A 144,179-nucleotide genomic window follows, 5' to 3' on the forward strand; every position below is an offset into this window, starting at 1 on the left:
GACTTTGGCTCAGGTCATGATCTCGTGGTTCGTGAGCCGAAGCCCTGCCTGGGGCTCTGTGCCACAGAATCAGAGCCTGGAGCTTGCTTTTGGTTCTGCATCTCCCGCTCTCTCTCTGTACCTCCCTGCTCTCTCTCTCTCTCTCTCTCTATGTCTCTCATTTTTCTTTCTCTCTGTCCTCTCTCTCTTAAAAAAAATAAACATTAAAACAAATTTAGATCAGAGACTGGTAGTGATGCCAGGCCCCCGTAGCAAGAAACCCAATGTCAGGGAACACTAATATGTCCAGGAACATAAACATTGTAAAATAAGCCCTGTGTTGACCAGCCTGGACGTTGTTAGTGACCTGAAGAAAATGAATGTCTCCATCCCAAGCACCCGGAAGAGGATCTACTCATGCTCCTTCCCTGAGTACTGAAAGCTCAAATATCCATCTGCAAAGGTCAGAGTGTCCTCTAGTGATGTTGTGTGTTGTCAGAGCAGCTGGGTGACCAGGACCGGGGTCAGCGGTGGCCTGTTCACACTGGCACTGAGAGGACAGGGCTGTGAGGCAGGCCAGCAGGAAAATACCCGAACTGGTATTTTCCAGACAGACCTTACTATCCAACAGAGCACAGTCCCATGACCCAGAAGTTCCTGGTGCTTTAAGCCCTCCTTTCTCAGTGTGCAATGTATTATAATTACTCACACCAGATCCTTCTCTAGTCCTTCTCTGTGTCACACAAGGTTCTACTCATATGTAAATATTCACACAATTATTTTCCACAGTGGTTTATCTAATCCATCTCTGCACTGTTCATGACAATACATCTAGGATATATCTCCTGGGATTTACATCATATATATATATATATATATATATATATATATATATATATGTAAGAAACACAAACTACATATATATAAAACATAAGATACAGTTACATACACACATACACACTTCTAGTCATCGACTCTTGGTTAACATAGAACCTTGTGCTCTAGCGTATAAATATTTAATCCTTCCCATTGAATACCTCACAAGAAACATCTCCTCCTTGTCTGTCATAGTGAGTCACATGAAAACCCAACATGCTCCACGACCTTGACAGTTTTGTTTGTCCTTGCAACACTGAGTGTCTGCACCTTACCGATACCTCGCTGGTGCTCAGGAAAGGCTTTTGATTTTTAAAGAATACATCAATGAAAAAAAGGAAAATGCACATATCCACATTCTTTACCTTATTGCCAAAACTAGTATCTCTTCTATCATTTGAATCATGATAATCCATCCACATTTTTAAGCACAGAGATGGAGGTCATCTTAGACAAACACGTAGACCTCACACACAGCTTCCAGGTAATTCCTAAATCCAGGGATCTCCACAATAAATATAATGCTAAAATGTCCACACTACCCAAACCACTCTATAAATTCAATGCAATCCCCATAAAAAATCCAATGAAGTTTTGCACAGATAAAAAAAAAAACACCTGAATTTTGTATAGAACCAGAAAAGACCCCAAATTGCCAAAGCAATCTTGAGAGGGAACAAACCTCGAGACACCATACTTCGCACTTTGAAATTATATTACAAAGCTGTAGTCATGAAAACCAACGTGGTATTGTTCTCAAGAGACACATAGATTGATGCCATAGAATAAAAAGACCAGAAAGTCATTCAAGTTCCTCTTGATCACCAGGGAAGACATAGGCTGAAAACGGTCCTTGGCAAGGTCTCCAGAACAGAGCTACCATGGATTTGGGAAGGAATTCAGAAAGAGTATACATGAATCCTAGAGCAGATGCCCCAAATGGGATCCTTAGGATCTCACTGATATTTCCCGATGCACTTTGGGAGAGAAAACTGGAATGACTCAGACGTCTGACAATGAGCACATTGACATAGATGCCGGGATAGAGTGTGAATCAACACACTCCATCTGGGTAAGATGCACATGTAAAGAATAATCTCACCAGGGTCAGGTCCCAATTGCCAAAGGCCCCCATGGGAGTTGCCCTCTGCTCTCTGCTGCTTCCTGCATTGGGATGGGCGCCTGGAGCCCTGCCTCCGCTGTCATATTCAGTTAACTCCTTCCCCTTTTGATACACCTTTACTGTTAGAGGAATGTGTGTAGAGACAACTCCTCAGACCTGACCCATTAAGAGTCAAGGGAGCCATGGACAGGCTCACGACCAGGAGTCTGAGTAGAACAGAGAGTCTGCCCTGAGATGATGGGGGGCCACATGTGGGGACACCTGGTCTAGCCCTGAGAAAGGGGAGAGTGGCTAGAGCAGTGGGGAGGCAGAAGTGGTCTCTGATAGGCTCTGCTCATGTCATACAATGGCATGACTGTGTCTGGACACTAAGGGGCACTCAAGGCCTGTTTCTGAGGGGTCACGGTAGATCAGAGGTGTGTCCTGCCACCTGCCACTGCCTGTGCCCTCTGCTCAGGCCTCACATCTGTGACCTCCCCACCCCTGCCCTGAAATTGCCCCTCCTTTGCCCATCCCCCTGACATACTCACACAGAGGCACCTAAAGAAGTCAGTGAGGAGTCAGAAAACAGGGGGGTCGCATTTGCATGGTTGGGCCCTCCCCCTCTCAACCGATCAAGAGGTGAAGGGAGAGGTGAAGGGAGGCTCTGCTCAGCTGTGAGGCAACAGAAGGCAGGATCAGTGCTGACCTCCGCCATGGCCTGGTCTCCTCTTCTCCTCACCCTCCTCGCTCACTGCACAGGTGACTCGATGTGGGGACACGGGAAGGGGTCCTGGAAGCACAAGTGTGTGCCTGATTCCTCCTCTTCTCTCTACACCCCAGGAATATCCTCTCTGTCTGTTTCTCCTTCCAGGGTCGTGGGCTCAGTCGGGGCTGACTCAACCATCCTCGGTGTCTGGGGCCCTGGGCCAGAGGGTCACTATCTCTTGCACTGGAGTTGGTAGTTACGTGGGTTGGTACCAACAAATCCCAGGAATGGCCCCCAAAACCATCATCTATGATAATAGCAACCGACCCTCAGGGGTCCCTGATCGATTCTCCGGCTCCAAGTCTGGCAGCACAGGCACTCTGACCGTCACTGGGCTCCAGGCTGAGGACGAGGCTGATTATTACTGCTCATCGTGGGACAGTAGTCTAAAAGCTCACACAATGCTCTAGGCCTGTAGGGAAGTGAGACAAAAACCTAGTTACTCAACTGTAAAGAAGGGAAACATATCAGCAATTGCCTTCTCAGCTCAGCCTGTGATTCTGCTCATTCTATGGCTGATGGCTTTGGCGCAGGTCCATGCAAGGGCACCTCCCATGAGTGAGGTTCCTCCTGTCCTCTGTCCTCAAAGTCACTCTCAGAAAACACTTCTGACACAAAGAGTTCTCATGAAAGAGAAATCTCTTGTTTTATAAGCTGAGCTATTTAACTTTTAGGCCAGATCATATCAATTTTCCTTCTGACATTAAAACAAATGAAGCATTTTCAGTTTTCCTCTGAACTCCACCCTTGTGGTGCCTGAAGAATAAGTCAGCCTTATTTGCATCTGGTACTATTATCTCATTGGCAGTGACTAGTTTTGTCTTGTTATCTATTATTTGTGGAAAAAATGCCAATTTCAGATTATAAAATTATGAAGATAAGATTCAAAACTTTTGTCCATCGGAACAACCCTGCACTTCAATGTTTATAACAACTTATTCTGAATCACTAAAGCCTGAAAGCAACCTAAACTTGGCACATGGATATATATTCTGGGTTTAAATGTAATCACCCAAACCAGAAACCAACTAAGAGGTCACCCAGGAGGTGCCACTTTTATAAATAATTTGATAGTTATGTCAAACATTGGAAGACGCAAAACTGCAAACATCTACAGGTCGTAGAGGTGCTAAACACTGAAAAGGAATTAATCATGTGAACGGAGTAAAACATTCTGAGCCACAGAATTATTCTATATCATATTAATGGCACTTAAATGACACTCTGTCATCGTCAGAATTCACTGAACACTGTACACGCCCCATGTCAGAAAGTTAACGAGTACGTAGAAAAATGTAGGAATTTGGGGCACATGATGGAAAGTAGAAGGTGACAAAACTCATGTAGCTGTAGTAACACGTGTGAGCCCACGTCAGTGCAGGGGTGGAGCGAGCCGCTGAGCCGAGGTGCTGAAAGTGAGTGGAGCCTCTATGTGTAAAGACATAAGAAACTGCACGAAAGTTCTGTCCTCTAGTAACTAAGGTTGTGTCCCGTGGTGGGTGGGGGGACAGGTTGACGATCGTGACGTGACTGCACTGTGTACTGTCACCGAACAATGAAGTAAATGGATGGAATGAGGTGCTGGAGCCACAGTTGTTGCTTGAAAGGAAAGTCACAGATACAACCAAAGGAGGAGGCTGGGGAGAGGATGTGGTCACGGATTAGAGCCGCAGATGGCAGTCTGACGACGTGCGTAGTTTGATGGAGACAGAGACTTGCATGTAGACACAGTCACCAATATGCCCACGGTCCTGGCTTAGTTTCCTCATGCATTTGTCCTTCATGCGTAGGCTGAGTGACACCGGAAGCAATGACGCCCCATAAGGCCCCATAAGGCCTGAGATGCATTTTACCAGATATTACCTTCTAATACCGTTCTCCCGGGAAGACATGGGGCTTTCTCGGGGGAATCTTATCCCAGACGGCAATGGTGCAGGATGAGTACGGAGGACCTTAGTAGTGTCAGAAAACGAAAAAAGTGCAGGAAAAACCCTGCACTTTAATGTTTAAAACAACTGATTCCTAATCACGAAAGCCTGAAAGCAACCTAAACTTGACACATGGATATTTATTCTAGGTTTAAAATAATCACCCAAACCAGGAACCAACTAAGAGGTCACCAAGGAGGTGCCACTTTTATAAATAATTTGATAATTATATCCAACATTGGAAGAAGCAAAACTCTGCAAACATCTGTAGGTCGTGGGGGTGCTAAACGCTGAAAAAGAATTAATCCTGTGAACAGAGGAAAACACTCTGAGCCACAGATTATTCTATATGATACTAATGGCCCTTAAATGACACTCTGTCATTGTCTGGCATTGTCTCCCAAACAAACGCGACCAAACCAGTGCACAACCACCACACATGCACATGTGCGCACATACAAAAAGACAGGGTGTGTCTAAGAGCTCACGAGCCAACCTAAAGGGCCCCCATGAGGCAAAACTAGAAAGATTTCAACCACAGGAACATAAAAGGATTGGGTTGTAACTCAGTGTCTACACATATGTCTGCCGTCCATATTGTTAACTGATGGTATAAATATATGGAATCACATGAGACACATTTCCGTCCAGAGATTTCATGGAACAGGTGTAAACCCTTGGCTTGAGTGACGTCAGGCATAACACCCACTCAGTAAGTATGCACAAAGGCACCAACAAGAGGGACAGTCTGAAGAAGTGTCACAGTAAGAGAAGCTTAAGGACAATTCACAACTCAATGTCACAAAGAATCTTAACCGGATCTTACTACAGAAAAAGGACATTAGGTAAAAACTAACAAAATCTGAATAAACTGTGGATATTAATTATGATTTGAACTGTGCCGAGCTCTGCCTTGGGCTCTGTGCCACGGAATCAGAGCCTGGAGCCTGCTTCTGATTCTGTGTCTCCCGCTCTCTCACTGTAACTCCCTGCTCTCTCTCTCTCTCTGTCTTTCTGTCTCTCTATGTCTCAAAAAAAATAAACATTAAAACAAATTTAGATTGGAGACTGGTAGTGATGCCAGGGCCCTGCAGCAAGCAAACCCAATGTCAGGGAACACTAATATGTCCAGGAACATAAACACTGTAAACTAAGCCCTATGGTGAGCAGCCTGGACGCTGTTAGGGACCTGAAGAAAATTAATGTCTCCATCCCAAGCACCCAAGAGAAGATGCACTCATGCTCCTTCCCTGGGCACTGAAAGCTCAAATATCCGTCAGCAAAGGTCTGAGTGTCCTCTAGGGATGATGTGTGTTGTCAGAGCAGCTGGGTGACCAGGACCGGGGTCAGCGGTGGCCTGTTCACACTGACGCTGAGAGGACTGGGCTCTGGGCCAGGCCAGCAGGAAAATACCCGAACAGGTATTTTCCAGACAGACCTTACTACCCAACAGAGCTGAGTCCCATGACCCAGAAGTTCCTGGTGCTCTAAGCCCTCCTTTCTCAGTGTGCAATGTTTTATAATTACTCACCCCAGATCCCTCTCCAGTCCTTCTCTGTGTCACACAAGGTTCTACTCCTCCTGTAAATATTCACACAATTATTTTCGCCAGTGGTTTATCTAATCCCTCTCTGCCCTGTTCATGACAATACATCTAGGATATATCTCCTGGGATTTGTACTATATATATATATATATATATATATATATATATATATGGAACACAAACTACGTATAAATAAAATATAAGATATAGTTATACAGACACACACACACACTTCTAGTCATCAACTCTCGGTTAACATAGAACCGTGTGCTCCAGCCCTATAAATATTTAATGCTTCCCGTTGAATACCTCCCATGAAACATCTCCTCCTTGTCTGTCATAGTGAGTCACATGAAAACCCAACATGCTCCACGACCTTGACACTTTTGTTTGTCCTTGCAGCACTGAGTGTCTGCAGCTTACCGGTTAGCTGGTGCTCTGGAAAGGTTTTTGATATTTAAAGAATACATCAGTAAAAAAAAGGAAACATGCACATATCCACATTCTTTACCTTATTGCCAAAACTAGTCTCTTCTTTGTTTGAATCATCATAATCCATCCACATTTTTTTTTAATTTTTTAAATGTTTTTATTTATTTTTGAGACAGAGAGAGACAGAGCATGAACGGGGGAGGGTGAGAGAGAGAGAGGGAGACACCGAATCTGAAACAGGCTCCAGGCTCTGAGCTGTCAGCACAGAGCCCGCCGCGGGGCACGAACTCACGGACAGTGAGATCATGACTGAGCCGAAGTCGGACGCTTAACCGACTGAGCCACCCAGGCACCCAATCCATCCACATTTTTAAGCACAGAGATGGAGGTCCTCTTAGGCAAATCCTTAGACCTCACACACAGCCTCCAGGTAATTCCTAAATCCAGGGATCTCCACATTAAATATAATGCTAAAATGTCCATGCTACTCAAAGCACTCTATAAATTCAATGAAATCCCCATAAAAATTCCAATGATGTTTTGCACAGAAATTAAAAAAAAAACACCTGAATTTTGTATAGAACCAGAAAAGACCCCAAATTGCCAAAGCAATCTTGAGAAGGAAGAAACCTCGAGACACCATACTTCGCACTTTCAAATTATATTACAAAGCTGTAGTCATGAAAACCAACGTGGTATTGTTCTCAAGAGACACATAGATTGATGCCATAGAATAAAAAGACCAGAAAGTCATTCAAGTTCCTCTTGACCACCAGGGAAGACATAGGCTGAAAACGGTCCTTTGCAAGGTCTCCGGAACAGAGCTACCATGGATTTGGGAAGGGTTTCAGAAAGAATATACATGAATCCTAGAGAAGATGCCCTAAATGGGATCCTTAGGATCTCACTGATATTTCCTGATGCACTTTGGGAGAGAAAACTGGAATGACTCAGACGTCTGGCAATGAGCACATTGACATAGATGCCGGGATAGAGTGTGAATCAAGACACTCCATCAGGGTAAGATGCACATGTAAAGAACAATCTCATCAGGGTCAGGTCCCATCTGCCAAAGGCCCCCATGGGAGTTGCCCTCTGCTCTCTGCTGCTTCCTGCATTGGCACGGTCACCTGGAGCCCTGCCTCCACTGTCATACCCAATTAACTCCTTCCCCTTTTGATACACCTTTACTGTTAGAGGAATGTTTGTAGAGACAACTCTTCAGGCCTGACCCATTAAGAGTCAAGGGAGCCATGGACAGGCTCACCCCCAGGAGTCTGAGTAAAAGAGAGAGTCTGCCTTGAGGTGATAGGGGGCCACATGTGGGGACACCTGGTCTAGCCCTGAGGCAGGGGAGAGTGGCTAGAGCAGTGGGGAGGCAGAAGTGGTCTCTGATGGGCTGTGCTCACCTCATACAATGGCATGACTGTGTCTGGACACTAAGGGGCACTCAAGGCCTGTTTCTGAGGGGTCACGGTAGATCAGAGATGAGAAGTGCCACCTGCAACTGTCTGTGCCCTTGGCTCAGGGCTCACATCTGTGACCTCCCTACCCACTGCCCTGAAATTGCCCCTCCCTTGCCCTTCCCCCTGACAATCTCAGGCAGAGGCACCTATAGAAATCAGTGAGGAGTCAGAAAACAGGGGGATCGCATTTGCATGGTTGGGCCCTCCCCTTCTCAACAGTTGAAGAGGTGAAGGGAGAGGTTAAGGGAGGCTCTGCTCAGCTGTGAGGCAACAGAAGGCAGTATCGGTGCTGACCTCCACCATGGCCTGGTCCCCTCTCCTCCTCACCCTCCTCGCTCACTGCACAGGTGACTCGATGTGGGGACACGGGAAGGGCTTCTGGAAGCACAAGTGTGTGCCTGATTCTTCCTCTTGTCTCTAGACCCCAGGAATAACATCTCTGTTGTTTCTCTTTCCAGGGATTTGGGCTCAGTCGGGGCCGAACCAACCATCCAAAGTGTCTGGGGCCCTGGGCCAGAGGGTCACTATCTCCTGCCCTGGAGTTGGTAGTTACGTGTACTGGTACCAACAAATCCCAGGAATGACCCCCAAAACCATCATCTATGGTAATAGCAACCGACCCTCAGGGGTCCCTGATCGATTCTCCGGCTCCAAGTCTGGCAGCACAGGCACTCTGACCATCACTGGGCTCCAGGCTGAGGACGAGGCTGATTATTACTGCTCATCATGGGACTATAGTCTAAATGCTCACACAATGCTCTAGGCCTGTGGGGAAGTGAGACAAAAACCTAGTTACTCATCTGTAAACAGGGAAACACATCAGCAGTTGCCTCCTCAGCTTAGCCTGTGATTCTGCTCATTCTGTGGCTGATGACTTGGGCCCAGGTCCATGCAAGGGCACCTCCCGTGAGTGAGGTTCCTCCTGTCCTTTCTGTCCTCAAAGTCACTCTCAGAAACCCCTTCTGACATAAAGAGTCTCCATTAAAGAGAAATCTCTTCTTTTATCAGCTGAGGTATTTTACTTCTAGGCCTGATCATATCAATTTTTCCTTCTGATATAAAAAGAAATGAAGCATTTTCATTTTTCCTCTGCACTCTACCCATGTGGTGCCTGAAAAATAAGTTAGCCTTATCTGCATCTGGTACTATTATGTCCATGGCAGTGGCTAGTTTCTTCTTGTTATCTCTGATTTGTGAAAAAAAGCCAATTTAAAAGTATAAAATTATGAAGATAAGTTTCAAAACCTTTGTCCATAGGAAAAACCCTGCACTTCAATGTTTATAACAACTTATTCCTAATCACAAAGCCTGAAAGCAACCTAAACTTGGCACATGGATATTTATTCTACGTTTAAATGTAATCACCCAACCAGGAACCAACTAAGAGGTCACCAGGAGGTGCCACTTTTATAAATAATTTGATAATTATATCCAACATTGGAAGAAGCAAAACTCTGCAAACATCTGTAGGTCACGGGGGTGCTAAACGCTGAAAAAGAATCATGTGAACAGAGGAAAACACTCTGAGCCACAGATTATTCTATATGATACTAATGGCCCTTAAATGACACTCTGTCATTGTCTGGCATTGTCTCCCAAACAAACGCAAGCAAATCAGCGCACAACGGCCACACATACCCATGTGAGCAAACACACAAGGACAGGTTGTATCTAGGAGCTCACGAGCCAACCTAAAGGGCCCCCATGAGGCAAAATAGAACGATTTCAACCACAGGAACATAAAAGGATTGGGTTGAAACTCAGTGTCTACACATGTATCTGCCATCTATATTGTTAACTGATGGTATAAATAAATGGAATCAGATGAGACACGTTCCCGTGCAGAAATTTCATGGAACAGGTATAAACCCTTGGCTTGAATGACGTCAGGCATAACCCCCACTCAGTTAGTATGCACAAAGGCACCAACAAGAGGGACAGTCTGAAGAAGTGTCACAGTAAGAGAAGCTTAAGGACAATTCACAACTCAATGTCGCAAAGAATCTTAACTGGATCTTACTACAGAAAAAGGACATTAGGTAAAAACTAAGAAAACCTGAATAAACTGTGGATATTAATTGTTACACGTTGAACTGTGTCTCCAACAATTCATGTGATTAAGAGTTCTAAAAACTCCCATATTTCAGGATGAGACTGTATTTGGAAATGAGACTGTTGCAGATGTAATTACCAGGGTGAGACCAGTAGAGTGTAACTGCATCTGTTCTAAGCTTTCTCTGTCTTTGTTTTTCCTCTGACTCGGTCTGGAATGATGCTGAAAGGAATCTCACTATTTTGGAGAAAAGGCCTATGAACCCATCCTACATTGTCTAGAGAACCCTGGTATCACCAGAAAAAATCTAGACATTTTGTCGTCTTTTCACTCTTAACCAATGGAACATTTACCAAATAAATATAATAGGGTTGAATGTGAGTGGGATTCCCTTCCCTGAATGTCCCTTAATGGATGAGCAGAGAACAAATTTCTAAGAAGATCGATTCCCTTGTACTGTATAGTGGTTTACATCATGGTCATCCTGAAAACACTTACAAAACTGGACTATTAGAGAGGCAAATGAGTCATAAGTATACCAGAGAAGAAAACTAAATTCCAGACTAAGTATAAAGGCCCAGTCAAAACCCAAATTGGGAATTAAGTACAGTGGATACTTCTCTGCGGAGACCTGGTAGTCTTTGACAAACGGAGACTTCAAAGGCCCCAGAGCCTGTACCATGGAGGTGATGGGATATAACAGGAGATTCTCATAATACAGCAGCAACAGCAAAAAGTATTCAAAGTTCAAGGATAACCCGCATGGACTTTTTATCACATACGAACCGGGAGTGATCCTGGGAAATACGAGGCCTTGAAATTGGTTTCGATTGGAGACTGGTAGGGGTGCCTGGTGGCTCAGTCGGTTAAGCTTCAGACTTCAGCTCAGGTCATGATGTCATGGTTCGTGAGCCGAAGCCCTGCCTTGGGCTCTGTGCCACTAACTCAGAGCCTGAAACCTGCTTCTGATTCTGCGTCTCCTGCTCTCTCTCTGTACCTCCCTGCTCTCTCTCCCTCTCTCTCTCTCTCTGCCTCTCTCTCTCTCTCTCTCTTTCTCTCTCTGTCCTCTCTCTCTTTCTCTCTCTGTCCTCTCTCTCTTTCTCTCTCTGTCCTCTCTCTCTCTTAAAAAGAAATAAACATTAAAACAAATTCATATTGGAGACTGGTAGTGATGGCAGGGCCCTGCAGCAAGCAAACCCAATGTCAGGGAACACTAATATGTCCAGGAACATAAATATTGTAAAATAAGCCCTATGGTGAGCAGCCTGGATGCTGTTAGTGACCTGAAGAAAATAAATGTCTCCATCCCAAGCACCCAGGAGAGGATCCACTCATGATCCTTCCCTGGACACTGAAAGCTCAAATATCCATCTGCAAAGGTCAGAGCGTCCTCTAGGGATGCTGTGTGTTGTCAGAGCAGCTGGGTGACCAGGACAGGGGTCATCGGTGGGCTGCTCAGACTGCCCTGAGAGGACTGGGCTCTGGGCCAGGCCAGCAGGAAAATACTCGAATGGCTCTCATCTACTAAGGCAAACAGGGTCCACATTGCAGTGTGACTGTCCCTCACCTGGGCCTCAGGGGCCCCGGGAGTGCTCAGCTCTGACTCACTCCCTTACATCACCTTTCTCCCTCCAACCCCATGGCACCCTTCCCCAGGCCTGAGGCCAGGCACCGACGTCTGGGCCATCGCACAGAACAAAAACGTTTGCAGGCAGAATCTTGAGCGGGACCACAGTCAGGCAGGTGACTACTAGAACACTGGGGAAGAGGGGTCTTGTTTTATTCTACTGGTCTTTTTATTCTGTCGCATCAATCCATGTGTTTCTTTCTAGGCCAATGCCCTACTGGTTTTCATTACTATAGCTTTGTAATATAACTCAAAAGCAGGAAGTCTGGTGCCTCCAGCTTTGTTCTTCTCTCTCAATATTGTTTGGCAATTTGGGGTCTTTCTGGTTGTGTATAAAAGTCGGGAGATTTTTTTCTATTTCTGTGAAAACTGTCTCTGGAATTTTTATGGGAATTGCATGGAGTCTATAGATTGCTTTGGGCAGTGTGTACATTGTAACATGGCTTTTGGTTTAGAAAACGCTGGATGTAGGAATTACGTGGAGGCTGTGTGTGAGGTCGAAGGATGTGTCCAAGATGACACCCGTGTCTGTGGTTCACAATTTGAATGGATGATGATGGCCCAAAAGAAAGAGCCGATGCCCGTTTTAGCCATAAGGTAAAGAATGTGGAGACTGGTATTTTTCCCTTTGTTAATTCACTGATGGATTCTTTTTAATTCAAAACCATTTCCTGAGCACCAAGGACATAGCAGTAAGCTGCAGACACTTAGTGCTACAAAGGACAAAGTAAACTCTCAAGGTCATGGAGCATTTTGGGTCATCACCTGACTCACTATGAAAGACAAGGATCAGATGTTTTACGTGATGTATTCATATATTGTGGCCCTTGAATATATGTACATTCACACACATGCACGAGTCAAACCAGATTTCAGGGTTAAGGAAGGTATATTTCTCTTCCTAGGTTTGCCTTTCGATTCCATTTGGAGATGCTGGATTCAGGTGGTCAGTTGGCCTACCTCTTAGACCTCCAGTGGATGTCCACTAGAGTCATCGACAAGCAGCCACCCCTCTTTCTCGGGCCTTGACACACGCCCTGACCTCCGACCCAGGGCTCCCCCTCTCAGGGACATCCCTTGGCTCACCCTACAGTTCCCCCCTTACGTACCGCAGCTCTGTAAAGACCTCTTTGTCCCAGCTCCCCTGCACGCCGCACATGCACACGGGCCGTGTCCCCATATGTGTGTCCCAGCAACACCCCTTCGCTGTCCTTACATTTACCATGTGCAGCATCTGTGAACAGGAGACACAGAGCAGTTCTGGGGATACTGTTGGCAGAGATGGACATTTCGAACCAAATCACAAGCTTCCACTGAGATACTTTTCCAAACGTGAGAGTGTCATGGTTCCAATAAGGGACCCAGAAAGGCCCTTTCGTACTCCGCTCCCATGGCTCACAACATCAGTACGACTGCTGTCCAAATGAACATTCTGCTTGGTGTGCAGAGGGGATCACAGCAGCCAGAGGACATGGTGCCTAGGGCAGCAGGGGAGCAGAGCGAACAGGGGCCTGCAGAGTGAGGGTCAGCAGCTAAGCTGCCTGGGGGCAGTAGGCACAGCCCTGGAGCCTCAGGGCTATGTGACCTGCCTCCACCTGGGAGCGTCCATTGCCCTGTGAGCCCCTGCATCTGGCTGCGTCACCACATTGCTTCCAACGTGGATCACTTCTTCCTTTTTCCCTCTGGCGTCTGGAAAATTGCAGGCTTATACACAAGGCATAGACAGAGCGCATTTCCCAGGAGGAAGTGGGCTCTCAGGACCTGCCCAGAGGATAAGGCAGCTTGTGGGCAGAATCCCTTCAACGGAACCTCAGGGAACAGAGCTCTGTGTGGTGTCCACCATGTCCTGGAGTGTCTCCTTCAGTCCTTTATACAGGGAGACTTTGCCAGATTTTACAGAAAGCAGTCCCTGAGGTCACACAGGACATGCTCTCTCCTCAGTTCATCAAGGAGCAAGGGCAGCAATACGAGACTCACAACCCGTCTCTTAGTAAACTGGTCACTTGAGGCAAGGTCCCCACTGGAAACCTCTGCAATATGCACTATTCTGGGTGTGGGACAGATGCCCCATCAATGTGAAGCTTGACATTGTATAGGATGCAACCAGAATGGGAGGAAATAATCACTTCAGATCCGGGGTCACTGCCCCACACCTTGCAAAGGGCTCTTCACCCGCTCACGTGGGACAAGACCTCTTCTCTGCTGCGTTTGTTCCACCCATCGTGTCTCTGGTACCCAGTGTCACCAGTAAGTCGCCAACACTGAGACTAATCACTCACTAAGATCTCTGCTGTCACTGCTGCCACAGCACGGCCCTATCTAAGGCCATGACATCCATCTGGGACTTCAAGAGTGACCACTTTCCTTTCCCATCCATGCAAAGTAGTAACCATCGATTTTGGCTTTTTAGTTACATTGTCTAACACGTGAGGAATAATGTTGCAAAATAATGGACGTGAAGATTCCCTTTGCAAGTTCTTGATCCTTGTGGAGTTGGTCCCCGCGCTACTCCATGAACAAGGATGCCGGCCTCAGGACCACATCATAAGTGTGTGAGAGTGTGCGTTTTACCATGTTATAAATGGATCTGTTTTTGTGTTTATGTGGCTCTTATTAGGATTTGGTGTGAAATTTGGCCAAAGGCTCTTTGAGACCAATTGGGGCAATATGATCGTATCTCTTAATGTAATAAGATGGTATGTAAGTAAAGATTTTCTTACTATCATTGGAGTAAATCACACTTAATAATTGTGTATCAATTTATAATATGGTATTGAGGTCTCTTTGTTAATATTTTATACAGAGTATTTCTACCACTATTTAATAATAATGGTCTGTAATTTTCCTTTTAGGGGAATGTTTTTTGAAAGTGTACTTTTGAGTTTTATAACCCTTGTAAACGAACTAAAACATATTATATGCCTTTTGATATTATGAAAAAACAAGGAGCAAATAAAAAATATTCTTCTCAATTCTGAAGTTTTGTTAGTTGTCCTCTGTGAAAACATCTGTATCTTATGCATTTCTATGGAGTGCTTCTAGAAAAACATTTTCCATTTTTCAATTAAAGTTGGTCTATACACTCAGTATATTTTTATAGCCAAATTGTAACTTTTTGAGAAAGTATGCATTCAATGTATTCTTAATAGGAGCTATCGCTCACAAGTTGCTTCCATTCATTTTTCGTGTTTCAACATGAGTTCAATAGGATATGCTTGCAACAGCCCTGTGGACCCTACAGTGCTGGTCAGTGACGACCAATCACCCAAAGGAGCCCAACCTGGAGGCTTTGAGCTATGTCAGCACATGCTTGTTCCAGAGCTCTCCCCGGGGGATGAGTCCTACCTCCACCCTCCTCAGTGTGTGGTGTGGGCTGGGCTCCAGCACCAGGGCTCAGGGAGGGGCTGGACTGTCACTGAATGGGACCCTTGTGCATGGACAGCCCCTCCTGTGTCAGGGGTGGAGGGGAAATGAGAGCCTGGGGCAGCCCAGCCCAGTGTGTGGACCAGAGGCTGTGCCACCATGGCCTGTACTCCTGTCTTCCTTAAGCTCCTCCCGCACTGCACAGGTAGGGACAGGCCTTGCGGACACAGGGTGGGCTCCAAATCACTCTTTCTGTCCTCAGTGACCTGAGAGATGCTTTTTCTTTTTCCTTTCTAGCCCCATCCCCCCTGAGTGTCTGTGTTCGCATGTCCCCTATCCCAGCCTGTGCTGACCCAGCCGCCCTCCATCCCTGCATCTCCAGAAGCAACGGCCGGACTCACCTGCGCCATGAACAGTGGATTTCGTGTTTGCAGCTACTACATAGACAGGTTCCAGAGAAGCCAGGGAGCCCTCCCTGGTATCTTCTTTGGTTCTCTTCACACTCAAATAAGCACCAGGGTCCGGGGTCCCCAGTTGCTTCTCTGAATCCAAAGATGCCTGGGCCAATGCAGGAATTCTGCTCATCTCTGATGAGCAGCCTAAGCACGAAGCTTCTATTGTGCTACAGATCCTGGCAGTGGAAGCAGCTTTCCTTACAGTGTCTCAGACAAGGAGGGAGTGACACAAAAACACTTGGGGCTGAAAGCCTTGTCTCCGAGCATCCTGTACTGAGACACTTGTGTGGACGCTCCTGTAGGAGGGAGTCCTCTGAGGGGTCACGTGTCCTTGAGGAAGAAGGAATAACACACAGATCATGCTGTTGCCTGAGACAGCACAGGTGTCCCAGGAGCGCACACAGGTGAGGGAATAGAGCCCGATGGCACAGGCTTATGGTGTCTGGAGAATAAATACTTTTACAACATAAACCTCAGTCTCTCTCTCTCTTGTTGTCTCTCCTTTACTAGTCTCAGAATAATTCACTTTACACACTCCTTGTCATTGATTATATGTTTGTCTGTTTATGTGTTTTCCCACAACAAGGAACTCTCTGGGACATGTGGAGAGTGTCCTCAAATTTACCTGAATTTCACACCGAGGTTTATCTGCCAGGAAACGGTGACATGTGCACAGGTGAAGGGCTCAGCACCAGGAGGCTGCTCCCCATTTTGATGCCAACAGCAGCTAGTAGCTCACCTGTACCCTCTGTCCAACGTGCGACAAATTGGAGGTTCCCACATCTCCCTCGATGCGTTCCATTTATTCGCCTGAGGGGCTCACAGATCTCAGGGAAACACTGACTCCTTTAGTCAGTTCATTAAAGATATGGTGAAGGGGACAGGGGAACAAGTAATGAAGAGCCACCTAGTGTCAAGTCTGGGAGCGTCCCGAGCACCAGAGCATCAGTCCCTGGGGAGTTGAGGTGCATCTCTTCTGGGAGTGGATGTGTTCGCCAAACCAGAAGCTCTTCAATCACTGTGCTTTGTGATTTTATTGAGGATTCGGGGAGACATGATCAGACATTAACTACGCTGTCAGCCTTTTTCCTGTCTCTCAAGTATGAGGGGTGAAGATTCCCAGCCTCTGACCAAGCCTTGGTCTTTCTGGGGACCAGCCCCATCCAGGAGGCTTCAGGGAGCCCACCCAGAGTCACATCATTAGAACTAAGATGTTTCTAGTGTTCTTTTCATTTAGAAAATGACAAGAATTTCAGCAATTCGGTGTCAGCATCTAGGATGTAGAGACAGGTGTGTAGTTTCTGAGATCATACAGTACTGTTGTCTGGACTGAAAATGGTGACAGAGGTACTCACGTTCATCCACAAATCTCAAGCCGTAAACTGTGTCTCTTGTGTTACTGATGACACAACCATATCTGACATGTTAATAAGCACCTTGGTCAGAGACAATTTCCTCTCTCACCCATCTGACTAAAAGTGAGTCCCAAAGTCTTCAGACTCTCCTCACTGCACCCTCCCCCACACACACTCTGCTCGTCTCCCCTCTTCTCCTGCTTCCCTCAGGCCTTCCGCCTCTCTCTATGGCTCTTCAGGCCCGAACTCCATCTCTATGTTAGGATTTCAGAGAAAACTATAATCTTGCAAGAGTTTCCACTCTCCAGGATCCATCTCTAAAGAGACGATGCAGAAATGGACCAGCAGGAAATCACTTCCTCATGTGATTCCTGCTCTCATCTCTGATTGTAGTTTTCATGCCCCACCAACCTCATCAATCTCTGTAATACGACAACATGATTACCGTATTTCCGTGAAATGAATGTCCACCCAGCCTTTGAGTATTTGCACAGAGAAGCGATTCATGCAATTACTTCTGCCTTCAGAATGACCGAGGCTGCACACAGGGTAACTTTTGCCATGGTGAACGAAGGAAGGATTGGCTGCATATTTCAATACATGACAGCTTTTCTTGGTCTTGAGAATATTGGTTTCTAAGACCATAAGGACACTCACTCAGCCACACACTTTTGCACCAAGCAATGCAGTGTCAAGCATTAAACCTTTTGCAAAATAACAGTAGACACTATCTGACGGTCACCCAATGGAGGTATGAGGGGGTACGAGAGGCACAGTGGGGGAGGGCTGTGATGTGAAGGGCATGAAGAAGGGGCTGTGTGATCAGCCCCTATCTTGTGCTTCCGAAGACCTGAAGACCCCACAGCTATGGGAAATGTGTCTACAGGAAGGAGAATGGATAGAAGGCCCATCCACAAGGCCTGACATTCTGATTCAGTGAAATTCCTATAGAACTAATTCAGACCATATTCCTCCCCTTTGCGTAAGTTTCATACTCGTGCAAGAGAAGTGGACTTCCAGACATTGGTCTTCTTGAGTTCCAAGCTCCAGAACGCTGGACAGTCATACAGAGAGCCAGCCCCAGGGATGGGTTTGCATGGGGACCAACACAACACTCAGCAAATGCAGAGAGGACATAAGGGGACAGGGATACACTTGTCTTCATGTGTGGCCTCTGAAGGAAAGGTTTTCCATTCTCTCTCTCTTTCTCTCCCTCTCTCTCTCTCTCTCTCTCTCACTCTCTCTCTCTCTCACACACACACACACATACACACACAAACACGGATCTCTCCTGTATCTGAGTATATGGTGTTCGGGATTTTGTAGCTTCCTGGCTTCTCTTCCTCCCCAAAACTTATGGTCAACCTGTGCTCATCCAGCCAACCTCAGGGTCACAAGCCCAGGAGGAAGCATTCTCATCATCAGGAAACTCCAGCGACATCCAGTGTGACCAGTGTCCTGTCACTGAGCAGCCAGGACTTGCCCTGATCACCTTCTCTCCTAAGACAGGTTGATGCTCAGGAATCCCAGGGTGAGTCTCTATCGTTGTGGGCAGTTCAGCCTCTGACGCCCTTGGGCTCCAGTCAGCACTTGAGGCTGATCAGTACATTGGTTCTGGAATAGCAGCTTCAGTGTTGCTCCCACACAGCTCAAAGCCCAGGGGGATGTATCACACCCTCCCTGTGCTCTTAATGCTGGACTGTTACTCCCTCAGTCCCCCCAGCGACACCTCCAGCCAGGTTGGAGTTCTGATGAAAATTCTTCTGTCTCAAACTGGGGCCACAATGCCTGTGACCTCAGGGACATAGTCCCCCTCATCTCCACCTCTCCACCGCTCACATGTGGGATCTTTGACCGAAGATTCATGTAGCCTTGGTGAATAGAAATTCACTCCTCTAGTCATGGTGGCTGGATGAACTATTGCTCTCTCCTGCATATGCTGGACACAAAGAACACAGGTAGAGCTGTGCTCACCCCAGAGACAAGTCTGACCCCAAATCGCTCTCTCCTAGAAGCTCTGTGTGTGCTTAGTAATTGAATCACTGAGATGGCTCCGATTCCTAGGAACAGACTCCCACTGGGGTTTCATTGCACATCATGCCAGACTCACCTACTTATAGAACAATGCCACCATAGTAAGCTGGTTGCAAAGAAAACATGACTTTGCAAAAAGTTTATAGCAGGCATCCTTTTTGCATTGTTTTTCCATCCATGTTTTTACCTACAATTTCTATCCATCTTTGCTCTGCAATAAATACAGTTGTATGAAAACTATACTAGTGATTGTATCTGCATTTTCATAATAAAGATGTCATTGACTGAAATAAATATTACTGAGAGAAATTTTGTATAAAGGAGCACACACCCATTCAAAGGGCACACTGGGCTAAGTGCTGACTAACACATAAACTGTGTCACCGGATCCTCGTCAGAGCACCTGCTGCTGTCGCTCCTTCCCTCCCAGAACGGCCTGCAAGTTTGTCTTTGGGCTCTGAGGTCAGTGTCACACTCAAGGCTCCTGTAGACTTGGGTCTCTTTGCTGGGAGAGCAGATCCTGGAAGGAATCACTGCACATAGTATGAGGAGAGCTATTGTTTTCAACAAGCAGACATAGTGACAGATGACAAAGATTTTTTTGCGTAACGTCCCGAGGAATACACACAACTGTTTCTCCCCACAGCCTGAACAGAGCTCTCCCTCTTTCCTCAGTGCTGTGGGAAACTTGGAGGAAGGTGAGCTCTGGAAACCCGGGAGAAATCACGTAACAGGAAAGGACACAGAATCCTACACAGAAGGGTCCACGTGTCCAGTGGTACTCATCACTGCACTGGGCATGATCTTGATCTAAGTGGACTTTTGGTAGAGACACCACCTCCTTCCTGACCCATGATCCATACAGGCGGTCATGGACTGACTCTCCCTGAGGAGTCTGAGTAGAGCATCCAGTCTGCCTTAGGTTATGGGAGGTTCCCTAGAGGAACACCTGGACTGACCCTTGTCAGAGTGCAGTGGGCAGTGCAATGGGGACACAGGAGCTCTCTTTGGTGGACTTGCCTACCAGTTCAAACAATGGCGGCTCTGAGTCTGAACACCAGGGGGCTCACAGGACCCATTGCTGTGGGTTCAGGGCTGATGAGAACTGAAACCTACCACCTGTACTGTCAGTGCCCCTTGCACACGGCTCACAACTGTGTCCTCCTCACCCTTTGGCCTGAAACAGCCCCCCCTCGACCAGCCCCCTGACATCTTCAGGCGGAGGGAACTGACATAGGCCCAGGGAGGGGTCAGAGAGCTGGGGTCTCATTTGCATGGAGGGGGCCCTCCCTCCCTCAGAAGATGAAGAGGGGAAGGGAGAGGTTAGGGGAGGCTCTGCTCAGCCATGAGGCACAGAAGACAGAATCGGTGATGACCACCACCATGGCCTGGTCTCCTTTCCTTCTCACTCTCCTTGCTCACTGCACAGGTGACTGGATGAGGGCACACTAGAGGGGGCTCTGGGAGGACATGTGGGTCCTGCTTCCACTCCCTTGTATCCAGACCCCAGCATCACCCTCTCTGTGTTTCTACTCCTTCCAGGGTCCTGGGCCCAGTCAGTGTTGACTCAGCCGCCCTCAGTGTCGGGGTCCCTGGGCCAGAGGGTCACCATCTCCTGCACTGGAAGCAGCTCCAACATCGGGGGTGGTAATTATGTGAGCTGGTACCAACAAGTCCCAGGAACGGCCCCCAGTCTCCTGATTTATGAGAATAACAAACGACCCTCCGGGGTCCCCGATCGATTCTCTGGCTCCAAGTCTGGCAGCTCGGGCTCCCTGACCATCACTGGGCTGCAGGCTGACGACGAGGCTGATTACTATTGTGCATCATTGGACGATAGTCTCAGTGCTCACACAGAGCTCCAGGCCTGTGGGAAAGTGAGACAAAAACCTGTCGTCCCCACAGTGATGGGCTTTCCTTGTGTAGCTGCCACCTTCTGCTTCCCTCTTTGTTTGAAGCAACACAGCTGCTTCCCTCTTTGTTTGACCTAAAACTGAGGCCTGAAAACAAAACCCAACGAACCTCCTCTAGTCTATGTCCTTTCCCTGTCAATTCTGTCCCCAAAGCCTGTCCTTATAGGCACATATTTTCTGTTTTATACAAGCTGAGCAGAAATTCCTGGATGCTGGGGCCGGTTGTCCTGGGGACCAGTGTCCCTGAGGGTTGTGCCTGTCTGCTACGCCTACCATATGACGATACCACACACTGGATGCCTACACCAACGGTAGTGAATTTCTCTCAGTTTGGAGCCTAAATGTCCACGTTCAAGGGGGTGGCAGGATTGATTTCCCCTGAGGCCACTCTCCTTGACTTGCAAGTGGCGACATTCGTCCTGGGTCCTCACGTGGCATTCCCATGTGTGCTTACCCATGCTGCCTCTACCTCTTCTGTAAAGACGCCAGCACTGTTTATGGGGGCAGCACCCTCCTAACCTCATTATCCACGATTACATCTTTTAATGCCTTTTCTCAAACAGTCACAATGTGGGTTCGGGTTTCCATACAGGGTTTTGAGGGGCACAGATGAGTTCACATCAAGGTGTCAAGACAGACCCGGACACACAGTACAGCTGTGTCTGACTCAGGAAAGTCATTGTCCACATGATATGCATGAATGGCATTTACTGAACCTTCACTACATGACCTCTGTTGGTTTAGGAGCTCAAGTCGCAGTGCAGAAGTGACAGGGAGGGTCCCCAGGCTCAGGGAGCCGACACTGTCTGGGGAAGAAAGGGAACACACAAGCAATACATTGTGCCTCACCCTGACTTCTCACATGACGACCGAATGTCTCTGCAGGCTCCGGTCACACCCACACGACACACCCTCTGCGTGACACAGACTTGTTCTCCATCTCCCACTGATCAGCAGCCTCAGATTTCACGTGACTCGATCATATCACCCCTCCATCTGCCCTGACGCTATTGGGCGACAAGGGAAGGGATTGTGCGATTGGTTTGGTTAACACAGTGCGTGTCTTGTGGGAATTGAACTCAGTCCCTGACTGACCACGTAGCTTGGAAGTTTGGGGTCCAGATCAGAGAGGCAGATGATAGAACTTTGAACAACCAGGTCCCCACCATATGCGTCGTCTTCCCTCCATCGTCTTTGTAATTCAGGTTGGGACATGGTCTGTGGGCTCCGGCATCTGCGGAGGAGACACAGGCCAGGTGGTTCCCATCTCATAAAACTACAGCTCGGGCCCCTGTCCATTCTGACGTCTGCACCTGGTCAGCTCAGGCCAACACACACTCCCAGGCACAAGGTGCTGATGTGAAACGGAGGCAGGCCCAGGAGAGGTGGAGAGCATTAATAAAAGCAAATGCTTTGTTTTCTTAGAGACTTTAAAAAGAATTCAGAGTGTTCACTGTTTTTGATCCTAGGATAAAGATGTATACATTTCAAATGGCTCTGTAAGAAAACAATCACTGAATTCAGGTAATAACATAAATTAAAAGGTAATTTGAATAAATGGTGAAATATTTTCTTTCCTAAAGACCCTGGCTCAAAACTTTAGCAATAAGTAGACAGGCTGTACAAGCACTTTATCACTGCTTCTTTTTAGGTTTCCTTTGAGAAGGCGCGTGGGCAGGTACAAGCACAGGTGCCATGCAGATCCTTCTGAGACCGGAAGGGGGGAGAAGACGCGGCAAACCCCAACGACTCAGTGTGCCACCCGGGACACCTGCTTCTTCCCTGAACAGGCTCTTTGACAGCAGAGACAAGCCTCACGTCCAGGCTTCATGGTCCTGAGGACTCAGAAGGCTGCCTAGTCTGGTTGTGGCAGTCGCTTCTTTCTGCTCTGGAAAGTGTAACAAACTTTCGCGAGAAAAACATGGGCCGGCACTAACAGCTCCCAGGTGGAGGCCCCAGTTGGGTTTCCGGTGACACCCAGTCCTCAGGGTCTCCTCCTAGTTCTCTTGTTCCGGGTCAGGCTACTCATCATCCATGTTACTAAATGTAAAAACTGCACAACAGTCAACATGCGAAATAGTCAATATGTGAAACAGGAGGCAAGAAAAGAGTGAGAAAGGAATTTAACTTCTTTAAATCTAAATCTGGATTTAAGAAGAGAACAAAATAAGATAACAAAGATGATATTAAATTAAATACATTACCTAAAGATATTAAATTATATTACATTTAAATGCACCAATTGTTCCAGTTACAGACATGGATTGACATAACGGATCAAAAGGGCCACTCTTAAAATAAAGATACATATAGGATGAATTTAAAAGGATGGTAAATGGGGTGCCTGAATGGCTCAGTCAGTTAGGTGTCGGCCTTCGGCACAGGTCATGATCTCCTTGTTCATGAGTTCAGGCTCTGCGATGGGCTCTATGCTGACAGCTCGGAGCCTGCACCTGTTTCAGATTCTGTGTCTCCCTCTCTCTCTGCCCCCCCTTGCTCACACTCTGTCTTTCTCTGTCTCTCAAAGGTGAATAAACTTCAAAAAGTTTTAAACTACAATAAAAGAAAAGAATGGTAGAGAAAAGTATATCTTGAAACAATGAAAGGACAGAAAGATGTGGTTGTATAAGTGTCACGTAAAGCGAAGGACTTGGCGGTTACAAGGGCTGAGGGCAGAGAGGGGGCAATGGCCTGACTGCTGGTGCGTCAGGTACCCTGAAGGTGCCCATCCTGCCATCCACCTCCTGACCACGCTGCCTGCCCTTCAGGCCCCTCTCCATCTCCTGCAGCAGCTCCCCGGGGGACTCAGCCTTCTCCCCAGTGCACCCCCATCCTGCACCATAACCAGGGCATCCGGGAGGCCAACCCCTAGGTCCCTACCTGCTCCCTACCCACCACCTGCTCCTGGCATCCCTCCTGTGAATCCCTTGGCACCTGGCATGGTAAGACCAGGAATGCCGATGCAAAGAAGATGTGGAAGAAAATGAAGAAAGTTCTTACAGATATACAAAACCACAAGCATGGCAAGCATTCCTCCTCCTCCTCCTCCTCCTCCTCCTCCTCCTCCTCCTTCTCTTCTACAGCACTGTTTCTGACTGAGTACAGGGCCTGGACCCTTCCCTCAAGCCTTTCTGGTTCTGCTCTCCGACCAAGAATCAGATGCCATCTTTGTCCTGGGGAAAATTAGCCCCATCCCCCTCCTCCTTCACCCCTCTCTGAGCCTTACTCTGCTGTTCAGCCATGACTGGCCGGGGAATTGGATAAGAATGACCATGGGTTAGTAAAGACTGTCTTCTCACTACTTGAATGGACATTTCAGCTGATGAGTTTAGTAGAACTCTTTTTGGCAGATGATGAGTCTTCGGAGCTAACTACTGAAGACGAGTATAAGAGGTGTCAAATGTGATTTTTTAAACTTTTTTGCAATATTCGAGGTGTCGTGGGAAGTGATATGGAGTTTTAATTATGGAAAAGAGAAACTCTACCATTGTAGTGATGGTGGGCAAACGTTGGTCATTTACTGGCAAATACATTTCCCAGCAGGACTTTACTGACCCTACTAACTGGAAGGCTGCTGGGAAATGGAGTCCATTGGGTTGATAAGCTCTGCCTGCCCTTTTGGAACCTAATCTCACTGGTGTCTCAGGCCCTTCGCTTTCTCCAGCTCTCATTTAATCCAAATACAGCTCTTTATCCAAGGAAGAAAGGAAGGGAGGAAGGAAGGAAAGAGGAAAGGGAGAGAGATAGGGAGAGAAAGAGAGAGAAAGAAAAGAAAACAAAAGGAAAGTAAAGAAGAAAGAAAGAAGGAAGGAAAGAAAGAAAGAAAGAAAGAAAGAAAGAAAGAAAGAAAGAAAGAAAGAAAAAGAAACAAAGAAAGAAAGAAAGAAAGAAAGAGAGAGAGAGAGACAGGAAAGGGAGACAGGAAAGGAAGAAAAAACAAATGAGAGGCAACTACTGTCACTGACCCTTTAAATTTCCTCTGTGCTCAGAGTCAGACCCTCAGACCCTCCAGGGTCTCCAAGACCTCCCTGTCTGTTTCTCACCGGCAGTCCTGGGGGTGACAGAGAAAGCTTTCTGTCTCAGGTCCCCATGGGCCTGCAGCAGTAAGTCAGAACTGATGCTTCTGCCCCATGTTGAGCACTAACAATAAGGATCATCCTCAGGCTGCAGGCTGAGAAAGTCCTAGAAGCCTTGTTCCCAGAGTGGGAGCCAGAGAACCGAGCTGAGATCCCCGAGGGCCCATTTCTTCTGAGCACCACAGTTGTGGTAACGCTGAGAGAAATCTCTTGGAAGCAGCCCACATAATTTGCTCCAACACTGTTGCTAATTCCCGTCCAGGTGAGGGTCACCTTGTGCCCCTGAAACCCTGACAGGGAGGCCTCCTGTGTCGGGGCACACTGTGCGCCCAGGACCCTGCAACAGAGCAGTGGAGACATGGACAGGCAGGTCCCAAGGGAATGCCTCCAGCTTGTTCTTCAAAAGAGGGGAAGAAGGAACCCAGCACACCCCAGGCCATAATCACTCTCCTTGCTTTCCACAGCCAGTCACCTAAGCGGAGAACAAGGGGGGTGAGGAGGAGAGGGGTCCAGGTCAAGGTGTAGACAGCCCAGGCTGTGTGCCTGACTGAGCCCACCAGTGAGAGAACTGCACAAAGCCTCTCTCATCCCCTCCCCACTTTGGAGAGCAGAGAGGAATCCTTCATGCAAATCACTCCCCTCCTGGGTCCCTAAACCTACTCACTGAATATGATGACAGCTGAGTTGGGGGGGAGGGGGTGCTGGGGAGCCAAATGTGGGCCCCGGTGAGCATAGAGCAGAGGGTACAAGGCAGGGTTCCAGGACTGTGTGCCCAGCTGAGACACCCCTCAGCCATCCCTGCACCTCCCCCAATGGAGAGGGACAGACCTCCAGTGCCCCCTGCTGTCTCAGAGTTCAGACTCACTTAGGACTGGGAGAAGGAACTGGAGTTGAGCAGAGAGAGGGACCCTCTGGACTTGAGCCTGCCTGGCACCCCACCCATCCCTACACAGGGTCGGGGGCTTCTGATCCCCCAAGTGTGACCTCCTGTGTGGCAGGCACCACCACACCTCAGTCCTTACTTCAGAGCTGTGGCTTCCTCAGCATGCATCACTCGGTGCCCCCCCACCACTTAGATAGTTGTGTTGTTGGGATGTCAGGTGAGTGACCCCTCAGGGAAGTTGTGTCCTGCACTGAGGGATAAGAAGGGCAGAGGGCAGGCTCACCACTCCACAGGCTGTATCAGGAAGGCCTGAGGAGACATCCCATCTCTTTGTCATGTCAGGACACTTCCCACCCAGGCAAGCCAGTCCCCATAATCCTCTGCACCTGCCCCCATCCTCACACTTCATGGGGCAGGGTCCGTTAACAAAAATGCACATGAGATTCTTCAAGGACACACTGTAATTAGAAACAAGGGACATGTGCCTCTCACGTTGCCTTTTCCCAAGAGCACCCATAGGCGATAGTCAGCAACACAGTCATCCCAGGATGCAGCCAGGAAGCCCCAGTGGTGAGGGAGACACTGGAGGTGACTCGGTCCCCGGCACCAGATGGGTTTCCCTTCCAGACGGGACTGCATATTTGGGAAAACACAGAAGCTTGGGAATTGTAAGGACAGAGCTCATCCCATGACTCAGAAGTTCCTGGTGCTCTAAGCCCTCCTTTCTCAGTGTGCAATGTATTATAATTACATCAGATCCTTCTCTAGTCCTTCTGTGTGTCACACAAGGTTCTACTCCTTCTGTAAATATTCACACAATTGTTTTCCCCAGTATTTATCCAATCCATCTCTGCACTGTTGAAGACAATACATCTAGGATATATCTTCTGGGATTCATATCATATATATATGTGTGTATATATACACATATATATATGAAACACAAACTACGTATAAATAAAACATGAGATATTGTTATACACACACACACAACTTCTAGTTATCGACTCTCGATTAACATAGAACCCTGTGCTCTAGTCCTACAAATATTTAATGCTTCTCATTGAATACCTCCCATGAAACATCTCCTCCTTGTCTGTCATAGTGAGTCACATGAAAACCCAACAGGCTCCACGACCTTGACAGTTTTGTTTGTCCTTTCAACACTGAGTGTCTGCAGTCTACCGGCACTTAGCGGGTGCCCAGGAAAGGTTTTTGAACTAAAAAGAATACATCAGTGAATTAAAAAAGAAAAAGTACACATATCCACATTCTTTACCTTATTGCCAAAACTAGTAACTCTTCTTTTATTTGAATCATCATAATCCATCCACATTTTTAAGCACAGAGATGGAGGTCATCTTAGACAAACCCTTAGACCTCACACACAGCCTCCAGGTAATTCCTAAATCCAGGGATCTCCACAATAAATATAATGCTAAAATGTCCACACTACCCAAAGCACTCTATAAATTCAATGCAATCCCCATAAAAAATCCAATGACGTTTTGCACAGATATTAAAAAAAAAACAAATTTTGTATAGAACCAGAAAAGACCCTAAATTGCCAAAGCAATCTTGAGAAGGAACAAACCTCGAGACACCATTCTTCACACTTTGAAATTATATTACAAAGCTGTAGTCATGAAAACCAATGTGGTATTGTTCTCGAGAGACACATAGATTCATGCCATAGATAAAAAGACCAGAAAGTCATTCAAGTTCCTCTTGAGCACCAGGGAAGACATAGGCTTAAAACGGTCCTTTGCAAGGTCTCCGGAACAGAGCTACCATGGATTTGGGAAGGATTTCAGAAAGAATATACATGAATCCTAGAGCAGATGCCCCAAATGGGATCCTTAGGATCTCACTGCTATTTCCTGATGCACTTTGGGAGAGAAAACTGGAATGACTCAGACGTCTGACAATGAGCACTTTGACATAGATGCCAGGATAGAGTGTGAATCAACACACTCCATCTGGGTAAGAAGCACATGTAAAGAATAATCTCATCAGGGTCAGGTCCCATCTGCCAAAGTTCCCCATGGGAGCTGCCCTCTACTCTCTGCTGCTTCCTGCATTGGGATGGGTGCCTGAACCCTTGCCTCCGCTGTCATATCTAGTTAACTCCTTCCCCTATTGGTACACATTTACTGTTAGAGGAATGTGTGTAGAGACAACTCTTCAGTCCTGATCCATGAACAGTCAAGGGAGCCATGGACAGGCTCACCCCCAGGAGTCTGAGTAGAACAGAGAGTCTGCCCTGAGGTGATGGGGGGCCACGTTGGGAGACCTTGTCTAACGCTTAGAGGAGAGTGGCTAGAGCAGTGGGGAGGCAGAAGTGGTGTCTGATGGGCTCTGCTCATGTCATACAATGGCATGTCTGTGTCTGGACACTAAGGGGCACTCAAGGCCTGTTTCTGAGGGGTCACGGTAGATCAGAGATGAGAACTGCCACCTGCCACTGCCTGTGCCCTCTGCTCAGGCCTCACATCTGTGACCTCCCCACCCGCTGCCCTGAAATTGCCCCTACCCTGCCCATCCCCCTGACATCCTCAGACAGAGGCACCTAAAGAAGTCGGTGAGGAGTCAAAAAACAGGGGGGTCGCATTTGCATGGTTGGGCCCTCCCCCTCTCAACAGATCAAGAGGTGAAGGGAGAGGTGAAGGGAGGCTCTGCTCAGCTGTGAGGCAACAGAAGGCAGGATCGGTGCTGACCTCTGCCATGGCCTGGTCCCCTCTCTTCCTCACCCTCCTCGCTCACTGCACAGGTGACTTGATGTGGAGACACGGGAAGGGGTTCTGGAAGCACAAGTGTGGGCCTGATTCCTCCTCTTGTCTCTACACCCCAGGAATATCCTCTCTGTTGTTTTCTTTCCAGGGATTTGGGCTCAGTCGGGGCCGAATCAACCATCCTCAGTGTCTGGGGCCCTGGGCCAGAGGGTCACTATCTCCTGCACTGGAGTTGGTAGTTACGTGGGTTGGTACCAACAAATCCCAGGAATGGTCCCCAAAACCATCATCTATGATAATAGCAACCGACCCTCAGGGGTCCCTGATCGATTCTCCGGCTCCAAGTCTGGCAGCACAGGCACCCTGACCATCACTGATCTCCAGGCCGAGGACGAGGCTGATTATTACTGCTTATCATGGTACAGCAGTGGCAGTGCTTGCACAGTGGTCCAGGCCTGTGGGGAAGTGAGACAAAAACCTAGTTACTCATCTGTAAACAGGGAAACACATCAGCATTTGCCTTCTCAGCTTAGCCTGTGATTCTGCTCGTTCTGTGGCTAATGACTTGGACGTAGGTCCATGCAAGGGCACCGCCGTGAGTGAGGTTCCTCCTGTCCTTTCTGTCCTCAAAGGCACTCTCAGAAAACCCTTCCGACACAGAGTCTTGATGGAAAACAAATCTCTTGTTTTATCAGCTGAGGTATCTTACTTCTAGGCCAGATCATATCAATTTTTCCTTCTGATATAAAAATAAATGACGCATTTTTATTTTTTCTCTGAACTCTACCCATGTGGTGCCTGAAGAATAAGTCAGCCTTATTTGCATCTGGTACTATTATCTCCATGGCAGTGGCTAGTCTCTTCTTCTTATCTATTATTTGTGAAAAAATGCCAATTTAAAATTATAAAATTATGAGGATAAGTTTCATAAATTTTGTCCATAGGAAACACCCTGCACTTCAATGTTTATAACAGCTGATTCCTAATCACTAAAGCCTGAAAGCACCCTAAACTTGGCACATGGATATTTATTCTAGGTTTAAAATAATCACCCAAACCACGAACCAACTAAGAGATCACCCAGGAGGTGCCACTTTTATAAATAATTTGATAATTATATCCAACATTGGAAGCAGCAAAACTCTGCAAACATCTGTAGGTCGCGGGGGTGCTAAACACTGAAAAGAATTAATCATGTGAACAGAGGAAACCACTCTGAGCCACAGAATTATTCTATATGATACTAATGGCACTTAAATGACACTCTGTCATTGTCTGTCACTGTCTCCCAAACAAACGCAAGCACATCAGTGCACAACCACCACACATACCCGTGTGCGTACACACACAAGGACAGGGTGTGTCTAGGAGCTCACGAGCCAACTTAAAGGGCCCCCATGAGGCAAAACTAGAAAGATTTCAACCACAGGAACATAAAAGGACTGGGTTGTAACTCAGTGTCTACACATATGTCTGCCGTCCATATTGTTAACTGATGGTATAAATAAATGGAATCAGATGAGACACATTCCCGTGCAGAGATTTCATGGAACAGGTGTAAACCCTTGGCTTGAATGACGTCAGGCATAACCCCCACTCAGTAAGTATGCACAAAGGCACCAACAAGAGGGACAGTCTGAAGAAGTGTCACAGTAAGAGAAGCTTAAGGACAATTCACAACTCAATGTCACAAAGAATCATAAACTGGATCTTACAACCGTAAAAGGACATTAGGAAAAAACTAAGAAAATCTGAATAAACTGTGGATATTAATTGTTACGCGTTGAACTGTGTCTCCAATAATTCATGTGATTAAAAGTTCTAAAAACTCCCATATTTCAGGATGAGACCTTTTTGGAAATGAGACTGTTGCAGATGTAATTACCAGGGTGAGACCAGTAGAGTGTAACTGCATGTGTTCTAGGCTTTCTCTGTCTTTGTTTTCCCTCTGACTCGGCCTGCTATGATGCTGAAAGGAATCTCACTATTTTAGAGAAAAAAGCCTATGAACCCATCCTACCTTGTCCAGAGAACCCTGGTATTACCGGAAGATATCTAGACATTTTGTTGTCTTTTCACCGTTAACCCGTGGAACATTACCAAATAAAGATAATAGGGTTGAATGTGAGTGGGATTCCCTTCCCTGAATGCCCCTTAATGGATGAGCAGAGAACAAATTTCTAAGATAGACTTTCTTGTACTGTATAATGGTTTATATCAATGTTCATTTGAGAACACTTACAAAACTGGACTAATAGAGAGGCAAATGGGTCATGAGTATACCAGAGAAGATAATTAAATACCAGACTAAGTTTAAAGGTCTGGTCAAAACCCAGATTGGGAAGAGAGTACAGTGGGTACTTGTTTGCGGAGAGCCAGTAGTCTTTTGACAAACAGAGACTTCACAAGCCCCAGAGCCTGTACCATGGAAGTGATAGGATATAACAGGAGATTCTCATAATACAGCAACAATAGCAAAAAGAATTCAAAGTTCAAGGATAACCCCCATGGACTTTTTATCACGTATGAACCTGGAGTGAACCTGGGAAATATGAGGCCTTAAAATTGGTTTCGATTGGAGACTGGTAAGGGTGCCTGGGTAGCTCAGTCGGTTAAGTTTAGGACTTTGGCTCAGTGCATGATCTCGTGGTTTGTGAGCCGAAGCCCTGCCTTGGGCTCTGTGCCACGGAATCAGAGCCTGGAGCTTGCTCTTAATTCTGTGTCTCCCGCTATCTCTCTGTAACTCCCTGCTCTCTCTCTCTCTCTCTCTCTCTCTCTCTCTGTGTCTTTCTGTCTCTCTATGTCTTAAAAAAAATAAACTTTAAAACAAATTTAGATTGGAGACTGGTAGTGATGCCAGGGCCCTGCAGCAAGCAAACCTAATGTCAGGGAACACTAATATGTCCAGGAACATAAACACTGTAAACTAAGCCCCATGGTGAGCAGCCTGGATGCTGTTAGTGACCCGAAGAAAATTAATGTCTCCATCCCAATCACCCAGGAGAGGATGCAATCATGCTCTTTCTTTGGGCACTGAAAGCTCAAATATCCATCCGCAAAGGTCAGAGTGTCCTCTAGGGATGCTGTGTGTTATCAGAGCAGCTGGGTGACCAGGACCGGGGTCAGCGGTGGCCTGTTCACACTGGCATTGAGAGACTGAGCTGTGAGGCAGGCCAGCAGGAAAATACCCAAACAGGTATTATCCAGACAGACCTTACTACCCAACAGAGCTCAGTCCCATGACCCAGAAGTTCCTGGTGCTCTAAGCCCTCCTTTCTCAGTGTGCAATGTATTATAATTACTCACACCAGATCCCTCTCCAGTCCTTCTCTGTGTCACACAAGGTACTACTCCTCCAGTAAATATTCACACATTATTTTCCCCAGTGGTCTAATCCCTCTCTACACTGTTTATGACAATACATCTAGGATATATCTCCTGGGATTTATATCATATATATATATATATATATGTACATATACACACATATATGTGTATATATATATACATATATATACATATACACACACATATATATATATACACACACACACACATATATATATATATATATATGAAACACAAACTTCATAAAGATAATACATAAGATACAGTTACTCACACACACACTTCTAGTCATCAACTCTCGGTTAACATACAACCGTGTGCTCTAGTGCTATAAATATTTAATGCTTCCCATTGAATACCTCACAAGAAACATCTCCTCCTTGTCTGTCATAGTGAATCAGATGAAAACCCAACAGGCTCCGCGACCTTGACAGTTTCGTTTGTCCTCGCGCACTAAATGTCTGCAGCTTACCGGTACTTAGCTGGTGCCCAGGAAAGGTTTTGATTTAAAAAGAGTACATCAGTGAAAAAAATAAAAATAAAAAATGCGCATATCCACATTCTTTACCTTATTGCCAAAACTAGTATCTTTTCTTTCGTTTGAATCATCATAATCCATCCACATTTTTAGCCACAGAGATGGAGGTCATCTTAGACAAACACTTAGACCTCATACACAACCTTCAGGTAGTTCCTAAATCCAGGCATCTCCACAATAAATATAATGCTAAAATGTCCACACTACTCAAAGCACTCTATAAATTCAATGCAATCCCCATAAAAATTCCAATGACATTTTTCACAGAAACTAAAAAAACCCGAATTTTGTATACAACCAGAAAAGACCCCAAATTGCCAAAACAATCTTGAGAAGGAACAAACCTCGAGACACCATACTTCCCACTTTGAAATTATATTAACAAAGCTGTAGTCATGAAAACCAACGTGGTATTGTTCTCGAGAGACACATAGGTTGATGCCATAGAATAAAAAGACCAGAAAGTCATTCAAGTTCCTCTTACACCCAGCGAACGCATAGGCTGAAAACGGTCCTTTGCAAGGTCTCCGGAACAGAGCTACCATGATTTGGGAAGGAGTTCAGAAAGAGTATACATGAATCCTAGAGCAGATTCCCCAGATGGGATCCTTAGGATCTCACTGCTATTTCCTGATGCACTTTGGGAGAGAAAACTGGAATGACTCAGACGTCTGACAATGAGCACATTCACATAGATCCCAAGATAGAGTGTGAATCAACACACTCCATCTGAGTAAGAAGCACATGTAAAGAACGATCTCATCAGGGTCAGGTCCATCTGCCAAATTTCCCCATGGGAGCTGCCCTCTGCTCTCTGCTGCTTCCAGGCACCCATGCCTGGAGCCCTGCCTCCACTGTCATATCCACATAACTCCTTCCCCTATTGGTACACCTTTACTGTTATAGGAATGTGTATAGAGACACCTCCTCTGGCCTGACCCATGAACAGTCAAGGGAGCCATGGACAGGCTCACCCTCAGGAGTTTGAGTAGAACAGAGTCTGCCCTGAGGTGATTGGGGGCCACATGTGGGGACACCTGGCCTAGCCCTGAGGCAGGACAGAGGCTAGAGCAGTGGGGAGGCAGAAGTGGTCTCTGATGGGCTCTGCTAACGTCATACAATGGCATGTCTGTGTCTGGACACTAAGGGGCACTCAAGGCCTGTTTCTTAGGGGTCATGGTAGACCAGAGCTGAGTCCTGCCACCTGCCACTGTCTGTGCCCTCGGCTCAGGGCTCACATCTGTGACCTCCCCACCCCCTGCCCTAAAGTTGCCCCTCCCTTGCTCATCCCCCTGACCTCCTCAGGCAGAGGCACCTAAAGAAGTCAGTGAGGAGTCAGAAAACAGGGGGGTCGCATTTGCATGGTTGGGCCCTCCCCCTCTCAACAGATCAAGAGGTGAAGGGAGAGGTGAAGGGAGGCTCTGCTCAGCTGTGAGGCAACAGAAGGCAGGATCGGTGCTGACCTCCGCCATGGCCTGGTCTCCTCTCCTCCTCACCCTCCTTGCTCACTGCACAGGTGACTCGATGTGGGGACACGGGAAGGGGTCCTGGAAGCACAAGTGTGCGCCTGATTACTCCTCTTGTCTCTAGACCCCAGGAATATCCTCTCTGTTGTTTCTCTTTCCAGGGATTTGGGCTCAGTCGGGGCCGAATCAACCACCCTCAGTGTCTGGGGCCCTGGGCCAGAGGGTCACTATCTCTTGCACTGGAGTTGGTAGTTATGTGCACTGGTACGAACAAATCCCAGGAATGGCCCCCAAAACCATCATCTATGATAATAGCAACCGACCCTCAGGGGTCCCTGATCGATTCTCCGGCTCCAAGTCTGGCAGCACAGGCACTCTGACCATCACTGGGCTCCAGGCTGAAGACGAGGCTGATTATTACTGCTCATCATGGTACAGCAGTGGCAGAGCTTACACACTGGTCCAGGCCTGTGGGGAAGTGAGACAAAAACCTAGTTACTCATCTGTAAACAGGGAAACACATCAGCAGTTGCCTCCTCAGCTTAGCCTGTGATTCTGCTCATTCTGTGGCTGATGACTTGGGCGCAGGTCCATGCAAGGGCACCTCCCGTGAGTGAGGTTCCTCCTGTCCTTTCTGTCCTCAAAGTCACTCTCAGAAAGCCCTTCCAACACAAAGTCTTGATGAAAGAGAAATCTCTTGTTTTATCAGCAGAGGTATTTTATTCTAGGCCAGATCATATCAATTTTTCCTTCTGATATAAAAAGAAATGAAGCATTTTCATTTTTCCTCTGAACTCTACCCATGTGGTGCCTGAAAAATAAGTCAGCCTTATTTGCATCTGGTACTATTATCTCATTGGTGGTGTCTAGTGTTGTCTTGTTATCTCTTATTTGTGAAAAAATGCCAATTTAAAATTATAAAATTATGAAGATAAGTTTCAAAACTTTTGTCCATAGGAAAAACCCTGCACTTCAATGCTTATAACAACTTATTCCTAATCACTAAGGCCTGGAAGCAACTTAAACTTGGCACATGGATACTTATTCTAGGTTTAAATGTAAATACCCAAACCAGGAACCAACTAAGAGGTCACCCAGGAGGTGCCACTTTTATAAATAATTTGATAATTATATCCAACATTGGAAGAAGCAAAACTCTGCAAACATCTGTAGGTCGTGGGGGTGCTAAACACCGAAAAAGAATTAATCATGTGAACAGAGGAAAACACTCTGAGCCACGGATTATTCTATATGATACTAATGGCCCTTCAATGACACTCTGTCATTGTCTGGCATTGTCTCCCAAACAAACGCAAGCAAATCAGTGCACAACCACCACACATACCCATGTGAGCACACACACAAGGACAGGTTGTGTCTAGGAGCTCTCAAGCCAACCTAAAGGGCCCCCCTGAGGCAAAACTAGAAAGATTTCAACCACAGGAACATAAAAGGATTGGGTTGTAACTCAGTGTCTACACATGTATCTGCCGTCCATATTGTTAACTGATGGTATAAATAAATGGAATCAGATGAGACACATTCCCGTGCAGAGATTTCATGGAACAGGTGTAAACCCTTGGCTTGAATGACGTCAGGCATAACCCCCACTCAGTAAGTATGCACAAAGGCACCAACAAGAGGGACAGTCTGAAGAAGTGTCACAGTAAGAGAAGCTTAAGGACAATTCACAACTCAATGTCGCAAAGAATCTTAAACTGGATCTTACTACAGAAAAAGGACATTAGGGAAAAACTAAGAAAATCTGAAAAAACTGTGGATATTAATTGTTACGCGTTGAACTGTGTCTCCAACAATTCATGTGATTAAAAGTTCTAAAAACTCTCATATTTCAGGATGAGACCTTTTTGGAAATGAGACTGTTGCAGATGTAATTACCAGGGTGAAACCAGTAAAGTGTAAGAGCATGTGTCATAGTCTTTCTCTGTTTTTCCTCTGATTCGGTCTGGAATGATGCTGAAAGGAATCTCACTATTTTAGAGAAAAAGGCCTATGAACCCATCCTACATTGTCCAGAGAACCCTGATATTACCGGAAAAAATCCAGACATTTTGTTGTCTTTTCACTGTTAACCCATGGAACATTACCAAATAAAGATAATAGGGATGAATGTGAGTGGGATTCCCTTTCCTGAATGCCCCTTAATAGATGAGCTGAGAACGAATTTCTAAGAAGATAGAGGTCCCTTTTACTGTATAATGTTTTATATCAATGTTCATCCTGAGAACACTTACAAAACTGGACTAATAGAGAGGAGACTGAGTCATAAGTACACCAGAAGAGAAAATTAAATTCCAGACTGAGTACAAAGGCCCGGTCAAAACCCAGATTGGAAAGTAAATACAGTGGATACCTCTCTGCGGAGAGCAGGTAGTCTTTTGACAAACAGAGACTTCTAAGAAAAGAGTAATAAAGGAACTTAAATTGTTTAAATCTAAATCTAGATTTAAGAAGAGAACAAAATAACAAGAATGATATTAAACTTAATATACTACCTAATGATGTTAAATTATATTGCATTTAAATGGACAAATTGTTCCAGTTACAGACATGGATTGACATAACAGAGCATGATGGTTAAAATTTTAAAAAAAGTATACCCTGTAACCATGAAAGTACAAAAAGATGTGGTTATATAAGTGTCACGCCAAAGACTAAGGGAGGAAATTTTCTAGAAAACCAGTGACACATTTAATAGTGATAAAATAATCTATTCAAGAAAAAAAAGAAGCTCAAATATAATAACATACCTTTGCAAAACTATCTGAAGAATAAATTATAGAAGCAAAGAGAGGAATAACTAGTCCACAATTACACTTGCAGATATTAACACAATGGTCTTAGTAACTGAATGAATACAGAAAAAAAAATAGTACACATTAAAAAGAGAACAGAAGAATTAAAAGGAGCACAAATCTGAATGGTAATTGCTTAAGTAATTACATAAAGACGGGAGTAAAAAAAAAAAACTGAGGGATTTCCTGATTTACTTCTAATGGATTTGTACGCTTTATCTTGGTTCTGTGAGCAGGGGTGCTCCCTGCGTTTCCTTCTTATTCCTTTTTTCATCTTCCCCCCTCTCTTATCTTCTCCTTTCCCTACCACTGACCCAGAGCTAGTGCACAGCAGGAAGCGATGCTCCGGCCACTGCACTGGGAGGACGGACTTGGCATATCTCACGTTCTTGTTCCCACGTAGTTCCCACATGCCCACCTTTACACATGTGACACAAACCCCTTTAACTGTCCTCAACCTTATTTTTCCCTCTCATGTGCTTCCCGACAGTGCACACAGCTGGAGCCCTCAGCTCATCCTTTCCCTCACCCTCAGTCCAGGGCCACGGTCACCTCTCCATGCTCTTCCTTGTGGGCCCTACTTGCTCATCTTCCTCCTCCAGATTCCCTGTATACTCAGCCCTCAGGCCCTCCGGACACGGCCTTGCCTGCTCTGTTGTCGTCAGGCACATTGTTGAAACTGACACCACAATGTCTGTCTAAAGTATAAGTTTCTTAGTTAATAATACTGTACTGTAGATTTGAAATTTGCAGACAGGATAGATCTTAAGGGTTCTCATAAAAGAAGGAAAGAAAGAAAGAAAGAAAGAAAGAAAGAAAGAAAGAAAGAAAGGAGAAAGAAAGAAAGAAAGAAAGAAAGAGAAGAAAAGAGAGGAGAAAGAAAGAAAGAAAGAAAGAAAGAAAGAAAGAAAGAAAAAGAAGAAAAGAGAGAGGAGAAAGAAAGAAAGAAAGAAAAAGAAAGAAAGAAGAAAGAAAGAAAGAAAGAAAGAAAGAAAGAAGAAAAGAGAGAGCGAAGAAAGGAATGAAGGAAGGAGGGAGGGAGGGAGGAATAAAAATAGAAAACTGGCATGTATAGGAAGTGATAAATGTATTGATTAGCTTGATTGTTTCACCTCACAATTTTAATGTATATCCAATCTCCATTCTGTGCCTTAAGTGCATACAATGTTTGATTTTTTACTATACTTGGAAAAGCTGAAAAGTTAAACAGAATAAATAAAAACAATATGCTGCATTTCAACAATATTTCTCCCGTTTTCAATCTCTAAGAAATACAAATAAAATAAAAGCCAAGCACCTCACTCTGACATAGAAGTACTTTCACATTTAGGCGTCAAACGTCCTCACCCCTTTCGCACTTACATTCCATTTGCTCAAAGCTGCTGTCAAATGACGTAGTTTCCGTCCCCTCAACACATCGTATCTGATGCCCCGCCCACCTCCAATTCCATCTTTCTTCTGGGAAGGTAGTGTGTTTTATTTGTCCTGCTGTAGGAACCCTGGTCCCAACTCTCCACCCAGAGAACCAGTCTCCTCCCTCACGTGGCCCACCTGAGACAGCAGCTCAGGTGTGTGCTTCCAGAAACCGCTGCATTCTCAACCCACTGCGGCCCCATTCACGGTGCTTGGTGATTCACCACATTTCTTTCTCTGACAAACACAGAAATTCTTGGTGGGAAGGCTGTTTGTTCATATTAGTTACCTTGGGCACTAGGGCATATGGCACGTGGATGCTTGTGGTCTGACAGTGGCCAGGCTGTCAGGTCAGTGTCCCTGACATCCTTTCCAGGGACAGACTGAAGCTTGACCTGTGGGCAGCAGGGGGCACTGTCAGCCTCCCCAGGAAGAGCACACTGGGGGCCCCCTGCTGTGTACCCTACAACCCCCTTAAGGCGCCCACACTTTTGCCTATGTGTGCTAGTGAGGACTCAGCAGCTGTGTCCCCTCTGGCTGGGAGGGGTCTCCTGCTCACAGGTCTGTGGAAATTTCCGGCAGCTGCTTCTTCCCTGGTCCCTCCCAGGAGACAAACTCTGAGTCTCTGTGGAAATCAGCCCCCTCTTTCTAAGGGACTAAGCTGACACTTCAGCTAGTAGGCAGGATGGAAATCTGTGTGAAAGCCGGTCCCCATGAGTCCAGGGAGAAGACAAAAGAAACCGCCACATGCCCGCCCTGATCTGGGGCTGCAGGAGGAGCATCCATCATGGCCTGGACCCTTCTCCTTGTGCTCCTGGTGCTCCTGGCTCACTGCACAAGTAGGGACATCTCCAGATCCATGGCAGCTCTTGAGTGGGTGTCACCCTCACTGTCACAGACCACCAAGCAGCTTCACCTTTTCCGCTGCCCCGTTTCCCATGAGGGTCTGTGTTTACAGGTTCCCTGTGCCACCAGGGGATGACCCAGCTACCCTCCTTCTAAAGACTTCCACTGTGCTCCAGATCTATGGGGAAGTGAAACAAAAACCTGGCCTGCACCCTCCTGACCTGGTGTGCCCTTCACAACAGGGGCTCTACCCAGCCTGGCTTAGGGGGTCAATGGCATTGTCATTTCTTCTGTCAGCACCTGAGTTTCCTCAGTCCACTTGATCTGATAATATCACATACTTTTCTTCAGATCAAAATTTGGATTAATCCATTGATAATATAGTCTCACCCTGTTAATGTTGCCCTGGAAGTAATCCCGTGCTCAGAGATTAATAGCTCTTAATGAAGAAATTGGATAAAAATGAAAAGGCTGATTCCGGCCATGCTCTCTGGAGAGTGTAGAGTGACTCAGATATGCTTCTGGTCCGAGTGTTTCCATTTGGGGTGGGGATGCAATCCCCACACACACGTGGGAATTGTATTATCTATTCTAGCATCAACCTCCAAAGATGAAACTTAGAAATAATATCATCTACAATAGCATCAAAAATATGAAACATATAAGGAAAGATCTGAAAGAATTTGAGAATTTTATGCACTAAAAATTATAAACCATTCAAAGGGAGATTAAAGGTTTAAATACATGTACAGATCTATCTGGCTTATGGGTCTAAATATTCAACTTGGGGGTGCCTGGGTGGCTCAGTCAGTTAAGCGTCCGACTTCAGCTCAGGTCATGATCTCGCGGTCCGTGAGTTCGAGCCCCACGTCGGGCTCTGGGCTGATGGCTCAGAGCCTGGAGCCTGCTTCCGATTCTGTGTCTCCCTCTCTCTCTGACCCTCCCCCGTTCATGCTCTGTCTCTCTCTGTCTCAAAAATAAAATAAAAATAAACTTAAAAAAATTTAATCTTAAATATTCAACTTGGTAAAGATGTCAATCCTCCCAGAATTGACCAATACAATCATTGTAATAGCTTTGGTAAAATGTCCTTGAAATGGTGGGGAATTTTAGAAAAGAAAAAAGAAAAGAAAGTAGAAACACTAAGAAAACATGTGACTGGAATATAGCCCTGGGAGAATCCTGCCCTGTGTCCTCAGGCCAGCTTGTCTCTGAGGAGGATATGGCTCAGGAAGTTGGTCTGAAGTCAGAAGAAACAAGTCAGGGTGAGAGCACACACATGCAGCGTCAACCAAGGACACGGACCGGGTAGAGGACCCTCTGTCCGAAGGCCGAAGCACAGAGTGTGAGTGCAACAGGCCTGTTGCTGGGGACCCCTGGCGATGAGTCTATATAGTGCCCCCCACAGTGTGCATCTGGGGCGATGGTTTCTGTTCATCACTTCAACCTGGCGAAGGACCCTGTGACTTGTAACTTGTTGGAGAATTGGGGCCAGAAGACAGGTACATGAAGAGGGCAGCATGTGATCTCAGAAACTCTGTATTTTCAAGGGTTACAAATGGAACTTGCATCCATAATTCCCGGGAAGACAGTCTGAGGAAACTGATCAAAAAGAGGTCACCTCCAATGGCTGCCTTGGCCTCTCTTGGAAGGCATGTGGGTGTATCCCTACCCCACATGGGATGTTGTCTGCCTGGTCTTGTGGAGGATATGTAGTGGGAAGTCATGCCTACTGGAGAAGTCTTGTGTGCTGAAGTTCTTGACTGCAACTTAAGGATGAATTTGAACCCCACTGATCAGCACAATGAAAGGCCCATGTCCCAGTCCTAGAAGGAAATGAGATTCTAGCTTCTTGAGCACCCACGCCCAATTTCATCTGCCTGCAATGACAGTTTTCATGGATTCTTTCTACTAACTTGTCAATGTAAGGCAAGATCTACATGATCTTGTAAGGAATGATCTGATCTGTGAGGAAATTTAAAATGAGTGTGTATCTTAGCAAATGTGTATCAAGTCTCCTGCACCGATGTAGCAGAGGAACGCCCAGGGTTTCCTTCTCAATTTGTATTCAGACTTATTTTCTCCTTTCTGCCATTCCCTCCCCATTCGCTAACCTTGCTGGCATCCCGAGCTTTGTGCTCTGAATCCCCAGGTGAGTTAGGCTTTGGACCAAGTAATAAGGAACTCCAAATATCCCTGCCCCCTATATTTTCTGTAATTTAGGTTCCTGTTTCCAGGATCTACAGACTCATCCATCCATGAGGTTGGGGTCAGATCTCAAGAACAAAATCATCTGTAGCAGAAAAAGCAGCAACATGAGATGAAATTGTGGCCTGGCACAAAACACATATGTGGAAGCCATAGAAATATGGACTGAGGAGATCTTGTCTCATTATTATCTGAGATGAAACCTCTGGCTTCAGGTCTGCCAAGGCATGATTTCTTAGGTCCTGTCCTAAGACAAGTCTGACCACTGGGTCCAGACATGGGGCCATCTGGACAAACACTGTTCCAGATCAGTGAAGAATCAAGATGCAGCCTCCCTCCTCCTCTTGTGGGCCCTTCACTCTCTGGACACTTATTGCATCTGACTGTACATAATTTACAATCTGTCCTCATCCTCTCAAACTATGTCCCCAAATCCAGTCCTTGGCAACACATATTGTGATACCGTCTCACATTGAGCAGAAATCCCTTGATGCAATGGTCAGCCTTCCCTGGGGGCCAGGTCCATGAAGTGTCAGGTTGGAACCAGAGACACAGGAGTCCAACTGCATTTGACTTAGGACAGTTGACTCACCAAGAGTTCCTTCGTCCCACACTATTTACTAAAACATACTTGGTGCCACACTTGGTCTAGAGGCTCAGGATACAGTGTAGGCAAGACAGAGATTGTCCCTGTCCTCAGGGAGCTGACGCTATCTGGGACAGGGAAAACAAACCAGGAAAAGCATAAACACATGTAAAATGTTACCATGGAGTGAGGGGAGTTGAGTATTGTAGGTGAATACAGGAGCCACTGGAGCATTTGACAAAAAGACACAAGATCTAATTCAAGCTTATGAAGAAAAGTCCAGATGTTTCAGTGAACATGAGTGAGGAGGAGGGAGGAAGGAAGCCAGTGGGAATACCGGTAGCTGTTAGAGGATAATGGGCAGACTCAGCAAGTTTGGGGAGGAAGGAGGCACTGAAGAAAGGGGTGTGGCTTCGAACTAACCCTTAGGAGCTGGATGGTATGTGAGTGAGCTCCTAGGGAGAACATTCTTGATCAGGGGTATGGAGATGAGGCCCCAAGTTCACCCCCATGATGGAAGCGTCAACAACCTCCCTGCCTTGTTCAGTGGTAACATGGGGATATTTCGGGGTGTCTGGGTGGTTGGTCGCTTAAGCGTCTGACTCTTGATTTCAGCTCAGGCCATGATCTCACGGTTTGTGAGTTCAAGCCCCACGTCAGGCAGCTTTGCATTGGCAGTGTGGAGCCTGCTTGGGATTCTCTTTTGCTCTCTCTCTGTCCCTCCCCTACTCATTTTCTCTTTCTCTCTCTCAAAATAAATAAATAAATAAATAAATAAATAAATAAATAAATAAAACTTAAGAAAATAAAACACAGGCATATTTCCTCTCCAGATAACAAGTGGGAAATCCTTCAGGACTCACTCTTCTTTCTCTGATAGTTATCTGAGATGACCCTTCTCCATGACCCCCATGTCCCCAAGCTGATTTCCCACATAGGAACAAAATGCCTCTGCATTCCCATGTATTGCATCCACACAACAAGCCATCCAGAATGAGAGATCCTCATCATCCTGGACCCATTGATCAGGAATCCCAGCCTTCAGGACTGGACCAGATCTCTTACACCATCTTCCCTGCCATCAACATGGTACCAGAAAGAAATTCATCTGATTTCTCCCAGAAACATGAGGTTCATCCCAGCATTTGGAGCCAGATCAATCACGTTCTGACAGCATGACTGGAAGATGTGGGTCTGGATAGGAGAGGAAAAGGTCAGACGGTTTGTGCAAGCATCCCCACCTTGTATATCACTCAGCTCTTTATTACCAGCTCTGCACTCCACCCACATAGCTGGTTCATGTTTGAGTCTTGTGTTGTGTACGTTAAGAGCTGAGCAGGGGACACAGACCATGGGGTTTCTGTCTCATACGGTTGTAATTCTGACTCCCAGAGTTTTCTAATGTCTTATAAAACATAAGACATCCCATGACCACCTGTGGTTTTCTCTTCCATCTGTCCCTTCCTCAGGAGAGGATCAGTCCCAGAGGCCCAGCACAAGATGCTCTGTACACATCCCATGATGGTTCCTCATCTGCTCCAGTCCCCAGTAAGTGCCACCCCAGGCCACCTCAGGATCATTGCTGAGAGACTCCACCTCACAGGGAGGTCACAGAAGGCACTGACACATTTAACCTTTTCTGTGTCCTGGGAGTGGGATCAGAATTAGCCAGACTCAAAAAGCCAAATATCTGATTCTCATACAAATACAAAATGAACAAGTGTAAAATATGTTACTCAACTCATCTATTAGTGAGAAGACCAATAAAATGGTGAATCTTGAATAAAGATCAGATAAAAAACAAAAATACTTACAGTTCACCAGGAAAACGGACTTTGAAAAAATATTTTTTTTGTGTGTTGGAGATACACTGCTAAATTTGTAACAAGCAAGGAATCACATAAGAGGAAAAAACATGTGTCCTGCACAGAAAGAGACACGTTTTCACGGGGGTAGCACAGTGCTCTGGATTTGATCCTGACTGAAAAGAAATCTGAGCAGAGGCGCCACCTCGACCCTGACCCATGAACAGACAAGGTAGCCATGGCCAGACCTTGAAGAGTCTGGGTAGAGTATACAGCTTTCCTTGAGGTAATGGGAGGCAACATAAGGGGATACCTGGCCCTAAAGCAGGGGATAGGGGACAAAGCAGTAGGATGTCAGGAGGTGTGTCTGACTGGCTCCAGTCACATGTCACACAATGCTGTGTCTGGGCCTGGACCACCAAGGGACACATACGGCCCATTTCAAGGGTTAAAAGGTGATCAGAGCTGGGACCTGCCACCTGGAACTGCCTGTGCCCTATGTTCAGGGCTCACAGCGGTGACATCCACACCCCCTGGCCCCACACAGCCCCTCCCATACCCATCCCCTTACTTCCTCAACAGAGAGACCTGACCCAGGGCCAGTGAAGTGTTAGACAGCTATGAGTCTCATTTGCATGGACAGATCCTCCCCCTCTTAGAGAATGAAAAGGGGGAAGAGACCTATTAGGGGAGGTCTGCACACCGTGGGTTACAGAAGGTAGGAACAGTGATGACTTCCACCATGGCCTGGACCCCTCTTCTCCTCACCCTACTTGCTCACTGTACAGGTAACTGGATGTGAGGCCAAGGGAAGGGGCCCTTGGAGGACATGTGGGTCCTGCTTTTTCCTCTTGTCTCTAGACCCCGGCATCACGGTCTCTGTGTCTCTCATTTGCAGGGTCCTGGGCCCAGTCTGTGCTGACTCAGCCACCATCAGTGTCTGGGACCCTAGGCCAGAGGATCACCATCTCCTGCACCGGAAGCAGCGCCAAATCGGGGTGGTAATGCTGTGAGCTGGTACCAACAAGTCCCAGGAATGGGCCCCAAAACCGTCATCTATTGGGATAACAGCAAACCCTCGGGGGTCCCAGATAGATTCTCTGGCTCAAAGTCTGGCAGTTCAGGCACGCTGACCATCACTGGGCTGCAGGCTGAGGACGAGGCTGATTATTACTGCTCAGCATGGGATGATAGTCTGAGAGCTCACACAGTGCTCCAGGCCTGTGGGGAAGTGAGACTAAAACATGCTGTCCCTGCAGTGATGGGACTTCTTTTGCAGCCCCCATCTTCTGCCAAGATAGCCGGTTCCCCTTTTGTTTGACCTAAATCTGAGGTCTGAAACCCAACTCAGGGACCTTTCTCTAGGATATGTGTCCTTGTCCTCTCAATTGTGTCTCTACAGCCTGTCCTTGCAGGTACACATTTTCTGTTTCATGCAAACTGAGCAGAAATTCCTGTACGCTGGGATATTGCCCTGGGGACAGAGTCCCTGAGGCTTGTGCCTGTCTGCTAGGGCTGCCATAACATAAAACCATAGACTGTGTGGCTAATCCAAAAGATACTGATTTTCTCACAGTTCTGGATGCTGAATGTCCAAGTTCAAGGTGTTGCCAGCTTTGATTTCTCCTGAGGTCTCTCTCTTTGGCTTGCAGATGGTGGCGTTCTTCCTGGGTGCTCACATGGCCTTGTTTGTGTTTTCCCCTCTGGTGTCTCTACCTCTTCTTATAAAGACATCATCCCTATGTTTTAGGACACCACCCATATGACCTCGTTAATCCATAATTACATGCTTCAATGCCTTATCTGCAAACATCACAATGTGGGTTAGGATTTCCACATAGGGTTTTGAGGGCACACAGTTCAGTCCTTATCAAGAGGTCAGGACAGAACCAGGACTCAGAGTCCAGCTGTGTCTGGCTTAGGATAGTCCACTCTTCCAGTGGTATGCATTCACACCCTTTACTGAACCCTTGCTACATGGCAGACTTGGGTCTAAGGGGTCATGACACAGCAAAGGAAACACATGGAGGGCACACCTGCTCAGGGAACTGACAGTGTCTGGAAGTAGAGAGAAGAAACAGAAGTAAAACATACTGTGTCTCAGGCTGACTTCCCAGATTGGGACAAATGTCCCTGCAGTCCCAGAATGAGGTCCGTACAACACACCCTCTGGACGAGAGATTTGCCCTCCATGACCCATTGACCAGAAACTTCGGTTTTCAAGTTGTCTAGACCAGATCACTCCACCATCTCCCCTGAAATCATCATGGTGACCAGGGAGGGGATTGTCCGAGTGGCTTGGGTATACAGTGGCTATCTGGTTGGAACTGAGCTTAGTCACTGACTAATCACATGGCTGGGGATTTGGGGTTCAAATAGGAGAAGAAAATGATAAGTTTCACCAAATATGGCCGTGCCTGCCACCTCTTCTTCCCTCTACCCTCTTTGTTATTCAAGTTGGGACATGGACTATGGACACTGGCATCTGGGCAGGGGACATGGGCCAGGTTGTTTCCATCTCATAAAATCATAGCTCAATCCCATGACCATTCTGATGTCCATGCACCTGATCAATTCCAGACCAACACACACTCACTCCCAGGCACGAGGTGTTGATATGTAGGCATTCACATGAGAGTTAGAAAGCAGAAAGTATAGGGGCGCCTGGATGGTTCAGTTGGTTAGGCGACTGACTTCGGCTCAGGTCATGATCTCACAGATCGTGAGTTCAAGCACCGTGTCAGGCTCTGTGCTGACAGCTCAGAGCCTGGAGCCTGCTTCAGATTCTGTGTCTCCCCCTCTCTCTATCCCTCCCCTGCTCACACTCTGTGTCTCTCTCTCTCAATAATAAATAAACATTTAAAAAATTTAAAAAAAAAGAAACAGAAAGTATATTACTCACATGATGACCTTCTCTTCCCAGAGGTAGAAAGAAGGTGAAGAGTTGCAAGAAACTTCAATGGTGGTCACTTCCCCACCACCTGACACCTGTGATCACTTTGTGATCATGATTTCTCAAGGTCTTTGCAGGACCTAGAGCACAGACTTAGCATTGCCTGATCAGCTGTCTTGATCCCTCTGTAGAACTGAACCATGCAAAGGGCTAGAAAAAACCAAAGAATAAGACTGAGATTTGGATAAAGGACTGCACATGAGTTAGGGTTCTCCTGAGAAACAGAATCAATAAGATGCATGTGTGTATGTATGTGTAATATAATGTATGTATATGTGCATGTCTATGTGTGCATATCAATCTATCTGAGATATTTATTTTAAGGAATCTTATCCATTGTTGTAGCGGTTGGCAAGTCCAAAATCCACAGTGTGGGCTGGAAGGCCACAGACCCAGGAGAGGAAGTGTAGATGTTGTAGTTTTGTTCTGAGGGCAATGTGTTCCCAGAATCCCTTCTTTCTGTGCAAGGTCAGTCTTTTCTACATCAAGGCCTTCAACTGATTGGATGAGGCACATTCACATTATGGATGGTAATTGGCTTTAATAAAAGTCTACTGACTTAATTCCATTTTTTAAAATTTATTCCTTTATTTGAGAAGAGAGAGAGCACAGTGGGGTGGGGGGAGGCAGTGAGAGAAGGGAAGAGAGAATCCCAATCAGGCTTCATGCTTTCAGCTCAGACCCCAATGCAGAGTTCAATCTTATGAACCGTGAGATCATGACCTGATCTGAAATCAAGAGTCAATTGCTTAACTGACTGAGCCACCCAGGTGCCCCTACTCATTTACTTCTTAATATCATGTGAAATATATATTCACAGAAACTACTAAAATCGTGTTAGACCAAACATCTGGCTCTCATGGCCTACACAAGCTACACGTAATTTAACCATCACAGACCCAATTCCTCAGGGTGTGGAATGGAGTAAGAAGTGTGAGGCAGGTGTGCCCTCGTTGGCGACTTAAGGATCAAGGTGTCAGATCGTGGCCACCACAGACTGGATGCCCCTAGTCCTCCCTGTTCTTACTTACCACCCAGATGAATGCTTCCTGAGCTCCAGCAGGGATCCTACTCTAGCCCCACTCTCTGAAGTGTTGACCCTGCCCTGTGCTCACAGATCTCCACACCTCTCCCTGCTGATCCAGCCTCCATCAGGGACAGAGACCCCAGGACAGAAATGCACTCTCTACTGCCCCCCGAAGGAGCAACAGCAGTGGACAGAACGACATGATTTTGACACATCACTACCGGGATATCTCCTCAAATCTCTGGACTCAACCAGAGTTGAGCCAAATCATTGACTCAACCATGTACCCTGGGACCAAGGTTCCTTTTTTGTCTCCACATCATGCTACCTCATCAGCACTTGTTTCCAATCCATAATGAAGCCAGACATCACTGACCAACACAACCCAAAGGTCGTAGTGCTCCTCCAGTGACCCAGGCTCAGGAACATGAGATCCAACCTTCTGGGGCCCCACAGTCAATCCACTCCATCCTGCAGTGCTAACTACAGGTTGACTACTTCTTCCACTTTGTCCTCTCCTTCTCCTTCTTCTTCTTCTGTTTTTTTCTTCTTCTTCCTTGAGACTCCCCTGTCTGTCTCCACTGCTCTGTTACAGGGTCCTGGGCACAGTCTCCACTGACATAGGAAGCATACACATCAGGGTCTGTGGGACAGAAGGTCACCCTCACCTGCACTGGAAACAGTAACGATGTTGGAACAAATTATGTGGGCTGGTACCAACAGATTTCTCACGGTGGCCCCAAAACTGTGATGCTCAGGACAAGTAGGCTCTCACAGTTCCAGATCTCTGGCTCCCACTCTGGGAACACAGCCTCTCTGACCATACTGGGCCCGCAGCCTAAGGACGAGGCTGATTATTACTGCTCAGTGTGGGATGAAAGCATCAATGCTGACACAGTGCTACAGGCCCATGGGGACCTAAGACAAAAACCTGCCCCTGCCCCTCGTGGTCACCCCCATTATTGCCTGTGACAAACAAACAGGGAGACCATGGATACCCTAGAAGGTGTGAGGGTCTGCTCTGAGCACAGAACGACCTTAAAAGGTCGGTCACAGTTGCTCTCCCTCGTATTGTTTTTTCTAAAAACAAAGCAAAACAAAGCTATTGAGATAATTTGCATGCCACAAAGTTCATTCATTTACAGTGTACAATTCCATGGTCTTTAGTATAGTTACACAGTTGGACAACCTCTATCATGACTGAATTTACCACATTTCCATCGCCTGCAGAGAAACCTTGGACCTACCAGCAGTGAAGTCACTGTCGCCACTGCACTCCGCCCTTTGTAGCCACAAATTCCATTCTGTCTGCAGTGATTTATTGTGGGCATTTCATGTGCACTGAAACACTGAACATGTGCCATTTTAAGTGCCCCATTCACCCACATTAGGTGCATGCACATTGCTGTGGGAACATCACCATCTGTAAATGTATGGAATGTTTCACTTAATTGCATATCATCCTTGTGTGGAGCCCATGCTAATCTATCTGGAAGGTTCCAATTTTATTGCATAGGCTGTCAAAACAAACGTGTGATTGCCTTCTGTTGCTGAATCTTAGGTGTAATATGTTTTTGAGGTCCATGTAGTTATATCTGGCTCTGTAGTTCACTTTTTTAAATTGGTGACTAGTATTTCACTGCATGGATGCACCATATGTTCATTATCTATTTATCAGCTGATGGACATTTGTGTCATTGACACCTTCTGTCTATTATGCATATTGCTGCCATAAACACTCCTATACAAGCTGTTTGTGTGGACATATATTTTAGTTTCTTTTGGTTTGATACCTAATAGCTGAATTCCTGGGCCCTATCATGACTTTATTATACACTTCTGAATAAAGTGCCAGACTGTTCTCCAATGTGGCTGCAAAGGATTGCATTCCCACTAGCATACATGAGGTTTCAGATGACCATCTCCTCATAAAGCTGAAGTGGTATGTAAGTGGTTTTGATCTGCATTTCCCTAATGAGTAGGGATGTTGAACTCCTTTTCATGGTCTCTACTGTTTCTATCACATTACCAGGAGCCTAGGCTCTGAAACTCTCCAGGAAGCATTGACTTTAAGGAGCTTTAGTCTGAGCTATTGTTGAAATTGTAGGCTCAGCCTGCTCACGTGAACACAGCAGAAAATCCTTGCTCAGGAAGATAATTCTCTCAGAGACACTAGAATGGGGAGACTGAGGGATGTGAGGACCATAGTTAGGAATGTCCTGTGGAATCTGCCTGTGCCAGGCACGGCACGCGCAGGACTTCAGACCTGTTCTGGAATCTCTTCCTGACCATGCCGTTCACTAGTCAGCACAGGAGACAAACTTCAGGCTCAGCAAGTCTCCCCATGGCTCAGAAGAGAAGGTGCCCCTGGGAACCAAGGAATGGTGGCAGCCCCTTCTTCCCTGCCAACACACAGCAGCAACTTTATGAACCCACACATTCCACAGAGACTCCAGCCCATCCCTGACAAAAAATGCATAAACTCTAGGAAAACATGAAAAATCCTTTCAAAAAGATAGAAAAGGACTTGCATAAATAGAAAGATAAACTTGTTGGTAGTTTGGTTTAATGATTTCTTTTTCCCTAATATTTATAAGGACAATTTTAAGGACAGAAATAGTCTAGAGCATTTTGCAAATGAATGGACAAAGAAGTAGGACATAAATTGTTGGGTACTGAGACATTTGTTAAAGCTAAAATAATTTAACCAATGTGATACTGATATAAGAATAAAAAACAAGATACGTATTAGCATCCAAGAAAATAATCTATGCATGCAATGCACTTAAGAGTGATGTTTGAAGCACCATCCAGCAGTTAGACAAAATAACCTCACACATGAATAGTTTACTTTTGAATTCTAGAGAAGTGAGATTTTCCATGAGATATATGAAAAACTAATTTTTATGTAAATTTAAAATGGTTCCGACTATGATGGAAAAACCCAGGAAGGAGTCAACCACCTGAAATTCTGGTCACCAATTCCAGTGTGGTAAGGGATTTCCCCACACCAGCAAGCCATACTGGGACATCAGCTGGGTGCCCTATAAGTCAACTCAATTCACACTACAAGACACTCAGTGCTGGAGATTACACAGATCCCACAGGGCAAGGGCTCAGTCCTGCAAGAATGCCCTCCGTTTGGGGTGCCAATCACAAGTATTGGGTGTTTCCTGAGCTTTGGGCCCACTTGAAGTGGGTTGCAGTTTCCAATCACCTCCTACAGGGATTTGATTAAGTTGCTAGAGTGGTTCACACAATTCAAAGAAATGTCTGTTTTTTTCTGACAAGATTACTGATTCATTATAAAAAGGTATAACTGAGGAGCATCCAAATGGAAGAGATACACAGGGCCAGGTATGGGGGAAGGGCATGGAGCTTCCATGTCCACTGTGAGCCTGATATGGCTCCAAATCTCCACCTGGTCACCAATCTTGAAGCTCTATGAAGCCCCTCCTTTAAAAAAATTTTTTTTAGAAAGAAAGAACATGCAAGTGGGGGAGAGGGAGGCAGAGAGAGAGAGAGAGAGAGAGAGAGAGAGAGAATCTTAAGCAGGTTCCATGCTCAGCACTGAGCCTGATGCAGGGCTCAATCCCACGACCCTGGGATCATGACCTGAGCCAAAATCAAGAGTTGGATGCTCAACCAACTGAGCCACCCAGGTGTCCTTCCTACTGGGTTTTAGTGGAGACTTCATTACATACTCATGATTGGTTAAATCATCAGCCACTGGCAATAGATTCAAACTAATCCCTCCCCACCCAGGTCAGGAGGAGGTATTGATAGTTCCAACCCTCTACTCACAAATGTGACTGCTGGCAACCAGCCCCCTATCTTTAGTTGCTTTGCAAAAGTCACTTTGCTAACTTACCCAAAGACACCTTCACCACTGGCATCGCTTGCAAGGTACATCTTTTTTGTTTGATCTGTAATTAAGGAGTGGTGGGCGTGAGAGTTTCCCCTATTGGTCTCCCAGCAACACTCTAAAGGAGATTTTTCTTTAATTTTGATGCTATATATACATGTTTACACTCCCATAGATCAGGGCTCCTTCTAAGAGTGACAAAAAAGTATAATAATCATGTGCAGCATTACAGGATCATAGCATTTAGAAATCGGACCTGGATGTTAGAATAGACTGGGACCCGGTCAGCTACAGAAACAGCTGGTCTCTCAGGGCTTCGGGCCATGGTGAGGTGTGTGCCCTCCATCCTGAGCCATGAACAGCCAAAGAGCTATGCGCACACTCACCCTGAGGAGTCTGAGTAGAATGTAAAGTCTGTCCTGAAATGATGGGAGGCCACATAAGCGGAAACCTGGCCTGGCTGTAATGCAGGACTCAGATCAACACAATGTCACCCAATGTTGTGTCTGGGCCTGGAGACCAGGGTGCGCATGGGTTCCATTTCTGAGGGGTCAGGGATGATCAGAGCTGGGACTTGCCACCTGGCACTGCCTGTGCCCTGTGCTCAGAGCTCACAGCTGGGGCCTCCCCACTCCTGGCTCCACCCAGCCACTCCCCTACCACCCCCCTGACATCCTCAGATGGAAGGACCTGACCCAGGGCCAGTGAGGGGACAGAGAACTTGGGTCTGATTTGCATGGATGGGCCCTCCCTCTCCTAGATGAAGAGGGGAAGGGAGAGATTAGGGGAGGCTCTGCTCAGCTGGGTGGCCACAGAAAGCAGAAACAGTGACGACCTGCCCCATGCCCTGCATTCCTCTCCTCCTTACCCTTCTTGCTCACTGCATAGGTAACTGGATTCAGGGACAGGGAAGTGGTCCAGGGAGGACTCTTGGGCCCTTTATCCTCCTCTTGTGTCTAGACCCAGCATCATCCTTCCTTTGTCTCTCCCCCTTGCAGAGTCCTGGGCCCAGTCTGTGCTGACTCAGCCGCCCTCGGTGTCTGGGGCCCTGAGTCAGAGGTTCTCCATCTCCTGAACTGGAAACACTGACAACATTGGTTGTGTTTATTGCATGTACTGGTACCAGCGGCTCTCATGAATATGCTCCTCAGACTTCTCATATGTTATGGTAACAATTGACGACTGATGCTCAGCGGTCCCTGATTGACTCTAGAGCTCAAAGTCTTGCAGCCCAAGCTCCTTGACCATCCCTGGCCTCATGCTGAGGCTGGGGCTGATTATTATTCCAGGCCTGTGAGAACCATCTCAGTGCTGACATAGTGTTCCAGGTCTGCGGGGAGGTGAGACAAAAACTTACTGTCCTCATAATGATGGGGATCCCTGTGCAGCCCCGACCCCTCTGTCACAATAGTTGCTTCCTTTGTTTGTTTTGTCAAAAGCTAGGGTCTGGGATCCATCCACCGGGAACTTGCTACAAAGAATGGAAACCATCTTCTCAAATTCTGCCCCCAAGCTTGCGGTTGGCCACAATACATTGTCTGTTTTTACTCTAATTGAACATAAATCTCTGGATTCTGGGACAGGTTGTCCTGGGGAAAGAGTCCACGGAGAGATGTGTCAGTCTGCTTGGGCTGCCATTATGTACTAACACAGGCTGTGTGGCTTAACCAACAGAAGCACATTTTCTCAGTGTGGAGACTGGAGGTCTCCAGTCCAAGGTCTTCGTAGGTTTGCTTTCCTGAGGTCTTTCTTACAGATGGCTGCATTCTTGTGGATCCTCACTGTGGCCTATTTTCTGTGTGTGCTCAACTCTGTTTTTTCTTCTTCTTTTTATGAAGAGACCATTTGATTAGGCCATCACCCTTATTTACGACTTCATTTACCTTAATTACTTCCTTCAGTGACTTATATCCAAATACATACCATTGAGGGTTGGAGCTTCAACATAGGGTTTTGAGGGGGGACACAATTGAGTCCATATCAGGGAGTCAGGGGAGAGCCAGAGACACAGTGTCCAGGTGTGTCGACTCTGAATAATTGACTGTGAAGATCCACACCATTTGGAGAATACCTACTATGTGAGAAACCTGAGTCTAGGGACGCGGACCACATGCGGACACCATAGGAAAGGTCCCCATGCTCAGGGCATTGACAGTGTTTGGGGGAAGAGAGAGGACACAGAAGCTAAACATGTATAGGAAAGCTATGTCCTGGGAGCATGGGGATGGGTGGGTTCAGTGGGGTGGAACAGGAGCATTGGAGCGGTTGACAGGGTACTCCAGAATCTGATGTGTTGTGATGAGGTCCCAGTGCTATGCAGACGATGAAGGAGCAGGAGGGGAACATGAAGGTGGGGACCAGGCGGGGCTGTGGATGGTGCCCACGTCACCCGGTCCTGGACGAGGGTTGGCCAGTGGGGTGGAGAAGGAGGGTCAGGACCCCTGTGACATAGAGGATTTAGGGAATAAGGAGGGGGATGGGGATGAGAAAAAAGAAGTGGGAGGTGTGGCAACATTTCAGGGAGGGGGCTCCACCAGCTGGGACAGCATGAGGACCCGTCTCTGATGAAGGATGACTTCCACCTCCTGATTCCGGGAAAGATCAACCCCTGACCCAGGTGACTTGTTCATAGTTCTAGGAATGCACATATCTGCTTACTCTCATCTCACAATGTTCCTGTTGGAAGAGCAAAGAATTGTTACAAGAACACCATGCGAGGCTGAGCTCAGTTCCCTTATTCTCATTGCTACCCATGTGTTATAAACGTTCCCCTTTAGGGAAGCACAGAAAATCACAATTTCCTTTAGATAAGTTAACATGAACTTCAAGAACTGGGGTTCTGTAGTTGGTTTGGATTTAAATGTTTCCAGAGCATTCTTTTATACAATAAAGATTGTTAATGACTACTTGGCTACCCTTCTCACTTTCTTGCTGAGGAAAAGGGATCAACAGGACATGGCGGTTAAGGAGGCTGAAGCTGAGCTCCATACGGGACCCCAGCCTCGAAGCAGGGGGTCAGCAGTCCCGCAGGCAGGATCAAGGCAGATGGGTCCACACCCTGACCCTGTCATCCCCTGGTTGGGGCTTGCAAAGATGTGCTGGCAAGCAGTGTTAGGACAGGCTCATTATGTCCCAGGGCACACTGTCTAGAAGAAATAAGGAAACTATTAGAAATCCAATGGGAAGGCACCTAAAGAAGACAAAGCCTACACTGCAGTGATCAGAGGAAGAAGGGTTGAGGCCATGCTTTACAGAAGAATCAGAGAAAACTCTGAGATTATTTCTTAAGGAAAGAATTTCATGTTGTCACTAGTTTATAAATCCATTAAAGGAAACATAACTTTCCACAAGTTCACTTGCCCCTTTATTTACGACACACGTGGGCTAATGTGATGGAAACTGCACTGAGCCAGGCACAGGGTCGCCATCAAGCAAGAGAGAAGCTTAAGCTGCAGGGTCTCCCAGGCATCTTACAGTCTTTGATCTGGACAGTCTCCCAGAGGAAGAACGCACAAAGGGATCCCTTGGTCCTGCTTCAGCACCATTGCATCCAGGGTGACTACAGAGCTTGGGTGAAGATGGCAGGCAGCTGAATGATGACGTTTCAGAAGAAATCACTGTCAGCAGGGTCGCTGGGCACCACTGAGTCTCTGTGATGCCCTCGCTCTTCCTGAAGCCCAGCCCCTCCAGCTGCAGCCCAGCTCCAGAATATTCTGATGTTCCTGCCACAGAGCATTTCCGGGCCAGGCCAGGCTCACGCTCACCCACGGGGTTTGATCTGGAATTTAGGTAGTCTCACGTGACTTAGAAATCAGAAAATAAATTCCTCATGATGGAATTTCTCTGACCCCTGGCACCTTGCTCACACCCAGAGCTGGCCACGTGGCTGGTCAGGGGTTCTTTCTCCCCAGACTCAAATCAGTTCAGAGACTGATGCGTGGAATTCCAGAATTTCTCTTTGTTTATGTTTTTATTTTTTTTATTATTTTGTAATGTCTATTCATTTTTGAGAGAGACAGGGACAGAGGGAGAGGATGGGAGGAGCAGAGAGAGAGGGAGACACAGAATCCGAAGCAGGCTCCAGGCTCTGAGCTGTCAGCACAGAGCCCGATGTGGGACTTAAACTCACGAACCACGAGATCATGACCTGAGCTGAAGTCGGACGCCCACCTGACTGAGCCACCCAGGGGCCCCCTAGGATTTTCCTAATTTAAAAGCATCTGTTTACTTTATCTTGGCAAATGGGATCAATGTTTCATCTGTTCATTTTTGGTTGAAGTCTATGTTTCTGGCAAGATCATGATGAAAAGTGGATATATTTTCAGATGCAAGCACACAAATTGTTGTCATTTTTCTTTAGCTCCCACAGCACTCATTCTTTAATATGGACTATATTTTTCTCAAACTTTACATTTGAAATGTTGATCCTAAACATTTGGTCACCACCGAAGTCATGCTCTTCTGGAACACATCCTGCTCAAGGGATTTAGAGTTTTAAGTAAAATGCTACAGAGAATATCATTTGTCACAGCTCCCTGCAGACTTGTGTCCTGTGCTTGCAGACAAGATTCCTAGGAGTGACTCACTGTGTTAAAAATCTCTATGAATGACAGTAGTCCCAAGTGTGTGGAACGTCGACAGACAAGGAAGATTCGCCTGGAATAACCCACTAGCAATGTCTTCCAGGTCCCTTCCCGTGGCCTCCCATCCCTGCAGAAAGGCTGTCTCTCCCCTCGGTGCTATGGGGAGTTGACAGGGAAGGGGAGCCATGGTCACCAGTAGATCACATCAGAGGAAAGAACACAGTGTCCTGCACAGAAGGGGCCATGTGTCGCTGGTGACGGGATCATGCCCATCACATTTTACACCTTATATATAGACTATTTATTTGTTAATTATACCTCAAAGCGTGTTGGTGAGAAAGTGATTGGAAATTGAATTTTAAAGCCCAGATTTTTCTCTCAAAAAATTATCAAATTTGGTAAATTCCTTTCTCATCATCTCTATACGTCATCTACTACTTCGTTGTATGAGGTAAGCCTCTGTACTTAGTGACCTCTCTCTGTGAACTTGTGAGCAATTTCTCTGTCGTTGTGTGTGTGAAGGGCTGCCTGTTACTGAGAAATTCAGAAAGACATACCATGCTATTTCCACAGTGTATCTCTGTTGTGAATATGTAGAGTTAAATAAAGTGAATGTATACACACCCACATAATTATTCTGCTAATAGTGTCTTTCAGATCATCGAAACCATCTAAGATTAAACATGTATTCTGATTAACAAATCAACACCCAATGAAACACATTCAATGAACAGTTCATTTCACCTCGAACAGGAAAGAAGGTGACTACACACAGCACTCATGGAACAAGTAAAAATTTGGGGACAAAAGTGAGACAGCTGCCACATTTACAAAAAAGTCAGCATCATTCATGGTGTGAAATGCTACAGGACACATGCCCATCACAGCTGATTCAGCCCACATGTCTTTGTGAGAGAGAGACAGACAGACAGACAGAGAGAGAGAGAGAGAGACAGAGAGAGAGAGGAGTAGAAATCATTATGCCTTTCTGAATGTTTTCCGTAAGAAGGGTGCTGGGGACAGTCAGAGGCAGCTGAACAGGTCTCCAGCCTTCTCCAACAGCACCTCTTCAGAACAGCTCATCACCAAAGAACCTTCCAATCTACTGGATGGTCCCTGTCACCTTCTGACAGGAGGGTCCCCACAGGCCATAGGACAGTCTGAAATCCTCTTTTTCTGTCACTAGCTTCAGCTCAAGCACTCAAAATTACTTTTGGGGGCTCCTGGGAGCCTCATCCCTCACCCCCCCTTCATTCCTCAGTCTCTCCTCACACCAGTATCCCCACTCCACCCTGGCCCCGCTCTCTTCATGGAGACCCATCCCCCTCAAGTCAGGGCTCCAGCCCCAGGTCCTACTGGGACAGGCGTGCTAAGAGGTGGGTCTCAGGGAGCCGACCTCTGTCTTTCTAAAGGTGCAGAGCACCGTCTTCTCAACCCCTTCCTCCGGGGTCTTCCTCCAGTAGACAGGAGAGGAATCCAGCTGCAGGGCCGGGTTTCTGACCCTGCCTCACTGGAAAGTGAGGTCAGAGGGAGGAGGAGCTCCCCAGCCTTCCCAAACCATGGGCTGTGGCTGGTCCAGGCCTCTGTCTTTCTGATATGCTGACAGCAGGACACATCTCCCCTCAGGTGCCAGGTCTCAGGGCTACCCCGTTCCACTAACGTAACCCATGAGGAAGGGTCAGCATTTGAGGAGGCCGTTCTAGGGAACTAAGGGACGCGTGATTTGAGGAGGTTGCAGCTTCGTGAAAGGCCCCTGGATGAAGGATTTTTCCCATTTCTGAGGCAGGGGCAATGGAAGTGGCGCTGGTCAAGGAGGGCCTGCCCCTCCCTCAGGCAGGATGGTGACCTTGCCTTTCACACCTGGTGCAATGTGCTCCAGGGCCAGCAGGTGGCGCTGTGGGCACGTGCCTCAACCACAAGGTAGCGCCCAGAGCTGGAGACCAAGCACCTGGCTGCTTAGGAGGTGCCCCTGCTCAGGGATGCCTGGGGCCCAGCAGCCCCTTTCTCCCAAGGCCCTAGATGTCCCCACAGAAGAAATTCACCAGTCCCATGCTCTTTAAATACAACTTTGAAGCAGAGGGTATTGATTCCTGGTTGATGGAGAGGTTGGGGCAATCCGGAGGGATGGGGAATAATCTGAATGATGGGCCCTGTTCCCATCAGAGTGAGGGAAGGGATAAGAGAGGCTGGGGGATCTCTATCCCAGCGGGAGTACGGGGAGAAAGTTCTTGGGTCATCTCTACCATGCCCTGGACCCCTCTCCTCTTCACCTTTCTCACGTACTACACAGACAACTGAACTCTGATGTCAGTGGTGGGGGAGGGGGGGGTCCCTTGGGGGATAACTGGGTCTTTTCTTTCTCCTGGGTCCTTATCTTGAGTTGTTGGTGGGACCCTGACTCTCTCTCACTCTGTCCTTCACTTTAGGGTCCTTGGCATGGTCTTTGGTGACTCAGTCACCATCAGTGTTGGGGACTCTGGTCCAGGACGTCACCATCACCTACACTCGGAGTAGCAGCAGCACCAGATCTGATAATGGTGTGGGTTCCACCTCTTAGTGCTGTTGTTCCCCTAAATACTGGCTTTTGGAAGTACCTGGCCATCAGGGGTTCTAGATTGATCTTCTGCCTCCAAGTCAGATAGATACATGGCTTCACAGACCATCTGTGGGCTCCAACCTGAGGATGAGGTTGATTCTTACTGTCTCACAAATGACAGAGACCTCAATGCCCACAAGGTGCTGTGTTCCCAGGAGAGATTGAAACATAATACACCCTCTGGGGTCCCTGATCAGACCTTCCCACCCTTGCAAATTGCTGTCATCATGACACCAGCACCTGAAGGTCTGAAACCCTCTGTATATCTGTTGATTCAGTAATGTCCCCACCTCTGATCCCATCCAGGCTTGAGGCTGAGACATTCTTATGATGACTCCTCTTCCCAGACATGTCCACATAGGCAGGAGCTCAGAGTCTGTCTCAAACACAGAGACATGAAGAAGGCACTAGAGCTGAACCCAGCAGCCTCTGAACTCACGTGGATCCTCAGTTACTGCAGATGAGTATAAACAAGTTAGTGGATTAAGGGTTGGCCAATTGGCCGCATGAGGTGCAAGCGGAAATATTCTCGTTTTCACAGTTGTAATACATGATCTAATCATCAGGAATCCTAAGCATCAGGAATAGGTGATATAATAAAATTCTGCTGATGCAGCTGAGACACAAGCTTTCTATGGCCCCTTTGTAGTGAGAGGGGCCTCCCTTAAGCCCGATGCCCCCTTCTTCAAAATTCCCAGATGCCCTGGGTCTCTCTGTGACATCAGGAGCAGCTCAGAAAAGAGGGTCAGGACAACCTGTGGAACTCTAACTGGGGTGACAGGAGTGCAAGAGAGGACAGGGAGTGTCTGGGGTCTGATGGCTTGTGAGACAGGCTGGGACAATCCTGTGTGGCCCCTGCCAGCAGAGACAGCACTCAGGGCTTCTAGGGTGTTCAGGCATCAGTGTGCTCACTAGGTATTGCTGACCTGCCAGGACCCAGGGGCCGTCACCACACGGGCCACCTCTATCCCTGAGTCAGCTCCTCACCTCCTCCTCTGTTTCCTTCCACCTGTGAGAGGCCCTGACAGGGAGGCCGGACAGATGGACAGCAAGGGCTTAACTGAGCACAGCAAGCCCACCCCTGTGGAACTTTCCAGAGAAGTAAAGAGACTTTGGGTGCTCAGTATCCACGACAGAGCTTTAGCGTCAGAGTCTGGGTCTTAGGACCTGGGTTCCTCTCCTCACCCTCCCCACTCTCTGCACAGATGAGGGCAGACCTCTCTAGGGTGGATGAAAGAACCCCCCAACTCTGCTCCACACCCCCACTCTCCACTGCAGTGGGATGCCATCCTCCTCACATTCCTCTCTGTCCCCTTACAGTGTCTGTGACCGAGGTGGGGCTGAATCAGCCACCGTCGGTGACCAAGCCCACCCTCAGTGACCAAGCCCACCCAAGATGGCCACATTCACCTGCACTGAAAGTAGGAACACTATTGGCAAAAAGTGAGCAGCTTGGCTGCAGCAACACCCGGGCCATGACCCTACACTTCAAATCAACAGGAAGAAAGAACACCTGGCCCTCTTGTTCTCCCATAGAGCTTCTGGATGCAAGTCAAGCAGGCTGGCCTCTCTGACCACCCCTGAGTCCCAGGCTGAGGACGAGGCTGACCACTCCTACTCAGCATGGAAATGCAGCCTTGGAGTTTGCACAGCACTTCAGACCAGTGGGGAAGTGAGACACCAACCCTGAGCTCCCAGGCCTCACTGGCACGCAGGGCCCTCGTAGAGCACCATGTCACCGGCCCACAAAGAGACAAGGGCTGGGTTCGACCTGACAGTTGTGTGGACTACTCAGGATTATAAGAAATAATAACGTCAAGAAAAAAAGGCTGGATCTGCAGAATTAGCAAGTGCATATGGACAGCTTCATTACAACTCTATTTGGCCTTTATGAATACATGTACGCTCACGTGCTTTCACAAAGAGTAAAAACAGACTTCAGGTTTAAGTGAAAGGATATTTACTTTCCTAGGTCTTTCTTTCTATTTCATTTGGAGATGCTGGATTCATGTGCTCAGCTGGTCCATCCCTATGACCTTGAGTACATATCCGCCAGGGTCACCAGCCACCAGCCCCCTTCCCCCACCGTTTCTCCAGCCTTGACACATGCCCTGACCCCTGACCCAGGGCTCCTCCACTTCTTCAGGGACTTCACTCAGCTCACCCGACAGATCTCACCTTATATACCATAGCTGTGCTCAGACTCCTCTGTCCCAGCTGCCCATGTGCACCCCACATGCACACAGGCAGTATCCCCATATGTGTGCCCCTGCCGCACCCCCTTCTGTCCTTCCAGGTACCACATGCAGCAGGAGACACGGTTGGAGCTCCAGGGATACAGTTGACAGAGACGGACCTTTTGAAATAAATCATAGATTTCCACTGAGGTGACATTCCAGTTAGGAGGCTGTCACTGTTCCCAATAAGAACTTAGAAATTTTCTGTTCCTTTAGATACTATGGGAAAAAAATAGAAACCAAATAAATTGGAACCATCTGATCTCTGAGTGGTTTCTATATGTTCCCTGTGAAAATGTCTGTATCTTCTGACAATCTGTGGAGGGGTTTTAAAATCACATTTTTTTTATTGTTTCTAATAAAAGTATTCTACTTACTCAATTTATGTCTGCTGGAGCCAGTTTTGTATCTTCCTAGGAAAGCGTGTATTTTTTCCAGTGGAGCAGAGTTGAAACAAAATGTTAGTTTATACCTATGCTTAATACAGGCTCTCAGATTTTTCGTTTTTCATTTTTCCACATAGGACCACCAGGTGATACTGTGGGACTGTCCTGTGATCCATACACAGCTGCTCAATAAAGACCTTTCTTTCACTCAAAGGAGATTTGCTTCAGGGATGGGCCTTGTGCTCCTGTTGGAGACTCAGAACCTGTGTCCTCCCTGGTCTGATAGAGTCCTCCGAGTAGGAACATGTGTTCCCTCAGCAGGTGTTTCCTCCCAGGGCTCTCCACAGGGGTGAGGCCAACCTCCATGGTCCCCAGTGTATGGTCTGAGCTGAGCTCCAGCACCAGGGCTCAGGGACGGGCTGGGCAGTCACTGGATGGACCACATTTGCATGGACAGCCCCTCCTGTGGCAGAGGGTAGAGGAGAAAAGGAGGCCTGGGGCGGCCCAGCCCACTGTGGGGACCAGGGGCTTTGTCACTATGGCCTGAACTCCTGTCCTCCTCGCGCACCTCTCTCAATGCACACGTAGGGACAGGCACCAGGGACACAGAGAAGCCTTCCAGGTGGTCTCGGCCCACCTGGCTCAGACACTAGGAAAATTTTTACCCTGGTCCCCGCCCCATCGCCCATGAGTGTCTGTGTTTGCAGGTTCCCTGTCCCAGCCTGTGCTGACCCAGCTGCCCTCCCTCTCTGCATCTCTGGGAATGACAGCCAGACTCACCTGCACCCTGAGCAGTGGCTTTGGTGTTAATGCTGTATCATACACTGGTTCCAGCAGAAGCCAGGGAGCCCTCCCCAGTATCTCCTGTACTACTACTCAGACTCAATTAAGGAGTTAGTATCTGGAGTCCCCCGCCGCTTCTCTGGATCCAAAGATGCCTCGGCCAAGGCAGGGCTTCTGCTCCTCTCTGGGTCGCAGCCTGGGGACAAGGCTGACTATTCCTGTGCTACAGCTCATGGCAGTGGGAGCGGCTTTCATTAGTCACAGCATCTCAGATAAGGAGGATGTGAGGCAAAAACTCCTGAACCCACAGACCTAGTCTCTGAGTATTTTTCCTGACAAGCTTCTGTGGAGGCTCCTGTAGGGGAGACACCTCTGTGGTGAGATCTGTCCTTGAGGAGAAAGGAGTGACACACAGATTACACTGTTGCTGGGACAGCACAGGGGTTCCAGGAGCACACGTGGGTGGGGGCATAGATCCCAAGTGCACATGCCCCAGGGTGTGGAGAAAATTCATAAGAACGAATCATATAAAAGCAAAAGACCTCAGTTTTTCCCTCCCACTGTATCTCTTTTGTTATTCATCCAGAATGTTTTATTTCTCACACTTTGGGTCACCAATTCTATGTTTTGTTTGTCAAGTGATTGTCTACAACATCAGTTGCGGGTTCTACAATTTAAATAAATGTAACACTCAACTTATCTTCCTGGAAATGGTGTCAGATGCACAGGTTAGGGGCTCTGTCCCAGGAGACAACTCCTATTCCAACGCTGACAACAAATAGTAGTTAACCCATAAGTTCTGTCCAACGTGATGCAAACAGGGGTTCCCATGAACCCTCCGCAGGTTTGATTAATTTGCTAGAGCTGCTCACAGAACTCAGGGAAACTCTTACTTCCACTTGCCAGTTCACGGAATGATACTGAAAGAGTAGGATGAACGGTCAGACGAAGAAGCACATGGGTAGAGGTCTGACAGGAGCCCCCAAACAAGAGCTCCCGTCCCCGTGCAGTTGGGGTGTGTCACCTTCCCTATATGAATGTGTCCACCTATGTGGGAGTCTTTGAATCCCATATTTTGGCATTTTTATTGAGTCTTCGTGTAGACGTAATCAACCATTGACTCCACATTCAGCTCTTCTCCCCTCCCAGCAAGGGGGAGGCTGGATATTCCAAGCGTCTGGTCATGGCTCAGACTTTCTGGGGACCACCCCCAGCCAGGAGACTTTCTAGGGTTGCCTCACTGAAACAAAAATGCTCCTAGTGGCCTTGTCACCTAGGAAATGCTGAAGGCTTCGGGAGCTCTATGCCAGGAATCGGGACAGAAACCCATGGTTTCTAAGATCTCACAATATCGTCTCAACTGAAAATGATGACAGTCACACTCATCCATTAAATGTAATTCTTTGTACTAATGATACATCCATAGCTGATATGTTAATACCTACCTTGGTCACAGATACAATTTTCTCTTTCTCTGAAGACAAAAAAGTGGTCACAACTGTTTCTTACACTGACAATACCCTCCCCCCCACACACCGCATACCATACCCCACCTTTTCTCCCCTCTGTTCCTGCCTCCCTCAGGCTTCAGTCTATCCCTCTGGCTATTCAGGTGTGAATGCTGTCTCCAGGTTAGGATTTTAGAGAACACTGGAGACGATCTTGCTGTAGTTTCCAGTGTGCAGTGTCCATCTGTAGGGAGAAGTCGCAGAAATTGGATCAGCATGAAATCCCTTCATCATTTGATTCCTGCTGTCATCCCAAGATTGTAGCTCCTATGCAGCATCAGCCTCCGTCAGTCTCTAATATGCCGACACGATTACTGTATTTCTTACAAATGAATGCTTATCCAGACTTGGAGCTATTGGTGTACTTATTTATCTTCTTCAGAATTAGTGAGGACCCACAAAAGGTCACTGTTGAAATAGTCAAAAAAAGGAAGGATTGATTGCATATTTCAATACATGCCAACTTCTCTCGTTCCCCAAAATATTTGTTTCCTAAGACCATCAGGACACTCACTCAGCCACACACACTTTGCTCCAATCAGTGGAGTCTCATGCATCGGCCCTTTGCCAGAATAAGAGTAGATGCTCTCTCATGGTCAACACAAGGGAGGCATCGGGAGATCCTGGAGGCGCAGGGAGGATGGCTGTGATGCAGAAGTTGGGGGAGGGGGAATAATGGGGATGTGTGGTAACCCCCGGTCCTGTGCCTGCTGAGACCTGAAGACCCCAAAGCTGCGGGGCTTTGTGTCTATAGGGATGAAAATGGACAGAAGTCTCTCCATCCAGAAGACTTGAACTTCTGATTCAGTGGAATTACTGTCAGAGCTAATCTGCACCAAATTCCTCCTCCTCGTGTAAATTCCATCCTTGTGCAAGAGAAATAGCACTCAGGACACTGACCTTCTTTAGCTCCAAGCTTCAGGACACTGGTGTGTATTGCAATGAGCCAGCCCCAGGAATCAGTTTGCATGGAGATCAACACTCAGGGAGTTGAGAAATCAGAGACGGACAGGGGAACACTTGTATTCATGCTTGGCCACTGAGTGAAAGTCTTCCTGAGGGCACTGGGGCGTATTTTTGTTCTTTCTTTCTCTCTCTTTCATACACACACACACACACACACACACACACACGGCTCTCTCCTCTCTCTCAGTGTCTATTGTCATGGACTCTGCAGTTTCTGGGATTCTCTGTCTTTCCAGAAGTCAGGTTCAGCCTGTGCTCACCCAGCCATCCTCAGAGTCACAACCTCCGGGAGGCAGAATCTTTTCAGCAGGAAATACCATGGACATCGAGTGTGACTGGGATCCTGTCACCGGGGCAGAACATGCCGCGAACACCTGCTCTCCTGGGACAAGGCTGATGCTCAAGAATCCCAGGGCAAGTCTCTATCTCCATGGGCAGTTCAGTCCTAATAATCTTTGAGCTCCAGTCCATGCCTGAGGCTGATGAGCACGTTGATTCTGGGATAGCAGCCTCAGTGTTGCTCCCACAGAGCTCAAGGCCCTGGGGACGTAACACAGTCTCCCTGCGCTCTCAGGGCTGAACTGTCACTCCTGTGGCACTCCAGTGGCACCTCCAGCCATGACGGACCTCTGTTGAAAAGTCGATCCAACCAAGGGCTACAGGGACTGTGACTTCAGGGACATAGTGCCCCTTATCTCCACCTCACCCAGAGTCAAATGTGGGATCTTTGAAAGAATTTTCTGGGACAAATTGGCTTTGGGTAATAGAAATACATTCCTCTGGTCATGGGTGACTGAATGAGCAATTAATTGCTCTATCTTGAACATACGGGACACACAAAACACAGCAATGATTGTTTTACCCACCCTTGAGATGAGTCTGACTCCTAGTCAGTCCATCCTGGAAGTTCTGTGTTTAATTCCATCACTGAGATGAGTCTGAAGTTCACAGGAACAGGCTACTAATGGTGCTTCCCTGGGTACCATGTTGGGCTTTCCTTCTACTTGAAGGACCAGACTTAATATACAAAGTCATGATTAAAAAATAAATTAATAATAACAACAGTAATAAAAATGATTTATTTTTTTATTTTTTTTCTTAAATTTATAATGTTTATTTAGTTTTGAGAGAGAGAGAGAGAGAGAGAGCAAGCATGAGCGGGGGAGGGGCAGAGAGGGAGATACAGAATCCAAAACAGGCTCCAAACTCCAAGCTGTCAGCATAGAGCCCGATGCGGGGCTCCAACCCATGAACTGTGAGACCATGACCTGAGCTGAAGTTGGATGCTTAACCAACTAAGCCACCCAGGTGCCCAAAAGCATGAAGTGATTTAGAAACAAGTTTACAAGACCCCTATTAAACCAAGAACTAAAGCCACATCTTTTCCATTAGGTTTTCATCCATTTTCTCAACTACTATTTCAATCCATAATTTCTCTGCAATAAGCACGAATCTATGAAAACATACTCATGATTGTACCTGCATCTTCCCATTAACAGTGTCACTGAGTTTAAATAATTCTTGCTGAAGTGAATTTTGTATAAAATCACCCACATTCATTTTGAGGTAGCAGTTGTCCAAGTGGTGACAGACACATGAAGTCTGCGACGAGGTCCCCGACAGAGCACCCGCAGCTGTCACTCCTTCCCTCCTGGAGCTTCCTGCAGGTTTGCCCTTCGTGCTCTGAAGTCAGGGCCACACTCGGGCTCCTGCAGACTTGGGTCTGTGTGCTGGGGGACAGATTCTAGGAGGGAATCACTAACCACAGTGTGTGGAGAACTGTTGTTTCATGGAGGTGTAAGTAGTGACAGACGACGAAGATGGTCAGTGTGTAACCCCCCTAGGAAGGCACACGAGGGCGTCTACCCACAACCTAGAGAAAAGGGCTCCCTGTCTCCTCAGTGCTGAGGGAACTTCTGGGAAAGGATAACTTTGAAACCAGAAAGGAAACAAGCAGAGGAAAGAAATCAGCCTCCTGCACAGAATTGGCCAGGTGCCAATGTGGACCCATCACTGTTCTGGCCCTGATCCTCATCTGTGTGGTTGTACAAGAGTCACCACCTTAGTCCTGCCCCATCAACAGCCGAGGGAGCCGTGGACACACTCACTATGTGGAGCCTGAGTAGAGCACAGTGTGTCCTGAGGTGATGGGAAGTCACACAGGGGGACACCTGGCCTGGCCTGAAGGAATGGGACAGTGGACACAGCATGAGGAGGCAGGAACTCTCTCTGATGGGCTCTAGTCACCATGTCACATAATGTTGTGTCCAGGCCTGGACACCAGGGGGCACATATCACTTGTTTCTGAGGAGTCACAGAGGACCAGAGCTGGGACCTGCCACCTGCTATTGCTTGTGCCCTCTGCTCAGGGCTCACAACTGTGACCTCACCACCCTCTTACCCAACAGAGCCCCTCCCCTTCCCTCCACCCTGACATCCTCAGGCAGAGGGACCTGACCCCGTGCCATTGAAACGTCAAAGAGCTGAGGGTCTCATTTGCATGGATGGGCCCTCCCTCTCTCAGAGGATGAAAAGGAGAAGGAACAGATTAGGGGACGTCTGCTCAGCTGTTCAGCCACAGAAGGCAGGGTCAGTGATGATCTCGACCATGGCCTAGTCCCCTCTCCTCCTCACCCTCCTCATTCACTGCACAGGTGACTAGATGTGGGGACAAGGGAAGCGGTCCTGGGATAACATGTGTGACCTGATTCTTCATCACCTTCTCTTTGTCTCTCCCCTTCCAGGGTCCTGGGCCCAGTCTGTGCTGACTCAGCCGCCCTCAGTGTCTGGGGCCCTGGGCCAGACGGTCACCATCTCCTGCGCTGGAAGTGCCAACAACATCGGTATTGCTGGTGTGAACTGGTACCAGCAGCGTCCAGGAAAGGCCCCTAAACTCCTCATCTATGATAGTAGCGATCGACCCTCAGGGGTCCCTGACAGATTTTCTGGCTCCTCGTCTGGCAACACAGGCTTCTTGACCATCACTGGGCTCCAGGCTGAAGACGAGGCTGATTATTACTGCCAGTCTCTTGACATTACTCAGGGTGCTGACACAGTGCTCCAGGCCTGTGGGGAAGTGAGACAAAAACCTGCTGTCCTCTCAGCAATGGGACTTCCCATCTATCCCTGACTTTTTGGCCATCTGAGCTGCTGCTTTTTTGATATAAACTGGGGTCTGAGACCCACCTCAAGGAATTTTGTCTACAGTCTTTCCACATTCTCTGAAATTTCTCCTTGAAGCCTCTCGTTAGGAGCAAGGTATTGTGTGATTTTCTCAAACTGGGCACAAATTCCTGCATTCCAGGGGCAGGCTGTCCTGAGGACAGGGTCCATGACAGGTCATGGCAGACACAGGGACACAATATTCAGCTCTGTCTGAGTCAGGACACATCAGGCGTGTCCAATATGTGTCCTGATAATAACAGTTCCCATAAATTGTCCCTAAATCCTCATTTATTATGATGGTTAGATCCTCTGGGGACCCTGATTCATTTTTTGACTCCGTGTCTGGAAACTCTCACTCTGAGATCATCACAGGGCTGAGGTCTGAGGATAAGGCTGCTCCTCCCTGCCCCCTCACCCCCACTGTGACAGCATCTTGGGCTCACACAGAGTCCCAGGCCCATGAGAACTGAAAGCAGAACCCCTTTCTCATCTTCAGGGAGGGCGAGGCCCCAGCAGCTTACCAGGCTCAGCCTGTGGCTTCTGCTTCTGATGCTCCTGCTACTGCCACCATGGGCCCTGGTGCACACAGCAGCACCACCTGGGAGTGAGGGCTCCTCCTTCCCTCCTGTCCCCAACGTCACTCACAGCAGCCCCTTCCTAGACAAAGGGTCTCAAAGGACACAAGGAAGCTCATCTTGCCCATCAGGTTGAGACACGAGGTTTCTTTGCACCGAAGTTCACGGACTGGGGGTTGTAGGTCCAGTGTTCTCAACTCCCACCTGACCTCTGACGAATCCAGGGTCTCCATCCTTGGTCATTTACCCATTTCTAGAAGTTTCCAGACCTATTTAATCCTCTTATTAGTCTTCAATAAGAATGCCTGTACTTTTTTTGCTCTTCGGGATGATTTCTTCTCTCACTGAAGCATAAGCCCTGGATTACCTATAGCTGAAACATATATTTCAGTCATTTGAAATGAGTCCCTGTCCATTCCCATCAATGCTGAGACCCAACCAGTGACTTTTCTTCTTCACTTTCATTGTATAATACTTGCAGAAAGATGTTGCATAATAATGGTGTTTAGCTCAGATTAGTCTTTTGATCTTATAGAAATGTCCTCCCGTCCCCACCCCATTAGCTAATTTTCTGGTTGTGGGACTGAGTCTGATGTGTGGGTAGAGAGTGTGTTATCACATTATAAAATCTCTGTCTGCTTCCATTTTATGTGGTTTTTATTAGAGCTTTGCTTTCAGGTGGAGTGGACCAAGATGGTGGAGCAGCATGGAAGTTCTAGGCTTCTTTCATCCCTAAAATGCAGCTAGATCAGCACCAAACCATTATTTCTAGCACACCTAGAAAATTGCTCTGAGTATTAACACAACAATCTGCATAACTTGAGCCACAGAACTTGGAAGGTACTTGGCACGGAGAGGTGAACTGGGGGAGAGAGAAGCCACAGAGGGTAGAGAATGGTATTTGGGGACAGAGGACAGAGAAAGGAAGGAACATACAGGAAAAGCACTCCCCGCAAAAGTAGTTGGAGAGAAAGAGTGGAAGCACCCATAAGTGCCTGAATAAGAAAGGGAGAAAGCAGAAAGCAGAAAGGAGAGGGTTTTAGTATCATTATGACTCTATTACCAGGGCAGGACAGCGCTGGAAACACTGCAGCGCAATACCTGGCGGCGTGCTGGTGGGAAGACCAAATTCCCAAGGACAGGCAGTGAGGTCTGAGGGATGGACGGGCCACATGGGAGAAGCAGTTTCCCTGGTACCCTGCTAGGAGGGCATTTGGTAGAGGTTGTACGGACTCCCCACAGGCAAAGCTCCCAGCGGACCTCGGAGAACACAATTGCTGGTATTGGAACAGAGACGCCAGGGTGAGGCGAAACCTGACGTGGGTAGTGTGTTGTTATTGCGTTGAAATGCTACCACTACACGATCGCACAAACTTATTCTGTGGCAGGCCGGCCTCCAGCCACACCTCTGAGTCTCTACAGCTGCGTGATAGCAGGAACTTTCCTGGGGGCAAGCTGGCATCTGGCCATGGCCTAGGGAGACCATCCGTGAAAGAGTTGGAGCGGGTCCAGGTGGCAGGGCCCTCAGAAGTGAAGGGTTTAGAAATACAGCCCCATATGACATAAAATTTGGGAGGGAGGTGCTGCCTGGCAGGCTGATGTCTTGGACAGGGACACTATAGAAGTGGGGAATGGAAGGACCCCAGAGACCTAGGAGGGGTGCTTGATTGCCAGTCAGATAAGGCACAAAGTTCTGATCTAGAGACTGGAAAGTTAGGTGACGCCATTTTAACCTCTCCCATGCATCAACACACATCCCGCACACCGTGCCACACCAATCCACTTCAGTAAGTTAAGTAGCACCACCTAGTGGAGAATGGAGCCATGACACCAAGCCCCGACCAACTGCACCAACCAAGCCCTAGAAGAACACCACAAGTCTCTCCCACTCCTTAGGGTATGGACTATAAAGTGCTTCATAGTTTGACTTGTAGGGGAAACTGGATGTAATTTCATTCGGATTTCATTCTGTTTGCTGGTCCATCTATTCATTTCTTTGTTTTGTGTTTTCTTTTTTTTTTTCTCTCTCTTCTTTCTTTTTCTTGGATACAGAAAGAGAAAAAATTATTTTTTACTTTCCACTTTCATATATTTTTTTAAATTTTTTGACTATAATTTTTGGAAATTTATTTTTTATTCTATTTTGCCTTCTTCAACTCATTTTATTCTGTTTATTGTATACATTTTCTTAATTTTTAAACATTATTTTTTTTCTTTTCTTTCCATTCCCTTTTTTCTCTGTTCAATCAAGCTTCTTTCAACAACAAGACCAAAGCATACCAAGGATCTAGCTTCCTTTATTTGATTTTTTTGTTTGTTTTTAATCTTTTTAATTTTTATTTTTTATTTTATTCATTCTTTTTCTTCCTCCAAAATGACAAAACAAAGGAATTCATGCTAAAAGAAAGAATAGGAAGAAATGACAGCCAGAGACCTGATCAACACAGATATCAGTAAGATGTCTTAACTAGAATTTAGAATCATGATAATAAGAATATTAACTGGAGTTGAAAAAAAAGAATAGAATCCCTTTCTGTGGAGATAAAAGAAATAAAATCTAGTCAGGACGAAATTAAAAACGCTATAACTAAGCTGCAATCTCGAATTGATGTCATGGCTGCAAGGATGGATGAAGCAGAAAAGCAAATTAGTGATATAGAAGATACAATTATGGAGAATAAGGAAGCAGAAAAAAGGAGAGGAACTAAGGCAAAAGAGCACAATGTAAGAATTAGAGAACTCAGTGACTCACTAAAAAGGAATAACACCCAAATCATAGGAGTCCCAGAAGATAAAAAGAGAGAAAAACAAGTAGAAAGTTTATGCAAGCAAATCATAATGGAAAACGTTCCTAACCTGGGGAAAGACACAAACATCAAAATCTAAGAAGCACAGAGAACTCCCATTAGAGTCAACAAAAACCAACTATCAATAGGCATAACATAGTCAAATTCACAAAATAGACAAGGAAAGAATTATGAAAACAGCAAGGGAAAAAAAGTCCTTAACCTATAAGGTAAGACATATCAGGTTCACAGCAGACCTATCCACAGAAACTTAGCAGGCCAGAAAAGAGTCGCAGGACATATTCAATGTGCTGAATTGGAAAAATATGCAAGAAATAAAGAAGTTCCCAGACAAACAAAAACTAAAGGAGTTTGTGACCACTAAACCAGCCTGCAAGAAACTTTAAGAGGGAGTCTCTGAGAGAAGAAAAGACAAAACAAAACAAAAAAGGCCAAAAGCAACAAAGAGTAGAAAGGACCAGAGAACACCACCAGAAACTCCAATTCTACAGGCAACACAATGGCACTAAATTCATACCTTTCAGTACTCACTCTAAATGTCAAAGTTCTAAACATTCCGATCAAAAGACATAGGATAACAGAATGGATAAGAAGAGAAGATCCATCTATATGCTGTTTACAAGAGACCCATTTTAGAACTAAAGACACCTTCAGGTTGAAAGTAAGGGAATGGAGAACCATCTATCATGCTAATAGTCACCAAAAGAAAGCCAGAGTAACCATACGTATATCAGACAATCTAGATTGTAAAATAAGGACTGTAAAAAGAGATGAAGAAGGGCATTATATTAAAAATAAGGGGTCTATCCACAAGATCTAAGAATTGTAAACATTTATATCCCCAATGTGTAGATACCCAAATATATAAATCAATTAATCACAAACATACAGAATCTCATTGATAATAATACCATAAGAGTAGGGGACTTCAATACCCCACTAAACAGCAATGAACAGATCATCTAAACAGAAAATCAACAAGAAAACAATGATTTTGAGTTATACACTGGACCAGATGGACTTAACAGATATATTCAGAACATTTCATCCTAAAGCAGCAGAATACACATTCTTCTCGAGTGCACATGGAATATTCTCCAGAATAGATCACATACTGGGTCACAAATCAGCCACCAGCAAGTTAAAAAAGACAGAGATCATACCATGCTTATTTTCAGACCACAATGCTATGAAACTCGAAATCAAACACACGAAAAAATTTGGAAAGACAATGAATACTTGGAAATTATAGAGCACCCTACTAAAGAATGAATGGGTTAACCAAGAAGTTAAATAGGAAATTAAAAAGTACATGGAAGCCAATGAAAATGATAATCTGACAGCCCAAAACCTCTAGGATGCAGCAAAGGCAGTCATAAGAGGGAAGTATATAGCAATCCAGGCCTTCCTAAAGAAGGAAGAAAGGTCTCAGATACACAACCTAACCTTACACCTTAAGGAGCTGGAAAAAGAACAGTAAATAAAACCCAAAACCAGCAGAAGACATGAAATAATAAAGATTAGAGCAGAAATCAATGCTATGGAAATCAAAAAAATAGTAGAACAGATCAATAAAAACAGGAGCTGGTTCTTTAAAATTATTAACAGAATTGATAAACCCCTAACCAGTTTGATCAAAAAGAAAAAGGAAAGGACCCAAATAAATAAAATCAGAAATGAAAGAGAAGTCACAACCAACACTGTAGAAATAAAGAAGAAGAAGAAGAAGAAGAAGAAGAAGAAGAAGAAGAAGAAGAAGAAGAAGAATATTATGAGCAATTGTATGTCAACAACTGGGCAATCTGGAAGAAATGGACAAATTCCTAGAAACATATAAACTACCAAAACTGAAACAGGAAGAAATAGATTATTTGAACAGACCCATAACTGGTAAAGAAATTGAATTAGTAATAAAGAACCTCCCAAAAAACAAGACTCCAGGGCTGGATGGCTTTCCAGGAAAATTCTACCAAACAGTTAAAGAAGAGGTAACTCCTGTTCTTTTGAAGCTGTACTAAAAAATAGAAATGGAAGAAAAACTTCAAAATTCATTCTATGAGGCCAGAATTACCTTGATTCCAAAACCAGACAAAGACTCCACTAAAAAGGAGAACTATAGTCCAATTTCCCTGATGAAAATGGATGCAAAAATTCTCAACAAGATACTAACCAACCAATCCAACAATGCATTAAAAGAATTATTCATCACAATCAAGTGGTATTTATATCTAACATGCAGGACTGATTCAATATCTGCAAATCAATCAATGTTATACATCACATTAATAAAAGAAAGGACAAGAACCACATGATCCTCTCAATAGATGCAGAGAAAGCATTTGACAAAATGCAGCATCCTTTCTTGATAAAAACCCTCAAGAAAGTAGGGATAGAAGGATAATACCTCAATATCATAAAAGTCAAATATGAAAGACCCACTGCTAATATCATCCTCAATGGGGAAAAACTGAGAGCTTCCCCCCTAAGGTCAGGAACACGACAGAGGTGTCCACTCTCACCACTGTTGTTTAACATAGTATTGGAAGTCCTAGCCTCAGCAATCAGACAACACAAAGACACAAAAGGCATCCAAATATGCAGGGAGGAAGTCAACCTTTCACTCTTCACAGATGACATGACACTCTATGTGGAAAATCCAAAATATTCCCCCAAAAAACTGCTAGAACAGATCCATGAATTCAGCAAAGTTGCTGGATATAAAATCAACGCGCAAAAATTGGTTGCATTTCTATACACCAATAATGAACAACAGAAAGAGAAGTCAAGGTATAAAACCCATTTACACCTGCACCAAAACCCATAAAATACCTAGGAATAAACCTAACCAAAGAGGTGAAAATCTACACACTGAAAACTATAGAAAGCTTATGAAAGAAATTGAAGAAGACGCAAAAAAATTGAAAAATATCCCATGCTCATGTATTGGAAGAACAAATATTGCTAAACTGTCAATACTACCCAAAGCAATCTACATATTCAATGAAATCTCTATCAAAATAACACCAGCATTCTTCACAGAGCTAGAACGAACAAATCCTAAAAATTGTGAGGAACTAGAAAAGACCCTGAAGAGCCAAAACAATCCTGAAAAAGAAAATCAAAGCTGGAGGCATCATAATTTCAGACCTCAAGATGTGTTACAGAGCTGTAATCATCAAGACAGTATGGTACTGGCACAAAAACAGACATTCAGATCAATGGAACAGAATAGACAACCCACAAATGGACCCACAAACGTATGGCCAATTAATCTTTGACAAAGTAGGAAAAAATATCCAATGGAATAGACAGTCTCTTCAGCAAATCGTGTTGGGAAAACTGGACAATGGCATGCAGAAGAATGAACCTGGACGACTTTCTCACATCATACACAAAAATAAACTCAAAATGGATGAAAGACCTAAACATAAGACAGGAAGCCTTCAAAATCCTAGAGGAAGTAGCAGACAAAAACCTCTTTGACCTCCACTGCAGCAACATCTTACTCAATATGTCTCCAGAGGCAAGGGAAACAAAAGCAAAAATGAACTATTGGGACTTCATCAAGATGAAAAGCTTCTGCACAGCGAAGGAATCAATCAACAAAACTAAAAGGCAACCTACGAATGGGAAAAGATATTTGCAAATGACATAAAAGATAAAGTGTTAGTATCAAAAATCTCTAAAGAACTTGTCAAACTCACACCCAAAAAGCAAATAATCCAGTGAAGAAATGACATGAATAGACACTTTTCCAAAGAAGACATCCAGATGGCCAACCGACACATGAAAAAAATGTTCAACATGACTCATCATCAGGGAAATACAAGTCAAAATCACAATGAGCTACCACCTCACACCTGTCGTAATGGCTAAAATAAAAACTCAGGCAAAGACAGATGTTGGTGAGGATGGGGAGAAAGAGGAACACTTTTGCATTGCTGGTGGGAATGCAAACAGGCGTAGCCACTCTGGAAAACAGTATGGAGGTTCCTCAAAAATTAGAAATAGAACTACGCTATGACCTAGCAATTGCAATACTATGTACTTATCCAAAGGGTACAGGGGTGCTGTTTTGAAGGGGCACATGCACCCCAATGTTTATAGAAGCACTATTGACAATAACCAAAGTAAGGAAAGAGCCCAAATGTCTATCAACAGATGAATGGATTAAGATGTGGTACATATATACAATGAAGTATTACTCAGCAATCAAAAAGAATGAAATCTTGCCATTTGCAATAATGTGGATGGAACTAGAGGGTATTATGCTGAGCAAAATTAGTTAGTCAGAGAAAAACAAATATCATATGACCTCACTCATGTGTGGAATTTAAGATACAAAATAGATGAACAGAAGGGAAAGGAAGTAAAAATAATATAAAAACAGGGAGGGGGACAAAAACATAAGGGACTCTTATAATACAGAGAATAAACTGAAGGTTGCTGGAGTGGTTGTTATTGGGGGGATGGGCTAAATGGGCAAGGGGGCATTAAGGAGGACACTTGGGTTGAGCTATGGGTGTTATGTGTAGGAGATGAATCACTGGATTCTACTCCTGAAATCATTATTGCGTTATATGCCAACTAACTTGGATGCAAATTTTTAAAAATAAATAAAATAATTTTTAAAAACTTTGCTTTCAATTATGCAAATGACTTTTCACAGTCCAGAGAGATCACGTGATTTTCATCTGTTGATTTACTAATTTGTTGTCTTACCTTAGAGGAATCACCCATGTGTAATCCCACTCCATATTTGCAAAACTCACATGTGGTCATAGTATGACTATTTTATTCTGACAAGGGTATCCCACTATTGATATTTTATTTAGAATATTTATGTCAATATTTCATAATATTCCACAATTTTCCTTTTTCTGTATTTTATGTGCCAAGTGTTTGTATCACTGTATATTTCTTTCCATAAGAATTTAAGTTTTCCATTGTTTTTGATGATTATATATATATGTGCTTCATATATACATATATGCTTCATATATGTTATGCTTATATGCATATATATATATATATGCTTCATATATATATATATATATATGAAGCAAGCAAATGAAATTATGATCTCTGAAGATTGCTAGTGGTTTTTGGTGAAGTTAATCACATCTTATGCCTTTTTGTGGAAAAGTTCCTAATAAATTATCTATTCTTTTTCTAAGGAAATTGGTCTGCTTTTATTTTTGGAAATTTGTTTATTTTTTAAATGAAACCATTTCTATTTCCTAGTAAAGTATGCTTTTATTTATTATTAAGAGAGGTTAAGAGTATTATTTTTTTTCATTTTTGATTTTTGTCCACGTGTCATTTCTCCTTTGCATATTTGTGTATTATCCACTTTCATGTAAAGGTTAGTAAGTGGATTGTTCTATTTTCTTATCAAAATCCTGATTGTCGGAGCGCCTGGGTGGCTCAATCGGTTAAGTGTCTGACTTCGGCTCAGGTCATGATCTCACAGCTCGTGAGTTCGAGCCCCTCATCAGCCTCTGTCCTGACCGCTCAGAGCCTGGAGCCTGCTTCAGATTCTGTGTCTCTGTCTCTCTCTGCCCCTCCCCTTCTCTTCTCTCTCTCTCTCAAAATAAGTAAGCAGTTAAAAATGCATCTTCAAAGGACTAAATAAAAACCTGATTTGGGGGAGGAGGAGTTAGAATGGCAGAGCAGCATGGAGACCCTGAGCTTGCCATACCCCTGAAATGCAGCTACATCAGCACCAAGCTATTTTGAACACTTAGGAAATTGATCTGAGGGTTAAGGCAACAATCTGTGCAACTTGAGCCACAGAACTGTACAGGTATGCGATGCAGAGCGGTCATCTGGGGGAGAGAAAATCTGCAGAGGGTACGGAGCCATTTTCGCTGAGGGAAGACAGAAAGAGAAAGAGAAGGAGGTGGGGGGAGTGCAGTGCATCAGGATCATGCAAGAAAAGCAGTCCCCCCGCAAAAGTAGCTGGAGACAAAGAAAAAGGGAAAAAACACTTGCAGGGGCTGAACAAAACAGTCTGTTCCCCAAAACCATTGATGGGGAGAAAGGAGAGGTTTTCAGTGCCACCAGGATTCTATCAATAGTGGAGCACAGAGTCTGAAGTTTTCAGAGCTCAGTGCACGGCGGTGTCCTCAGGACTGGAACTGTGACCTCCTCCCTTTGCCTCCTCTTGCACCTGGACCCCAAAGAGGTCAAAGCTGAGGTGTCTCAGGGAATGAGAGCCTTGTAAACCTGCAGGTCCTTGCAGGCACCGAGACAACTACCTCTGCCCCAAGCTGCATGCCTGGGAGGGAAGACTCCGTGGGAGACTCACACATCTTAGCCCTCGGCACCTCTGGGGGACACATGAAGTCCTCAGACCCTGGAGTAGCCATGGGACCATCGCCATCATGCTCAATCATCACTTCCTCCTGCCGCTGTGACCTAGACCCTGTCCTTGCCCCCATTATACTTCCAGTCTGACACATGTGGACATTCCATATATATTTGCTTAAAGAATGAATGAGTGAGTGATTGAATGGATGAATGAATGATGAAGACAAAGCTCTCACGTAGGCAGTTGCTGTAACAACTGCATTCTTCCTATAGGGGAGGAAAGGCATCCCTGCAGCCTTGATTGTCTGTGACATTTCTACACCTCTCCACACTTCACATCATGGTTTCAATGTGACACAGGGACAGCAGACCCATCACCTGCCCTCCACCTGCTCTCCCACCTGACCTCACCTGTGACATTCGGGGCACCCCTATCTCTGTAGTATCACGATCCATCCACCTGACACTCTGGACCATTCCTCCCTCTCCCATAGTCCAGGGTCCAGTCAGTCATCTCCCTATGCCCTATCCGGGGACTTGTGCCATTTCTCCCTTCCCTGTTTCCTCTGCTGCCATCTTCCTCCAGCTGCCCCTCTGCCCAGTGTCCCCTTCCAGGTATCCCTGTCTCAAGTTCTGTCCTGGAACTTCCCTCAGAGCTATATCTCTAATAAGCAGCACTGATGACAGGCATAGCTGGTATTAAAAGTCTCCCAGCACATGGAGTGGAGGTCACAGGATGGCGCCGTAGTGGTCCCTGCCCTGCCCAGGTCCTATTCTATCCCCACACCTGCAGCAGCCGCATCAGGGTTTGCTGAGTCCTGTCTGTCCTGCTCCAGAAAGACCTCACATTCCCACAATGTGTGTCCTCCTCAGTGAAGGTGTGTGTCCCCTAAGTGAGCTCCTGTCCACACTCTGCCCCCAGAGTCAGCCCACCTCCTCTGAGCCCCTCCCGGGGACAGATCCCCTCTGTTCTCTGTTCCCTGTGTCTTGTCCTCAGCTCCACAGCAGTTCACAGGCTTTCCCGGGTCAGGACTGCCTGTGTCCTTCCCCTTGACTCCCATCCACAGAGGATGCATTATCAAGGACAGCACACCAGCATGGCATCTCTGTCCTTTCCTGGAAGGCCACTCTCATTTGATGGGAACACAAGCATCAGGGAAGCAGGAGAAAAAGAGATTTGAGCACAAAGGGAACGAAGGAGGGGCTCTCGTGGAGACCAGCCAGGAGCGATGTGAGACCATGTCTGGGGGTTTCTGTAGGACAGGGGTCCCAGCTGACAGGAGGCCTCAGGGCCTGGCCCTGGCTTCCTAAGGGGACTGGACAGGCATGCCCTCTCTGAGCCTGGCTGAGTCCCCTGTACATGGACCTGTGTGTGGTCTCAACAGTTGCTTCCTCCAGGCCCAGTCATGGGGAAAACTGGAACATCAGATAGGCTCCCTGTCCAAAGGCTCCAGACCCTGCGTGTGCATACAAGGAGAGGCAGGGATGGGTCACATGTGCATGAGAAGCCCCACCTGTGTGAGTTCCATGGGGAGGGGATAAAAGAAGCCAGAGGCAGCCCAGCCCCAGCTCTGTGGCCTAAGAAGAGGCTGTGTCACCATGGTCTGGACCCCTGTCCTCCTCGTGCTCCACTGTCACTGCGTAAGTAGAGACAGCCCTCAGGGCCTCAGGGAAGCCCCCTAGCCTGAGACAAATGCCTTTGGCTCGGGTTCCACACAGCTGCAAATTATCCCTTCTCTGCATTCTGATATGCCGGTGTTTGCAGATTCTCTGTCCCAGCCACCCTCCCTCTCGGAATCCCTGGAATCATCACCAGACTCACCTGCACACTGAACCAATGACATCAGTGTTGGCGGCTGTGGCACATACTGTTAACAGGAATATTACCATTAGCTGGATATTACCTTAACACCGAAATTTTCCATATTTTTAATATAAACAAACACTAACAAAAAGAATACTTCTTGGAAAATTGGATGCAGATAAAAAATAAATTTTTTTATTTCATTTTTTATCTTATATCTAACATTGACATAAAGGGTAAAAATTATCAAAGAATATTGCTATGGCCAATACTACTTAATATTTCTCTTCAATTTCTTACTAATACAAAATGAATCTAACTAAAATGAGAAGTAAAGTGTAATGAGAAGGAGTCGAGGTTTTTTTTAATTTTATTTATATATTCTGAGGGGGGAGGGGCAGACATTGAGGGAGAGAGCGAATCCCAAGCAGGTTCCACACTGTCAGCTCCGAACCTGATCCAGGAACTGTGAGATCATGACCTGAGCTGAAATCAAGGGTCAGATGCTTAACTGACTGAGCAAACCAGGGACCCCAGGGTTTTTATTTGAGAGAAGAAATATATTACATAGTGAGTTCAGGGTACTTACTTTAAAAATATTTTACTGATAAAATAATTCAGTAAAACCATTAGAAATGTATAAAATAAAACTTGTATTACTTATTTTAATCATTTTAAAGAAGAATTATACTTCTTCATAAATTAAAGATAATGAAAGTGATTCTAATGGTATTACCAAAAAGGTAAACGTGCCAAGTAAACATCTTGAGACATGTGCAATCTGTTTTAAAAAATAATTGCAAACTCCCTGAAAAATATGAAAGCAAATTGGAAAAACAAATTGAACGGTTTTTTTGGTCTTGAATGAGAAAACCAACTGAGTACATCAACAGTTAGTAGGTGATGCCATATAACTTACTTTCTACTTTCTGTTTTCCAGTGTGGAGTCTGAATGGAAGATATGTTCTAACTACAAAGAAATTGAGGAAAATCTGACTATGTATTGCAGACAAGGAAAGACATAACAATGGATTACAGAAAGGAATGTGAGAAATGAAAGGTCATGGAGTGTCTGAACTAGGGACACCCCGGAGGGAGTTTCATAAATCCATAGTGGGAGCCGTCAGCGTGGCGTGTGCACCTGCAGCCACAGTCAGCTGGCAGATTTAGGGGGAGAAGAAGCATCCTGGTGGATTCCGTGGGCGTGGGGAGGGGGCTAGTGAGGTGAGGAGACTAATCCTTGGTGGGTGATGAGGGATGGAGTATGGGGATAATGGTGACCCATGACTTGATGTAAGTGAGGAGGGACAAGGGGTATAAGGAAGTGAAGAAATCAGCAGGGAAAGGGAAAGAGAAAATGCAGTTTCTTTCCTATTCCAAAAACCCTCCCACTCACCTTCACCCTGGACAGGAGGGGGTGCTATCTCTCCCCCCCTGCCTCCTGCTTGGTCACCTTGACACCAAGGTGTCAAGAAAAAAATTGGTTGTGATAATAGTTGAACTATTAAAAACTAGATGACAGCAGGGCTCCCTTAGCCTTTCAGGGGGTGTGATTCTCTTCCAGAGACTTCCTGCAAATGTCAGAATACATAATCATTTTTCTTATGCCCCAGAATCTCTTTCTTAAGAACTATCTGGACAGTAGATCCCCCGTGGAAACATTCTCCTCTTGTCCCTTATATCACAGGCTTTAGCCCATCTCTGTCCCCTACTCAATCCCAGGAGACACCTGTGGATAGATTTTTATGGAGAACCATCTTTCACAGTGTGAGGAAGCCAAAGAAGAACTGAGGTCCAGTTGGCCTCATTTTTGGTCACACAGAAACACACACACACACACACACACACACACACACATACACACACACACTCATAGACACACAAGGATCTTCCCTCTCTCTGAGTGTCTACTATTTTTGATTCTTCAGTTTCTAGGCCCCTTTGTCCCTCCAGAAGTCAGGGACAACCTATGCTCACCCAGCCATCCTCAGGATCTCAGTAACTGGGAGGCAGAATCCCCATTAGCAGAAAACCCCAGGAATAGTGAGTGTAACTGGGATCCTGTCACCAGGTAGCCAGGATGTGCTCTAAACACCAGCTCTCCTGGGACAAGACCGATATCAGGAAACCTATAGCAGGTCTCTGTCCCCATGGGAAGCTCAGTCCACAACCATCTCTGGACTCCAATCTGCACCTGAGGGGCTGTGTGGTACATTGATTCCGAGAGCAGCAGCCTGAATGCTGCTCTCATGAGGCCAAGGCCATAGGGAAGTGACACACAATCTCCCCCTGCTGTCAGGGCTGGGCTGACACTCCCTCAGCGACACCTCCAGACAGGGTGGACTTTTACAGCAAACTCTACTGTTCCAACCCAGAGCCACAAGGCTTGTGACCTCAGGGACACAGTCCCCCTTATCTCCACCTCTCCACCACTCACATGTGGGCTCTTTGAATGACCTGGAACTTCTGGGTCCAGGTGGCCTTGGGTAACAGAAATTCATTCTTTTAGTCATGGGTGGATGAATGAGTACTTGCTCTGTCTTGAATATGCTGGACACAAGGCACAGGGATACAACTTTGCACACCCCAGAGACAATTCTGACCCCAAATAGTTTTGTCCTGGAACCTCTCTCAGTGTTTAATAATTCCATCACCGAGATGGCTCTGAGATTCAAAGGAACAGGCCCCTTATAGGGTTTCACTGGATACCATGTTGGTCTTTCCATCCTGCTAAATCAGACCCATGATAATAAAACTCATGACTAAAAAAAAAAATAAGAAGAAATGAATAAAAAATCAAACTACTTTAGTAAAATTTTATAGACTCCTATTCACCTGAAAACAGAAGGCATTCCTATTCCATTGTTTTTCCATCCTTGATTTTAACCACAATCTCCATCCATATTCTCTCTGGAGTAAGCACAGACCTGGGAAAAATACACTAATGATTTTACCTGCATCTTCTCAATGATATCAGCATCGAAATTAAATCAATCTTAATGAGATGAATTTTATGTAAAAGGACACACCCATTTATATGCAGGTTTGGCTAAGTGGTGACTAATACATAATCTCTGTCACCAGATCCTTGTCAGAGCATCTGCAATTGTTATTCATTTTCTCCTAGAACTTCCTACAGGTTTGTTCTTTGTGCTCTGAGGTCAGTGCCACACACAGCCTCACATGGCAGGGCTCCTGCAGACTGTGCGCTGGGAGAACAGATCCTAGGAGGGAATCACTGCCCACAGTGTATGCAGAACTGTTGTTTTAAGCAGGTGGAAATCATAATGGATTTCAAAGATGTTCAGTGAGTAACCCCTCTATGCATGGGCACTAGGACTTCTATGCACAACCTGGAGAGAATCTCTCCCCATCTCCTCAGTGCTGCAGGAACCTCAGAGGAAGGAAATCCTGGAAACCAGGGAGGAATCACATAAGAGGAAAGATGCAGTGACCTGCACAAAAGAGGCCATGTGTCCATGGGGACCTGTCAGTGCTTTGGACTTGAACCTGATCTAAGAAGAGTTTGTGTAGAGACACTTCATCAGGCCAGACCCATGAATAGCCAAGAGAGACATGGACAGACTCACCCTGAAGAATCTGAGTAGAGCATAGAGTCTGCCTTCAGGTGATGGGAAGACATATAAGGGGACACTTGACTTGGTCCTAATGCAGGAAACAGTAGACAGCAGTGAGGAGGCAAGAGCTGTCTCTGATGAGCTCTGGTCACCATGTCACACAATGGTGTGTCTGTGTCTGGACATTAGGGGGAGCTCAAGGCCAGTTTCAGAGGAGTCAGGGGTGATCAGAGCTGGGACCTGGCACCTGGCACTGCCTGTGCTTTCTGCTCAGGGCTCACAGCTGTGACCTCACTGATGGCCCAGAGACCTGACCACGCCCAGTGAGGGATCTAGAGCTCAGGTTCTCATTTGCATGGATGGGCCCTCCCTCTCTCCGAGGATGAAGAGGGGAAGGGAGACATTAGGGGAGGTCTGCTCAGCTGTGGGCCTGCAGAAGGAAGGAAGGATCCGCGATAACCTCCACCATGGCCTGGTCTCCTCTCCTCCTCATCCTCCTCGCTCACTGCACAGGTGACTGATGTGGGGACAGGGGAAAGGGACACACTTTCCTGGGAGGACAAAATGGGCCCTGCTTCTTCCTCCTGTCTCTATACCAGCATCACCTTCTCTGTGTCTCTCCCCCTTTACAGTGTCCTGGGCCCAGTCTAGGTTGACTCAGCCGCCCTCAGTGTCTGGTTCTCTGGGCCAGAGGGTCACCATCTCCTGCGCTGGAAGCAGCTCTAATATTGGTGATTATGGTGTGAACTGGCACCAACAATTCCCAGGAATGGCCCCCAAAACCATCATCTATAGTAATAACAATCGACCCTCCGGGGTCCCAGATCGATTCTCCGGCTCCAGGTCTGGCAACACAGGCACCCTGACCATCACTGGGCTCCAGGCTGAGGACGAGGCCTATTATTACTGCTCATCGTGGGACAGCAGTGACAGTGTTCGCACAGTGGTCCAGGCCTGTGGGGAAGTGAGACAAAAACCTGCTTTCTCATCTGTAAAGAGAGGGAACAGACCAGCAGTTGCCTGCTCAGCTAGGCCTGTGATGCTCCTTATTCTTTTGCTGATACTCTGGGCCCAGGTCCATCCAGCGACACCTCGTGTGACTGAGGCTCTTCCTGTCCCTTCTGTTCTCAAATTCACTCTGAACAGACCATTCTTAGACAAAGAGTCTTCATGAAACAGATGTTTTTGTTTTGTTTTTTGTTTTCTGGGGTATTTTGCTTCTAGGCTGGATCATATTATTTTTTTCTTTTTTTTTTTTTAAATAAATGAAACATTTTATTTTGCCTCTGAACTTATCATGGGACCTCAGTTACACCCATGCTCTTCTTGAAGAAAAAGTCAGTCTTGTTTGCATATGATATTTTACCCAATTGGTTATAAATGGTGCTGGTTAGTTTTTGTCTTAGTTCCTGATTTGAGAAATAGATGCCAACTTAAAATTACAAAATTATAAAAATAAACCCAAAAAATTTTGTCCATAGGAAAAAAACTGCATGTGAACATCTATAGCAGTTTCATTCCTAAACACTAAAAATTGAAAGCAATCAGAAATCTGCACATGGATGTTTTTTCCAGGTTTATCTCTAATCACTCAAACCTGGAACCAACTAAGATGCCACCAAATAGGTGGTACATTTATAAAATGGGATATGACTCACAGGACGATTAGAGTTATAGCACATACTGGAAAGGGCAAAACTCTCGAGAGTATAAACATTTGTGGTTTCTGGGGGACTGAAAGTAGAAAAAAAGTTGATCATATGAAGAGAGGAAAATGTTTCCCAGCAATACAATCATTCTATATGATAGTATAATGACACTGAAATGACACTATGGCATTGCCAGAACTCATTGAAAACTGTACAGCCACATGACAGAACCTTAGAGTGCACATGCAAAAAACTAATTTAAGAGAGTTGGGGCCCATGATGGAATGCAGAATGTGACAATTCTATTGACTTCCAAGACAAATGCGTGAACCCACCTCAGTGCAGGGGTTGGGAGAAAGCTGTTGAGCTGTGTGGCTTTGAAAATGGGTGGAGCCTCTACATGTAAAGATGTAAGAAACTGCATGCAAGTTCTGAACTCTAGTAGATAAGGTGGTATCCCATGGGGGAACAGGTAGATTATTTTGAATTGGCTGCACTATGTACTGGAACGGAACAAGCAAGTAAATGGTGGTGGTGGTGGGGCCAGATTGCTCACTTTAGGAATGGAAAGTCACAGCTATAACCAAGGGAAGAGACTTAAGTGAAGTGTGTGGTCATGGATTAGAGCTGGAGACGGCAGTTTGGAATCATGTGTAATATGGAAATAGTCACCAATATGTGCACATTGTTGGGTTAGTGTACTCGTATATATGCCTTTGCCATCTGAACAAGACTGGAAGGAATGATGCCTCATAGCCATGAGATGCGTTTTCCCACATACTGCTTTCTAATACTGTTCTCCAGGGAAGAGATGTAGGCTTCTTTGGAGAAGTGCTTAATTCCTAGTCAGGAATTACACAGGATGAGCATAGAGTACACTGTAGTGTCAGAAAGTGAAGAATCCTTCAAAACAAACACAAGCACATCAATGCACACCCACCACATACATGCAAGTGTGTGTGCGTGTGTGCGCACACACATACACACACACACACACACACACACACAATGACAGGGTGTGTCAAGGACCTCATGAGCCAAATTAAAGGGCTCCCATTGGGCAAAACTGGAAAGATTTGAGCAACCAAATAAATGTAATAGTATGGGGTTAAAACTCAAAGTCTAAAATATCTGTTCATGATCCATATTGTTAACTGGTTGTATAAATGAATAAATGGAAGGAGAAGAGACATATTCCCATGCAGATATTTCAAGGAACAAGTGTAAATACTTGGCCCTGAAGGATGTCAGGCATAATCCCCACTCAGTAACTATGGACAAAGGTACAAAAAAGAAAGAGAATCTAAGAAAGTTTCACAGTAAGAGAAGCTTAAGGAAACATCATGACTAAACATCACAAAGAATCCTTGAACTGGATCTTAGAACAGAAGAAGAACATTAGGTAAAAACTAAGAAAATCTGAATAAATTGTTATGGGTTAAACATATGATAAAAAGTTCCCCCAGGGGCGCCTGGGTGGCGCAGTCGGTTAAGCGTCCGGCTTCAGCCAGGTCACGATCTCGCGGTCCGTGAGTTCGAGCCCCGCGTCGGGCTCTGGGCTGATGGCTCGGAGCCTGGACCCTGTTTCCGATTCTGTGTCTCCCTCTCTCTCTGCCCCTCCCCCGCTCATGCTCTGTCTCTCTCTGTCCCAAAAATAAATAAAAAACGTTGAAAAAAAAAATTAAAAAAAAAAAAAGTTCCCCCAAATCTTATATTTCAGGATGTAACCTTATTTGAAATGAGATTGCTGCAGATCTAATTGGCTAAGGTGAGACCACTAAGGTTTAATTGCATGTGTCAGAATTCTTTTCTTTCTTTGGTTTTCCCCTGACTCTTTGGTTGGAGTGATGGTCAATTGTGTGTGAATATTTTAGAGAACAGAGCCTATGAACCCATTCTTTAATTTCATAGAAGGCCTTGAGATTACAGAAAAGAAATATATAAAATGCTGTTTTCTTTTTAAGGTCAATCCCTAGGGCATTTACCAAATAAACATGATTAAGGCTAAATATGGGTTGGGTACCTTATCCTGGAGGCCCTTTCATGTAGAAATGGAGAAATTCTAAGACGACAGAGGGCCCTTGTACAGTGTAATGGTTTATACCGGTCCTCATACCGAAAACAATTATAAATCTGGACTAATAAAAAGGAAAATGAATCATATGTATGTCAGAGAGACAGAAGAAATAATGAATTCCCAGGGTAACTGTAAAGGGTAAGTGAAAACCCAGCCTGAGAAGCATGAACAGTAGACACGTTTTGGTTGAAAGCATTTTAGTCTCATGACAAATGCAGACATCAAATCTCAGGACCTGTGCAGGGGGTTGTGGGATGTAACAGGACACTCTCATAATACAGCAACATTAGTCTCCCTGTAAGGAAAACTCAAACAACCTTTTTAAAATTTTTTATTTACTTAAACTCAGTTAACATGCAGTGTAGTGTTGGCTTCAGGGGTAGAACCCAGTGATTCATCACTTACATATAACACTCAGTGCTCATCCCAACAAGTGCCCTTCCTAACGCCAATCAACCATTTAGCCCATCCCCCCACATACCTCTCCTCCAGCAACTCTTAGTTTTTATGATGTATTTAAGAGTCTTTTATGGTTTTCTTCCCTCTCTGTTTTTATCTTATTTTTGCTTCCCTTCCCAATGTTCATCTGTTCTGTTACTTAAATTCCACATATGAGTGAAATCAGTCTTTCTCTATCTCACTTAGCATAATACACACTGGTTCCATTCACATTGTTGTAAATGACAAGATTTCATTCTTTGTGATTGCTGAGTAGTATTCCATTGTATATATAGATACCACATCTTCTTTAATCATTCATCAGTCGATGGACATCCGGGCTTTTTTCATACTTTGTTGATTGTTGATAGTTCTTCTATAAACACCAAGGTGCATATGCCCCTTCAAATCAGCAGTTTTTGTATCTTTTGGATAAATACTTAGTAGTGCAATTGCTGGGCCATAGGGTAACTCTATTTGTAATTTTTTGAGGAGTCTCCCTACTGTTTTCCAGAGCGGCTGCATCAGTCTGCAATCCCACCAACAGTGCAAAAGTGTTCTCCTTCTACACATGCTCACCAACACCTGTTGTATTTAGCCATTCTGACAGTTGTGAGGTGGTATCTCATTGTGGTTTTGATTTGTATTTCTCTGATGATGAGGGATGTTGAGCATCTTTTCATGTGTCTGTCAACCACCTGGATGTCTTCTTTGGAAAACTGTCTATGTCTTCTGCCCATTTCTTCTTTGGATTATTTTTGGGAGATGTTGAGTTTGATAAGTTCTTTATAGATTTTGGATATTAACCCTTTATCTGATATGTCATTTGCAAATATCTTCTCCCATTCTGTCGGTTGCCTTTTAGTTTTGTCGATTGTTTCCTTCACCATGCAAAAGCTTTTTATCTTGAAGTTCCAATAGTTCATGTTTGCTTTTATTGCCTCCAGAGACATGTCTAGTAGGAAGTTGCTGTGGCCAAAGTCAAAGAGGTTGCTGCCTGTTTTGTCCTGTAGGATTTTGGGTTTTTGTTTTGGGTTTTTTTATTACTATAATTTATTGTCAAATTGGCTTACATACACCACCCAGGGCTCATTCCAGCAAGTGCCCTCTTCAATACCCTTCACCCATTTTCCCCTCTCCCCCACCCCCATCCACTCTCAATTTGTTCTCTTAAATACAGAGGCAAACCCTCCCTCACTGTAACTATTTTTTCCCCTTCCCTTCTCCCATGGACTTCTGTTAAGTTTCTCAAGATCCACATATGAGTGAAAACATGATATCTGTCCTTCTCTGACTGACTTATTTCACTCAGCATAATACCTTCCAGTTCCATCCATGTTACTGCAAATGGCATGATTTCATTCTTTCTCATTGCCAAGTAGTATTCCATTGTATATATAAACCACATCTTCTTTATCCATTCATCATTTGGTGGACATTTAGGCTCTTTCCCTAATTTGGCTATTGTTGAAATCACAGCTATAAACATTGGAGTACATGTGCTCCTATGACTTAGAACTTCTATATCCCTTGGGTAAATTCCTAGCAGTTCTATTGCTGGGTCATAGGGTAGTTCTATTTTTAATTTTTTGTTTTCGAGAGCAGCTGCAACAGTTTGTATTCCCACCAACAGTTCAAGAGGGTTCCCATTTCTCCACATCCTCGCCAGCATCTATATTTTCCTGATTTGTTAATTTTAGCCACTCTCACTGGTGCGAGGTGGTATCTCAGTGTGGCTTTGATATAACCCTGATGATGACTGATGTTGAGCATCATTTCATGTCCGTTGGCTATCTGGATGTCTTCTTTGGAAAAGTGTCTAATCGTGTCTTCTGCCCATTTTTTTCACTAGATTATTTGTTTTTGGGGTGTGGAGTTTGACAAGTTCTTTATAGGTTTTGGATACTAGCCCTTTATCTGATATGTCATTTGCAAATACCTTTTCCCATTCCATTGGTTGCCTTCGAGTTTTATTGATTGTTTCTTTTGCAGTGCAGAAGCTTTTTATCTTGATGAGGTCCCAATAGTTCATTTTTGCTTTTAATTCCGTTTCCTTTGGAGATACGTTAAGCAAGAAATTGCTGCGGCTGAGGTAAAAGACGTTGTTGCCTGCTTTCTCCTCTAGGGTTTTGATGGTTTCCTGTGTCACATTTAGGTCTTTCATCCATTTTGAGTTTATTTTGGTGTATGGTGTAAGAAAGTGGTCTAGTTTCATTCTTCTGCATGTTGCTGTCCAGTTCTCCCAACACCATTGCTAAAAAGACTGTCTTTTTTCCATTGAATACTCTTTCCTGTTATGTCAAAGATTATTTGGCCATAAATTTGTGGGTCCAATTCTGGGTTCTCTATTCTATTCCATTGATCTATGTGTCTGTTTTTGCACCAATACCATACTGTCTTGATGAGTGTAGCTTTGTAGTAGAGGCTAAAGTCTGGGATTGTGATGCCTCCTGCTTTGGTTTTCTTCTTCAATATTACTTTGGCTATTCAGGATCTTTTGTAGTTCCATATGAATATTAGGATTATTCTAGCTTTGAAAAGAATGCTGGTGCAGTTTTTGATTAGGATTGTATTGAATCTGTAGATTGCTTTGGGTAGTATTGACATTTTAACAGTATTTATTTTTCCAATCCATGAGCACGAAATAAATGTTTTTCCATTTCTTTGTGTCTTCTTCAATTTCAATTTTAGGATCTCTTGTAGGGCTGGTTTAGTGGTGATGAATTCCTTCAGCTTTTGTTTGTTTGGGAAGACCTTTGTCTCTCCTTCTAGTCTGAATGACAGACTTGCTGGATAAAGGATTCTCAGCTGTATAATTTTTCTGTTCATCACATTGAAGATTTCCTGCCATTCCTTTCTGGCCTGCCAAGGTTCAGTAGATAGATCCGTCACAAGTCTTATTGGTCTCCCTTTATATGTTAGAGCGTGTTTATCCCTAGCTGCTTTCAGAATTTTGTCTTTATCCTTGTATTTTGCCAGTTTCACTATGATACGTCGTGCAGAAGATCGATTCAAGTTACGTCTGAAGGGAGTTCTCTGTGCCTCTTGGATTTCAATGCCTTTTTCCTTCCCCAGATCAGGGAAGTTCTCAGCTATGTTTTGTTCAAGTACCCCTTCAGCCCCTTTCTCTCTCTCTTCCTCTTCTGGAATTCCTATTATACGGGTATTCTTGTGTTTCATTGCATCACTTAGTTCTCTAATTCTCCCCTCATACTCCTGGATTTTTTTTATCTCTCTTTTTCTCAGCTTCCTCTTTTTCCATAATTTTATCTTCTAGCTCACCTATTCTCTCCTCTGTCTCTTCAATCTGGGCTGTGGTTGCCTGCATTTTATTTTGCACCTCATTTATAGCATTTTTTAGCTCCTCATGACTGTTTCTTAGTCCCAAGGTATCTGTAGCAATAGATTCTCTGCTGTCCTCTTTCCTTTTCTCAAGCCCTGCGATTAATTTTATGACTATTATTTTAAATTCATGTTCCGTTATATTGCTTAAATTGTTTTTGATCAATTCGTTAGCTGCCGCTCCTTCCTGGAGTTTCTTTTGAGGAGAATTCTTCCATTTTGTCATTTTGGATAGTCTGTGGGGTGGCACAGAACTGTAGGGCACTTCCCCTGTACAGTCTGGAGTAACTTGTGTTGGTGGGCGGGGCCGCAGTCACACCCGATGTCTGTTCCTAGTCAACCGCTGGCATCACAGTCAGACTGGTGTGTACCTTATCTTCCCCTCTGCCTGGGGCAGGACTCGCTGTGGAGTGGTGTGGCCCCTGTCTGGGCTACTTGCACACTGCCAGGCTTGCGGTGCTGCTTGTATGGGATCTGGCGTATTAGCCAGGGTGGATCCGCAAGGTGCACCAGGGAGGGAGGGGCAGGCTCAGCTCAGTTTGCTGTCGGTGGTCCCCTCTGGGAAGGGCCCTGCAGCACCAGGAGGGAAGCAGGCAGACCCGTCCAAGGGATGGATCTACAGAAGCACAGCGTTGGGTGTTTGTGCGGTGCATGCAAGTTCAGTGATGGCAACTGGTTCCCTTTGGGAGTTCGGCTCGGGGATGGGAGAGGGAGATGGCACTGGAGAGCGCCCTTGTTCCCCGGGGAGCTGAGCTCTGTCTTCTGGAGCTCAACACCTCTCCCACCCGGTGTCCTTTTGCCCTCCCGCTCCCCGAGCAGGGCTGTTGACTTTTATAATTCCAGATGTCAAGTCCCGCTGGCTGTCCGAACTCATGGAATCCGGCCCCTCCGCTTTTGCAAGCCACACTTGGGGACTCTGCCTTGCCCGGCGCGCTGCCCCCCCCTCTGCCCCGGATCCCTCCCACCAGTCCGTGTAGTGCGCACCACGTGTCCGCCCTTCCTACCCTCTTCCATGGACCACTTGTGTACACTTGACTCTGGAGAGTCCATTCTGCTAGTCTTCTGGTGGTTTTATGGGTTATTTAGCAGATTTGGGTGGAATCTAAGTGATCAGCAGGATACGGTGAGCCCAGCATCTTCCTACGCAGCCAACTTCTCCGAACAGCATGCCTGTATATATAAAATTCTAAAGATTCTACCAAAAAACTGTCAGAACCAAGAAATAAATTCAGTAAAGTCACAGGATACAAAATCAATGTACAGAACTCTGTTGCATTTCTATACACTGATAATGAAGCCACAGAAAGAGAAATTAAGAAATCAATCCACCTGGCTCTGGTTCTCACTGTGGCTTAGCCTCTGGGTGCTCACAGGCCCTTGGGGAGCCCCAGGTCAGGCCCCACAGCTTTCGCTCCATCCCCTCCTGGGGTGAGATTTCCAGACAAGGGTCAGTTTCAGGGTTCAGGCTGGGGCTGGCCAGCCAGGGGGAGGGGGCTGGTTTGCATGAAGGGTCTCTCCCTCCCCTTGGGCTGCTGGAGGCAATAAGAGATACTCTGGGAGCCTGGCTGAGGGACATTGAGGACACACTGCTGAGCAGGGGTCTCCACCATGGCCTGGGCTCCTCTCCTGCTCACACTGCTGGCTCACTGCACAGGTGGCTAGAGGCTGGGATTGGGGCTGGAGACGAGAGGACTGTGGAACCATGTATGGGCCCTGTCCACTGACCCCTCTCTCTCACCCCGTGTCTCTCTTCTGACTTGCAGGGTCCTGGGCCCAGTCGGTGGTGACTCAGCCATCTGCAGTGTCCTAGCCTGTGAATAAGACTGGTACCACCTCCTGCACCGGAAGCAGCAGCAATGTTGGGGCTGGGGGTGTGTCCTGGTACCAGCAGCTCCCAGGCAGTGTCCCCAACATTGTCATCTATGGTAGCAGTGCTCGGCCTGCGGGGATCCCATCCAGACTCTCACGCTCCAGGTCAGGGAACGTGGCCTCCCTGAGCATCTCTAGGCTCAAGCCTGGGGATGAGGCTGATTATTACTGCTCAGTGTGGGACCACAGTCTCAAAGCTCACACACTGCTCCAGGCCTGTGGGGATGGGACACCCAAACCTGCTGTCCCCTCAGCAATGGACTTCCTGTGAAGCTCACACCCCTTGGCCGACACAGCTGCTTCTTTCTTCGTTTCTTCTAAAAGTGGAGTCTTAGACAAGGCTAGGGAATTTCGTCTAGAAATAGTGTCCTTGTTCTCTCAAATTGTGCCCGGAAACCCAGCCCTACTCTGCAAAACATTGTCTCATTTTCTTCCATTGGGCAGGATTTACTGCACACCTGGGGGCAGGCTGTCCTGGGATTGAGTCCCCGTTGGGTCAGACCCCGGCAGGTTTCGTGTGTTCCTGATAAGGATAGAAGACTGTACAGAGATCCGTCCCTGCACACCCTGTGGTGAACACCAAGTATGTGCCAGGCATGACCCTTGGGCTTAGGCTCGGCGTGAGTGCACTAGGGACAATCTACGTCCTCATGTTGCTGAAACTGTCCTGGGAGAGAAAGAGGACAAAGAAGTATGAATAGCAACACATAAGATGTTTCTGGAGAGTGAACAAGGGTGAGGCAGTGAGGTGGACCTGGAACATTGTGGGGGGGGGGCTGACAGGGAACCCCCGAATCTGACGTGCTGTGATGATGTCTCAGTGCTGCATAGATGATCAAGGAGCCAAAGGGGACCGTGAGGAGGGGACCAGGCAGAGGCTGTTGACTGTGTCCCCATCAGACCCCTCCTCCTCAGGTCAGGGGTCCAGGATCGGGTCCTGCTGGAAGAGCTGTGCTGAGAGGTGGGTCCCAGGGAGCCACCTCTGTCTTTCTGACAAGGCAGAGCTGCCTCTTTCCAATCCCTTCCCTTGTGGTCCTTGTTGATGGACTCCCCCATTCCCACAAGCAGTAGACAGAAGAGGAATCCAAGGGAGGGCCCGGGGGTCTGACCCTGCTCAGTAATCTGGGGTCAGAGGGAGGAGGAGCGCCCCAGGCTTCCCAAGCCGTGGGATGTGGCTGGTCCAGGCTTCTGTCTGCCTGCTATGCCAGCCGCAGGACACATCATTCCTCAGGAGCCAGGTCTCTGATCACCCTGTCCTCCACTCATGTAAACCCATGAGGGAGGGTCAGGATCTGGGGAGGCTGCTGTAGGGAATGGAAGGGTGAGTGGGGGTGAGAAGGTTGCCGCCTAGTGATGGGCCCTGAGGTGAGGGATCTCCCCCAATATTGAGGAGGGGGCCGTGGAGCTGGCAGGAGTCAAGAGGGCCTTCCCTTCCCCCAGGCGCGATACTCACATTGTCTTTCACATGCTTTGTCACCTGTAACGGGGCTAGAAAGCGGTGCTGTGGGCACGTGTGTGAACCACACGGGTGAGCCCAGAGCTGTGGACCCAGCACCTGACAGCCATCAGGAGCAGCTCAGTAACGAGGGTCCAGACAACTGGCCTCTAACTGGGGTGCCAGTTTTGTCACAGAGGACAGGATGTTTTTGGGGTGTGAAGGTATGTGGGATAGAATGGAATAATCCATGTGGTTTTGGCCAGCTATCAGGGACAGAAGTCAGGGCCACCAGGGGGCCAGCCATCAGTGTGCTCACTAGAGGATACTCACCTGATAGGACCTGGGGCTCATCACCACCCAGGCTGCCTGTGCCCTTAGGTTAGCTCCTCTCTTCTTCTTCTGGCTCATTCCACCGGTGAAATTCCAGGGCACGGGAGCTGGACAGACATACAGCAAGGGTGTACCTGAGTGCAGCAACTCCACCCACATGGGAATTTCTGGATACAAGAAGACTTTCAGGAGCCCAGTCTCCATAACAGAGCTTTAGAGGTCAGAGTCTGCGTGTCCATCATGACCTGGGCCCCTCTCCTCCTCTCCTCCCTCCCTCCCCACACAGCTGAGAGCCAACTTCATCCAAGGTGGGTGGGAGATGTGCCAGCTCTGCTCCAAACCCTCACTCTCATTCACAGTGGACTCCTGCCCTGCTCAAACTCCTCTGGGTCCCCTTAGAGTGTCTGTGAGCCAGGCAGGGCTGACTCGGCCACCGTCTGTGATCAAGGTCCTAGAACGATGGCCAAGTTCTCTTATACTGGACACAGTAACATTGCTGGCAATGAGGCAGAAGCTTGGCTTCAGCAACACCTGAGCCATGTCCTCAAACTTCATTTCAATGGAAGAACAAACATCTAGCCCTCTGGGGTCTCCAGAGTTTCTGGATGCAGGGCAAGCAGCCTGGCTTCCCTGAACATCCCCGGTCTTCAGGCTGAGGGGGAGGCTGTTTATTTCCGCTCAGCGTGGAAATGCAGCCTTGGAGTTGCACACTGGCTCAGGCCAGTTGGGAAGCGACACCCCAACCCTGACCTCCCAGGCCTCACTCATCACCTGAAGACCATGTCACTGGCCCCAGAAGAGACAAGAGCTGGGTTTCCGCTGACAATCCTGTGGACCACTCAGGATTGGAAGACATAATAATGTGAGGATAAAAGGTTGGGTCTGCAGAATTAGCAAGTGCATGGGAAGTATCATTACGAATCTCTTTGGCCTTTGTGACAATATGTACATTCACGTGCTTTCCCAAAGGGGAAACACAGATTTCAGGTTTAAGTAAATGGATACTTATTTTTCCAGGTCTTTCTGTTCCATTTGGAGATGCTGAATTCATGTGTTCAGCTGGTCCATCTCTCTTCCTTCCAGGAAACATGTTCACCAGGGTCACCAGCCCCCACGCTCCCCTGTTTCTTGGGCCTTGGCACATGTTCTGACCTCTGACCCATGGCTATCCCGCTTCTGCAGGGACATCGGTTGGGTCACCTTACAGATCCCACCTTACATACCACAGCTGTGCTCAGACCTCTTTGTCCCGATTCCCCATGCACACCGCACATGCACATGGGCAGTATCCCCGTCTGTATGTCCTTGGGGCACCCTTTGTGTCCTTCCAGGTACCACATGCCGTGTCTGACAACAGGAGACACAGTTGCAGCTCCAGATATACAGTTGACAGAGGCGGCATTTTGCGATACATCATAGTCTTCACTGACGTGCTCTGCCCTGAACACCTGCTCTCCTGGGCTGAGGCTGATGGACAGGAATCCCTGGGAGAGTCTCTATCCCTGTGGACAGCTCATCCCCCAACCATCTACGGGCTCCACTCAGCGCTTGGTCAGGACACTGATTTTGTGACATAGCCTCAGTGCTGCTCTCACGGAGCTCAAGCCTCATGGGGACAACAGACACAAACCCCCTGTGCTGTCAGGGGTGGGCTGTCACTCCCTCAGTCACTGCAGTGGTACCTCTATCCAGGCTGCACTCTGAAGGAAAGTCTTGTGTCCCAAACCAGGGCCACAGGGGCTGTGATCTCAAGGACAAAGCCTGACTTTTCTCCACCTCTCTATCACTCAGATGAGATAGCTTTGACAGAATCTTCGGGGTCCAGGTGGCCTGGGGTACTAGAAATTCATTCATCTTGTCACGGGAAGTTGAATGAATGATTGCTCTATACACAACATCTGGACACAAATTGAGGGGACTGTAGCTGTTCCCACTGCAGAGAGTGGTCAGCCCCAAATCCTTTTGCCTTAGAAACTCTGTCTTTTGGTAATTTTATGAGTATTATGGTTCTGAGTGCCTAAGTAGAGTCCCCTCAAAGGGTTTCATTGGGCATTATGTTGACCTTTCCTACCTGGAAGATTAGACCCACAATATAAATAAGTGATTTTAGAAAAAGGATATAAACCCCTCTTATACTGAGAGCAGAACAAATTCCTGCACAGCAGGGCCTTTCTCTTTCCCAGGAGGGTCATTCTCAGGTTAGGGAAACACAGGCATCAGGGAAGCCAGAGGTGGGAAAGGAGAGGTTCACCCAGAGACCAGCAGGGGGCACTGTGACACTGTGTCTGGGGTTTTCTGCAGGACAGGGGCATCCAGCTGGGCAGTCTTCCACTGACAGAAAGCAAGGACTGGGCCCCTTGCGTCCAGTGGGGCCAGGGCAGGTGTGTCCGGTCAGGACCTGGAGGAGTTCCTGGACCTGGGCCTGTGTGTGGTCCCAGCAGCTGCTGCCTCCAGGCCCACCCAGGGGGAACGCAGTGCATCAGGAAGTCTCCAGTCCAAGGGCCACAGACCCTGTGTGTGCACATGGAGAAGAGGGAGGGGTGGGTCTAATTTGCATGAGCAGCCCCTCCTCTGTGACCCTGTGGACAGGGGATAAGACAGGCCAGGGGCAGTCCAGCCCCAGCTCTGTGGCCTAAGAAGGGCGTCTCTGTGTGTCACCATGGCCTGGATCCCCATCCTCCTCATGCTCCTCTGTCACTGCACAGGTAGGGACAGGATCCAGGGCACCAGGGTGGGCCCACGGCCAGAGTCAAATCCCTGTGGCTCAGCTCCCTAATCTCATGTACCCTGTCCCTTGTCTTCCCTCTGCTGTGTCTGTGTTTGCAGGTTCCCTGTCCCAGCCTGTCGTGACTCAGCCAGCCTCCGTCTCTGCATCTCTGGGAGCCACAGCCAGACTCACCTGCACCCTGAGCAGGGACATCAATGTTGGAAGCTATAACATATATTGGTACCAACAGAATCCAGGGAGCCCTCCCCGGTATCTCCTGTACTACTACTCCAGTACACAGTTGGGACCTGGGGTCCCCAGCCGCTTCTCCGGGTCCAAAGATGCCTCGGCCAATGCAGGGCTTCTGCTCATCTCTGGGCTGCAGCCTGAGGACGAGGCTGACTATTACTGTGCAATCGGGCACAGTAGTGCTGGTCACAGTGACACAGACACATGGGGAAGTGGGACAAATATCTCAGCCTGCTCACATCCCTGCACTCTGACTCTCTTCCAGTTGAAAATAACTTGAATGCACACCGACTGTCTTTGGAAGTAGCTTCTAGGTCACAATACCCTTCCTCATCTCAGTGTCCTATTCAACCTCTTTGTACTGTCAGGAAAACAAACAAGCCAACAAACAAAGAGGCAACAAAGAAACCCACGACAATGCAGACATTTTGTCTGGTGGTTGAAGTGTAAAACTCAGAGAGTGTTGAGCTGGCCCTTTTTCTCTTTACAAAGGCACATCCACTGTCTTAGTTTTCTGATCAGAGTCTGGACCATCGCAGCAGGTGGACAGTCCTCCAGAATGTGGACTCTGTTCCTCCAGGGGTTGGGGCAGAGGCTCCCTTCCCTCCAGGTTCCTGTGCTCAGAGCTGGCTGAATAGCTGTGTGTTCCAGGTAGGATGTACTAAATAAGATTGATGCCGAGGGAAGACTCACAACAGAAAAAATAGCAGGCACAGAGCTGGCTGGGCAACCAGGCCAGCTACTTGCCCCTTAAATTGTGACATCGGAGGAGGGGGGTTAGCCAGGGGAGAAACTTTAGGTGTCAGCAAAACTCTCAGTAGTGCTTGTGAAGGTAAAATGCAGTGCTCCTTCATTGCTACAAAATGCTGGGTCTGCTCTTGGGAAGGTGGGAAGTAGATCCCACAGATGTGAATTTACCAAAGCTGACACCATCAGGCACTTTGGGTACCCCTGTGGCTGGTTTCCTGAACTCCCAGGCCCTGACTCTGTCCTCCTCTCTTCTCCTGTGACATCAGGGCTCATCAGTGATCCAAGCAGCAGGGAGGCTGTGGGGCGACAGGGCAGGATGTCCCCTATCTGTGCACAAAGAAGTCCAGCCCTGTGTCTTTCCAGAAGGAAGTTCTTCCATTTGTGACAACATGGACGAACCTGCCAGATGTTACCCTAGGAGAAATCAGCCCTACAGAGAAAGACAAATGCTATATGATCTCATTTATATGTGGAATCTACAGGAAATATAATGTTAAAAATTACTGTACAGTTTTACTGATGTCGATGAGTTAGAATAGGGTAACACGTACCAGGACAAGAAGGATATTTGTATAAGTCCAGCGTCTTACATAAATTTTGATTTTGAACTGTTAATTTATAGTGATGAAAATAAACATAACAAAATTTATTATTTTAATCACTCTGTATTGTGCAATTCAGAGATACTGAGTATACTCACAATGTTTGTAACCACCACAAGTGTCCATTTGCAGAGCTTTTTCATCATCCCAAGCACCCAACAGGGGAATGGGTAATCTGGAATGGCAGAGGAGCCAGGCCCCAGGAACCCATGCCAATGCAGGAAGCAGCAGAGGGCAGAGGGCAGCTCCCATGGGGCTCTTTGCCGATGTGGCCTGACCCAGGTGGGATCGTTCGTTAGGCTGTGCTTCTTACCCCAGAATGACCACGTGGGTGCACGCTGCAGCCCATGGCACGCAGATCCGTGTGCCCACTGAAGGGGGTCCAGAAACTCCACTTTTATTTCCCAAAGTGTGTCAGGGAACATCCGTGAGACCTGAGTTACTCCTATGAGGCATCTGCTATATGATTCATGCTTATTCTTGTCTGAATTCCCTGCAAAATCCATGTGTGCTCTCCTCTAGAGACTGAGGAAAGGCCTCATTTTCAGTCTACATTCTCTGTGTTTGTCAAGGGGAACTGGCACTTATTTCTTATCTTTTTATTTATATTATTTGGGTATTCTTAGGTTTATTTATTTTGAGAGAGAGAGAGAGAGAGAGAGGAAGGAGCAGAGAGAGAGGGAGTGAGAATCCCAAGTAGGCTCAGAACCCGGCTCAGGGCTCAATCACAGAAGTGGAGATCATGACCCGAACTGAAATCAAGAGTTTGACACCCAACCGACTGAGCCACCCTATTTCTGGCCTTTTGAATCTGTACCATGGATAAATGTGTCTGTTTGGGGACTGATACCATACCAATTATAGGTAATGTAGAAAATGCAAAGTTTGATAGATGATAGAGAGATAAAATATACTCACGTGATCTATAGCCATGCACCGTCATTGATCTACCTCATCCAGTTCAGTGCAGAGGTAATGGGGACTGGCCCGCCAGAATGGGAAGTGAAATGAGAAAACTGGGCTGTCCCCTCAGGGCTCCCGAAAAAGGCTGTTGAGGGGCGTGCATGCTCTCCAATCTTGACTCACTGGGCGGAAACATCATCCCCCAGCGGTCGATGACTCTTGGCCCCAACAACACAAGTCTCTAAGCAGTGGGAGGAGCCCAGGGTGATTCATGCTGAGGAGGCCCTGTGTCTGCAGCAAGGACTGAGGTGTGGTGGCACCTGCAGCACAGGAAGAAGCCCTGAAGGAGGAGAAGATCTGGCCCTGTGTGGGTGGACAGTATGCCAGGCTAACTGAAGTCCTTAGTGCCCTGGTCTCTCTCTCACAGCTCCAGGATGTCCCTTCCAGTCATGAATATGGCTGGACACTGAGACAGCAGGGGGCGCTGTGGGCCTGTGCCTGAATGGTGTCTGTGTGGGGAGGGGTCCCAGTTGAGCACCCAGGCCTGGAGCCCTGCCTTGTGCCCTCTACAAAATTGTGCCTAGAGGAGTTTCCCTAGTCCCACCCACCCCACACTCAGCTGTCACCACATTCAGTCCCAGGGGAGGGAGAGATTTGCATGAAGGCTTCCTCTCTCTCTTCCAGGAAGGGAGAGGATAAGAGAGGCTTTGTGCAGGTCTCTCCCTTGAGGGCTCAGAAGCACAGCCTGGGATGCCTCCACCCTGGCCTGGACCCCTCCTCTCCTCACCTTCCTTGCTCTCTGCTCAGGTTACTGGCTGTGGAAAGCAGAAGAATTGCTTCTGGGGACCCCTAAGTTGCTTGTTTCCCCCATTTTGAGAACACACTGTGAGTAATAACCTGATACTGACCTGTGTCTCCACTGCTGTGTTGCTGGGTCCTGGGCACTGTGTTGACACAGGAAGCCTCTTTATCAGGGTCTGTGGGCTAGAAGGTCACCCTCACATGCACTGGAATCAGCAACAATGTTGGGTCGTATTATGTGGGCTGGTACCCACAGATTCCCCACTGTGTCCCCAAAGCTGAAATGCTCAGAAGCACTGGGCCCTCCGGGATCCCAGCTGGGTTCTCGAGAACAGGGCCTCTCTGATCATCTCAGGCCTGCGGCCTGAGGACGAGGCTGGTCATTACTGACACAGTGCTCTAAGCCCGTGGGCAAATGATACAGCAACGTGCCCCTGTTTCCCATGGTCACTGCCAGTGACAAATAAACAGGGAGACCGTGGACACCCCGGAGGGTCTGAGGGTCTGACTCTCTGAGCACAGAACAACTATGAAGAGTCAGTGACAGTATCTTCCCCTCCTGTTGTTTTCTTCTAAAAATAAGACAAATCTCTTAAGATAATTTACAGGCATAAAGTGCAGTCATTTAAATGGTACGATTCAGTGGTCTGTAGTATGTTTCCTGAGTTTGGCAAACATCATCAGGATCAAATTGACGACATTTCCATCACCTGCAGAAAAAATCCCTGACCCCCGAGCAGTGAGTCCATGGCCCCCCTGCATCAGCCCTTTGGAGCCGAAAATTCCTTTCTGTCTACAGTGATTTTCCTGTTGTGCACATTTCACAGGTGCCGAATCACAGACCACGTGCCCCCGGAAACACACCATTCAGTGGCATCAGCGTGTGCATTGTTGTAGGGATATCACGGGCACCGTATATAAATACAGGGAATGTTTCATCGTTTCCTCTAGAGACGGATTCATCATGTGCAGAGGACACGCGGATCTATCTAGATGGCTGCAATTTTAATAGAGGCTGTCGAAATAACATAATTATTTTCCATGATGGTGTGTAATCACAGATTCTTTTTTAAAAAGTTTATTTTCTGATGGCTATTTTCCCACATTGTCATTTTTTATTTTGTAGATTTCTGCATACTGCAATTTTGTTCAATAGTTTAGCCGGTGTTGTTTATTATTATGAAGAATAATATTATGTGTTACGGTACATATTTCAAGATTTTTGTCTCCTACATTTTTCCTTTCCTTGTGGTGGGGAGGTGGGCTCTGTGGCCTTTCTCTTTTTCTCATTCCCTCATGCCCGGCAGACTCTACATGTCTCCTCCCCCTCTTTTTCCTTAGTGAGATGTTTCCAGAGCGTCCCTCCTGACTTCGCTTTCTCACCCATCTGCCCACAGCACTGCATCTGAGACCTCCCGTTTCACTATTGCTTGCCCTGGATGCTCGTCCTGTGGTCAGGGCTGGGGTCTCTCCACTTGCTGTCCTGTGTCTTCACTCTCAGGGGCTTTTTCGAGTGATGGTGGTTAGACCCACGGCTAGCTTTCCCCTTCTGTCACCCCAGCCTTTTCGGGAACTGACTTCTCTTTCCACTGACATGATTTGTGTTGTGAACGTGGGAACGAGGCCACCAGGGATTCTGGGCTGGTTTTGTGTCATTTATCATTTATTTTCACTTCCAGGTTGGAGAAGTTGATACATAATAAGTCTCATGTGGATATTACTTCAGCTACCCAGAAATTTTCATGAAAAATATTGTTAAGTCTAAACTAATAACAATAAAAGGACACCTCCCTTAACAACAGATACCTTTAAAATTATTTCATTTTTTTCTAACTTACTTTGATATAAAGGGTGAAAATGAGCAGACAAAGATAATTTTAAGAAAACTGTTACTTAATATTTGTCTGAAATTTCTTATTAATAGACTTAAATGTCACTAAAACCACAGGTAGAGAGTAGAGAGAAGAAGGCAGGTTTCCAAGTTAAGGGATGAAATATATTACTTAGAAGTGTTGGAGCTACTTTGAGTTCACTCCTTGGTGAGGTACAGGCAGAGGCTTCAGCAGATGCTGTCACACAAAGGAAACTTTATTTGCCACAGATAAGGGGATCAGGGACAAGAATTATCAAAGCTGTGACTCCCTGAGTGGAGGCGAGTGGGTTCCTTTCGTTCGGGGTTAGGATGGATACCCAGAAAAGGGAGTTTTGTCATCTTATGCAAGAGTGGGCATGAGGTTGTGCAGGAATATGGAGCACAGGAGCTTGTGTCCCCATCATGTGGTAGGTCAATGAAGCTTGTCCTCCTCCTAGGGCAGAGACCTAACATGATAAAGAGGCAGAGGTCCCTGGAGGACACTCCCTGGTCCATCTGCACTGGTGGAGCTGTTGCAGGAGATAAAACTGGGCTAGGCTCCCAGGCTCTTTCTGCTGTTTGCCTCTGAAATAGATGAACATTCCTGTGGAAAGAAGGGGTGTCAGTGGGGGTCCTGCTGGTGACTGTTTTAACCTCATTAACCTGTGGGGCAAGGTTTCAATCCTGCAAAAACAACTCAAGCATGTGCTTTAGGTCAAAGTTTACTTTTGTTCCTGCCCTGGGACTTTTCCTCTGGTCACTGTCTCTGAAGCACTCAGGCTATTTCCTGGCCTGGTGGAGACTGGTAGGTTGGCATCCCCTTTGGTCCCCTCAAACCCTGAACTGCTGACCTTGTTGCGTTTCTCTTTTCTTTTCCTCCCAGGAAAGGGCTCAGTTTGTGTGCTGGGCAAGTAGAACCTGCAGGGCACAGACCACAGAAAATAGCTGGGGGCCTCAAATGAGTGCTCTTGGGGCAGGAAAGCTGTCTCCTCTTTGTATACAGAGATTTTTTTCCCACCTGGGGACCCCTTCAGTTCTGCTTTCAGAAGGCTCAGGGTATTTAGTTTAAAAACACTGTGCTAACAAGCGGCCCTGGACAGCTTAGTTAGTTAAATGTCTGACCTCAGCTCAAGTCATGATCTCCTGCTTTGTGATTTCAATTCCCAAGTCCGCCTGTCTGCTGTCAGCAAGGAGCCAGCCTAGGGGCTAAGGCAGACAGGGGGAACAACCTCAGGGTTAACAAGGGACCTTTCCTTTTGTTAACCATCTTTGCTCTGGGCTGCTTTGTCTGCAGTGCAGTGGTCTGTAGCTCAATTTACCCGTTTACCTAACTTGGTCTTTCCTCCAGTGAAAGCAGTTTTTCTGCTATAGTACTATGTTGGGGAGTTCTTCTGCCCTGAACGCCTAATCTTGCTTACCTCATATACCTTTGTATTGGGAGCCTTTGTGCCTGTCCTTATTTTAGGTCTTTTCCCTTCCCTCTCTATTGTGGGGGTTCTGCATCCCTTTCTATGCTGGGGTGCCTTTACATCCCTCTAGTCTTGGGGTCCAATCTGGTTTGCCCAAATTCAGTTGTGAGCATCCTATGGCTTTGTATTTCTTTATGTCGTATTAACCCATTGGTGTAAGCCCAGGGGACTCCTAAGCTCATCCCCTACAGTGAACATCATCTTTTGTTGTCAATAAGAAAACAAAACATGAGCCTGTTAACGATTAGTGGGTGACGCCATGAAACTTATCTTCTAGCTTCTACTTTCCAGTGTGGAGTCTGGATGGAAGATATTTTCTCACTTCAAGGAGACTGAAGAAGTCTGACTGTGCACTGTAGATAGGGACAGCCCTAACAATGGACTACAGCAAGGAATGTGAGAAATGAAGGATCACAGGGTGTCTGACTTGGGAGGCCCTAAAGAGAGTCTCATACATTCTCAGTGGGAACAGTCATCACAGCCATGTGCCCCTGCAGCCAGTCAGCTGGGGGACTCAGCTGGAGAGGGAGCAGTATGTGGATTTGAGGGGGTGGGTGGTCAGTGAGGCAGGTGAGACTAAACCTCGAGGGGTATGTGGGATGGATTGTGATCATGCTAATGATGACCCAGGATTTTAAGAAAGTGAGGAGGGACAGGGAGTATAAGGAAGTGAAGAAACCAGCAGGAAAAGGGAGAGAGAAAATGCCATTTCTTCCATGTCCTAAGTATCCTCTCACCCATCCTCTTACTGGACAAGAGGGAGTGGTATCTGTCTCACCAGGCCTCCTGCCTTGTCTCCTTGACACCAAAGTAGAAGTAGAAATAAATCAGTTGTGATAATAGCAAAAGTATTAAATGACAGCTGAGGGGCCCCTGGGTGGCTCCGTCAGTTAAATATCTGACTTCGGTTCAGGTCATGTTCTCATGGCTACCGAGTTCAAGTGCCATGTTGAGTTCTCTGCTGACACCTCGGAGCCTCCAGCCTGCTTCCCATTCTGTCTCTCTCTCTCTCTCTGCCCTTCCCCCACTTGGGTTCTGTCTTTCTCTCTCTAAAATACATATAAACTTTTAAAAAATTAAAAAAGACAGATGAAAGCATCTCCCTCACTCTCTCAGGTAGGTTCAATTCTCTTCCACTTCCTGCACAGCTTAAAACCTATTTGTGCTCAAGGAAAAGAAAGAATGAATATATGAATGAGAGTGATAAAAGTTTTCAGAGAACAAAATATAGAAGAGTACATCTTCAGTTTGGTAAAGAGAACTATAAAACACTTTCCCTTTGTTTAACACACACGGAGATGAAGCACTGAAATCTTTCCCACCACGGGTAGGGAGCAAGGGCACCATGTCCTATCTCAACACTGCTGTTCCACATAGGACTGGATGTGCCCGTCAGAACCATAATGCAAGACAAACAATGAGAGGCATACAGATGAAGAGGAGCAAGAGATAGTTGCCCCAATTCCAGGTGAGAGAATGATCTCCATGAAAACTACAAAGGAAGCTACAATTAATTATGCAAATATATAAATTCAAAGAGTCATAAATAATTTTGGAAACATTTTAGAATAAAGATCAACATAGAAATATCATATAGATGTGTATATACTAGCAATAAATCAGTGAAAATAATTTAAAAAAACCCTTAAAACCACTCGATGAAGTGTTTGGGGTATGTTTATTAATACAGGTATAGGCCACAGGTACTAAAATCTGGACAATGCTGGTAAATGTAATCAAAGTGGACCTAAAACAATGGAAAGATATGTTCTGTTCATGGATTAGAAGACTCATTATCGTAAATATGCCAGTTCTTCCCAAATTATATAAAAGTGTAATTCGGTTCCTGTCCTAGCAAGTCAGAGTGGTATGGATAGAGGATAGACACATTGGCCAAGATAACAGAACATAAAACCCAGAAATGGACCCACAGAAATAAGGATAAACAATTTTTTTTTACAAAGTTGAAGAAGCCTTTCCGAGAAGAAATGATGGACTTTTGGACAAATGGCCACAGAACAATTGTATATCCTGAAAGTAAATGAATCATACATAAAACTCACTTTATGTATATTAAAAAATCACTAAAAGGATTATAGACATAAATGTAAACATAAAGCTGTAAACATAAAAAAGGAGAAAATATTCAGGATCTAGGGTTTCTATAAAAATTTTTAGACAAGACATTGTCAGGATAACCCATGAAAAAACAAAAAACAAAAACCAAAAAATGAGACTTGTTAAAAAGGACTTCATCAAATACAAATTCATTGTTATTTCCTTTTCTTTTTAATGTAGTAAGCCAAGGAAATTACCTAAAAATATAGATTAACATAATACTCAATTCCAATGACAGAGGCTGGAATCCATTGCTTTAACGCACAGGAGTTTTCAAACATTCACGAGATAGACATATTCTCAATTGTAGGCCAGAGGAGGGACATGAAGTCTGGAGTATCTTCTGCAAAGAACTGGCAACTTACCATTTAATTGAGGTAAATGCCTCCAAATCCTATGGACTAGGGCTTCTTTGGAGACTGAAAAATGCTACATTGATCACGGGCAACACTAGAGGATCTTTATCCAAGATTCAGCTCAATGATGTGTGAATAAGCAGAAGTGAGGAAACCTGCTGGGCTCTCAGGGTTGTGGGACACAGTGGGCTGTGTGCCCTTCAGCCAGGAGGGGGCGCTGTGGGACTGCCCTGTCGTCCCTACACAGGGCCTCAGTGGGGCCCATTCACTAAAAGGAACCCTGGACTGGGGACTGGGCCCTGTACTTCCTGAGGGAGACTCAGCAGCTGCGTCCCTTCTGGTGTGGCAGAGTACCCACTTGAGCAAGGACATGTGTGTTGTCTCAATAGGTGCTTCCTTACAGGGGTCTCCCCAGGGGTGAAGCCAACCTCCATCGTCCCCAGTATGTGATGTGAGGTGGCAAGAGTGACAGCTGACAAAGATGTTCAGTGTGGAACCCTGTAGGATTGCACACGACGAATGTGGGCTTCTACCCACAACCTGGAGAAAAGGTCTCCCTGTGTCCTCAGTGCTGAGGGAGCTTCTGGGAAAGGAGAACTCTGGGACCAGAGAGGAAGCAGGGAAGGGGGAAGAAATCGGCCTCCTGCACAGAACTGGCCATGTGTCAATGTGGACCCATCGCTGCTGTGGCCTTGATCATCATCTGTATGGTTGTACAAGAGTCACCACGTCAGTCCTGCCCCGTCAATAATAGCCAAGGGCGCTGTGGACAGACTCACTATGCGGAGCCAAGGAGAGCACAGTGTGTCCTCAGGGAATGGGAGGCCACACAGGGGACACCTGGCCTGTCCCGAAGGAAGGGGATGGTGGACAGAGCAGTGGGAAGGCAGGAACTCTGATGAGATCTGCTCACCATGTCACATATGCTGTGTCTGGGCCTGAACACCAGGGGGTGGTCGTCACCTGCTTCTGAGGGTGGGCCATGACTAGAGCTGGGACCTGTATGTGGACAATGCCTGTGCCCTCTGCTCAGGACTCCAAACTGTGACCTCCCCTCTCCTGGCATGGCCCCAGAGACCACCTCCCCGTCCAACCCACCTGACATCCTCAGGCAGAGGGACTTGACCCAGGGTCAGTGAAGTGTCAGAGAGCTGCTGGTCTGATTTGCATGGATGGGCCCTCCCTCTCTCAGAGGATGAAAAGGGGAAGGAAGGGATTAGAGGAGATCTGCTCAGCTGTGGATCCACAGAAGGCAGGGTCGGTGATGACCTCCACCATGGCCTGGTTCCCTCTTCTCCTCACCCTTCTCATCCACTGCACAGGTGACTAGATGAGGGAACAGAGGAAGTGGTCCAGGGAGGACATGTGGGCCTTGGATTCTCCTCTGGTCTCCAGACCCCAGCATCACGCTCTCTTTGTCTCTTCCCTTCCAGGGTCCTGGGCCCAGTCTGTGCTGATTCAGCCGCCCTCAGTGTCTGGGGCCCTGGGCCAGACGGTCACCATCTCCTGCGCTGGAGGTGCCCACAACATCGGTATTGTTGGTGTGATCTGGTACCAACAGCTTCCAGGAAAGGCCCCTAAATTCCTCATCTCTGCTAATAGCATTCAACCCTCAGAGGTTTCTGGTCGATTTTCTGGCTCCATGTCTGGCAACACAGGCTCCTTGACCATCACTGGGCTCCAGGCTGAGGACGAGGCTGATTATTACTGCCAGTCTGTTGACACGACTCAAGGTGCTGACACAGTGCTCCAGGCCTGTGGGGAAGTGAGACAAAAACCTGCTGTCCCCACAGCAATGGGACTTCCTCTGCAGCTCTGACCTTTTGGCCAAGTCAAGTGCTTCTTTGTTTGTTTCTTACAAACTGGGGTCTGAGACCCCCCACAAGCAATATGACTACAAAGCCTTTCCACATTCTTTGAAATTCCTCTTTGAAGCCTGTCTTTGTGATCAATATACTTTGTGATGTTCTCAAACTGAGCACAAATTCCTGGGTGCCAGGAGCAGGCTGCCCTGAGGACAGGGTCCATGACAGGTCATAGCAGAAACAGGAACACAAATCCAGCTCTGTCTGAGTCAGGACACATCAGGAGTGTCCGCTATGTGTCCTGGTAACAAAAGCTCCCACTAATTGCCCCTAAATCCTCATCTATTATGATAGTTGGATCCATTGTGGATCCTGATTCCCTCTTTGCCTCCATGTCTAGCAACTCTGGCTCCCAGATCTTCACTGGGCTGAGGGCTGAGGGCTGAGGAGGAGGCTTCTGGTCCCTGCTCCTCCTGGGACAGCATCGTGGGCTCACACAGCGTCCCAGGCCCATGAGAACTGAAAGCAGAACCCCCTTCTCATCTGCTGGGAGGGCGAGGCCCCAGCAGCTGCTCAGGTTCAGCCTGTGACTTTTGCTTCTGATGCTCATGCTGCTGCCACCATGGCCCCTGGTGCAGGCAGCAGCACCACCTGGGAGTGAGGGCTCCTCCTTCCCTTCTGTCCCCAACGTCACTCACAGCAGCCCCTTCCTAGACAAAGGGTCTCAAAGGACACAGAAAGCTCATCTCGCCCATCAGGTTGTGACACAAGGTCTCTAAGTTCATGGACTGCGGTCATAGGTCCAGTGTTCTCAGCTCCCACCTGACTTCTGAGGAAGCCAGGGTCTCCATCCTTGGCCATTTACCTATTTCTAGAAGTTTCCAGCCCTATGTAATCCTCGTATTAGTCTTCAGTAGAAATAACTGTTCTTTTGGCTCTTTGGGATGATGTCTTCTCTCCCTGCAGCACCAGCCCCAGAGTATATATGACTAAATCACAATTTTTTTTGCCTTTTGTAATGAATCCCTCTCCATTCCCATCAATGCTGAGAACCAACCAGTGATTTTCTTATTCACTTGCATTGCCTACTACTTACAGAAAGATGTTGAATAACATGGCGTTTAGGTCACGTTAGCCTTTTCATCTTGTAGAAATGTCCTCCCCACCCCCATCTCATTTTATTTTCTGGATGTGGGACTGAGTTCTCTGTGTGTGGGAGACTCTGTGTTATCACAGTATACATTTTCTGTCTGTGAATGTGGAACGAGGTTGTAGACAAATGAAACTATGAGATCTGAAGGCCTTTAGTGTATTTTGTGTATTTTGTTAATGTATTATGTATTTCTTTATTTGTCTGTTTGCATCTAAATTAGAATGCATCTAAATTAGAATTATTATAGTCCAATAATAATTTCAGGAGTAGATTCCAGTGATTCATCCCCTATGTAAACACCTAGTGCTCATCCCAACAAGTGTCTTCCTTAATGCCTCTTACCCATTTAGCCCACGCCCCCCCCCACAACCCCGAGCAACCCTCAGTTTGTTCTCTATATGTAAGAGTCTCTTATGTTTTGTCTCCCTCTTTGTTTTTATATTATTTTTGCTACCCTTCCCTTATGTTCATCTGGTTTGTATCCTAAGTTGCTCATATGAGTGAAGTCATAGGATGTTTCTTTCTCTGACTGGCTAATTTCACTTAGCATAATATCCTCCAGTTCCATCCCCGTAGTTGCAAATGGCAAGATTTCATTCTTTTGATTGCCGAGTACTTCTCCATTGTATATATATACCACATCTTCTTTTTCCATTCATCTCTCGATGAACATTTGGACTCTTTCCATACTTTGGCTATTGTTGATAGTGTGCTAGAAACATTGGGCTGCCTGTGCCCCTTTGAAACAGCACACTTGCATCCCTTGGACAAATACCTAGTAGTGCAATTTCTGGGTTGTAGGGTAGTACTTTTTTTTTCTTTTTTCTCACTCACTTTTTAAAAAAATATAACTTATTGTCAAATTGGTTTGCATACAACACCCAGTGCTCATCCCAACAAGTACCCTCCTCAATGCCCATCATCCACAGGTAGTTCCATTTTTAGTTTTTTGAGGAACCTCCATACTGTTTTTCAGAGTGACTGCACCAGTTTGCATTCCCACCAGCAGTGCAACTGAGATCCTTTTCCTCTGCATCCTTGCCAATATCTGTTTTTGCCTGAGTTGTTGATGTTAGCCATTCTGACTGGTGTGAGATGATGTCTCATTGTGGTTTTAGTTTGTGTTTCTTTGATGATGGGTGATGTAGAAACTTTTTTCATGTGTCTTTAACCATCGGGATGTCTTCTTTGGAAAAGTGTCTATTCATGTCTTTTGCCCATTTCTTCACTGGAATATTTGTTTTGGGGGGAATGGTTTGGTGTTTGAGGGTATGTGGAAAAGGCTGGGACAATCCTGTTTGTCCCCTGCCAGCAGGGACACCATACAGGGCCTCCAGGGTTTCAGGCATCAGTGTGCTCACTAGATGATGCTGACCTGCCAGGACCTGGGGATTATCACCACCCAGACCACCTCTATCGCTGTATTAGTTCATTAACGCCTCCTCTGTGTGCTGCCACTTGTGAAAGCCCCGGGCATGGAATCTGGACAGACAGACAGAAAGGGTTCACTTGAGTGCAGCCAGTCCACCCCCATGGAAGTTTCTGTAGCTATAAATATACTATGGGGAGCTCAGTCTGCACAACAGAGCTGGGTATCTACCATGACCTGGGCTTCTCTACTACTCACCCTCCCCACTCTCTGCACAGGTGAAGTCAGGCCTTACCCAGGACAAGTGGGAGATCCCCCCACCCTGATCCGGGAGATCCGGGGTCACTGCCCCACACCTTGCACAGGGCTCTTCACCCAGTCAAGTGGGACAAGACCTCTCTCTGCTGCCCTTGTTCCACCCATCTTGTCTCTGTTACTTAGCTTCACCAGCACTAGTCAGAGTCAGCGACTAGTCCTCACTGAGGAGATCTCTGCCGTCACGGCCAAAGCAACACAGGCCTACCTAAGGCCATGATGTCCATCTGGATGGATATTCAAGAATGACCACTGTCCTTTGCCATCAATGCTAAGTAATAACCATTGATTTTGGCTTTTTAATTACATTTTCTAGCTATTGAGGAATAATTCGAAAATAAAAGAAGTGAAGATCTCCTTTACCTGCTCTTGATCTTTGTGGAAATCGTCTCCTCACTACTGCAGGAACCCAGATATGGGCCTCAGGACTGCATCATCCGTGTGTGCGAGAGTGTGTGTTTTACCATATTATATACATGTATCTGTTTGTATTTTTATGTGGGTTTTATTAGGATATGGTGTTAAATCTAGTGAAAGGCCCTTTTGAGACCAATTGGGGCAATATGGTCATATCTCTTGATGTAATAATATGGTGTGTAATATAAAACTCTTTCTTATTGTGTAACCTAATTTGTATCATTGGAATCAATCACACTTAATGATACTATCAATTTGTAAATATGGTATTGAGGTCTCCTTGTCAATATTTTGTACCCAATATTTCTATCCATATTTCATGATACTGTTCTATTCTTTTCCTTTTTGTGAAAGGTATTTTGAAAGTGTATTTATGAGTTTTATAACGTTTTTAAAAGAAGTAAGAAATATTCAATACCGTGTTATATTATGAAAAAATATGAAGCAAATAAATTGGAATCATCTAAATTCTGAGGTTTTGTTAGATGTCCCTTGTGAAAACATCTGTACCTAATGTATTTCTGTGGAGTGGTTCTGTAATAACATTTTCCATTTTTATATTGAAATTGGTCTATTCAGTCAATGTATTTCTAGGGCAGCCAATTTTGTAACTTCTAAGAAATTACGTATTTAATGTATTCTTACTAAGATGTACCACTTACAAGTTTTTTTTCTTCATTTTTCCTTTTTCCATGTGAGATTAACAGGATGCGCTGTGGGACAGCCCTGTGGTCCCTACACAGCTGGTCAGCGAGGACCAATCACTCAAAGGAGACCAGACCTTGAGGCTTTGTGGTGTCGCAGCAGGTGCTACCTCCCAGGGCTCCCCGGGCAGGAGTTCCACCCCCATCCTCCCCAGTGTGTGGTGTGAACTAAGCTCCAGCACCAGGGCTCAGGGAGGGGCTGGGCAGTCACTGGATGGACCTCATTTGCATGCACAGCCCCTCCTGTGGCAGAGGGTAGAGGAGGAAAGGAGACCTGGGGCAGCCCAGCCCAGTGTGGGGACCAGGGTTCTGTCACCATGACCGGGGCGCTGCTCCTCCTCCTCCTCCTCCTTCACTGCACAGGTAGGGACAGGCCTTATGGACACGGGGTGCTCCCCACAACACCCCCCCTCTGCTCAGAATCCTGAACTTTGGTTTCCATTTCTAGCCGAATCCGCAAAGGGTGTCCGTGTTTGCCGGTTCCCTGTCCCAGCCTGTGCTCACTCAACCACCCTCCCTCTCTGCATCTCTGGGAACAACAGCCAGACTCACCTGCACCCTGAGCAGTGGCTACAGTGTTGGCGGCTACCATATATACTGGTACCAGCAGAAACTAGGGACCTTTCCCAGGTATCTGCTGAGATTCTACTCAGACTCAGATAAGCACCAGGGCCCTGGGGTTTCCAGCCGCTTCTCTGGGTCCAAAGATGCCTCGGCCAAGGCAGGGCTTCTGCTCCTCTCTGGGCCGTAGCCTGAGGACGAGGCTGACTCTTCCTGTGCTACAGCTCATGGCAGTGGGAGAAGCTTTGGCTACTCACAGTGACTCAGATATGGAGAAAGTGAGTCATAAACCCCTGGGTCCACAGACCTTGTGTCTGAGCCTCTGTTATTGGGAAGCTTCTGTGAGGCTCCTGTGGGGGAGACACCTCTATGGTGAGAGCTGTCCTTGAGGAGGAAGGACGGACACACAGATGATGCTCTTGCCTGAGACAGCACACGTGTCCCAGGAGCCCACGTGAATCAGGGAATGGAGCCCAACTGCACATGCCCCTGGGTCTGGAGAAACTTAGCAAGAACAACTATTTTACGACCAAAATCTCTGGCTCTCCCTCTAGTCATATCTCCTTTACTACTCGCAGAATATTCACTTCACACACTCATGTTCATCAATTATATGTTTTGTATCTGTTTTCCCACATCTAGAAATTCTTTGGGACACACAGTGAGGGTCCTACAGTTTAACTGAATTTAACGCTTAGTTTATCTGCGGGAGATAGTGTCAGATCCACAGGTGAAGGGCTCAGCACCAGGAGGCTGCTCCCCATTTTGATGCCAACAACAACTAGTAGATGGCCTGTACCCTCTGTCCAACGTGGCTACACGTCGAAGGTTTCCACGACTCCCTCCTCGAGTTCCAGTAATTTGCCAGATCAACTCACAGAACCAAGGGAGACACTGACTCCTTTTGTCAGCTCATTAAAGATATGATGAAGGGGTCAAGTAAACAAATAATGAAGAGACACCTATTGCTAGGTCTGGGAGCGTCTTGAGCACCAGAGCTTCAGTCCCTGTGGAGTTGAGGTGCATCTGTGCTGGGAGTGGATGTGTTCACCAAACCGGAAACTGTTCAAACACTTTACTTTGGGATTTTTTTGAGGAATTGGGTAGACGTGATTGGACATTAACTGCACTGTCAGTCTTCCCTCCCTGTCTCAAGTATGAGGGGGTGAATAATTGCAGGCTCTGATCAAGGCTTGGTCTTTCTGGGGACCAGCCCCTTCCAGGAGCCATCCAGAAGCCCACCCAGAGTCATGTCATTAGAACTAAGATGCTTCTAGTGCTCTTGTCACTTAGGAAATGACAAGAATTTCAGAAACTCTGTGTCAGGATCCAGGGCACAGAGACTCCTATATAATTCCTAAGATCACACAGTTCGATTGTCTCAACTGGACAAGGTGAACTAGACAGTCATGTTCATCCACAAATCTCAGGCCAGAAACTGTGACTCTTGTGTTACTGACAACACATCTATACTCGATATGTTAATAAGCACCTTGGTCATAGACACAATTTTCTCTTTCACCCATCTGACAAAAAGTGAGTCACAACGTCTTCAGACTCACCTCATCCCCTCCCCCTCCCGACACAGGCTCCTCTTCTCCCCTCTGCTCCTGCCTCCTTCAGGCCTTCAGTCTCTCCCCATGGCTCTTCAGGTCTGAACCCCATCTCTATGTTAGGATTTCAGAGAGAAGTAAAATCTTACAGTAATTTCCTCTCTCTAGGGTTCATCTCTAGGGAGGAGAAGTCACAGATATTGGACTGGCAGGAAATCCCCTCATCATCTGATTTTCGCTCTCATCTCTGCTTATAGTTTCCATGCCCACCAGCCTCAGTAAATCTCTGTAATTTGACAACAACATTATTGTGTTTGTGACAAATGAAGGTTCATTCAGCCTTTGAGTATTTGCCCACAAAAGCCATTAGTACAATGACTTTTCCCCCTTCAAACTTACTGAGGTTCCACAAAAGGTAACTGTTGACATAGCCAACAAAGGAAGGATGGGCTACATAGTTCAAGACATGACAAATTTTCCTGTTTTTGAGAATATTTGTTTCCGAGGCCATCAGGAGACTAACGCAGCCACACACTTTTGTTCCAATCATTGAGGTCTCACGTATTAGCCTTTTTCCAAAATAAAAAAGGCACTCTTTCATGGTCACCGCCAAGGAGGCATCCAGGGACCTTGGGAGCATAGTGGGGGGTGGCTGTGCTGTGAAGGGCAGGAGGAAGGGACTGTGTTGTCACCCCTGTCTTGTGCTTCCTGAGACCTGAACCTACAGATGTGGGATGTGTATCTGTTGGGGTGAAAATGGACTGAAGACCCATCCCCAAGATCCAAATTCATGATTCAATGGAATTCCTATCAGAACTAATCTGCACCAAATTCCTCTTCCTTGTGTACATTCCATCCTTGTGCAAGGGAAGTGACCTTCAAGACACTAGCCTTCTTTAGCTCCAAGCTCCAGAACACAGGAGGCTCTTTAGAGAGCCATCCTCAGCAATGGATTTGCATGAAGAACAACACTCAGGGAGCAGAGAGAGGACATTAGAGGGACAGGGGTACACTTGTCTACGTAGTTGGCCTCTGAAGGAAAGACTTCCTGAGGATACATGGAGCATATTCTCTCTCTCTCTCTCTCTTCTCTCTCTCTCTCTTTCTCTGTCTGTCTTACACACACACAGACACACACGCAGATGCGCACACACACACACACGCGCACACACACACACACACACACACACACACATCTCTCCTCTGAGTGTATAGTGTCCTAGATTCTTCAGTTTCCCAGCTTCTCTTTCTCTCCAGAAATCATAGTCAACATGTACTCAAACAGTACCACCAGGGTCAGAATCCCAGGAGGCAGAATCCCCATCATCAGAAACACCAGCAACATCCAGTGTGACTGGGGTCCTGTCACAAGGGCAACAAGCACATGCTCTGAACACCTGCTCTCCTGGGACAAGGTTGATGCTTGGGAATCCCAAGGAGACTCTCGGTCCCATGGGTAGCTCAGTCCCCGACAATCTCTGGGATCCAGCCAGCCCCCAAGGCTGATCAGTTCATTGATTCTGGGACAGCAGCTTCACTGATGCTCCCACGGAGCTCAAGGTACATGAGGACATGCGGGGGTCACTGCTTCAGTCTTCCCAGCGACACCTGCACCTTCTGGATCTCTCCTGAAAATTCTTCTGTCCCAACCAAGGGCCACAGTGACAGTGACCTCACGGACACAGTTTCCCTTATCGCCATCTCTCCACTAGTCACATATGGAATCCTTGACAGAAAGTTTTCAGCCCAGTTGGCCTCAGCTAATAAAAATTCATTCCTCTACTCATGGATGTCTGAATGAGCTTTTTTTCTATCCTGAATATGCTGGACACAAAGAACAGAGGTAGAGCTGTGTTCACCCCAGAGACAAGTCTGACCCCAAATTGTTCTTTCCTGGAAGCTCCCTCAGTGCTTGGTAATTACATCACAGAGATGGTTCTGGAGTTCATAGAAATAGGTCCCTCATGGGATTTCACTGGACATCATGTTGGGCTCTCCTACCTGCAGAAAAATTCCACCATGCTATACTAAGGACAAAGAAAACATGATTTTTGAAAAACTTTATCGACTCCTATTCAACCTCCAAGAGAAAGCATCCCTTCTACATTGTTCCCACAATTTCTATCTATTTTTCTCTGTAGTAAATACAGATCTGTGAAAAGTATCCTAGTGATTTTACCTGCATTTTCATAAGAACATTGTCATTGAGTTTCAATCAATGTCACTGAGAGAAATTTTTTATACAAAAGCATACACCCATTTAGTTTTTAAAATTATTTTGTTGTATTTTTTTAATATGAAATTTACTGTCAAATTGGTTTCCATACAACACCCAGTGTTCATCCCAGCAGGGGCCCTTCTCAATGCCCATCACCCACCCTCCCCTTCCTCCCACCCCCCATCAACCCTCAGTTTATTCTCAGTTTTTCAGAGACTCTTATGGTTTGGCTCTCTCCCTCTCGAACATCTTTTTTTCTTCTCCTCCCTCATGGTCTTCTGTTAAGTTTCTCAGGATCCACATAAGAGTGAAAACATATGATATCTGTCTTTCTCTGACTGATTTATTTCACTTTACATAATACCCTCCAGTTCCATCCACATTGCTGCAAATGGCCAGATTTCATTCTTTCTCATTGCCAGTAGTATTCCACTGTATATATAAACCACATCTTCTTTATCCATTCAGCAGTTGGTGGACATTTAGGCTCTTTCCATAATTTGGCTATTGTTGAAAGCACTGTTATAAACATTGGGGTACAAGTTCTCCTAAGCATCAGCACTCCTGTATCCCTTGGGTAAATTCCTAGCAGTGCTATTGCAGGGTCATAGGGTCGATCTATTTTTAATTTTTTGAGGAACCTCCACACTGTTTTCCAGAGTGGCTGCACCAGTTTGCAACCCTCAGTGCAAGACGGTTCCCATGTCTCCACATCCTTTCCAGCATCTATAGTCTCCTGATTGGTTCATTTCAGCCACTCTGACTGGTGTGAGGTAGTATCTCAGTGAGGTTTTGATTTGTATTTCCCTGATGAGGAGTGATGTTAAGCATCTTTCCATGTGCCTGTCGGCCTTCTGGATGTCTTCATTACAGAATTGTCTGTTCATGTTTTCTGCCCATTTCTAAAGTGCACACTTGGCTAAGTGGTAACTAACACATAAACCATGTCACTGGAACCCTGTCAGAGCACCTGCTGCGGTCACTCCTTCCCTCTTGGAACTTCCTGCAGGTTTGCCCTTTGGGTTCTGTGTTCAGTGCCACACACAGGACCCCTGCAGACTCGTATCTGTGTGCTGGGGGGACAGATCCTGGGAGGGAATCACTAACCACAGTGTGTGGAGAACTGTCATCTCAAATAAGCAGACATAGTGACAGATGACAAAGATTTTTATTGCACAGTGACCTTAGGAATACACACAGTTCTTCCTTCCCACAGCACTGAGGACAGAAGGAGAGCTTCTGTTCAGGCTGTGGGAACCTCAGAGCAGGAGAGATCTGGAAACCAGGGAGGAAGCACATAATAGGAAAGAACACAGAATCCTACGCAGAAGGGGCCACGTGTCCATTGGTACTAATCATTGCTCCGGACATGATTCTGATCTAAGTGGCATTTTTGTAGAAATACCACCTCAGTCCTGACCCATGAAACACACAGGGAAACATGGCCTGGCTTTTCCAGAGGAGTCTGAGTAGAGCAGAAAGTCTGGTTTGAGGATATGGGAGGCTACCCAGAAGGATACCTGGCCTGGTCCTAGTAAAGGGGCAGTGGACAAAGCAATGGGGGGCAGGTGCTCCTTTTATGGGCTCTGGTTACCATTTTGCACAATGATGTTTCTGAGTCTGGACACAAGAGGGCTCACAGGGCCCATTTCTGAGGGTTCAGGGGTGATGAGACCTGAGACCTGCCACCTGCACTGCCTGTGCCCTCTGCTGAGACTCATAACTGTGACTTCTGCACAGCCTGGCCTCACACAGCCATTCCTCTGCCCACCCCCTGACATCCACAAGCAGAGGCACCTGACTCAGGTCCAGTGAGGGGTCAGAGAGCTGGGGTATCATTTGCATGGACAGGCCCACCCTCTCTCAGTGGATGAAAAAGGGACAGATTAGGGGAGGTCTGCTCAGCTGTGGGGCACAGAAGACAGGATTGGTGATGGTCTCCACCATGGCTTGGTCTCCGGTCCTTCTCACTCTCCTCGCTCACTGCACAGGTGATTGGATGTGGGGACAGGGGAAGGGGCTCTGGGAGGACACATGGGCCCTGCTTCCACCCTCTTGTGTCCAGACCCCAGCTTCACCCTGTCTGTGTCTCTCCATTTTCCAGGGTCCTGGGCCCAGTCTGTACTGACTCAGCCACCCTCAGTGTCAGGCTCCTTGGGCCAGAGGGTCACCATCTCCTGCACTGGAAGCAGTTCCAACATCAGTAGCAATTATGTCAGCTGGTACCAACAACTCCCAAGCACAACCCCCAAAACCATAATCTATAGGGATAATAGCAGACCCTCGGGGGTTCCTGAACGATTCTCTGGCTCCAAGTCTGGCAGCACAGGCACCCTGACCATCACTGGGCTCCAGGCTGAGGACGAGGCTGATTATTACTGCTTAGCAGTAAAGATGATAGTCTGAGAGCTCACACAGAGCTCCAGGCCCGTAGGGAAGTGAGGCAAAAACTTGCTGTCCCCACAGTGATGCGCTTTCCTTGTGCAGCTCCCACCTTCTGCCAACACAGCTGCTTCCCTAAAACGGAGGTCTGAAACCCAAACCAGTGAACTTTCTCTTCAGTATGTGTCCTTGTCCTCTCAATTCAGACACCAAACTCTATCCTTGTAGGAGCACATTTTCTGTTTGATGTGAACTGAGCAGAAATTCCTGGATGCTGGGGCCGGTTGCCCTGGGGACAGATTCCTTTAGGATTGTGCCTGCCTGCTGGGGCTGCCATAACATAATACCACCCACTGGGTGAGCAAATCAAAAGATATTTATTTACTCACAGTTTTGGAGGCTAAATGTCCAAGTTCAAGGTGGGGGCAAGTTTGATGTCCCCTGAGGTCTCTCTCCTTGTCTTGCAAATGGTTACATTCGTCCTGGGTCCTCACATGGCATTTCCAAGTGTGCTCACCCATGCTGTGTCTACCTCTTCTATAAAGTCTATGAAGTCACAGTGTGGGTTTCCATATAGGAATCTACGGGGATACAGTTCAGTCCATATCAAAGCACCAGGACAGAACAGCGACACAGAGCATAGCTGTGCCTGACTGAGGATAGTCAACCGTCAACATGCTCTACATGCATGGCATTGAGAGAACCTTCACTACATGACCTATGTGGGCTCGGGGCTCAGATCACAGTACAGAAATGACAGGGAAGGTCCCCATGCTCACAGAACTGACACCGTCTTGGGCAAGAAAGAGGACACATAAGCCAAATGTACTGTGTCTCACACTGACTTCCCACATGGGGAAAATGTGTCTGCAGTCCCAGGTAATGTCCACACAACATAACGTCTGGATGACAGAGACTGGCCCTTACTGACCCACTGGTAAGAAACCCCAGCTTTCAGGATGACTGTATCAAACCACGCCACCCTCTGCACTGACACCAGCATGGCAACCAGGGAAGGGACACCTATTGCTTTGGGTAACACAGTGACTGTCTGGTGGGACCTGGACTCACTGACTAACCATGTAGTTGGGAGAGTTGGGGTCCAGGTAGAAGAAAATGATGGAAGCTTCGCCAAAGAAGTCCCAGCCACCTGTATCATCTTCCCTCCATCCTCCGTGTTGTTCAGGTCAGAGCACGGACTATGGACCATCTGCACAGGGGACACAGGCCAGGGTCTTTTGTCTCATAAAACTACAGCTCAGCCCCCAGACCATTCTCATGCCCCTGCACCAGATCAACTGCAGCCCACACACCCTCAGTGGCATGAGGTTCTGACCTGCAATGCAAACAGTTCCATGAGAAATAGAAAGCAGAAAACATATCCTACTATGATGGCCTCCTATTCCCAGAGGTTGTTAGAAGGTACAAAGTTTTCCAGAAACCCTAATGGTGACCATTTCTAGACCACCACGCACCTGAGACCTTTTCTTTTGCTCTCACTCTGTCAGGTGAGGAACAGACTCAGGGCCCAGTACTGGAACCACTCCTTTTTTTCCACACAGTCCATATAGGGCTGCTCCTGCTCTCAGGCTCCCTCAGTCACCTCTGTGTCATTGCTGAGTGTCCCCACCTCACAGGGTCCTGGTCACAGGGAGTCAGATCACAGTCTGCCTGATTCCAATTCCACTGTGACTCTGCCTCTGAAAGACACAAAGCTTACTACTAAGAGTCAGAAATGAACTCTCTTGGTTTTCCCACACTTGGAACTCTCTTTGTCAGTGCCCCTCCTGAATGTTCTTTCTCTATTCATTAATGTCATGTTATATCTCCAGGCCTAGGGTCATTTCTTTTCCCAAATTCCACTCTTCCCCTGATCCCTCCTCCCCTTTCCACTAATCACTTCATGAACCTATACCGTCATCTCCTGTCTGTCGCCACAGTAATGTGGAAAAACACAGGGTCATTAAAGAAGAGTTTACTTCCTAGGAATCACTCTAGGATGTAGGAGAAGTCATTCATTTTTTAAAGAATTTTTTAATGTTTATTTTTTGAGAGAGAGACAGAGAGAGAGGGAGAGCATGAACAAGGGAGTGGCAGAGAGAGGGAGACAAAGAATCTGAAGCTGGTTCCTGGCTCTGAGCTGTCAGCACAGAACCTGATGTGGCACTCAAAGTCATGAATCATGAGAGTGAGACCTGAGCTAAAGTGGGACACTTAACCAACTGAACCAGCCAGGAGCACCTAGAAAAGTCATCTGCCCTTAAAGATTTCAGCCTCAAATGACTTTTTTTTTGACATGTCAAATATTATTTTATTTATTTATTTTAAATATTAAATTTATTGTCAAATTGGTTTCCATACAAACCCAGTGTCCATCACAACAGGTGCCCTCCTCAACCCATTACCCACCCTCCTTTCCCTCCCACCCCCATCAACCCTCAGTTTGTTCTGTTTTTAGAGTCTCTTATGGTTTGCCTCCCTCCCTCTCTAACCTCTTTTTTTTTCTTCCCCTCCCCCATGGTCTTCTGTTAAGTTTCTCAGGATCCACCTAAGAATAAAAACATATGGTATCTGTCTTTGTCTGCATGACTTATTTCTATTAGCATAACACTCTCAAGTTCCATCCACATGGCTACAAAAGGCCATTTTTCACTGTTTCTCATTGTCACGTAGTATTCCATTGTGTATATAAACCACAATTTCTTTATCCATTCATCAGTTAATGAACATTTAGGCTCTTTCCATGATTTGGCTATTGTTGAAAATGCTGCTATAAACATTGGGGTACAAGTGCCCTTAAGCATCAGCACTCCTGTATCCCTTGGGTAAATTCCTAGCAGTGCTATTGCTGGGTCATAGGGTAGATCTATTTTTAATTTTTTGAGGAACCTCCACACTGTTTTCCAGAGTGGCTGCACCAGTTTGCATTCCCACCAACAGTGCAAGAGGGTTCCCGTTTCTCCACATCCTCCCCAGCATCTAGTCTCCTGATTGGTTCATTTTAGCCACTCTGACTGGCGTGAGGTAGTATCTCAGTGTGGTTTTGATTTGCATTTCCCTGATGAGGAGCAACGTTGAGCATCTTTCCATGTGCCTGTTGGCCATCTGGATGTCTTCTTTAGAGAAGTATCTATTCATGTTTTCTGCCCATTTCTTCACTGGATTATTTGTTTTTCGGGTGTAGAGTTTGGTGGGCTCTTTATAGATTTTGGATACTAGCCCTTTGTTCGATATGTCATTTGCAAATATCTTTTCCCATTCCGTTGGTTGCCTTTTAGTTTTGTTGATTGTTTCCTTTGCTGTGCAGAAGGTTTTTATCTTGATAAGGTCCCAATAGTTCATTTTTGCTTTTAATTCCATTGCCTTTGGGGATGTGTCAAGTAAGAAATTGCTGCGGCTGAGGTCAGAGAGGTTTTTTCCTGCTTTCTCCTTTAGGGTTTTGATGGTTTCCTGTCTCACATTCAGGTCCTTTATCCATTTTGAGTTTGTTTTTGTGAATGGTGTAAGAAAGTGGTCCAGTTTCTTCCTTCTGCGTGTTGCTGTCTAGTTCTCCCAGTACCATTTGTTAAAGAGACTTTTTTCCAGTGGATATTCTTTCCTGCTTTGTCAAAGATCAGTTGGCCATACTTTTGTGGGTCTAATTCTGGGGTTTCTATTCTATTCCATTGGTCTATGTGTCTGTTTTTGTGCCAATATCATGCTGTCTTGATGATTACAGCTTTGTAGTAGAGGCTAAAGTCTGGGATTGTGATGCCTCCCCCTTTGGTCTTCTTCAAAATTACTTTGGCTATTCGGGGCCTTTTGTGGTTCCATACAAATTTTAGGATTGCTTGTTCTAGCTTCGAGAAGAATGCTGGTGCAACTTTGATTGGGATTGCATTCAATGTGTAGATAGCTTTGGGTAGTATTGACATTTTAACAATATTTATTCTTCCAATCCATGAGCACGGAATGTTTTTCCATTTCTTTATATCTTCTTCAATTTCCTTCATAAGCTTTCTATAGTTTTCAGCATACAGATCTTTTACATCTTTGGTTAGGTTTATTCCTAGGTATTTTGTGGTTCTTGGTGCAATTGTAAATGGGATCAATTTCTTTATTTCTCTTTATGTTGCTTCTTTATTGGTGTATAAAAATTTCTATACATTAATTTTGTATCCTGTGACTTTGCTGAATTCATGTATCAGTTCTAGCAGTCTTTTGGTGAAGTCTTTCAGGTTTTCCATGTAGATTATTTTGTCATCTGCAAAAAGTGAAAGTTTGACTTCTTTGACAATTTGGATGATTTTATTTCATTTTGTTGTCTGATTGCTGATGCTAGGACTTCCAACACTATGCTAAACAACAGTGGTGACAGTGGACACCTCTGTCATGTTCCTGATCTCAGGGGGAAAGCTCTCAGTTTTTCCCCATTGAAGATGATATTAGCTGTGGACTTTTTATACATGGCTTTTACGATGTTTAGGTATGTTCTTTTTATCCCAACTTTCTTGAGGGTTTTTATTAAGAAAGGATGCTGTATTTTGTCAAATGCTTTTTCTGCATCTATTGATAGGATCATATGGTTCTTATCCTTTCTTTTATTAATGTGATGTATCACATTGATTGATTTGTGAATATTGAACAAGCCCTGCAGCCCAGAAATGAATCCCACTTGATCATGGTGAATAATTATTTTTATATGCTGTTGAATTCGATTCGCTATTATGTTGTTGAGAATTTTTGCATCAATGTTCATCAGGGATATTGGCCTGTAGTTCTCCTTTTTTGTGGGGTCTCTGTCTGGTTTGAGAATCAAAGTAATGCTGGCTTCATAGAATGAATCCAGAAGTTTTCCTTCCATTTCTATTTTTTGGAACAGCTTGCAAAGGATAGGTATTAACTCTGCTTTAAATGTCTGGTAGAATTCCCCAAGGAAGCCATCTGGTCCAGGACTCTTATTTGTTAGGAGATTTTTGATAACTGATTCAATTTCTTCACTACTTATGGGTCTGTTCAAATGTTTTATTTCTTCCTGTTTGAGTTTTGGTAGTGTGTGGGTGTTTAGAAATTTGTCTGTTTCTTCCAAGTTGTCCTGTGTTTGCATATAATTTTTCATAGTATTCTGATAATTGCTTGTATTTCTGAGGGATTAGTTGTAATAAATCCATTTTCATTTGTGCTTTTATCTATTTGGGTCCTCTCTCTTTTCTTTTTGAGAAGCCTGGCTAGAGGTTTATCAATTTTGTTTATTTTTTCAAAAAACCACTCTTAGTTTCATTGATCTGTTCTGGGTTTTTTTGGATTCTATATTGTTTATTTCTGCTCTGATCTTCATTATTTGTCTTCTTCTGCTGGCCTTGGGGTTTCTTTGTTGTTTTGCTTCTAGTTCTTTTAGGTGTGCTGTTAGATTTTGTATTTTCTTTTCTTGAGATAGACCTGGGTTGCAATGTATTTTCCTCTTAGGACTGCCTTTGCTGCATTCCAAAGGGTTTGGACCATCGTGTTTTCATTTTCATTTGTTTCCATATATTTTTAAATTTCTTCTTTAATTGCCCGGTTGACCCATTCATTCTTTAGTAGGATGGATGTTCTTTAACCTCCAGAATTTGGATGTTTTCCAAACTTTTTCCTGTGGTTGATTTCAACTTTCATAGCGTTGTGATCTGAAAGTATGCATCTCAATTCTTTTATATTTATTGAGGGCTGTTTTGTGACCCAGTATGTGATCCATCTTGGAGAATGTTCCATGTGCACTCGAGAAGAATGTATATTCTGCTGCTTTAGGATGAAAAGTTCTAAATATATCTTCCAAGTCCATTTGGTCCAGTGTATCATTCAGGTCCATTGTTTCTTGGTTGATTTTCTGTCTAGATGATCTGTCCATTGTTGTAAGTGGAGTATTAAAGTCCCCTACAAATACCACATTCTTACCAATAAGATTGCTTATGTTTGCGATTAATTGTTTTATATATTTGGGTGCTTTCGAATTTGGTGCATAGATATTTATAATTGTTAGCTCTTCTTGATGGATAGACCCCATAATTATTATATAATGCTCTTCTTCATCTCTTGTTACAGCCTTTAGTTTAAAACATTGTCTGATATAAGTATGACTACTCCAGTAGTAATGTAGTAGTAATGTCTCTTGTTCTTTGTGGTCCTTGCAAAATTTCACTCAAAGAGTCCCCCTTAGGATCTCTTGTAGGGCTGCTTTATTGGTGATGAGTTCCTTCAGTTTTTGTTTGTTTGGGAAAATCTTTATCTTTCCTTCTATTCTGAATGACAGGTTTGCTGGATAAAGGATTCTTGGCAACATATTTTTCTATTCATCACATTGAAAATTTACTCCCACTCCTTTCTGTCCTGCCAAGTTTCAGTACATAGGTCTGCTACTACCCTTATGTGTCTACCCTTGTAGGTTAAGACCCATTTATCCCTAGCTTTTTTCAGAATTCTCTCTTTATCTTTGTATTTTGCCAGTTTCACTATGACATGTTGTGCAGAAAATCGATTCAAGTTATGTCTGAAGGGAGTTCTCTGTGCTTGCCTGATTTCAATGTTTGTTTCCTTCTCCAGATTGGGGAAGTTCTCAGCTATGACTTGTTCAAGTACACCTTTGGCCCCTTTCTCTCTCTTCTTCTGGAATGCCTATGATACAGATATTGTTCCATTTCATTGAATCACTTAGTTGTCTAATTCTCCCCTCATGATCCAGAATCTTTTTATCTCTCTTTTTCTCAGCTTCCTCTTTTCCCATAATTTTATCTATTTCACCTATCCTCCCCTCTGCCTCTTCAATCCTTGCTGTGATGGTCTCTATTTTATTTTGCACCTCATTTATAGCATTCTTAATTAATCATTATTATTTTTCAGTTCCTTGATCTCTGCAGCAATAGATTCTCTGCTATCTTCTATGCTTGTTTCAAGCCAAGCAATTAATCTTATGATTACTACTATAAATTCTTGGTCAGTTAAATTGTTTACATTTGTTTTGATCAATTCTTTAGCTGTCATTTTTTCCTGGAATTTCTTTTGAGGAGAATTCTTCTGTTTCATCATTTAGACTAGTTTTCTGTCTCTTATGTGTTTGAAAAGCTTGTTATGTGTCCTGCACCTGCAAGCACTATTATATTAAAAGGGTCATACACTGTCCAGGGCCTGGCCTTTCAGGAGGTGTTTTTTGGAGAGTGTTACTTGCTCTCTGTTGTTGTGACTTTGATTACTTTATCTCCCTACTTGTAGTGATGTTTTGGACCCTCCACTTGGTGTGCTTTGATTTGTTCATTGAAGTAGCCCTATGGCCCATTAGGTTGTCCCGGTGGGTTCCTGGAGGCGTGACTGTTTTTTACCTCCTCAACTTTTGGGGTTCAAAGTCCTTTGGCTTCAACACTTCCACGGTCATGGACTCTCCCTTGTTCTCAGTTGTTCTTCAGAGCACATGCTTCTACTTGACATGAACATTTTCCATTTTCCTATTAAAACTGGTATATTCATCCAATGTATTTCTGGTAGAGCCAATTTTGTATCTTCTTAAGCAGGTACGTATTGATCTACTTTTAATAGGAGTTATCTCTTACAAGTTTTTTTTTTCATTTTTTATTTTTCTACATGAGATCAACAGGGGGCTCTGTGGGACAGCCCTGCAGTCCATACACAGCTGCTTAGTGAGTACCATTCACTCAGAGGAAGCCAGGCCTGGAGGCTTTGAGTTGTCTCACACGTGCTTCCTTGCAGAGCTCTCCCCAAGGGTTAAGCCACCTCCAACTTCTTCAGTGTCTGATGTGAGCTGAGCTCCAGCACCAGGGCTCACAGAAGGACTGGGGAGTCACTGGATGGACGTCATTTGCATGGACAGCCCCATCTGTGGCAGAGGGTGGAGGAGAAAAGGAGGCCTGGTGCAGCCCAGCCCACTGTGGGGACCAGGGGCTGTGTCACCATGGCCTGGACTCCTGTTCTCCTTGTGCTCCTGTCTCATTGCACATGTATAAACAGGCTTCAGGTACCACGTTACAGTTCTCAGCCTCCATCAGCCCCTCTGGCTCAGATACTGAGAAACTTTACTCTGGCCCCTAGCCCATCACCCATGAGTGTCTGTGTTTGCAAGTTCCCTGTCCCAGCCTGTGCTGACCCAGCTGTCCTCCCTCTCTGCATCTCCGGGAACAACCAGAATCACCTGCACCCTGAGCAGTGGCTTCAATATTGGCAGCTACTACATAAACTGGTTCCAGCAGAAGCCAGGGAGCCCTCCCCGGTATCTCCCAAGCTTCCACTCAGACTCAAATAAACACCAGGGCTCTGGGGTCCCCAGCCACTTCTCTGGATCCAAGGATGCCTCGGCCAATGCAGGACTTCTGTTCATCTCTGTGCTGCAGCCTGAGCACAAGGCTTTTACTGTGCCACAGATCATGGCAGTGAGAGCAGCTTTTGTTACTCACAGTGACTCATATAAGGAGGAAGTGAGACAAAAACCTCTGAGCCTCCTTTATTGAGAAGCTTCTGTGGAGGCTCCTGTAGGGGACATTCCTCTGTGGTGAGACCTGTCCTTGAGGAGGAAGGACTGGCACACAGGTTATTCTATTGCCTGAGACAGCACAGGTGTCCCAGGAACACACACAGGTGAAGGAATAGATCCCAACTGCACGTTCCTCAGGGTCTGGAATATATTAACAATAATTAATAGTTTTAAAGGAAAAACCTCAGCCTTTTCTTCCTGCTTTGTCTCCTGTACCACTGTTGTAAAAGAAGGATGTTCTGTCTATTTCAAGATCCTTCTACCTCGACTAAGATTCAAATTAACATGAGACAAATTAACAAGAGAAAGTCAGATTTAATAGCACACATAGAGAGAATCCACACAGACATGGAAATTCCAAAGACGCTCAGGCAAAGTGAGGTATGGTAGGGTCCTCTCCCTAAGGAAAGCAAAAAAAAAGCCTCAAGGCAACCTGACTATATGCATAAGTGACAACATCCCTCTCAACCTTGTAACGTGAGACCACTTAATCAGACTACATGTTTGTGTGTTACCATGTATGGGAGAATAAGAAGTAAAAAATATATTAAAAAAACTATGCCACGTGGCGTTCGGTCCTCAGTTCTTTGGGTACAAACCCAACTGAGTGATGCCGGCAGGAATAAAGTTGCTTCCTGGAAAGAAAAGCCTTGGTGTAACAACTCTGTGGGAGAATCCTGCTACATTACTTGGGGGCTCATGTCTGGGATTCAGAGAGGGTGCATTTCCACCTCCTTTGCCATCAGGGATACAAACCTCGGAGCCGCACCTGGTGCCAGCGGACCGCTGATCTGCAGGAGACTTGCCCTTCCGCGAGCCAGGGCAAGGACCCCGTGTGTGCCAACAGGACCTGTGAGGCCCAGGAACCAGCTCAGGGAGCACCACCCATCAGACTGGTAAGAACCCGGGTTCGTTTTGGCAGACCTGCCCCAAGAGGCAGAAGGGGAGCCTGATCACCGCCCAGAGTTGCCCTAGTAGTTCCACAAGGGATGAGGAATGAAGCCGCAAACTCTAAGGGCTGGGCGGTGGGTTGGAGTCACCATGTGACTGTGTGTGGGGACTTGTCTCTAGTTCATTTCCTGGGTCAGTGGCTCTGATAATTAGACCCAACTGTCTCTGGTTATTCTACCTCAGAACAGGGACTTTAAGGAGTATTCCCAAGCAGCTGCCAAAACTCCTTTTGTTTCAGGGAAATTCCCTGCATTCTCTGGACTGACATGGACAGTGTGATTCCCCTAGTTGAAAACAAAATGAAAGAAAGGAAACCTGGAGTCTGCTCCTCTGTCTGAGTTGACAATATTTCAAACAGGGAATTCTCTTTCTCTGCCTTCTGAGGCCACCTCTCCTCTTCTGCCTTCCCTTCCGCTCCTCCTTTTCTGCACTACCTGGGGGTCAGCCTGCGTGACGGGCTCCTCGATGCCTCAGGAACCATCAGCTCCTCCTCCCACCCTAAAGGTCTTGGAGAGAAGACCCCACACTTCAGATTTCCCCACTGGTGCCTCAGTTAAAAATACCCAGTGGGACACAAATTTATTAACTTTTAAATAGACACAGACGGAACATATTTGGCATTTAAATGGATTTAAATTTGTTGGTTTAAAATAGACATGTCTTGGGGCGCCCGGGCGGTTCAGTCAGTTGAGCATCTGACTCCAGCTCAGGTCATGATCTCACGGATCAGGGGTTTGAGCCCCACATGGGGCTCTGTGCTGACAGTTCAGAGCCTGGAGCCTGCTTCAGATTCTGTGTCTCCCACTCTCTCTGCCCCTTCCCTACTCCAGCTCTGTCTCTCTTTGTCTCTCAAAAATAAACATTGAAAAAAGTTTTTTAAATAATAAAATAAAATAGAATAGAAATGTCTTTAGAGTTATCAGCATTAAATACATAAAATGTTTTTCTACTTAAGGGTTTCTAAAGGTCAAATAAACTCTTATTATCTCTGTTGCAATTTGTCAGCAAAAAGGTGACTTAAAACGATGGTTAATTTAGTCTGTCTCAAGGCTTTCACGGGTAATTGTTAAGATAGCTTTCAAAGTCTTTGGTAACCTAAAACATTAAAGTTTTGCTTACATGATAAATTGAGATTGAATTCATTGGATATCTAATGAGATAAGGAGCTAAAGCACTAATTACTAGATGTGGGTTTGTGCTTCTGACTTGTTGCAGAGAAACCAAGGATATTTGGATCTGTGGGAAAATATGTTTTATGCTTAATGGATTCGTAAGTTTGCCATCTAAAAAAAATTCTGATGTAACGTAGAATTCACAATTGGTTACTATTTAGTTTTCACTGGAGGCTAAGGTTTCTAAGAGTTAAAATTCTGCTAAATATAGTTAAAACTGATGAAAATAAGAAAAGCAACTCTGTATGTAGAAAAGTAGCAGATATAAGAAACGGAAATATATTTTTGTTGAAGGTAAAAGAAAGTAATTTTGTCCTAAATGAGACTGGTTATTTGGAGAGAAATGGCTTGGGACAAAATCTAAATGCAAAGAAAAGTTGTAAAAGGTTCATGAAGGGAAATCTTTAAAAAGAAATTTTATGTGCAGTCAGGACAGATTAAGGTTAAAATAAATGGATTTTAAAAGTACACTGGGTTAGGATTAAAATTCCTCTTCTTTATCCAAAGGCTGGGAAAATGATGGCAATACCCTTTGTGCCGGCCTCCAAATCCTCCACATTTGTGTTGTTCCTGTTTAGCAGAGGAATGGGTGCCTCTGCCCTATGAGGGAGGGATGATAAGTGAAGGACTTTTACTAAGATACATGAGAGCCATGTTACTAAACTTAGCCCACTGTATGCCAAAAATGGACATCCACATGGCTGAAACATATTTATGTGAGCATTGTTGGAAAAGGCAGGGGAATAGACCTTGACTTTGGCCCTTTAACACCCTCCCTCAACAGCCAATGATCACTATATATGTTATTGTTGGACAAAAAAAATAAAATTAGTGCATCCTATGACACCTTGCTTGGTCACAAACCATACCCTCCAAGGTCTTGCAGGTAGGAAACGGAGGGGTAAGAAAAAAAAAAAAAAAAAAAAAAAACAGGAAAGACCAGGTCAGCTCTCAGAGGTAGGGTCAAGCCTGAGTAAGAATGAGTACTCCCAGCACCTCATGAGACTGACAGGGCTTTTGGCTGCCAGTGGCATAGCTAGCCAAAATGCAGAGCCAGGAGATGAGGTTTCTCCTGGCCAGCTATAGGAAAATGAGATAAGGGACAATTTTTCTTCTTTTTTCCTATAGATGGGTAATTCCCCAACCAAGGCCACTGGAATGCATTATGATTCATTTTCTTCTGCACAAAGGCTTGGCCCCGATACAAATTGGAAGAGGAGCCTGGCCACCAGAGGGAAATATCAGTGACAATACTATCCTACAATTGGACTTGTTTTGCAAATGTGAAGGGGAATGGGGAGGATTCCCCTATGTTCACTGTTTTGGGGCCTTAAGAAAAAAATTGAGATACATATAAGCAATGTAAGGTGGATCCTAATTTAATGGCAACCCTTTCTAAAGTCCAGCAATCAGGAGGGGAAACAATTAAGGTCCCTGTATCCAAAACAGACCTAGAGAAGGAGGAAGGGAAGTCTTCCACCTCAACCTCCTCCTCCTCGGGTCCTCAATCTATATTTTAAAAAATAATACAATTCTGCTCCCTGCTACCCGCCTTATCCAGGCCCTCCCCGTAATGTAACTGGCATGTTTCCCTTACAAGAAGCTAGAATGCCAAAAGAAAAAAACCTTTACATTACAAGGTTTAAGACAGATAAAAGAAGATCTAGGTAAATTTTCTGATTGGATAAGTATATAAAGACTTTTCAGAATATTATGTATGTTTTTGAGTTGACCTGGAAAAATACAATGCTTTTGTTAAATTAGACTCTTAATGAGACAGATGTGTTGAAAAAAAATTAAGGAAATCTAAGATTTAGCCCTTAAATTATGCTAAATTAGCCACTATTTTACAAACACAAAATGAGAGCCCAATGGCCTTCCTGGAGAGGTTGAGGGAGGCTCTCATTAAATATATGGCTATCTCCCCTGACACCCCTCAGGACAAATTTGTCACTCAATCAGCCCTAGATATTCAGAGAAAATGCAAAAATTGGCTGTTGGCTTTGAAGGAACCCTGGAGGAGCTCTTATGAGCTGCCAATTGGGTATAAGAAAAAAACAAAACCAAAAACAGAAAAGGAGGCTTAAAAAAAAAAAATCTGAGGTCTTAGTTGTGGTCTTATGTACTACATCATACTGGACTTCCTGAGGTCCTGGCACTGAGTGCCATTTATATAGCCATTCCGAACACTAAAATGAGAATGTCCTCAGAGGGGACAACCAAAATGAAAACCCCATAAGCCATGTCCCTTAACGTGGAGACAATCACTGGAGATCTGAATGCCCTTGGGGACTTTTATCTGCGAGGGTTAGGATAACCAATGTCCCTGGAAGGGACCAAGGCCTGGGGCTCTTCACGGTGGCTCCCCTGAAGCAACTGTCTATCAGAAACCCAGAACCTCGGGTAACTCTAAATATAGAAGGAACACTGGTTGATTTCCTTCTTAACACCAGAGCTACCTTTTCTGTCCTCCTTTCCACTCCAGACCAACTATCCAAATGCAGCATGACGATTAGAGGCATCTCCAGAAAACTTCTAACTGAATTTTTCTCTCAGCCCCTAGGATGTATATGGAGAAACCTAATTTTTCTCATTCTTTCCTGATAATGCCAGAGGGCCTTACTCCCTTGTTAGGAAGGGACATTATAACTAAATTAGAGACTGTGGTGCTACTAACTCCAGGGAAGATAAACAATTACATGAGTTTTTGGAAATTACTGGATATCGTAGGCTGTAGATACCAGGGTTCAGGAAAATAGTTTGTCTGCTCTATCAATTATTAAAGGAGACTCAATCCCACCTACTCTTCCCCACCCCCAGAAATAATAATACACTGGGGTCTGATTCCTAGACACTGTCTCCAGCCCTTGGAATGGTTACAAACAGAGCAGGGCAATTAGCATTACCAAGCTCACAGAGCTAAAAGATCATTAAGACACAGCATAAAGCCTTTCATTCAGGGAGGGACAAAACTTATCAAATGGTCCAAAGGATGTTTACTGGGAAAAAAAATTTGTCAAGGACAGTTCTACAAGTAGTATCAGTCTGTAAAGTATGTCTTAAAAACAATCCTTCCAACCACAAACTTGCTCTCCCAGGCACCCAAGGAACTGGAGGCTATCCAGGAAAGACTAACAATTAGGTTTCACTCACGTGCCAAGGTCTAAGGAATTCCAACATCTGTTGGTATGGACTGATACTTTTACTAACTGCGTAAAGGCCTCCTCCTGTGAGACAAAAAAGGCACAAAAAATAATAAAAGTTCTGCTTTATAAAATAATACCCAGGTTTGGATTACCTAAAATTTTGCAATTAGTGGTAAATGGCTGCTTTGACTCTTTCTCTAGTAGAACTCCTGGCTCTTAAAAAAGTTTTACATCTCAAAATAAAGCAGACTGTCTTCTTATACTCAGCAAGACTCTAAATAACACCTCACAAGCATTAGACGCTTTAAATTTTTTTAATTAAATTAGGGCCAAACTCTTGAAAATTGATTACTTACTGCTCCTGCTCCTCCATCACCTGGGTTATGAGAGATTCTCTGACATATGTTGTTTACAAAGTCAGGGTCTCTCCTAGATTGTCTGACAGGTTTGATAAACTATACACATTATCTTAAGATGCCATCTTGTTGGCCAGTATAATCTTTACTTTGTGTTTTTCTCTTTGTGTCTGCTAATGTTTATGCTGCCTCATGCCTGCCAACCTTCCTATAAAACCATACTGTGGGCCACTCGACCGACCCTTGGGTAGACTCTAACTGCTGTACCCCTACACCATCCATTATCAGCTTGAAGAAGCCAGAATGGTCATCGTCCCTGTTCCCTAACAGCAGTTATAGGCCCTGTTCCAGGGAAGAAATAAATAGGGAAAAGGTTAACATTAGGCAGGGAGAGATAAGGGACCTTCAGGAAGGCAGACTGCAACTGCAAATGGGAGGCTAAAGAAGAAGATGGGGTTCTCCCTTTATAAAATCCTTTATGAGCACCCTCCCCCCATTATCAAGGGCATAAGGGGGGATCTAAATGAGATAGACAATCTAACCCTAAGACAACAGATGTGGGCCCTTGGCTTTGCCCTAACCACCTTACACCACTGAGTCAGGGAACGATTACCTTAGGCCCCAAGCTGGTCCTCAGCACATTCTGCAGCCCCAGGCCCACTCTGATGCTGACCACCTGTGCCACCTGGGCTTGGGCCACCTTGGCTTTGGGATTCAGGGTCTTCTTCATGGTCACCACAAATAACCAGCACAGGAAAAGGAGGAGATCCGGCATGCAAAGTGTCCAAAGCTGGCTTGTAGGTAATTATTTTTGACAAAGTTGAAAAAATCTTTTAGAAGGATAGCCTTTTGGACAAATGACCACAGAACAATTAGATATCCATAGGGGGAAATTAATCTCACCTAAGCCTCTCTTCTTATTAAAAAAAGAAATCATTAAATGTATCCTAGACTTAACTGTAAAACATAAAGCTATAATCTTTCAGAAGAAAACAGAAGAAAATCTTCAAGATCCAGAGTTTGTGTAAACATGCTTACCTACATATGTCAATATTCTAAATTGCATACAAATGGAGAGATATGATGTTTGCAGTATCATCTCTGGAGTGCCAGCAACTTACGTTGTAATTTAGGTGAACTTTTGCATCTCACATAGACCAGGACTCCTTCTGAGAGTGAAAAACACTACAGTAATCATGGACAGCACTATGGAGTCACACTATCAGTAAATCAGATCACAGATGTGTGAATAGATAGGGACCTGGTGAGTTGCAGAAACCAGCTGGGCTCTCAGGGCTTTGGGCCTGTGACAGGCAGGTGGCTCTGTGAGACAGCCTACACAGCTGCTCAGTAAGGACCATTTACTCAAAGGAGACTGGACCTGAGGACCAGGTCTCCCTGCTGAGAACTTAGCAGCTATGTCCTCTCTGGAGTGGCAAAGTTCCCTGAGGAGGGACCTGTGTGTTGTCTCAACAGATGCTTCTTCCCAGGGCTCTCCCCAGGGGTGAAGTCAACCACCATCCTCTTCAGTTTGTGGTGTGAGCTGAGCTCCAGCACCAGGGCTTAGGGAGGGGCTGGGCAGTCACTAGATGGAACCTATTTGCATGGACAGCCCCTCTTGTGGCAGAGGGTAGAAGACAAAAGGAGGCCAGGGGCAGTCAGGTTTACTGTGGGCACCAGAAATTGTGTCACCATGGCCTGGATTCCTCTCCTCCTAGTGCTCCTCTGTCACTGCACATGTAGGGATAGGCCTTGGGGACAAGTTCTCAGTTCCCAGCCTGCATCAGCCCCTCTGACTCAGAGCATTGAAGACATTTACCCAGGCTTCTGCCCCATCACCCATGCATGTCTGTGTTTGCAGGTTCCATCTCCCAATTTGTGGTGACCCAGCCGCCTTCCCTCTCTGCATCTCTGGGAACAACAGCCAGACTCACCTGCACCCTCAACAGTGAAAGGATTGATATTTACCCCATATTCTGGTACCAGCAAAAGCCAGGGAGCCCTCCTCGTTACCTCCTTACCTATGTAACAGACTCAAATAAGCATCAAGGCTCTGGGATCCCCAGCCACTTCTCTGGATCCAAAGATGCCTCTGCCAATGCAGGGATTTTGCTCATTTCCGGGCTTCAATCAGAGGATGAGGCAGACTATTACTGTCAGTCATTTGATGTTGGTGACAGACACAGTGATAGAAGTAGATGAAGAAGTTGGACAAAAACGTCAGACTGCTCTAGGGGGCGCCTTGGTGGCTCAGTCATTAAGCATCTGATTTCAGCTCAGGTCATGATCTCACGGCACCTGAGTCTGAGTCCCACATTGGGTGTGTTTGAGTCCTGCTTTGGGTGAGCTTGAGCCCTGCTTCTCTCTCTCTCTCTCTCTCTCTCTCTCTCTCTGCCCCTCCTTGGATCCTCGGACTGCTCTGGGTACTTTCCCATTTTAAAATAAAATAACTTTGACATATTCTAGTGTTAAGAAGAAACAATAGGCCCAAAATGGAGTCACTTATATTAAGTTCTACAAAGACTTCATACCTAACCTACCTGTAGTTTCAGTCTCTCCAGGAGTTGAGTTTTCAGCCAAACCATCAGGAATTTCCCGGTCAGCACGGTCAGCACGAGTGATGTAATCTGCCTGATGGGACTCCCTGCCGTTCCCCTAAGGGAAGGTGACCTTGCCAGAAACAACCCTTTTTCTGACTGATACCTTCCTTGTCCCGCCCAGCTTCTCCCTATGAAAGCCTCCATTTCCTAGGACTCCTCTAAGCACCTTCTTTGTCAGATGTGATGTTGCCAGGCTCCTGAATGGATGAATAAAGGCAATCAGAAATTTCAACTTAGTGGGTTGTATGTTTGTCCTTTAACATTAGCTACACCTGGAAGTAGATTCTGATCCACTCTGGATCTCCTCTCAATTTCCCATTTAATGTTCTGATGTCTTAGGAAAACTTAAAACAAAAAGAAAACTCATGATGACAACAAAACTATGCTTTTTGATCCATATTTCATACGACCAGAACCTCTGGAGTGATTATTATTATTATTATTATTAATCAATGGGAAGAAAAATAATTGTCCCTAAGAAAGCTTCTCTCGGGTCAGATGTCCCTGGGCCATTCCAGCAAATTGACAGACCTTCTAGGGCATAGAGTGTGCTCTTTGTAAGGTCAGGGCAGAGCACTTCGCTTCCTTCCCAGACTCCTGTGCTGAGCACTGTCCAGGAGGATGGTGGCCCAGTGACAAAGGGACTCATTGTGAGGCGCTGTGTGAGGACACAGGCCCAGGAGGAATGGCAGGCATGGAGCTGGCCTGGCAAACTGACAGGGTGCCTGAACCTTCAGTTGGGATATCAAAGAGAGGTCAGGCACAGGTTGGGTTGAGGGTCAGGTATGGGGTCCTAAGGACTGACAACCACTTTGTATAACGTAAGAGGGTGAATGGGGGGGGCTCCACCATCACTGGAAAAACTCTGAGCTTGCTCCAGGGAAAGGGGTGAAGTAGATCCCATGGGTGTGACTTTCCTACAGCTGAGCCCACTCAGGACCCAGGAAAACCACTGTGAGTGGGATTTCCCAGGCCCAGTAAGAACTAGCCTGTGTCCTACCTTGTCACCCTCAATTTCCAGAGTGATCACATGCCCCACACTATGGGGTCCACATGCTGTTGTCTATTTAATTGTATGTCTACATCTAGGAGTGTGTCATTGAAGACTAAATATTTGTTTCAAAAGGGAATCTCAGTGTCACAATTATTGTTCTCTGTTTTTCAAAACAAGTTATTTGTCGGAAAATGACCTGCCCTCCAACTGTGGTTGAGAAAGAAAATTTCAGGGTGAAGAGGACAAAAGTTGGCTTGTTGACAATAAACACAGGCACATTTTTGACTTGACATACCTTACCCATCCATTTCTACCACTCCTGAGTCATTTGACACTTCTAAAACAATTTATAATTTGTTCCAGGTTAAATCAAAAAGAGCAAAGGGTACAAAATATCAGTGATAAGGAGTGCCTGGGTGGCTCAGTTGGTTAAGGATCTGACCCTTCGTTTCGGCACAGGTCATGATCTCACGGTTCATGGATTCAAGCCCCACATCAGGCTCTGCACTGGCAGTGTGCAACATTCCTGGGACTGTCTCTCCCTCTTTCTCTCTGCTTCCCGCCTCCCATCTCAAAATAAATAAATAAACTTTTAAAATAATTAATGTTATATAATTAACATAATTATTTAATAATTATTTAATAATAGAATAATCAATTAAAATAATATTGTACACTTAATAAAAAGGAGCATTATTAGAAGTTTAAATTTAGTAAGTCATATTTATGCAAGAATAGAATTATGAATGTATATAAATGCTTCTCATCATTATGGATATTACATACTTCTTTTCTGCGTGTAGCTAAGTCTCTGTACTTAGTGTCCTCTGTCTCTATGGACTCACGAGCCATCTCTCTGTCATTGTGTGTATGAAAGGTGCTTCTTCACTGAGAAATTAAGAAAAACATATCACGATATTTTCACAGTGCATTTCTGTTGTGGTGAATGGGTCGGTGAATAATTATATGTTACATGACATATACCTATATATAATTATTTTTAATGTTATATTTTAGATAACCCCAAAAATGTAAGATGTGTGTCTTTGGTAAGAAATAAACACCCAGTCACACACATTTTTATGATTTCTTCAAGAAAATTAGTCACAGGAAGGGGAATGACCACACACAGAATTTATGGGACACTTGGAAGTTTTAGGACAAAATGAGACAGTTACCATGTTTACAACAAAGTCAGTATCATTCATGGTATGAAATGTCATAGTACACATGCCCATCACCACTGATTCACTTGACAATTCTCTATGTGTTTGAGACAGAGAGAGAGACAGAGAGAAGTAGAAAAGTTTTCTGAATATTTTCCTTGAGAAAGTAGGTGCTGGGGACAGACAGAGGCAGCTGTGTGGGTCCCCAGGCCTCTCCTAGAATACCTCCTCAGGACACCCCACTACCAAAGTATTTTCCAGTCTAATGGGTGGTCCATGTCATCTTCTGATGTGAGGGTCCCTATGGAAACAGGACTTTGTGAAACCCCTCTTTTCTGTCACTTAGCCTCAGCTTAGCCACTCAAAGCACACTTTTGGGGTCACCTGGGACCCCCAGACCTCACCCCCTGGATTTATTCCTCAGTCTCTCCTCCCACCAGGTCCCAGCTCCACCCTAAGCTCTGCCCTCTTCATGGAGACCCATTCATCTTCAGGTCAGTGTTCCAGCCCCAGGTCCTCCTGAAACAGCTGTGTTGAGATATGTGTCCCAGGGAGCTGACCTCTGTCTTTCTGTCCATGCAGAGCAGCCTCTTCTCAATCCCTTCATCCATGGTCTTTGTTGATGGAACCCCTGCAACCCCACCAGGGATGTACAGGCGAAGAATACAAGGTGAGACCAGGAATATGAACATGCCTCTAATGGAAAATGGGGTCGGGGGAGAAGGAACTTCTCCATCTTTTCAAACGATGGGATGTGGCTGGTCCAGGGCCTCTTTCTTTCTGCTGTGCTGACAGCAGGACACATCTCCAGGTCACAGGGCTCCCCAGCCCCACTAATGAAAACCCATGAGTGAGTGTCCCTAACTCAACACCTGAGACCATTCTAGGGATCTAAGGGGTACATAGTAGTGAGAAGGTTGCGGCCTAGTGAGGGGCTCGAGTGGGGGTGGGGGGATCCCTCTCATTTTTGAGGAGGGGGTGGTGGAAACCAGGCCTGGGCTGGCCAGAGCTAGCCTGCCCCTCGCCCAGGCAGGATGCTGACATTGCCTTTCACACGCAGTGCAACCTGTACTGGGGCCAGCGGGGGCATTGTGGGCACATGTCTGAGCCACATGGGTGAGACCAGAGCTGTGTACTCAACACCTGACTGCTTGACTGGTGGCCTCTGCTCAGGGACCCTGTGTGCTGTCTCAGGGTTCTCCCCAGGGCTGTCCCCAGGGCTGAAACCAACCTCCATCCTCCTCAGTGTGTGGTGTGAGCTGAGCTCCAGCACCAGGGTTCAAGGAGAGGCTGGACTGTCACTGTCACCTATTTGCATGGACAGTCCCTCTTGTGGCAGAGGATAGAGGAGAAAAGGAGGCCTGGGGCAGCCCAGCCCACTGTGGGGACTAAGTGCTGTATCACCACGGCCTGGACTCCTGTCCTCCATGTGCTCCTGTCTTACTCGGCCGGTAAGGACAAGCCTCAGGGACACAGGGCAGCCCTCTAGTTTGTGTCAGCCCCTCTGGCCGAGACCCTGGGAAACTATACTCTTGTCCTTGTTCCATTACTTATGAGTATCAGGTTCCCTGTCCCAGCCTGTGCTGACCCAGCCGTCTCCCTGTCTGCATCTCGGGGAACAGCCAGACTCACCTGTACCCTGAGCAGTGGCTTCGGTGTTGGCGGCTACCACATATACTGGTTCCAGCAGAAACTGGGGAGTTCTCCCCGGCATCTGCTGAGGTTCTACTCAGATTCAAATAAGCACCAGGGCTCGGGGGTCCCAAGCCGCTTCTCTGGGTCCAAAGATGCCTCGGCCAATGCGGGGCTTCTGCTCATCCCTGGGCCGCAGCCTGAGGACGAGGCTATTACTGTGCTACATATCATGGCAGTGGGAGTAGCTACTGTTACTCACGGTGACTCAGATAAGGAGGAAGTGAGACAAAAACCCCTAGGTCCACAGACCTTGTCTCCAAGCCTCTTTTATTGAGAAGCTTCTGTGGAGGCCCCTGTAAGGCAGACTTCTCTGTGGTGAGACCTGCCCTTGAGGAGGAAGCAGTGACACACAGATTATGCTGCAGCCTAAGACAGCACAGATGTCCTAAGAGCACACATGTGTGAGGTAATAGAGCCCAAGTGCACATGCTCCAGGGCATTAATAAGAATAAATACTTATAAAGGAAAAATCTGAGTCTTTTCCTATCTATTGTATACTATTGTATTCCCTTTATTACTGTCAGTGAACAAGAATGTCCTGTCCCCTCAAAGATCCTTCTAGCTGGACTAAGAACCAAATTGATAAGAGACAGATAAAGAGGAGAAAATCAAACTTATTAGCATACATTCAAGGAATCCACTCATACATAGAAATTCCAAAGAGTGTCAGGAAAAAAGAGACATGTATGTCATTCTAACTAAGGAGAAGGGTTAGGGGTCTAGGGCCTCAAAGGGAAGGAATGCAATTCACAGGAAGATGAAAAAGAGTAAATGTTTGGTAAACAAATGTTTGCCCTGCCATATAGATGGGTTACTCAGATATATTTATTTAACTTATTCTGGAAAGGCCATCCAATTTGGATTCTTCTATGTAGATAAAGGAAGGGCCAACATTTCTCTTGACCTCAAAGTGTCTCAGATTAACTTCAGCTCAAAATAATCCACATGAGAAAAGGGCCCATCTTAGGGCAACCCGACCTCAACCCCTACAGTTCCCTCCTCTGAAGCACCCCTGAAGTCTCACACATTCGAAGTTGAGCAGGTAGATTGTTACCTCTTGTGGAACCAGTCTCTTAATCTGACAATAGGTTCAGTTCAGTTAAACTCATTTCAGGAGGCGGTGATGCTCTCAAAGGAGGCTCTCAAAGCTAGGTCCATATTGGGCAAGCAATCAGGTAACTGATAAGCAGCACTCTTATGGAAACAAAGGAAGAATGTAGGTTAATGGTTGGAACAAATTATAAACCCAGTACCTTGAGTCCTGAATTCTACCAATGAGATATCTAGATGTCGGACTGGAAGCATCTTCAGATGGCATAGGTCAGGCAGTGGTGATGTGAAGGATTTCCCTGGTGGCAGTTTTGATGTCTCTAGTGACCTTCTTGAGGTGCCCACAGAGCAACAGGCAGGAAGATTGTCTATACATGAGCTTTTGTGGGGATTTCTCTGAAGTTTACATCAAGTCATTTCTATTCATTTTGCAGGGCTTCAGGAATAAAGGGAAGTTTGGTTTATCAAATGATTCCAGTTGTCAGAAACTGAGAGAAAAATAAAAAATTTTACCTTGAAGTGTTGTAGCCAGGCATTAGGAGACACTAGAAGAATCCAGGATCTAGTCCAGTTTATAATGATCAATTGTAAAATTTAGTATCTACAAAGGTGTGTTACTGAAGCATATTTTTCTCTATAATCAGCCCCATTTTTACTAAGGATAGCCAAATTAATAATAATGTGTTTGCAAAATGAGTCTAGATTTTTTTAAAAATGGCCTGATTATTTACATAATTCCAACAAGAAAGGTTGTTAACCATGTAAGTTCTTTAAAACCTGCTTTGCTAGAACTTTTATGAGGAATCTCTAGATGGAACTTATAACAGCCTCTTAAGGCCAAAAGCCAAGCCAAATTCTTGCCATCAGACTTCCTCTGTGATACCCATAGATTTGGATGAATTCCTCTCTTCTTGAGGTTCTCAAAATATCCTGAGGTTCCTGCACCTGCCAGGAAGTGACCTTCTTTACTCGGTGATGCTGCTGGGATCCCTGTGCAGGCTAATATTTCCAAGGGCTTTATTGGCTCCATAAGTTAGCGTTAGTTCCTTAAAGCTGTCTGATCATATTCGAGCCTATGTATGCCTCTCTCAAATGTGACATTCCAGCAAAGCCTTGGTAATATAATCAATGTTTGCTATTGTGCCCTGTTACAAGAACAGATTCTTATTGAATTAATGCAAATAAATATATTGCCATAAAAATATAAGCATATTTACTGAGAGTTTCTGGATTTTGGAGAGATCAAGCAGGGAGAAAAGATAGATGTTTTAATTTGTTCACAAAGGTATATTTGATCAAATTGCTGTAAGTCAGCTTAAGATAAAAAGTTCTATTAAATCTAGAAAAACAAAGTCTTTTTGAGTCTGTAATGTTTTAAGAAAAGTCATAAAAATTGTAATTATCTTAGTTTATTCAGTCCAATAGTATCATTTATTTTTATTTTTAAATTTTTAATTCCAGTATAATTAACATACAGTGTTATATTAGTTACAGGTGTACAATATAGTGATTCAATAATTCTATACATTACTCAGTGCTCATCATGATAAGTGCACTCTTAATCCCCACCACCTTTCACTCATCCCTACCACCCACTTCCCCTCTGGTAACCACCAGTTTGTTCTCTATATTTAAGAGTCTTGTTTTTTTGTTTGTTTCTTTTTTCTTTGTTAATTTGTTTTGTTTTTTAATATCCACATATTAGTGAAATCATATGGTACTTATCTTTCTCTGATTGATTTATTTCACTTAGCATGATACCTTTGGATCCATCCATGTTGTTGCAAATGACGAGATTCTTTTTATGGCTGAGTAATATTCATTGTATATATACACCACTTTTCCTTTTTTTTTATACGCAACTTTTTCTTTACTCATTCATCTATTGCTACATACTTGGGCTGCTTCCATAATTCAGTTATTGTAAATAATACTGCAGTAAACATAGGAGTGTATATATCTTTTTGAATTAGTGTTTTCATATTCCTTGGGTAAATAGCCAGTAGTGGAATTACTGGATGGTATCATATTTTATATTATTTTTTAAGATTTTATTTTTAAGTAATCTGTATACACAATGTGGAGCTCAAACTTACCACTCTGAGATCAAGAGTCACATGCTACACCAACTAAGCCAGCAGGCACCCCTCATAATTTTATCTGAAGAATAAAAGAACCTCCATACTGTTTTCCACAGTGGTTGTACCAGTCTGCATTCTCATCAGCAGTGGCTCCTTTTTCACATCCTCACCAACACTTGTTGTTTCTTGTGTTTTTGAATATTAACCATTCTGACAGGTATAGGGTGATATTGTGGTTTTGATTTGTATTTACCTGATGATTAGTGACATTGAGCATCTTGTCATGTGTTTATTGGCCATTTCTGTGTCTTCTTTGGAGAAATGTCTGTTCATGTTCTGCCCATGTTTTAATTGGATTAGTTGGTTTTTTGGTGTTGAGTTGTATAATTTCTTTATATATATTGGGCACTAACCCTTCATCAGATATATCATTTGCAAATATCTTCTCCCATTCCTTAGGTTGTCTTTAAGTTTTGTTGATTGTTTCCTTTTCTGCAAAGAAGCTTTTTTTGTTTGGTTTGGTTTGGTTTGTTTTTAATTAATTTATTTTTTTAATCTACATCCAAGTTAGTTAACATATAGTGTAATAATGATTTCAGGAGTAGAATTTAGTGATTCATCACTTACATATAACACACGGTGCTCATCCCAACAAGTATCCTCCTTAATGCCTCTTATCCATTTAGCCCCTCCCCGCCCAACCACAACCCTTCCAGCAACCCTGTTTGTTCTCTGTATTTAAGATTCTTTTTTGATTTGTCCCCCTCCCTGTTTTTATATTGTTTTTGCTTCCCTTCCTTGATGTTCATCTGTTTTGTATCTTAAATTCCACATATGAGTGAAGCCATATGATATTTGTCTTTCTCTGACGAATTTCCTTTAGCATAATACACTCTAGTTCCATCCATGTTGTTGCAAATGGCAAGATTTCATTCTTTTTGATCACCACAGAAGCTTTTTATTTTGATATAGTTCCAATAGTTTATTTTTGTTGTTGTTTCCCTTGCCTCAGGAGATATATCTGGAAAAATGTTGCTATCTCTGATTCAGAGAAATGACTGCCTATGCTCCTTCTAGGATTTTTATGGTTTCAGGTCTCACATTTAGGTCTTTAATCCATTTTGAGTTTAATGTTATGTATGGTATAAGAAAATGATCCAGTTTCTTTCTTTTGCATTGAGCTGTCCAGTGTTCCTAACACAATTTGTTGAAGAGATTGTCTTTTTCCCACTGCATATTCTTGCCTCCATTGTTGAAGATTAATTGACCACATAATAATGGGTTTATTTCTAGACTCTATTCTGTTCCATTGATCTGTGTATCTATTTTTGTGCCATACTGTTTTGATTACTACAGCTTTGTAGTATATCTTGAAATTTGGGTTGTGATTCCTCCAGCTTTGTTCTTTTGCCTCAAGATTGATTTAGCTATTTGGGGTCTTTTGTGGTTCCATACAAATTTTAGGATTATTTGTTCTATTTCTGAGAAAAACATTGTTGGTAGTTTGATAAGAATTGCATTAAATCTGTACATTGCTTTGAGTAGTATGGACATTTTCACAATATTTTTCTCCCAGTCTATGAGCATGGAATATCATTCCACTGGATGTGTCATCTTCATTTTCTTTCATCGTTGTTTTATAGTTTCCATAGTACAGATCTTTTACCTCCCTGGTTAAATTTATTCCTATATTATTAACCCTTGTTCTGCTTAATCCAGTTTTCCCACTAGCTCTGGAAATATTTATCTAGTTTAGTTTTATGATCTTCAAGTTATCAGAATTTGTCCTCAGAATTCCTCCCACAAATCTCACTTAAGATGAAGCACATTTGCAGGAAGCTTGTATAAACGAATCTGAGTAAAAAGATGTCTGTAATGATAAAACACTTAAAAATGGCCATGTGTTAGATCTGACTTGAGTTTATTATGATACAATTAACAAGGAAATTTTCTTATTTTTGTGACACACAGCACTTCAAGGTAATAACATAGCAGGATAGAAGAGTTCTAGGAATTTCATGCAGTTTTTAAAACATTTATTATTTTTAAAATTTTAAGTTTATTTATGTAGAGAAAGAGAGAGAGAGAGAGAGAGAGAGAGAGTGTGTGTGTGTGTGTGTGTGTGTGTGTGTATGTGTGCGTGTGCAAGCAGGGGAGGCACAGAGAGAGAGGGAGAGAGAGAATCTGAAGCAGACTCCGCACTGTCAGTACAGAGCCTGATTCAGCGCTCAAACTCACAGACCATGAGATCATGACCTGAGCCAAAATCAAGAGTAGTTCACTTAAC

At 45.7% G+C, this 144,179-nt stretch overlaps 1 long non-coding RNA gene, 1 other non-coding gene and 2 gene segments (V, D, J or C); 2 read left to right on the forward strand and 2 right to left on the reverse strand.

The window, feature by feature from the left end:
- The first annotated feature begins 2,658 nt into the window (after window positions 1-2,658).
- Window positions 2,659-67,714, forward strand: LOC131489681 (immunoglobulin lambda variable 1-40-like). The segment is given in 2 exon segments: window positions 2,659-2,719; window positions 67,264-67,714. Coding segments are annotated over 2 exon segments (432 nt in total).
- On the reverse strand, window positions 49,023-49,126 carry LOC131490650 (U6 spliceosomal RNA). The gene has a single exon (XR_009251165.1). It is a non-coding gene; the product is annotated as a U6 spliceosomal RNA (small nuclear RNA).
- Window positions 67,715-96,413: 28,699 nt separating the features above from the next.
- Window positions 96,414-112,498, forward strand: LOC131489674 (immunoglobulin lambda variable 5-37-like). The segment is given in 3 exon segments: window positions 96,414-96,608; window positions 96,730-96,903; window positions 112,127-112,498. Coding segments are annotated over 3 exon segments (318 nt in total).
- Window positions 112,499-130,596: 18,098 nt separating this feature from the next.
- Window positions 130,597-136,283, reverse strand: LOC131489705 (uncharacterized). The gene is made up of 4 exons (XR_009250681.1): window positions 135,438-136,283; window positions 134,847-135,103; window positions 132,920-133,152; window positions 130,597-132,031 (listed from the first exon to the last, which is right to left on the reverse strand). It is a non-coding gene; the product is annotated as an uncharacterized LOC131489705 (long non-coding RNA).
- Between the last annotated feature and the right edge of the window lie 7,896 nt (window positions 136,284-144,179).

The sequence above is a fragment of the Neofelis nebulosa genome, chromosome 11, assembly GCF_028018385.1.
Source record: "Neofelis nebulosa isolate mNeoNeb1 chromosome 11, mNeoNeb1.pri, whole genome shotgun sequence".
Taxonomy (NCBI): domain Eukaryota; kingdom Metazoa; phylum Chordata; class Mammalia; order Carnivora; family Felidae; genus Neofelis; species Neofelis nebulosa.